The following is a 143725-nucleotide window of genomic DNA, read 5'->3' on the forward strand; positions in this document are numbered from 1 at the left end:
GCTTAATGAGTCTGCTCTCGAAGTCACGCCCCTGGTCCGAGTGCATTCAGTTGGGTAGCCCGTAGTGGATGAAGTATTTCTCCCATAATACCTTAGCCACCGTGAGGGTCTTTTGATCTGTGGTGGCGAAGGTTTTGGCATATCGGGTGTAGTGGTCAATTATCACTAGCACATTCACAATACTCCTAGAATCTGGCTCAATACACAGAAAGTCCATACATAAGGGGTCCATAGGACCAAAGCTTTTGAGGTGGGACACTGGGGCTGCCCGAGTTGCCAGTGTTTTATGCAGGATACACCGCCAGCATCTTCGGCAATGATGCTCCCTCATCTTGGGCCAGAAGAGCCGTTCTCGTAGTAATCCAAAGGTCTTATCTACTCCGAAGTGTCCATGGTCATCATGTAGGGACCATAGGACCATATACTGCCGTTTCCGTGGCAAAACTAGCTGTCTTCTATCCGGTTGATTGTGATAAGGAACCATCCGATAGAGTAGACCATTGTCTATTTCGCAGTGGTTGACAAATCACCAAAAAATCTACTCGCCACACAAAAAAATCTACTCGCCACCTAGTACCAAACGTGTGCTGCTTGGGCCAATATTTACTCGCCCGGGGGTTAAATCCACTCGCCCGGGGCGAGCAAATGTATAGGTTTGTCGAACACTGTCTATTTGAAACGTATCCCATTCTCGCATGAGAATAGCAATCGTGTCTGCAGGGGCACACTTCACTAACGAGGGATTCTGGGTTTGGATAACATGCGAATGTCACTTGCCAATGGGTCTCGCATCTGCACATGGACGAGTTCCTTCCACCTCATTATAGTGTCTGGAGTGGCGGACATGGCCTCAGGACAGCAGTATGCAGCGGGGGGTGCCCCTGATTGACATACCAGCAACTTTGCCACTTGAAGTTCAGAGAAGGCGATGTTTCCCTCAAGTACAGCAGCTGTGGAGCACATAGCCCGAATCCCGTGGCCGGGAATCTCTTACCACTCTCCGTCATCAGGAACTGGGCTCAGTCCAGGTCTGCTGGAAAGAGCGTCGGCTCCCACGTTTAGAGGGCCCGGTTTGTACTTTAAGGTGAAGTTGCAGTTGGACAGAGCGGCCAACAACCTGTGATCAGTGGAATCCAATTTGGCAGATGTCAGGATGTAGGTAAGCGGATTGTTGTCCGTCCTTACCTCGAAGGGTATCCCATATAGGTAATCATGTAACTTGTCTACGACAGCCCGCTTCAAGGCTAGAATCTCCAGTTTATGGACCAGATAATTCTTCTCACTCAAAGTTAGACTGCGACTCACGTAGGCGACAGGTCGAAGTCCTGCAGGATACTTCTGATACAGTACCGCTCCTAGTCCATCAAAGCTGACATCTATGTGCAACACGTAGGGTTGATCAGGGTCGGCATAAGCCAACACAGGGGCTTTGGTTAGCCTTTTCTTCAGGATCATGAAGGCCTCCTCACAGGGAGAAGTTCACTGGATCTGCGGTTTTCTGGCGAGGATCGTCAGGACAGAGCTTCAATAAGTTTTTCAGAACATTGGCAACACAGGAGTAAACCTCCACAAATCTCCAATAGTAGTCGCAGAATCCGAGAAAAAAACGGAGCTCCATCACATTGTCAACACTAGGACAGTTCACCACGGCATCCACCTTGGTAGGGTCCATTGCCACTCTGTCGGCGTTGACAATGTGACCCACATACAGTATGTGACGGAGGTCTGGCTGAATTTGCATTTGTCTAGGGACAAGTTCAGGCCTTCCTTCTGCAATCGGTCCAGGACCTTCAGGAGGCACTCCTCGTGTTCTTCCAATGTCAGACCGAAGATGATAATATTGTCCAGGTAGACCAGACACTCTCTAGTGTTCATATTCCCGATGGTCTTTTCCATCAATCGCTGGAACGTGGCATGTGCTCCACAAATGCCTTGGAGTATCAGAGTGAACTGGTAGAATCCTAATGGACAGACAAACGCAGTTTTCTCTTGATCGTCTGGGCTCATAGGAACTTAATAGTATCCCAAAAGCAGATCCAGTACACTGAACCACTGACTGCCCGACAGGATCTTCACGATTCGGGGTAGCGTATATTGGTCAGGAACCGTGCAATGGTTCAGGGTGCGATAATCCACACAGAGGCACACTGAACCATTCTTCTTCCGCACATCACAATGGGTGATGCGTAGGGACTGCAGGACTCAGACACGGTGCCAGCGGTCTCCATCTCTTTCAGGATATCCCAAATATCCTCCACATGCCTCAGAGCTATACGTATGGACCTTTCGCGGAACGTGGTGGAATCACTCAGCCTATTGGTGTGTTGTGCACTTTTTCTGCAACCCACATCCATTTCACTGGTGGAGAATACTTCCTTGCACTCAATTTAGCCCCAAGGCGCTTCTTCCATTCGGGTGGCAAGGGTGATCCTCCGAAGTCAAAGGGTAATTCAGATGAGGCCTCTCATACTTTGGCAGCATTTACGTGAACCAGAGGTTCCACTTGAGTGACAGGGTATATTTTACCTAGTATTTGACCGGCATTCAAATTAACAGGGTAAGGCGACATGTTTTGGATGGACACTATGAATCATTGAGGGAGCGTAGATTTCCACTCCTTCACTTTGGGTACCAACTTCCATCCTCTTATCTGGACATCTGCAGGTGTAGTTTCCTGAGAGAAGTTCAAGTCTCTGTCATCATGAGCAGGGTTGTTGAGCGTAGCTCTCACATGTTTTCCTCCCCCCTGGTGGAATCTCTGTCACTCCCTTCTCGAAGTTGAATATCTGACCAACCCATTCCTGAGCAGAGATCCGGTAACACTCTTCCTTTAAGGCTGGATTAATTCTCAGAGAAGACAAGGGTAGTTCTCCGGCTTCTTTAAGGAACGCCCTGAACAAGGACCGCACCACATCAGCAATGGTTCCTAATATGATGGGGGAATTCATAAGTTCCCTTGGTTCAGGACACACCAGAGCTTCTACTTTCATGGGATGAGTCATATTCATATTGAGTTGCGGTATGTCCATCCTCACTCGGATCACCCCAAGAGAACACCGGAGCATGAGAGCTATAGGATGGGTGGGAAGTGATCCCCTTAGAAACTGTTTATGGCGAAATTCATCCACATCAGAGGCTGGAATTATATTGGGGAGCGTAGAGCCCATAATGCTAATTGTATACGGTGGATGAATTCAGATAGATCTTCCCCTTCTTTCAGTCAAAGGCTATAGTACCTAGACCAGAGCTCACTCTCATCCTCCTCCAGGCCGTAAGCCCGAGTTAAAAAGTTGACTAACATCTGCGCTGTAGCATCTGCCTTCTGCTATCTGTGCATTCTTAACATCATTGAGGCTGGGAGCTTTAGGCATTCCACTATCCGCTGCCTCTTAACAGCATCGGAGCAGGACTATTCTTCTTGCACTTGTAAGGTATGGTCCTTTCATTCTTCAAACACTTCTTCCCCGGTGGGTGTTTGCAATAACCCTGAAAAGGCTTTTAACTTATGATAGTGATGTGCCGGGGATGACTGGCTTAGTCAACTGCTGTATTGCTTCCACAAGTACCTGATCTCCAGCCGAGCTGCGGGAACTGCGGTTGCTCCGACCAGACTGTCGGCTGCTGCTGGACGCGGCTCTAGCCTCGCTCCCTCTAGGACTTCCTGCGGAAGGTATATCCACCGGATGCTCCTCCACTCTAGGGCCAACACTAGAGTTCTCCACTTTCATGGGTAGTTCAGGATATATTATAGGACAACCGCTTGTTAGCGCTCCATTGAAGCCTCCTTCCTTCTGCAAGTCACAGCCGCCCATAACTAAAACCGCATTCCATGCCTCCTCTTGGTCTGTTCAGCGGCATAGAATATGAGCATCTTGTAGGCCCGGGAACTGCCCCAGCACCATACATATATAAGGATGTGGTAAGAACCTCATATCTGTGTTCAGTGTGTGTTCAGTTGGTGTTTTACTCTGTTCAGTGAGAGGCATGTGGAATGTCTGCAACAGTGTTGCAGTGTGAGAGAGCAGAGTGAGACAGGCAGTGTGATGCAATAGCTGAGTTGTGTGTCTGTGCAGATTAGGCAGAGAGAAACTACAATTCCCATGAGCTCCTGGGCAGTCACCTGATGTGAAGAACCAATCAGAAGGCTAGGATGACAGGGGCAGGAAAGGGAAGCGTGGGAGAGAAGTCACGCTAGTCAGAGGGGTTCTGTAAGGTAAAGGAGGAGGGTGTATGCATGCAGGGGGTCTTTGACCCACCTGCATAGGCTAGCTTTACCCCGCAGGCCCTTAGAAGAAACCCCTGAGTCACAGTAGGTTGCTGTGCTGCAAGGACGCCCATAGTGGTAGCAATCAGTCACCTTACTGTGTAGACAGTTAGGGACAAGCGTGCGGAGCAGGTTTGCGGGTGAGTTGCTTGGGACTAGACAGCTGCACTGCAGACATCAAAGACGAGCAAGGATTCGGCTGATCCTTTTCGAAGCATTACCGGTCACCGCCGTGACCGGAAGGTATTTACGTAAAGTGCACCAACACCGGTCAACAGGCGCTGATCCCGCCTTAGGCGTAACTCTTTGAGGACACTAGTGAGTGACCAAAGGCCTAATACACTGAGTTATTCTAACTACTAGCTCAAGGACACGGTGTGTGGGGCACGCGGTGGCGGGACTCGGACATACTCATTAAGAGCGTGGCTGAGCCACTACTGTACAGGACAATACTCATTAAGAGCGTGGCCGAGCCACTCAAGGTATAAGGACATTAGCATTTAGCTGCGTTAAAGATATATTACATTATAGGTTATGTGTTGGGTTATATGCTGCGTGTGTATTAATATGATAGAGTGCTAAGGTTATTGTGCATATAGTAAAGTTGGTTGCATCATACATGTGTGTATATATGTTTCTTGCCCAGGGGAATCTCACATCACGGGGATCCTGGGTAAGTGGAGGCGCTGCACTATAAGTGTTACTCCAGGCTCCCAGCTAGCGGAGGCTCATATCTCCTGGAGCCGCAGGTGCGTGCAGTTACCCGTAGTCGCTTTAGCGTGTCAGAAAAAGGGCAACATTTGGAGGCGCTGCTGAGATATCAGACCTGGGGTGCCCTATATTTTTTTTACTGTGCAACCATTTTTTTCTCCTGCCATGTTTGTGCCCTCGCAGCCTGAGGTGCGCAAGTGGGCCCAACGGCATGAAATTCCCCTGACACGTGCCTTCGGCCTGGAACACGTTCCCGCTACCCTCTCCCTGGGTACTGTGACCGATCTTGTCAGGAAACTCCCGCTCCTGGACACTGCCCGAGTGCAAGATCACTATTACAACCGGGAACAGGACTGGCGCAAAATACTATTTGTCACTGACCAGGACATATGCCCCAAAGCCCTGCCCTTAGTATTACTCCTGCCCTGGGGCTCCCGGCATCCACTGCCCGATAGTACAGGTGGATTCCACCGAACCACTGGCTGCGTCCACACCCCAGAGGGGATACCCCGGCTCGTTAGGTACCGTCACAACCAGCTCTGATCGCACCCCTGAGAACAGTTTGAACCCCCGGTGGCCCGCCGCAATGGGCCTAGGCACTTCGTTCACTCCCTCGGCCTTTAGGCCCGCGCTGAGCAGAACCAGCCTGTCAAGGCAAGACGCCTATTCACATGCTGGGAGTAGCCTGCCGGATAACGCCTCCATCCCTGCGCTAGCAGAAGCCATTCACCACACTACACAGTCCCTCCAATACCGAAAACTGAAGGCGTTTTCTGGGGACAAACCCACTCCCCTGGGAGAAGTCGGGTTCGAGGAATGACTGGACCACACGGAACAGGTACTACCCAAATGGTCATGCACAGATGCCGTCCGGAGGCAGCGCATAATTGAATGCCTGAGGGCCCCAGCATCCCGCATGGTGCACTGCTATCGGGATGACCACCCGGATGCTGATGCGGCTGGCATCATCCACTGCCTGACCAAAGTGTATGGGGTTCCTGTGGATGCCTTTGCGCTAATGGCCAGGTTCCACGCTCTGGCCCAGAAAGAAGGAGAGATGGTGTCGGACTTCCTTCGACGGTTGCATCTGGACCTGTGGACCCTGGTAAGGAAGGGGGTGGTGCAGAAGATGGATGCCGACGGACTACGCACCACCCAGCTACTGAGGGGACTCCTCCCCTTGCACCCGGTGTCTGTACGTGTCAGCGGCTGTCTCACGCCGGGGCAAGCACTGGCGTTCGACGACTTGATGGAACGGGTTCAGGCCCATGAGACTGTGCTACTGGGGCGTGAGCTGACCCCGGGAAAGAAGGCGGTGGTTGCGGCTAAAGACTCCAAGAAGTCGGATGCTAATACTGAGGCGCCCGGGGATGCGAACTCAAAGCAGGAGGACCTGGAAGCGCCTGAAGCCACCAGGGAGCGCCCCGCATCGGGGCGAGCATCGCCGACCTTCCGAGACAACTCCTACTGCAGTCATCTCCAGTGCTATGCTTGCGGAAAAATGGGGCACATTCGAGCGCACTGCCCCTCCCTACGGAAAACGGGGGCCCGACCGGCCAAGTCTATGCTGTGTACTCCGCAGACCGATGAAGCAGTGGCCCCGTCCTTGACGAGTAGTCGAATAGGGCCAGCGGCCATCGTCAAGGTGGTGATTGAAGGCATCTATGCCTCGGCGCTGATGGATACTGGGTCCCAGGTTACCATCGTGTATCGGCCCTTCTACGATCAACACTTGCACCGGCTGCCGCTGCTATCTGCTGACTCCTTGCGATTGAGAGGGTTGAGCCATGAAGACTACCCTATTGACGGTGTGGTGAAGGTACATCTGGACATTCCCCAGTTGAACACAGGCAAGCATCACCCCATGGAGGTGGAGGCCTTAGTATGTCCAGAACCCCAGGACCATCCCAGCGCCCCGATAATCATGGGGACCAACACAGACATCGTACAGGATGTACTCTGCAAGTATCTACAGGAAATGGGTGAATCACCATTGCTGGCTCTAGCTGCTTGCCCGGGGTTGCAAGAGGTTTGCGGTAAGATTGCGACCGAAGAGGAACATGGGATGCTGTATAGTCAAGAGAGGGGGCTAATCGAGATCCTGCCCGGGGAAGGAAGAATGATGATCGACGCATGTCGTTATCCGGCCAGACGTCCGGAGGATCAACTTTACTCCCTGGAAAGCTCGATCTGCGATGACCAGCGACTCGGCTATGAAATATTGGCCTCGATAAAGAAGTGGTCGGGGAAAATTCCGGCTCGAACCCAGGTGTACGTACAGAACCTTTCTCCCTACACCATGTGCATTGATCGCCGGCAACCATTGGGTCGAATCTATCCAGTAACCCTGGTGGAGAATAGTGTAGCTGAGCGCCTGGTGATCACTACTCAGGCCGTGACCCCAAGGTTGGCATTCGACTTCGGAGATTAACCCTTGATGGAGGGCTGGAAAGGAAGGCTGCAGACCAAACTGGAAGAACGACGGGGGGTATTCTTCATAAGTGATATGGATGTGGGGTGCAGTCACAGTGCACGCCATACCATTCGACTGAGCGACCATGCCCCATTCCGGGAACGTTCTCGCCGCATAGCACACCGAGATGTGGAAGAGGTGAGGAGATTGCTAGCCGAAATGGAGGAAGCTGGTATCGTTCAAGGATCACACAGTCCCTATGCCTCACCCATCGTAGTGGTTCGCAAGAAGAATGGGACCATACGCCTCTGCGTGGACTATAGGACCTTGAACAGCCATACGGTGCCTGATCAGTATACCCTCCCACGCATTGAGGACCTCTTGAATGCCCTGACGGCAAGTAAATGGTTCAGTGTACTAGATTTGAGGTCGGGGTATTATCAAGTACCCATGGATCTGGAAGATCAGGAGAGAATGGCGGGGCTCATGCCACCTTTCAGAGGCTAATGGAAAAGACCCTGGGGGACCTGAACCCACAAGAATGCTTGGTGTACCTGGACGACATTATAGTGTTCGGAAAGACGCTAGAGGAGCATGAGGAGCGGCTGATGAAGGTGTTGGATCGACTTCAAAAGGAGGGGTTGAAACTGTCCCTGGATAAGTGCAAATTCTGCTGCACGTCCGTGACATACGTGGGTCACATTGTATCAGCTGAAGGGATATCCACCGGGAAGCCCGACTACCTGTGGATGTGCGACTGCGGATATCTACCGATGGGGTATCCAACAGAACGCATTTCCGTTATGTACAGAGGTTACAGGACAGCCTGCAGCAGGCCTATAAATTGGCTGAAAAGGCGGTGGCGCAATTAAATGCGGGTAACAAAAGGCGCTATGACCACAAGGTGCGACATAAGGAGATTCGCCCGGGGGATGCTGTTCTCCTTCGTAATTTAGGCATTCCCGGAAAGCACAAACTGGCTGATCGGTGGAGAGATGGGGTGTATCAGGTAGAATCACAGATGCCTGGCCTCCTGGTATACCGCATCAAGGACTCCGAAGGCCGGGTAAAGGTGTGGCATAGGAATCACCTACTCCCCATACCTCAAGTAGGGGACAACGAATTGGAGGTACCCACTATTTCAATTGATGGAGAAACTGAAAGTACAGAGGATGGCCTAGAGACTGTAATAAATGCCACCTCTGAGAATCCTTTGGAGGGAACCTCTCAAAGAGGCCTTCTGGCCGCGGGGGCATCTCCCAAAGGAGCTACGGGTAAAGAGCCCCTTGGTCCAACGACAGATACGCTGACTCCCGTGAGCCAGCCACTAGACCCGCAGAGCCCGTGCTTTGTGCCACAAAGAGACTTTGCAGACTTATCAAGCCCCTCAAGGGCAGAGTTGGAACTGCCAAATGGGAATTGCTACTCTCCAGAGGAGGTAGCTGAAGAGCAGATTCGCAGAAGCCAAAGAGCTAGTCAACCTCCAATGAGGATGGCTTATGATCAATTTGGGGCACCCCATTATGAGGCTCAGCAGTGGTCTCGAAGCAAAATCCAATCTGTGATTGTGATGCTCACAGAGTTGTGCAATATCGTATAAAGTCAATGCGAATGTGCTAAGTTATATAATTGAACTGCATTTTTATTATATAACATTCTGTGTATAGTTATGTAGGTGTAGCCCAAGCGGGGAAGTTGGATTCTGCAAGGGGGAGAATGTAAGGATATGGTAAGAACCTCATATCTGTGTTCAGTGTGTGTTCAGTTGGTGTTTTACTCTGTTCAGTGAGAGGCATGTGGAATGTCTGCAACAGTGTGAGCAGAGTGAGCAGAGTGAGACAGGCAGTGTGATGCAATAGCTGAGCTGTGTGTCTGTGCAGATTAGACAGAGAGGCTCCGTAGAGAAACTACAATTCCCATGAGCTCATGGGCAGTCACCTGATGTGAAGAACCAATCAGAAGGCTAGGATGACAGGGGCAGGAAAGGGAAGCGTGGGGGAGAGGTCACGCTAGTCAGAGGGGTTCTGGAAGGTAAAAGAGGAGGGTGTGGTGGTCTGTGACCCGCCTGCATAGGCTAGCTTTACCCCGCAGGCCCTTAGGAGAAACCCCTGAGTCACAGTAGGTTGCTGTGCTGCAGGGACGCCCATTGTGGTAGCAATCAGTCACCTTACTGTGTAGACAGTTGGGGACAAGCGTGCGGAGCAGGTTTGCGGGTGAGCTGCTTGGGACCAGACAGCTGCACTGCAGACATCAAAGACAAGCAAGGATTCGGCTGATCCTTTTCGAAGCATTACCGGTCACCGCCGTGACCGGAAGGTATTTACGTAAAGTGCACCAACACCGGTCAACAGGCGCTGATCCCGCCTTAGGCGTAACTCTTTGAGGACACTAGTGAGTGACCAAAGGCCTAATACACTGAGTTATTCTAACTACTAGCTCAAGGACACGGTGTGTGGGGCACGCGGTGGCGGGACCCGGACATACTCATTAAGAGCATGGCTGAGCCACTACTGTACAGGACAATACTCTTTAAGAGCGTGGCCGACCCACTCAAGGTATAAGGACATTAGCATTTAGCTGCGTTAAAGTTATATTACATTATAGGTTATGTGTTGGGTTATATGCTGCGTGTGTATTAATGTGATAGAGTGCTAAGGTTATTGTGCATATAGTAAAGTTGGTTGCATCATACATGTGTGTGTATATGTTTCTTGCCCAGGGGAATCTCACATCACGGGGATCCTGGGTAAGTGGAGGCGCTGCGCTATAAGTGTTACCCCGGGCTCCCAGCTAGCGGAGGCTCATATCTCCTGGAGCCGCAGGTGCGTGCAGTTACCCGTAGTCGCTTTAACGTGTCAGAAAAAGGGCTACACATATATCGTAGGAGGAAGTGTGGGCGGGGAACTGCCCAATGGCGAGCACTTGCTGGTGTGGTGTGTAATTTTTCAAGGCTCATGCGTCGACCTCCTGCTGGGATGGTAGCGACATGATCCTTAACTTAATTTGGTTTACGTATACGGGCACCCCAAGTCAGAATCTCAGCAGAGCCTCCAAATGTAAGACCCTTTCCCCTATCCCTATGGGAAACAATGGTAATTACGGTACTGATGCCACCTGTTAGGCATACAGAAGAGTCTGATGTGAGTAGGCTTCACTGGTATCCTCCTTGCCTGAATTGACTGCTGCCCGTTTGTCGCCACGATATTGGTATCGATCGCACCCGGAAGTGACGCGGCCCGCTACCGGAAGTGACGAGACGCACATTGGCAGATTGGGAGATCTGACCACGAGCAACTGAGCTGCTGAACTAGCCACTCAGTTTTAGTTTTGTGTGTCCATGCCACACCTTACTCTATGTGAGTGTAATACCATTTGTTTTAATACATTTCTTTATTGCACAAACAATGTTGCACTAAAGTATCATCTTTGTCCTATTGAGGAAACATCACACTGAGACCACTGCCATCCACCCACCTGAGTATAGCAGTTTGGATTTCCTAAGCCACATCTGTGTTGAAATTGCAGTCTATTGTCTGAGAAAGTGTGAGTCCCCATTTTGCTGAAACCTAGAAATTACAAACATCCCTGGAACTTATTACACTATGCATATTATTTTTTCATTCCACATATGGTGAAACCTGCACTCCCTAAAGCTACCCACACAAGGCATACAGAAGGCCTGGGACTCCGCTCACAGGGATCCTGTGTGTTGTCTATCTCCCTATGGTGCCGCGCCTCCACCTATGCTACATCCCTGCTACATATACATTTGTCTATAATAAATCTCTTGTCATTGTTTAAAAAAAAGAAATCTAAATGAATAAATCAAGAACAGAATCACTACTTTTAAGCTACTTCAACCACTGCGTGAAAGTGATTAGGTTAATAAGCTAAAAATGGATAAATAATGCATTAAAAAAAAATCAGACACATAAGTGTTTCCAAATAATTAGTGATAGTGGGTATGGGAAATGTTTTTAAATTTTGTAACTTCAAGTTATGGGAGTGTTTAAATGCCCTTTTCTGAAATACCTTTCTTTATTGTATTCCTTTACCTACTTGGTGTTACTACAGGGAGGTGTTATTCTGATCTACTGTACGGTAATCAATTTATTGTGAGGGGAACAAACAAGATTGATGAAGACCCATCCAAGTTTCCGGCTCTCAAAAATTCATACACCTGTCAGTTTTAAATACTAAATCATATTGCTATCATTAGTTCAAGCTTTGGGCATAGTTCATGTGGGAAACATTCACAAATAAGAAGCTGTGGCAAAGTGAATCTAAGCACAATATTTATTCCTTCAATACTTGGTAAAAGTAACATTTATTTTTTTGTCAAAATGTGGATAAAATCATACAAGTAACTTAGCTCTCTTACCTGCTGCAATGTCTCTCTCCTGCCTCTCACACCTGGCAATGGAATTGGGGGAGAAGAGTGACCAATTTTTATTGCTATTACGAAGCTTGCTTTGTATTTATTTTATTTCTGTTATGATCTTTATAATGGTCGTATATAGACATAAATGGATTGTAAGTAGAGATGGGCAAATTGTTCTCCGACATTCAACTTTGCCGCGAATATGTTGTTTATTTGCACACATGAGAAACCTGGGATATATACTAATAGGATATGCAAAGTATATTTAAATTATCAAAACGTATGCTTAAGTGAGCTTTCTATTTCTTCTCTCTGCTGAACGAGTCATTCGTTCTGTAGACTTGAGAAGCGCGTTCTGTTCTGCATATATCCCAGATATCTCAGCTGTGCTCCTTTTGTTCACATACCGTATGTCTTTAGGTTTGTTGTTTTTTGGTGGGCTTGAGGGTATGAATATATATCACTCGGAACTCCTGAAAAATTGTAGTTCATATTCATGATTATCCATACATATCTATTGTCCCTTTAGTCAAAACCCTTCTCTTTTTTACTACCCACTTCATCTCATTGACTAGTTTCAGGCTAACGTACCTCCTAGTCAATCAGATGACTTTGATTCTTGATACTATGGTCAATAACAATCTCATTGCAGATATTTGCTGTTCTTCTTAAAGCTGTCCAATTTTTATTGCCCCGTGCCTTCTTTAACTGGAACATTAACTATACAATGATCTGCAAGTTAGTTTCCATACTCAGAAGCAGAGTTACAGATGCAGCCGCCTAGATTCGACCATTTCTCAGACCAATCTCGCGGCCGACTTTCGTGTTCCTCGCGTGATTCAATAAATCTTGCCTTTGCGTGAAGTTTGTCAATCACACCTTTGCTTACCTGTAGATGATTACCTGTATTACCTGGATTCTGATTTGTGTGGTTGCAGTTCAGCGCGTATACACAAGATGACACAAGTGAATGTCTTTGCATATACTGTACAGTGGGTAGTAGATTTTCAGGTGTGTTAATACCAGATAAATAAAGAGTGTGCATTAAAGTAATCCATTGTTAAATTACCTTAGTCACTGAATACTGTACATTATCAAATGTAGGTGTTTCACATTAAATTACAAAACAGAATGTGGTGGACCTTATTTTAAATTGCTTTGACTGGTCAGTGTCTGCGTCATGTCAGGTCCTTATCATCGACCCAAATGCAGTTACGCATACATGATATTTTCTGCAATTAATGCTGGAACAGATAAGAAGGCAACTTTAGCAGAGATATTTAGCTATATCATTGACAAGTATGATTTCTTCAAATTTTCACCGAACCCTCGTGGATGGAAGAATTTGATACGGCATAATATATCTATGAATGATTGCTTTATTCGAACTCCCCCGCCTCCAGGAAGAGCAAGAGGTTATTGGTCAGTGCTCCCAACTTTTGCGGGTATGTTTAATCATGGCAACTTCAAAAGGAGAAAGGTCGGGTTTAATACATTGAATAATCATACTTCCTGAGACTGCAATGTGCCACCACTGGCTTACCAATACTATTGCCATGATGGTTTTGAGTGCCAGCTTCAGCAGGCACCTGTTGGCTTTCATGCTGACTACATGATCCACTCAAGCTGCTACACACAGTACACCCCTGTCATTTCCGGTTGCAAGGTTTATAATGAAGGTAAATATATGTACTATACAGTAGTAACTTTAATTCCCAATGAGATGCATACTGTACAGTACTGAACTGTATGTGTACTGTATTAATGTCATAGCCAGTAAATGCTTGAACACATGCGTACTAGAGTGTGAGTTCATGCATGCACACCTTGGATTACAGCAGAGGTGCGCAATCTTTCCCTGCTGCACCCACCTGCCTGAGTCCCTCACTGCTTGCGCCCCATCCCCCCCCCCTTACCTTGTCTCCGGCTCTCACTGTCAAATAATGCTGGGGGGTCACGTCGCCGAAGACAAGGTAAGATCACCCGGCATTAATTTAAATACCTTGGGGGAAGAGCGCGGGGCCTCTGCAACTGGCGTGCCCCCCCTGAAAAATCTTGCACCCCCCTATAAATAATAAAAAAGAATTTGGCCAGAGTTCAGTGTTACAGTATAAGTGGTTAGTTTAACAGTTTAAAGCCTCTTGAACCTTGCAAGAGAAAATTAAACTGGGTTGTGTTCATTAAGGCATTGAGAAGGTTCTCAATTTGACATGTTGATCTGAAAATCTGACATCAGAGAATAGCGGTATCTTATATTATTATTATTATTATTATTATTATTATTATTATTATTACTATTATTATGATGATTATTATTATTACCTTTATAGATCAGATTTCATTAATTAGTCAGAGCTGGTATTAAAGTTCTAGTTGTCACTACCTTCTGGCTGGAAGGCGAGGTATATATGGATGTTGAAAATATTTGTTGATTAATACAATTAATGCTGTGGTCTTACCATCATATTTCTAGTTGTCTGTGTCAAATATGTAAGCAATACATAGGTTATGCATGTGTCCTGTGCTTAGGGTTGCCAGGTGGCTCCTCCACAAATTCTGGACACAATGGGGAAAGGTCTGATGCACTCAACATGTGCGCGAACACACACCTCTCTCCGCTCCATGCTGTTTCCTCCTCTTCTTGACCCCACCTGACATCTCCTCCTGATTGTCTGCATTACCCAGCAAGAGCCAATCAGGATGAAGGAAGCTGCCCAGCCACCTAGAAACAGCCCTGCTCTCCCTGCTCAGGGAAATCCCGCGGCCCTCCAAGCCAGTCAGGTCTCAATGTCCAGAGAGGTAATATCAGTAAACACAAACATGTCCAGTATTACCTCTAACTTTTTACTGGACTGAGTGTCCAAATACAGGACAATCCTGTTCAATACTGGGCACCTGGTAACACTACCTGCACTGGCCATGACTCCTAGCATATGTTGCGTCCGTAAATGAAGAATAGGGTCCGTGTGTTAAAGTCACATTGATATAACCATGTTGTGCTTTGGTTACTTATTGTAACATAGTTATTTTGCTTTTTATTCTTGTAATGGCTTATAATAAGGACATTAAGTTCCATTATTAAGTATTTTGGATTGCACTGAAGCTAAGATGGTAAACTCAGGTATAACATTGACTCTGTTCTGACTGTGCTCATTTGCATGTCATTACCCAGAATCCCTGGCTGTAGCGAAGCACTGTTTGCTAAGAGATAATGGGTAAAGACAGGTTTGCAGACCTGTCTGAGATATGTAAATGCCCCACAATGGTATTTTTGTTTAATTTACTGTTTTATATGAGGTATGTAAAGCCAGACTATATGGGAAAGCAGTCTTGATCTGCTATCTGTTTATATGTTACTAGTGTCTGAGGAAGATATTGTATAATTTGATGTTACATGTTATATTATTCAAATGTGTGTATACATTGTCTCCATGTTATCGATGGATATTCAGAGTCAATTATAAGTTATTCCGAATGTACAGTACAGTGATTTAAATCACCAGTATCTATCTCTACTCGTATTGTATGGCACATCAATTAACTGTAGGCACCATGCTCCGAACTAATTTCTTGCAACTCTTTTTGCTTTCCAGAATGAAAAAATCTAGTCATAACAGATTTTTAATGGCTTAAATGTCATTCGTTTGTAAGAAATAAATTCAAAATCAACATTTCTTCTTATGGATACTTTTAATAAAAAATGGTTACTTTTCGCATACATCATACATTGTTTTTAAAGTAAGATGATTACAGGGTCCATAACCGCAAAACAAGATAGAAATACAGAGATACAGTGTAGTACTGTATGTTCTAAATTCCACTGGAGCTTGAAGAGCCAAATATAATCTGCCAAATACAAAAAGCTGTGCATTTGTGTCCCCTGCAACAAAATACATTTCAGTACGACATCAAAATAAGAGTACATTGGCGATTTCAATATCCAGCTTAAATTAACCATTACACAGATTTGAGGTATGGAAAGACTGGTAGCCAAAGATGTTTGCCAAGACAACTTTTCCATGGATTTGGCATTACTACAGAAGAAACTAAGAAGGAATTTAATTAATTCATACTTTATACCAGTGTAGCTGGAGGCTGGAAGTATTTTCTTAAATTAAAACCTTTTAAAAGTGCTACCTTACATGAACTATTACGGTGGCTTTACAGATCAGCATTCTGTAAAGTATTGTACTATATGCTTTCAATTATGAAGGTATGTTAAGCCTGCTCTATGTGGTGGGCAACTAAAGCCCTGTTCAATCTTGAAGCAAATCTGATTTTCTAGGATTATGGTAATGCTCATGGTTATTTTTATGGCTGTGTTTCTTGTTCTTTGAAGATTTTCAGCAGCATTTTTACCAGCCTACAGTGTGAGTGACATATTTATTACAATAAATATTTGTGTCAAAGGAATTAGTGGAATTACTTTGTCTTAAGCATTCCACATATAGGTCATTAATATACTTTAACAGGAAAGTCTATCAGAGTAATTATCAGCTGAAAGATGGATAGTTTTCAAATCGCCACAGCAATGTACACACAGAGGGAGATTTTTTTTATGACTTGATCCAGTTTTATTTCAGCTCAAACAATACACCAATTTTTACTTTCTTTGTCATAGAAAAAAAGGAAAACATTTTTTGGTGAGGTTGAACTATTTAAATGTTAAAGTGTGTCAAAAAAGTTGCACAAATAATCATTTAGCATACTTATTTAACAAACGACAAAAATACGTAATGCTACATCCAATGTGACAAAATACATATTTAAATACTTCAATGTTATTATTCTCATGAATAATGGTAATTTAGTTAAACCCCGGGTGGTTCCCATGGGTGTCTGGGGGCCCTTGGGTTGTCCCCATGGGTCTCCGGGGCCGCCTCAGCTGTGGGGCCCCGGTTCTTCCCCGCAGGTGTCTGTGGGTCCTCAGGTGGTCCCCGTGGGTCCTCGCTGGCCTGCGGTACCATTCCTGTATTTTAAAAATAGAAACATGCCTACATTTCAATAAATACACCTCTCCCCTCCTCCCTTCCACCCCCCCAAACACATACAGTACAGTAATGGGCAAAATAACTATTATTCAGATAAGAAAATAGATTATTTGCCCATTATTAAACACAACATGTCAGCAAGCATAAATAAAGTAAATAAAAACCGTTCTACTTACCACTGCCAAAGCGAAGGGCATACTCGTTAGCATACTGCAGGTCCATGTCCTCCGTTGCCAGAAAGAATACATAATAAATACAATCTAATGGCCCCTAGCCCCTTAATCACCTTAGTGGTTAATAACCACTATAGTAATTAAAGGGTTAACCCACACTGCCCCGCTACCCACAGGGAGGCCTAACCACCCACCCCGGACCCACTATACCCACACTGTACCCATTGATTGTTATAGTAGTACATCATACTCATATAATATGGGCATGATAAGCTACTATAGCAGTCAATGGTCACCCTAATACAAAAGCCTGAATGTCCAAAATACAAAATAACAAAACCTATATAACAAGCACCTAAACCCCCAAACTGTAAAATTAAAAGCAATCGGCAATCAATCAATTACCTAAATAAAACCACTAGCCAATCAATTAAATAAATCACACACTAGACAAACAATTTAAAGAATTCAAACCACTAGCCATGGTGGCAGAGATTGCTGATGTCCTCTTATGGAATGTTAGGTATACATACATACATGGGTGGTGTACAGGTGGTTGTAACTCTACATACAGTATATTTGTTGCTAGCAAGTTCCTCCTAGTTTATGTATAATATTAGGAATACAATTCTGCGGTCAATTTTATCGATAATTGTGTTTTGCTTTTTTGTGTGTAGAGTCAAACATGGAAAGTTATGTGGGGTTGTATGACCACGATACAATGGCAAAGAGTATTCTGCCAATCATGACAAGCAGACTTAAGAAACTTGACTTAAGCCTCCAAGGCCCCTATTCAATATACTGTATAGCCGTCTAACTACTTCAAATGAAGATATCATTTGCGTTTAATGAATAAAAATCTTCATGATCGAAGGGAAGACCTCTGCTTAAAATACTGAATAAGGGTCTTACAGATAGATCTGATACAAAATAGGCAGGAAAAAAAACAATTGTTTGTGTTTTTGACATACTGTAAGTCTCCCGTTAGTCTAGATAATACTCATAATACCCATATTCTATTGACAAATACAGTATATTAGCATAAGCTTATTCATGCAAGGAAATAAATTATGCTTGTATAATAATAACTAGTTTTTTTTTTAGTTTTTTGTTTGCTTATGTTCCCTGCGTCCTCCAGAGTTGTTTTGCTTGTTCTCTATAAAGACCGTGTTTTGAATTCCGCTCACTGGCAGCTATTTCATCATCATCTTGACAACAATATATTTCAGCTATTGTTCAGTCATGAGTATGTCTGCCTAGCATGCTTAGGGAAAACCCATTAAGAACTTTGCAGATTCAGTAGGGAAAGTGAAAAAGGAATGAATTCTATCCATCAAAACAGATCATCCTTAGCTCTCAGCATTCAGATGTAAGTATCTTTTCTGTCTTTTCACAATCCACTTTAAGACAGTGTTTGTGAAATGTGTAATTCTTTTGACAGTGCGAACAAATACAAATGTAACATTATTTCCTTTGTTTTATTTGGCATCTGTTCTACTAGGTGCTGCATTTAAAGTATTTATATTTTCTGTCAGGGGCATATGCCGAGGTTGACATATAAATATGGTCCCACCCTGCTTGCTAATATTTCCACAATATCCAGGATCAACATTGTATTGCCAGCCTCTCAGTTATCTAGACATACAGTATGTGTAATCTGTAAAACAATGATACAGTGTTTGAATTAGGGGGCCCAGGTACAAATCCGGGGAGCTCATTGTGCCCTTGAGCGGGTCCCTTCATCTCCCTGTGCCTCAGGCACGGAAATCCCAATTTCCTACCGGTCTGTGCTGCTTACTGTGAGCTATATTGTAGTTGTGTAGCTCTTTGAGTTCCATTGGGAATAAAGCGCTATATGAAATTAAAAGCTATTATTATTATTATTTGAATCTGCGCTTTTAATTAAGACTTTAGATAAACAATTAGCTATTTCTATTTCAGCCTGTGCTTCATTCCTTTCCGTACATAGGAGGGCACAACGTGCACCTTTTAACCTGCCCGTATCAACCTCCAATGCAGTCAGGTGCATTGCATTGACTCTGCTGTGCAGGGGTCCCTACAATAGCGCAGTGTTTAACACAGCTTTCCCCAATCCCTCTTTTTTTCCCCAAATGCAGCCTTGCATGCTCTTGACGTTGCACGTGAGGAGGAGGAACATGTCCTCAAACCTCCCTCTGAATAACATAGTAAGATACCTCTGTGCTTAAAAAGGAGGACACCTGAGGTGCCTGGAATATATGCTAATGAGACATGCAAACTATAATTAAATGAGCCACACTCCCACTCCTCCTATTTCCCATAGGACCAATACTGACAAGTCTAAGGTCCCTTGAGATGAAGGTGGTACTGGTGTTAGGCCCAACAGGATCAGAACCCACAACCTCTACTAACAAGATGTCTCCTCCTTGCAAACGCCCAGTTTCAGGGTCTGCATGGAACTCGCAACACCTACTGTATCTTATCTGCTTTGAAGTCGAGAGTTGTTTGAAGCGGTTTAGCCTTTTGCACTTAACAGTGCTTCTAGAATTCATCTGGTTGGCAAAAAATGTGAGCTTGCTCAGTTGTACGGCTCGCTCTTGAAGTCACTTGAAGTCTCTTTTAAGCTTTAATATTCAGGCCTTTGCCTCTTTAATCCTTGCCCTGATGTTCCGTCCTGTCTTGATTTGATTGGAATTGTAACCCTGCTTCCCCTCCCCCCCCCCAGACTCTACGGTGGTGTCTAGGGTGCATTAAGGCAGATTACATGCATCGTGGTGGTGCATACCTGTGAGGAACAGGAGGGCCTGAGCTTCCTGCGATGTTATTGGGGAGCCAGGACCAGGCTTCTGGGGTGGTAGCCTCCATGATCTCTTAGTGGTGCAGCACCTCCATCTTCTATACTCCCAGAAATATGGGACAGGACCTGTATAGAAGAACCCTCTCGGTTCCAGGGTAACAGCTTCCAACTCACACACAGTCTTTGGTACAAAGGATAGTCTCTTTATTGGCAAATCAGCGACTCCAAAATATAGTGGCGTCCAGCAGCCGCAACGACAACAGCAAAACCTTGCTTGTTACTCCGCTCTCCTCTCCTTCCCTTCAAGTCTCTCCTCCGACAGGATGGTCTGGGCTGGGGCTTCAATACCCCGCGGCGCACCTCCGAGGTTATCCTTGCGGTGGGGATTGGATTCTCCCCATCACCCCAGGCAGGGGGGTGAGGGGCATTGGTCCATCAGGTCTATAATGCTATCAGCCCTACTCAAAGTGGCTGAGTCTCTCCACTCCTCTCTCTGCTCCTGCACTGCATGCAGGTGAGACCGCCTGTCTCCTTCAACTCCTTGGACCGATCCGCAGGGCTCTCTCTCAGACAGACCCACGGCAGACTCGTCACTTACAGGAGTTGGCTGCTAAATATAGAGCTAGCCCCACCTCTCGTGATGTCAGCAGAACCTCCCCTCTTGCTCACGCCTGCAGCAGAGTCCAGGCCTGCATCTACTACTCAGGGCAGGGCTATGAAGGGGGAAAACCCATGATGATTACTGGTGCCTGATCTTAACAGGACTTACCACAGTAGAAGGGAGATAGGTATAGCCTGTGCTGTTTACAGGGGGCTACAGAATATTTTAAACTACTGCTTAAAATTGTTTCTGCAATAAAAGTAAAATAATTGGATGTTTCTAAATGTAGCTGGGAATTGAAAATAGTCAAATGTGTTAGTATGCCAGAAGAATGCCCTGAGAAGAGAGGAAGGGCACTTAGGATTTCAATGCAAAAAAACCACCAGATTTATTCAGCCATGGTGGACTGACATTTTTCCACGGACAGCAGCTTTCCTCAATGATATTGCTTGATATGGCCACTGAATAAATCTGTTTTTTTTTTTTTGTATTGAAAGCCGAAATGCCCCTTCCTCTCAATGCGTTCTTGATATCTTAGACCAGGGGTGCGCAAACTTTTCAGTCTGTGCCCCCCTGCCTGCTCTATCCGCCTTGCTCGCGCCCCCCTCCTTACCTTGTCTTTGGGTCAAATGATGCTGTGGGGTCATGTGACGTCACGTTGCCATGGCAAAGTGAACCAATCAAAGCAAAAAAAGTCTGGTTAACTCGATTGGTTCAAGGGTGCAGATGACAGCCAGGAGGGCTAAGAACCTAAGAGACCAACTCGTTCATAGCTATTTTGACAAAACAGTCACTACTAAAACCATCACCAAAGGGACATATCCCCATGGGAATTGTAAGTGCTGTGGCTTCATGAGTAAACAAAACATTTATGAACAGCAGTAGGACCAGATCATTTCCAGTCAGGGAATTTTTTAATTGCCGTACCAAAGGGGTCATATATGCTCTATAATGCCCATGTGACCTTCTTTATGTAGGAATGACTTATAGGGAACTTAAAGTGCACATCTTAGATCATGCCTGTAACATCTGCAATGCTGCTAAAGATCTGGCACAGGCCAAAAAAATAACAAGCCTTGCGAGGCACTTTCACTCTAAACACACAGGTTCAACTAAAGGCCTACTTGCTTGGGGGATTGAGAAAGTCACCCCCCCCCCGAAAGTAGAGGAGGTAATTTAGGGGCTGAACTCTTACGTCATGAGAGTAGATGGATTTTCAATCTGGATAGTGCTGCCCCTAAGGGACTCCATGAGGACCTTAGTTCCTCATCTTTTTTATAACTCATGTTCTTAGGATCCAAGTCTTTTGATCTCTAATATGTTAGATCAAATGTACTATACTGCAACTTATTTTCATTCATGTGACTAATTTATCTCTCTAAATCTCTCCCATAAGTGTCTCCCTCTGATTGAGTGACGTCACACATTCAGGGTATAAAGCCTATTGATGGTCGGTAAACAGACATACCCCTAATGAAGCCTTCTGGGCGAAGCGGCGCGTTGGGCGCTTTCTATGACCGTCAATCCTAATCAGCAGTAAGCAGTCAGCTGTGTTCCCATGTCAGCTGTGTTTTTGCATTAGCAGTTGCCTGGTTTCCTGCACTAGCAGTCAGCTGCATTTACGTAGAGCTGTAGAGCCGTGGAGCTGTCCCCATTACAAGTGATTCTACCAGCAGGACTTCCGTGCTTCCATGCTACTCAGCGAGCCCGATCTGTACCTGGGGACTCTGTTACAGATACATTGGACCCGTGTTACACTCACGCTATCATCCAGTTGACTGCGGGGTAATTTCAGGTAGTCGCCTGTACCTGTCGGCACATCTCAGCATTTACCTACTGAAGTCTATGGCAGCATTTTACTGCGCCGTTTACCAACAAAGGGTTAGCAGGCTCATTCTGAATGGGACACAACGATACTCAGCCAAAGCTACATGACTGATCTGTATGAATACGGGACTCTATAGTTTTAGAGTTGGCTCATATGAATCATTTTACCAATATTACATGGACTATTATTGCCTGTCGTAGCCCATTTGGGCATTTCCTAGATATTCTATGAGTTACTACATTTCCAATGTTTGGGACGGCTAATATAACTACAGTATCTATCAAAGACAGCATTGTTTTTTTTATTCCTCCAGGGTTTATTATATACAGATCTTTATACATCTCTTCATGTGGGTTCGTACATATTGTTATTAGAGGTTATTTATTCCTCCATTTTTTTGCCTGCTGGGCAGATATCCAATTGTTTAGGAGAAGTCATTAATTAACCCCTCCTAGATTTAAAGGGATTACTGTGATGCTAGAACATCTTTAGAATTACCTTCTGTGTTTTTCTTTATTACATGGTGTCTGAGTATTAGCACACTGATATCTTACAGTTTTCAGCTTGTTGCCTTCACTACTGACTTTACTTTAATTGATTAGGAGACGGTTTAGATTTATGTTTTTTAAGTTATTTTATTATTGTCTTGTCTGTCTGACCATTGCTAAATATTTAATACATTTTGTCACATTTTTCACTAACCCTGAGTGCCCCGCTATGGAATTTCTGCGAGTTCTGTCCTTGAGGACTTGCTTTTTCTTGTGTTGTTCATGTTGAATTATTCCAGGGAGCTCCGCCTTTATATACTATTTAAGGTTGGGTTGTATATTTTTTGGTTGCAGTGCTTTTCTCAGCCCCCGCTTTTTCCCTATGTATGTATGAATATATGTACAGTAGCACTTCACCACAATAATACACGTGACACAATAATATAACAGATAATTGGAATAAGCGCTTGAGAAAATGGAGTCCCTGCCCCAAAGGTCTTACATCTACTGTAAGTCATCTGTGTGTGTATATACTAGTTTACTTTTTTTTGTCTTTTATGGGAGTGCTACAATATTTTTAAACTTGTTTTAGTATGCCACAAAACAATGCAACTTACCAGCAAAAAGTGATCTTTAAGTCCAGAAAGGAATATGAGGGATTCAAACTCAGTGAAGTGCTGAAGCAAAAATAGTATAAATAAACGCAAAAAGTCTATGGAGATATAGCATTAGCTGGCAATACATATTGAAGAATATTTAGTTACTGTACAGAAGACTTTTCATCTATCCATCTTCATATGTTTAAACATATGAGCATTCAAAACAAGTACCATCTAGGGATGTTTTCTAAATGGGACGTACCACAGGGGAAAAGCAGAGTAGACTTTCTCTCTAATTAAAACAGAACAACAATTAATAAAATGTCTAAAAATGATACAGTAGAATCAAAGCTAATCCATAGTAGATATCAAACAACATTGGTTAAAATAAAATCTTAACTGCAAAATAGTTACATGTCTGCAATAGCCTTTCTTTTGTTGGCAACTTTTAATGATAATACTTGATAATGATGTACATTTTTTTTTTAGAACTTACAGCAACAGTTAGAAAGTAGGAGTAAGCAGATGTTAAGATGCAATGACAGATACATCTTTTTAAACTGCTTGGATTGTGCTTGTCGAATCGCAAAACCACCGGTGGGTGTGAAGATGGAACAAATCTCCACTCAGACTATAGCATTCAGCAAGCTGTGAGCAGCTGTACAGTAGGTGTTAATGGCAAAAGAAAAAAACAGTCCACTCATTGCTGATCATACTTGGATCACTATTCTTGCATAAAAACTACATATTCAGTAATGTAGAATTACTAGGACAGTCCCTTCCAGGATATACACAAACATTTTTTTTCCTTTAAATTTAACTGATTGACTCCTACAGAATTTCACTAAAAGTACAAGTATTTTTACATTGTATTTTTTTTACATCTTGTAATATTCCCACGGTAAGCAAAAGTTTGCAGGTTTTTACCATCTTTATCAAATGTCTTTTGGTGATAACACCGTTTGTGAGTTTTTAAAACACAGGTTAATTGATTTTTTTTTAAAAGTATGTTCTTGACTTGTAAATTAAATGTGAAGCCATCATTAGTCAAACAGATAACCATAAGTAGCTGATAAAGTATGCTTGAATTCAGCACACCCAGCCATATTTATTTTCCACAAGATAGAGTGTAAACCTACTCTACAAAGAAGGGAGAGCGAGTCGGTGGTATGATACCTTTTTATTGGACATAAAAATAGTTGATATGTCACAAGCTTTCGAACCTCTCAGGGTTCTTGATCAGGTAAAAAAGAAATACAGAAACAGAGAATATTACAGTATATATAGTGTTGTAAGAGGGGTAGATCTGGTTGCAATGGATATTGAGAGCCAGTGGGATATTACTGTAGGATAAAGGGGATTCTGGCACGCTAGTGTGAAATTTAACAGCTGAGGAATAAAAGGCTACTACTGTACTCTCTATTTAAATGCAAAAGCAACCTACACTATCAGGAGACATAAGTGGGGGAGTAGAATAGGACAAGACAGTGTATCTGTATAATATAATTATCTATCTATAAAATGTTTACAAGGAGATCATGCATATATACATGCAAATGGGAACAAATAAGGGAAAGAGACATGATTTAATTTTTCCAAATAAGTCAATTTCACTGGAAAGGCGGTTTAAAAATATTATTATATTTTCCCATTTAATAATAATAATAATGCCAGAAATCTAGCAGCACTGGACTTCCAGGATCACAACTATGTGATCATTTTGGGTAGCAATCACATGGTTGCAGCCAGACACCCCGTGAAGCGAACATAACATTATTTCAGCTCCACCCCACAATAAGGTTACATACACTGCTACAGTATGTTATGACTGTGTTTCTCGGTACACAGAATACCACAAGTAATTGTATTTCCCTTAGAGAAAATATTTTTTACGGTATCAGTCAACTTGTAGCTTTCCCCGTTGATTTTGTGGAGTGCTTCTCCTCCTGCTCTCTGATCCACAAGTGCATATTTGTTATAGCACAATAGCTATTGTTGCTTATTTATAGCGACTTAAGTGAATAACGTTCAACAAGCGAAAAAGGATGATGAGCTTCACAGACAATCTCAATTGATTTCCAAATAACACAATACATAGGAATAAGCAACTATGCTTATTCAGACAAACCAATAATAGTTTGAGACACTGTTAGATAAATAAAAAAGCTTTAAACTTTTTTTCTAAATGTTCTAAAATTTGATATAGTAACTGCTGGGACATGTATGTTCATTTCTTAAACAACACGTCTTAGATTTCCTATTTGTTCAGGTTACATAGTTACAAAGTAGATGAGGTTGAAAAAAGACATACATCCATCAAGTTCAACCTAAGCTAAATTTAGACGACAGATAATACTTTATCCTATATTTGTACTTACAGTATATTGATCCAGAGGAAGGCAAACAAAACCCCCAAGTTAAAAAGCATCTAATGATATCTCATAAGGGGAAAAAGAAATTCCTTCCTGACTCCAAATATTGGCAATCAGATTACTCCCTGGATCAACATCCTTCCCATGTTTACTTATTTGGTATATACCTGTATATCTTTCCTTTCTAAAAAGATGCCCAACCTTTATTTAAAGATATCTATTGTATCTGCTATCACAGTCTCTTTGGGTAATGAATTCAACATTTTAACTGCCCTTACTGTAATCGCCCGGATTTTTTCTGATATTACCCCAAAATCTGTTTCGTGGTGTAAAATCTTTAATCGGATTTTGGGGGTGTTTTCAATACATGCGATTTCATCAAAATCCACCTTTGGATACAACTCGTGGATGGATTTGTAGATTCTAATCTGCGGATTCAACAATCCGTTGGCGGATTCTAAAGAATCCGATAAAGGATTGCAAATATTGTACAAATCTGTCCATGGGTTTGTGGAATCCATGGACTGTATTAGTAATAATAATAAAATCTGCAAACGCGAATCGCCCTTTTTGACATTGATCCGATGAAATCCGTGGACCAAGGATCTGGCCGATCCGCTGCAGATCCAAATTTGCAACAAAAAAATTGCCCATCTCTACTTACCAGTATGGTTGTAATCATTTATATCTATACACAGTTCCAACTCGGCCAGTCTCCTCTAAACAGTTGAGAGATAGTGTGGCTATGACAGGCCACCAACACTCTCCATTGTCCCAGAAAGTAACGAGCTTTAAGGTATTATAGTTCTGTGTTTGAGTGCACAATGGTCAGCAATTCTAGGGATAACCCTCAGTGTGTCAATTCACACACACCTAGTAATCACCCTCCCCTTTTTTCTCCCTCCCTTTTTTCCCTTTCCCCATCAACCCCATCCCTTTCTTTCCCCTTCTTTATCCCCTCCCCTTTTCCCCTCTTTCCCTCATCTTCTCCTCAAACCCTCCTCTCCCTCTTATTCTCCTCTTCAAACCCTCCTCTCTCCCATCTTTCTCCCCTCCTCCTCCTCCTCCCTTTCTCTCTCCCTCCCTCCCACTTTTCTCTGCTCTGCTCCTCTCTTCCTCTCTCTTCCTCCCTTCCATTTCAGCCTGAGCCTGTAGAGTGGCGGAGACGCAGCTGATGCCGGAGCCTTGCCATTTGAGACTTCGGAGGTGTGCTGCTTTTCCCTCTCTGCCTCAGCACTCCACCAACAGCCGTCTTGCTGCCCCTGATCCCGGGAGCCTCTGCTGGACTCCCCTACCTCTACTCTTACATGGTCCACTCTACTCTGGCTACTCCCATGAACATGTCCACTCAAACTCCTCCCATGCATCTCTTCCCCTCCATGTCACTCACTCCCCCAAACACATGCAAAAAACTTTGATTGCATTTTTTCATTCAAATGACTTTCGTTACAAAATAACTTTCACTCTGACACGGCAATACAATTTGAAAGGAAAATATAGGAACATAACTATTTAGAAATTACTTCAAGTGCACACTATCACAAATACCTCCAAATACCTGGCCCACTCTGTCTCTCCCTACTCCCCAAAGCACTTACACACACACTGTCTGAAATGGCTGCTTAATATACTATGTATGATGTGTTGTCTTGTGAGATTATGTTCACTCCGCTTCAAAAGCAAATAAAAAACAACCCCCGTGGATTGGCTGTTAAACAGCTTTGTTGGTTTAGAAGATGTAATTTGCAATACAGAATAGGTTTGATCACACATTTCATACTATGACTTCTGCACACGCCAAACTGCGCGGTTTGGCACTGACAACTTCGGAGCTATGGCAATAGGCCCCATAGCCTATCTTGGCTGGCAAGTAACAATGGATGGGAACCTTTCAAGCGAAATCAACAGGAAGATTAGATGGAGCACATTTGGAAAAAAACAAGACAATCTTTCAAGGGAACCTTCCACGGTGTCTGAAGAAGAACGTTTTCGATCAGTGTTCAGTATTCTGCCCTTGCTGACATATCAATTTGACACTTAGACCCAAAATACCCGCCAAAAGGCCGCAAAAAAACACAGAGATGGGACTGAGGGGAGAAGCTGTATGATTACTAGACAATAGAGGTACACATCAGCACAACTAAAGTGAAGGATGATGAAAAGAGAAACTACTGTACCATATACTACTGTCTAAACTACTGTACCATATAAATGCTGTTTGTTGAACAGCGCAGCTCTAACATAACTGCATAGATTTACCATATGCTCATAGAAAAGTTAAAGCTATCCCACAATCTGCAACATTAGTGTCGATGTGTAAGGAGTAACTGTGGTATACTTAGCTACAATGTAGCGCCTGGAGGCAGAGTGCTCTTCACACCACAGCAGACTGGAGGTAGGTAACCTTCCCCTGACGAAGCTCCGCCTGGAGATAAACGTGTAGGGCGTAGTGACTCGTGATGTCACATCACGTGGTGTATGCAGATCCAGTCTGCTGTTGTTTAGACAATCTTATGCTATCCCACTAGACATATAATTGTGTCCAATGCCTAATGACTTGCAGCATTGATTTTATAAATTTAGCACGCAACCCACAACAAAGCTTTATACTGTGGGTAAATTCAACGGTGCAGTTTGGATCATATAGTTTTCTATGGTGATATGTGTCATCAGGGTTCAACCTATGTAAAGGATAATGAGTTAACATCATGTGGCTCATCTGATTTAAGGTGTAACATTACCAAACACAATGGGTCTCATGAAGTAAGCGCCGAAAAGTTACTTTTCGCCAGCATCTCGCAAAAAATGCCTACCGCAATTCAGTAAGCCCAGAGAAGCTGCTGATAATAGCAAAACTCGCCTTTTTTTTTTTGCCTAAAATTGCCACTTTTCGGCAGTGATCGCCAGTTTTTCAAACTCGCTCAATTCTAGTAGCTCCGAGCAGCTATTCCCAGCTGATCGCTGCTCTAGAATTGGGAATATGGGGGGGCACAGGGGGTGGGTGGGTTATTTATTAATGTTTATTAAATATGGTAATGTTAATTGTGGGGCCTAGGAGGTGGGTAGTGGGGCTGTTCTGTGTAGTTTTTTTATTGTGGTAGTGGGGGTGGGTGAAGGGGGTATTGTGCCCAAGGGTGGGTGGTTAGGCCTACCAGGTGGGTAGTGGTGGAGGGTGGTTAGGCCTCCCGGGTGGGTAGTGGGGGAGGGTGGGTTAACCCCTTAATTACTCTAGCGGTTAAAAATGCTAAGGTGATTAAGGGGTTACGGGACACTAGATTTTCTCTTTTTATTCTTCTGTATTGTTTATAGCACCGGAGGGCATGGATGGGGTGAGGATGAGGACGGCCTTCATCGTGGCAGTCAGGCAAGGGTGAGTGCAAGATTTGTATTTTTTTTCTTCTGCGTATTGTATTTTAAATAGGCAAATGCACTATTATCCATATGTGGATAATAGTAATTTTGCCCATTACTGTACTGTATTTGTAAAGGGGTGGGGGGGTATTTATTTTAAAGTATTTATGTATTTTTTTTTTTTTTAAACTTGTGTTTTATTATTTTTCGAAACTTAAAAGGGGGAATGGTAGGGGGCACATAATTGGTACTGCAGGCAAGCGGGGACCCCCGGACAACTGCGGGACCACCCGGGGACCACCCGAGGGCCATCGCTGGCCTATAGTATAATTCATGTGCATCCTAAAAAATTAAGATATGTTATGTGTAACACACTTCCCCCCCCCCCCAATCGTAGATAGGGACCCTGTGTGTTAATATACCTGTGTTACCACATGTGGTGCTTTTCCTGATAGGCTCACAGAAGGCCTGAACCTCTGCCGCTTGGAGCCTGGGGTATTCCTGATCCTTTGGGTTACAGCACCTCCACCTGTAAGGGATCCAATGGGGTGGGATGGTCCTCTTACAATAATAATAATAATAATGCACACACACAATACTGTATATGCTAGCAACCTTTACGAAAATAAATAATCTTGGTACTCTGTACCACACAGTAATATATATAGGTTCCCCCACCGGATGCCAACAATGAATGTCCCCAAAGTACATTGGGTGCCGGACACCAATTCCCTGATGTCCCTTTCCCTATGTCAGGGCCCACCCAAAGTGTTGGAGGTAGCGCTATCCCGTGGAGTGTTAGTGCACTGAATTAGGTACCTGCCCGGGACTCCAGCACCTAGGTATAGCAGAATACAAAAAGGGATCCGTCTGATCCAACGTGTTCGTCCGCCTGCATGTGGGGTGAATTCCGGTGAGGATAATATCACCGTGAAGATAGTCTCTTATCTTGAATGGCAATCTGATCCAGAACACAAGGATCAGGGATGCACAGCAGATGAAATGTGTCCTTGAACTTAGCAATTAACTAAAGGGGCAGGGTACCTACCTAAGGGCCTGAACATATAGCAACCACAACCTGGGGCATGAATCCTAGCTACGGCCTGGGGGGGGGGGTATTCTGGCCTAGTGCAGGGGCTACTAATCCCTACACACACAACCTTTCCTAACCTGCTCCCAGCTTCAACTCACAGACGTGGGCTCTGCCTAACGACACTATCCTGTTGAGTAGGGAAATACTAAAGCCCTATTGTCTTTGATGCAACAGGTGATCTGGGTGAAAGGGCATTCCCAGAGGCTTCTGGGTAATGTAGTCCCTTGCGGAGCCCTTTATCATTGGCACGGCGTGCGCGATCTCGACTGCGCATGCATGACATTGTAATGGCCGCCGCGAGGTCTATCTGTGCATGCACCGCGCAGACTTTTAATGGCCACCCGCCGTGCATTTTTATAGCGCATGCGCGAAATAGCAACATGGCGGAGTTCTGAGCGTGCCGGTCGCCGCGGAGCCTCCGAAGCACTGGAGCGCTCACTGCTCTTGCCCCCACCTTCCTGTACCCTCGGAGAACCCTCGCAACTACGGCGGAGGTAAGGAGGGGGTCACGGGGAGCCCAAGGAGACCGAGGCTACATATGTTAGTGGGGTATAGGGGTTGTTGGGGGCACAGGGGGAGGGTGTGTTATATATTGCAATGTTTATTGGGGGCAATTGTCCCCAATAAACATGCTATTGTTCCTTAACCCCTTCATTGTCTTAGCGAATAGCTGCTAAGGTAATGAAGTTGCTTTAATGCCTTTTTATTACAATTGTGCGGGAGCATGGGTTCTGCTGAGCTGTACCGCATTGATTTCTGGCTCAGGGACCCCATGCTTACCGAGTTACAGGCCAAGATATGGGGTGGCAGTATCCCATTGTTTGCATGTCGCACATCACGGACGTTGATGCTATAAAAATGGCAGCGACATTGGCACCCGATGCCCCATCCCGGGGGCCTGTAACTCAGGAACTCTGGAAGCAGGGGGTCCCTGAGCCAGAAATCAAAGCGGTTCAGCTCAGGAGACCCCCTGCTCCCGTACACTATTAATAAAAATGACATTAGTTCAGTTTCATTTCCATAGCAGCTATCCACTACGGTAATGAATTATTGTTTATTGATATATGTGTTTTGAGAGTAGTGTAGATGTGCAGGCGGTCTCCAGAGCAGAACTGCATTGGTTCCCCCTTTGGGACCCCCTTCTTCCCGAGATACAGGCCCCGTTATAGGGTGCCTCTGCTTTGTTTACATCCCACGGTCACGTGATCGGGACATCTCAAAGCAGAGGGATACAGCACCCCATAACTGCGCCTGTATCTCGGCATGCAGGGGGTCCCCGGACCTAAAACAAATGCGGTTCTGCTCCGGAGACCCTCTGCACATCTACACTACGAATAAAAAATTTATTTTAAAATATTTTTTTTCCGACGAGATTTGCGCAGAGAGAGGCAGATCTCTCTCTGCTGCAGACAGATCTCGCCGGGTGAGCCATTCTCGCAGGGCAGATCGTCTCGGCGCTGGCAACTTGCCATATTTGGAAATGTTGTTCTCGCAAGTATTCAGGCCTTTCTGCATACCGTGAGAGCAATTTGCCAAAAACATGGCGAGTTCAAAACCCTGCCGATAATTTTTTTCCGCCGCTTACTGCATGAACCCCCTATATGTGCAAGCAATCTGTATTGAAGCCCTTTACTATAGGCTAATGTGCAGGCAAATAACTGCTGTGTTGATTATACAGCTTTCTATTGGATATGCTGCATAAATGTATAGCATATAAATGGATGTTAGATTTAACATTATGCGGTTTATTTAATCTGGAGGAATATTAATGTGGCACCTGTTCACTAATTTATCAAAGGATCTTACATTACAATTGAATGATAAGCAGCATTTAACAACATAGGTGGTCAAGCGTTACAAATAATTATGGCCGTTGTCAATTTATGACTCATAGATAATATGGTTGTATATACATCACCACAATTATTCCAAATTGTAGGTCACGTACCATCCTCTTCTCTCTAATAGAGAGTTAAGTCTCTTTCAGCAAACTATTATAAAGATACCAGCACCACGTGTCATTGTAACATTTGTATTTTTATTCACTAAATTCACTTGTCTTCACTTCATGTAGTCACTTAATGGAAAATTAAACATTAGCCTTGGAGTGCACCACTGGATGTACAGTACTTTCTTTTGATGTCTCGCTGACCTTGTGTCAGCTGTTCATTTATGTGGTATACTGTAATGTAAACAGCAGCTGTATTCTACTCGTTATTTATGTTCCATCTGTAAAACATTTTAATCAAGTTTTGGTTCCGTTTGAAAGCTATTTGTATTACCAGGCAACCAGAAAATGATAAGCCGTCTGAATACCCATATGGGAGAGGATAGCTTCAATTCATCTAATTAGCAGAACTAATTAGCTTTATTCTAAAGTGAACATGATTAAAACTTTTCTTGGATCCACATAGTTAATAATGAGTTATTGAATAATACCACATTATACTGAAAGCAGCAGTAAAGTAATCTTACTTGATTGGCGATGGTGAGTGCGAGAGTGGAATGTATAACCAGTTACAGATTCATGAAAGAGTCATTAGATATTCCTTAGGAGTAGAATCGTGCTTCTCCCGGATATATGTCCTACAGAATGTATGTCTTTTAAATAAACTGCATTTTCCCAAATGTAACTCATGTAATGCATCTATCTTCATTGCTCCATCTACAGTACATGTAATATATCTGTGCACTACAATTATGAAGAAAGGATGCTCATACCAGGGAGTTGTAATACTATTTGCAAAGAACTTCCGCAAAAAAAATAAAAAGGAGTGCTAATAGTCAGGCCAAAAAATGTGGTAATGCTTTAATATTTGACTGTGTTTGTTATATTCAATTTTACGGCATCTCTAAAACAGGACGGTTTCTCTCTCACATACTGTAGTCATGCAGGGAAAACCTGTTTACAGCACAGAGGAGGTTAATTCTAAAGCACGGTGCCTTAAGTTGCCTCATTAGCAGACTTTAAATAAAAACCTGCAGTAGTGACTGCACAGAGCTCTCTGATCCAGGAATCTGAGTGCACCTGGACCGCACAAGAAGGACCATGTTGCAGAACAGTCGGACCCCCCTGGGCTGCTGGGGAGGATACCCGGACCTTGGACTGGCAGCAAAATGGACTGTAGAAATGTTCATACTTGAGAGTTATCTGTAAAAATAAGGAAGCGACAGAGCGAGAATTTCAACTCATGAGACCTACAGGAAACGGGAAACGCAGGAAACGGGAAACGCAGGAAATGAAATGTAGATGCGCAGCTATTATTTGCTTTTGCGGGTGCGGCTATCGCGACTGAGCAACAGCCACAAAAATTGCGTTTAGCAGCAGTCGTAGAACTCTGCAGTAATGATAGGCTGTGCTAGTGTGTGTCTTTAATCTAAATACAATGTAACCAGTCCCTTATTCCCGTTCATTATCATATCCCATTGATTTCGATGTAACCCGCTACTTATTTCTGTAAACTTCAGATGATTCAATATTTTTAAAGTATGACATTTTTTTTTATTTGAGCACAGTAAATGACAGCTTAGAGATAAAAAACAAAGACTTTGTGAAATAATACAATCTTCAATATTCTTACAATAATACAATCTTCTTCAACCGACATCTTTTTCAGACTGTCTCCTGTGCAATTTCACCTGTAAAATAATTGTTAGATTGTTATTTATTAATCATCAAGACTAAATAGATGCATGAATTACACTGTGTGGAACGTGTACTACCGATAAACTGAACGTGCCTATTTTATGGAACGCATATGAGTGTCATTGACTTTCTGCGCATGCAAACTGTATGTGTTAAATGTATGGAATGCATGCGCAGTACAGGTACTGCCAATTGAATGAAACGCATAATTTAACTTCATTATCACTGAATGTGTTTCCTACACAAATACAGACATACCCCGCATTAATGTACGCAATGGGTCCAGAGCATGTATGTAAAGCGAAAATGTACTTAAAGTGAAGCACTATCTTTTTCCCACTTATCGATGCATGTACTGTACTGCAATCGTCATATACATGCATAACTGATGTAAATAAGGCATTTGTAACAGGCGCTATAGTCTCCCCGCTTACGCACAGCTTCGGTACAGGTAGGGAGCTGGTACTGCTGTTCAGGACGTGCTGACAGGCGCATGCCGAGCTGCCGTTTGCCTATTGGGCGATATGTCCTTACTCGCGAGTGTACTTAAAGTGAGTATACTTAAACCGGGGTATGCCTGTATAGTGTTGATGTTGATCCGCGTGCCGAATCTGCAAAATGGGATGTAAGTGTAGCCTGGAGCTCCCGTGGCTCCTGGAGACCCCCCTCCCCTTGGGCAGCTCGGTCGCGGGTGTCGAGAGACCCGACGGCTGCTTCCATTGGTGGGGGCTGGAGCAGGGAGCAGCGCGGCTTCTCCTGCCTGCGGCCGGTTGCCGGGGACGCGATCGGGCGGTTGCTAAGGCCGCGATCGCGTCTCTAAGGTCCCGGCGGCCGGACAAGCAGGGCGCCGCCATTAAGTACCCTGTTGCGCATGCGCAAGGACGCGTAGGCGCAGGGAAAGCCCCCGAGACAGGGATAGCTCGCGCGAGAGCAGGGAGAGCTGAGGGAAGGTCGAGGCAGCCCGGGAAAGCTTGCGCAAGCGCAGTGAAGGTAGGGAAAAGCCCGCGAACCCCTAGCCTACCAGGGAAGGCTCTGAGCTGGGACTACATATCCCAAGAGCCTTTGCGAGCCCCATGTGAACCCAGGGAGCCAATAGGGCTTAGGAGACCCCTGGGAAAAGAGATACATTTGGCGGGCTTGGAGCACGTTAGATCAGTCAGAGACCGGAGCAGCCCAGGGAAGGAGGTAGGGTACAGGAGTCAGGGACTCCCTGTACTAGGCCAGCACCCCCAGGGCCCGAGATATCTCAGCTCCCCAGTAAAGTGAGTGTTGCCAGGGATAGCCCTCAGGTTAGGGACCCTGCCACTTACATTAGTGGGAGCTGGGAAAGGAAGGTTACAGAGAGTTGGAGTCAGGGAGCTGTGAGGGAAGGAAGGGTGCGGGGAGCGAGTGCAGCTCCTGCCCCATAGGTACCCACACCCCAGGTAGGCCCCAACTCCCCACTAGGTTAGTGGGTAATTGCTGAGGGAGGCCCAAGATAGGGACGCTGCCCTTAGTGTTAGAGTGCTGCCTTGTCAGAGTCACGGCTGTAGTGCTGTGAGGTCTGACAGACAGGCACCTTGTTGCGCAGCACGTTGGCTGCAGCCTCCAGTGAGTTACAGCTTGCTGCGGTAGGCGCTGGGACTAGTCAGAGAGTAGTGGGTCTGGAGAAGGGCTATAGCTGTTCTAGTCACCTTGAGGTAGCGCTAGGGGTAGGATGCCTGAAGGGATAGCCTGTTAACGAGGTCAGGAATTCTGGAGAGGATCTGCACTAGGCTAGCCAACAGTAGGTAGACGCCCAAGTACTGCATGGAAGAGTACTCTAGTCCATTCCAGATCACTTACCGAAGGGACTTGGGTAGTTAGGGGAGTGGGACAGGTCATTACCCCCTACCGGCCATAGGAGTTCCCCAAGCCACTGCAGGTTGCTGTATTACAGGGACAGGCCCTAGGTTAGGGTTCCTGTCACGTTAGTACCACTTATATAGATAGGGACACAGCGGCTGCTGCTGTTCCTGTGGGAGCGGTTGGACCCACGTTGGGGTTCACAGAGAAGTCCGTTGCAGGTCCGCACGTGCAAGGAGTTCGGTTGGAGGATCAGACGGATTCATCACACGTCTGACCCTTTGAGAAGATTGTTGCGGACCCGAGCACCGGAGTGCTCGGCAGGTACTATCTAATACAAAAGTGCACCAACGGGCCCTTAGCTTAAATAGTGACTGCGCAGTCACCCATTGACTATCTCTGTAGGAGTACGGGACATTGGGTGGGGTTCTTGGGACACTGGGTGGGATCACCTAGTGTTGGGGAATCGTCCTGCGAAACGTCGCGGTTAGTGTCTCCTCGTGAGAGGGACACATGTCATTATGAGTGTGATGAGTTGTTATGCATGTTAGTAAAGTCATTAGTTAATATACATGCTGTCTATGTGATTATTGATTGTCCTGCGAGGAACTACTCCCCCTCTGGTGGGAGCCATCGCAGGTGGAGGCGCTGCATCATTGCAAGTGAGTACCCTAGTATAATTGCCCCAGGTTCCCCGTGGCGGAAGCTCAGCCCTCCTGTGAGCCAACAGGTTATGCACCACACCTGGTAACACTGTATGTTCCTTGCACCTACACCATATCTGCGATTGGGTGGGGGAATACCCGTTACATAAACAAGGATTAAACAATGACAAAAATAATTTTAAAACTTTTTGAAATAATGCAATCTTCTTCAACCAACATCCTCTTCTTGCTGTCTCTTTTTACAGTAGTAAAGATTCTATTGGTCGAGAATCTTCTATCATTAACCCTTTCTTAATACAGTGTTAGAATGTGCTGAATAAAGGAGAAGGCACTAGGAGAAGGCTTTTCATATTTTGTCAAAAATATGTCACTAACTTTCTAAATTCTGTTAATTTTCGGCTTCATAAAATATAAAAATGTGCTTCATTTTGTAAAAAAAAAAAAGTTAATTCTGGAATGCTTTTTTGGTGTTTACTAAAATGGTAATTGGCCTACCCCACATAATCCTAAATTAATTAAATTAAAGACAAACAGGATTAATCGGTTACATAGTACCATATGTTGCAACAGTGACACTGAAGCATGGCAGGAGTGTTCGGAGCAGATGCGGCTACATTAGAGGACTTTCTAAAAATGTGCAGTAAATAGAAAAGTACATTTAACAGAGGAACAAGATTGCAAGATTACAATTAAATAAAGGTTCACTTTAGACACAATACCTTTAAGGTAAATAACTGTTTTAAACTGGCATGTTTTATTAAATGACCCTATCTTGAAAGATAATATGCCACAGCACCCCAAGGTTATCTTTAAAAAAGCAAAAAACCTGAAGGGGATGATAGCTCCAAGTGCTTTAAAAAAACTGGAAACAAAGAAAGATGGATGGCTCCAAAAATTGGAGGGTTTCTATGGTTGCAGTTCATGCAAAGCCTGCGGACACAAAAATCAAGATAAAAAGAAATTTATGAGTAACAATAGAAATGAAGAATATAAAATAAAACAATATATGAATTGTACTTCAAATTACATAATCTACCTCCTTGAATGCCCATGTGGGCTACAATATGTGGGTAAAACCACAAGAGCAATTAAGATACGCATCTTAGAACACCTGAGCAATATCAGAAGAAGTATCCAGTCCCACAATGTCTCTAAGCACTTTTCTATATTTCACAACTCCAATACAGCAGGATTGAAATTTACTGCAATCGAGCATGTAGTACAACATTGGAGAGGAAGGGATAGAAATCTAGACTTAAGTAGAAGAGAGATGTACTGGGTACATAAACTTAATACACTGACACCTAACGGGCTTAATGTGGATTTTGAGATTGCACCTTTCCTCTAATTATTGCACTTGCACTTTAATTATCTTGATATATGTAAATAATTTAATCGAATTTTATTAATTTTATATATAAATATGCTGCTATCAGATTTTATATATACTGCATTTACTTTGCTAATCTATGTTCTCTCTCTCTCCCGCTATGTATGGACCTTCTCTAATAATTACTAACTATCCGAGTTTTAATGATGATTTTTAGCTTTTTAATATGTTTTAATTTATATTTTATCTTTTATAACCTCTCATATGAGAGTGAATAAAACTAATATATGTATTTAATGCGCCGTATTTTTTTGACCACAGTATTATGTACCCATGTGGGAGAATCTGTGTGTAATGTAATTAAGTGTTTTTCCAATTAGTGTCTTAATTGAAGATGCTATTTAAGTAACACCCATTATGGGACACAATCATTGCTCCTGAGGAAGCTGCGGATGCAGTGAAACGCGTTGAGCCGAGTCAAGGAAGGAAGCAGTCTGTTAACCTGCTCCTACCCCAGAGGCGCAGCTGCGGTCAGGCGAGCCCTCCAACCTTCCGATCTTCCCGCCCGTACCGGAAGTCGTCACCACCAGGCCAGGAAGTGACGACAGACGCCATCCATCGGCACCGGACGAGGGGGCACCCTCGCGGAGGGAAGTTTGAGTGGAGTGGAGGACCCTTTCGTTTTTTCCATCTGCCGAGCCGCTGTTGCCCTAAAGATACCTTTATGTGACTGTGTTCACATGATATATTGTGAGTACATATCTTTTATGCTACTACGATAAAAATTGGTGTTACCTGGTAAAACACTATGTTTTCCTCTCTTCTCTGAACGAATGCGACTGCTGTACTGTGAAAGTGAAAGTCCCAGCAGGCATACCATTTAAACTACTAGTCTGCTGCAGTCTGCGATCTCAATTAGAAGAGCCAATATACTCATCTTTACCTATACAAACGCTGGTTTAAATCCTACTTCTTGTAAGTAGGTTATTCATAAGAGCCAAGTTTTTCCAGAGTTCTGACTCATATTTATTTTCATACCACACCATGATCTGTATGTATATGTTTTTTTCTGGGTGTTCCTGACGATCCTGCTCCCTTCCCCCCCCCCCCTGGATCCACACGTTTTGCGAGGGAATCAGTGTATATTCCCTGGAAGGTTGAGAGTTTTTTCAGTTTCACCACTTTTATATATTTTTTAGATCACTTGCACTGTGTTAAAGCGCCACTCTAAATCACTGGGTTTCACGTTGTTTCTCTGCACTTGATTTGGGGGCTGCTGTACACTATATGCAAATATATTTTTCATAGTAACAAGATTTATATTATTTGATTAAGCACATTAATATTCTTATTATATATTATTATTTTTACTGTTTAGATATTATGGAAGTTGTTTCACCAAACATTTTTGCTAAAAGACAAAATAGACACTTATTATTTAGTGACACTAATGTAATAAACACACCGGTGAAAGATGATTTTTTAGATGAAGAATTCATCAAATTAGAAAGACTTTTGATTAAAGACACTAGGAGATGGCTTGACCTTAAATTTCTAAATAGATACATGGACTGCAAGCGCATCCCTAGAGGCCTAAGATTCCCAAAAAACCCATCATCAAATTTGGATGATGAGGATTTTGTGAAAAAATGGCATGAGACAATAGATAATTGTTCCTTTAATCTTATGACATCATTGATAAACCAACATAAAAAGCATATCAAAAAAATTGATGAAGAGGTTGTCATAATAGAGGAAAAATTGGCACATATGGAAGATACCATTGAATTTAAAATTAAGGATCGTGAACTAAAAAAGAAAATTGATAGACTAGAACAAGACCTTTATACCAGCAAATCAAATAAATTTCAGAGAGATGAGGAAGATTATCTCAGAGGGGAACAAAGAGACTGGAAGAAAAAGAAGAGTTCTAAACCGCAGAGTAGACCTGAGGAAAGAATAGTTAGAGAACCCCAAAATACTTCAGGGAAATATGGAAATAAATCATACCCTGATAATAACAAACACATGTTTTTACAAAGGTTACCATGGAGAGACAATTATGATTCCAAACTGTCACACCATAGTTCCAGGAAAGATCTTACACCTAAACAGCATTTTAATCAGGAAAGAGAATTAAAAGAGAGAGACCTTTATAGAGAAAGAGATTATCTCAATGAGAGAGTACCTCAAAGAGAGAGGGAACAGGCATTAGAAAGGGAAAGACGTAGGGAGAGAGAAATGATTAGGGAAAAAGAACAGAGAAGAGAGAGAGAGAATATAAGGATAGAGAATTACAAAGAGAAAAAGAAAAAGAACAGAGAAGAGTAAGAGAATATAAAGAAAGAGAGTTATATAGAGAAAAAGAATTACAGAGAGAAAAAGAGATCTTAAAAGAGAGAGAACTAAAAAGGTACAGGGAACAAAAAGAGAAGGACAAAGAGAGAGATAAGAAAGAGCGTGAATATCAAAAAGAGAAAGAACTAAGAAGAGAAAGACATCTAAGAAAGGACAGAGAAGATAGAAAAAGAGAAAGAGAGAGATATGATTCTGCTAAATATGCAAAAGCTAGTAGATCTCGTTCACCCATTGGAACAACAGGGACTAGTGATCTCCTAGATATAAGCATTTGGGAAACAAAAAACCCATTTACTCCCCTCTTAGAGAAAGAAGAGGGGAGCAATTACCCCAAAGGGGAAAGAGACAGAGAGGAAAACGGGGGGGAAGAAAGAAAATAGTGAGAAAACCCCACCCCGATAAAACTAAAAACATCTTCAATCTCAGTAATGTAGAACTAACATCCTCACAATTAAGTGTCATTTCCAAGGGTTTGTTCTTTGCTCCAACTTGTGGCCCAAATAATTTCGAACTTTTTGTGGACGCAAATAAATATATTAGAAAACTAACAGTTAAAAGATTTTTCCTAAGTAAAAATGTTGAGTCAAGGATGAGCAATCCTAAACAACTTATTGAGACAGAAAGTGATACATTTAAACACACGAGTTTTAGAAATAAATCTACTTTTAATCCCACCTATTGTAAGGGTAACCACATAGAGGTTTTCTATAATTTAATTGTCAAAGAATTCGAAGAGCTCTCAAAAAATAATAAATCAAAAATGAGGAATAATATGAATAAAGAAGAGAGAGCTGCCTTAGAAGAAATAATAAATAACACCAATATAGTTATCAAACAGGCTGATAAAGGAGGAGGGGTAGTGATCCAAAATAGAGATGACTACCTAAAGCAAGCTAACCGCCTCTTAGGAGACAAAAAGACCTATGAAATTCTAAAATACAATCCAACTACTACCTTTACAAACGATCTAAAAACACTTCTAGATCGGGGTAAGGAATTGGGTATACTCAATGAAAATGAGTACAAATTCTTGTTCAATGAGTATCCCCAACTACCGATATTCTATATATTGCCTAAAATCCATAAATGTATGCAACAACCTCCCGGAAGACCGATTATCTCCGGTATTAATTCATTGACATCAAATTTGTCGGCTTATATTGATACCTTTCTCCAAAACCATGTTAAAAATCTTAAATCATATCTGAAAGATACTACAGATGTGTTACATTTATTAGAAAGTATCATTTGGAATGATAAGTTCATTATGGCTACTATAGATGTCGCATCTCTGTACACGTCTATAGAGAAAAACCTAGGATGTGAAGCAGTAAACTTCTTTCTCAAACAAGACCAAGATATGAATGATCAGCAAGTCCAATTCATTCTTGATAGTATATGCTTTATACTTGATAAAAATTATTTTTGGTTTGACAACAATTTCTACATTCAGAGATGTGGTACCGCCATGGGTACGAGGTTTGCTCCCAGTTACGCCAATCTCTTCATGGGACTCTGGGAGGAACATCACATATGGCCCGGTGGCGTCCTGGGGGCAGACCTTGTCCTATGGCGGCGCTACATCGATGATGTCATTTTAATTTGGGGAGGCACCCAGGAGAGTTTGGACTCCTTTTTATCAAGTATAAACATAAACAATTATAACTTACAATTCACCTCTGTTACAAGCAAAACCTCCCTTAATTATTTAGATCTTACTATCTACATAGAGAATGGTACGTTAAAAACTAGGTCCTACTTTAAGGAAGTGGACAGTAATAATTACATCTTACGCACAAGCTGTCACCAGAATTTATGGATGGACAATGTCCCATATAATCAGTTCAGGAGGATGCGTCGTAATTGCACTGATACAGTAGTATTCAATGATCAGTGCAATATACTAAAAGAACGCTTTGCTGAGAAACACTATAAGACAGACCTCCTGGACGCAGCATTTGATAAGGCTAACTGTCTAAATAGACAGGACTTAATAGTACCTAAAAATAAAGACAAAACTCCTAATATAAATTTCGACACAGCATTTTTAACTTCTTTTAATAAAGAGTCAAACAATATCAAGAAAATAATTAATAAACATTGGCATGTTTTATTAAATGACCCTATCTTGAAAGATAATATGCCACAGCACCCCAAGGTTATCTTTAAAAAGGCAAAAAACCTGAAGGGGATGATAGCTCCAAGTGCTTTAAAAAAACTGGAAACAAAGAAAGATGGATGGCTCCAAAAATTGGAGGGTTTCTATGGTTGCAGTTCATGCAAAGCCTGCGGACACAAAAATCAAGATAAAAAGAAATTTATGAGTAACAATAGAAATGAAGAATATAAAATAAAACAATATATGAATTGTACTTCAAATTACATAATCTACCTCCTTGAATGCCCATGTGGGCTACAATATGTGGGTAAAACCACAAGAGCAATTAAGATACGCATCTTAGAACACCTGAGCAATATCAGAAGAAGTATCCAGTCCCACAATGTCTCTAAGCACTTTTCTTTATTTCACAACTCCAATACAGCAGGATTGAAATTTACTGCAATCGAGCATGTAGTACAACATTGGAGAGGAAGGGATAGAAATCTAGACTTAAGTAGAAGAGAGATGTACTGGGTACATAAACTTAATACACTGACACCTAACGGGCTTAATGTGGATTTTGAGATTGCACCTTTCCTCTAATTATTGCACTTGCACTTTAATTATCTTGATATATGTAAATAATTTAATCGAATTTTATTCATTTTATATATAAATATGCTGCTATCAGATTTTATATATACTGCATTTACTTTGCTAATCTATGTTCTCTCTCTCTCCCTCTATGTATGGACCTTCTCTAATAATTACTAACTATCCGAGTTTTAATGATGATTTTTAGCTTTTTAATATGTTTTAATTTATATTCTATCTTTTATAACCTCTCATATGAGAGTGAATAAAACTAATATATGTATTTAATGCGCCGTATTTTTTTGACCACAGTATTATGTACCCATGTGGGAGAATCTGTGTGTAATGTAATTAAGTGTTTTTCCAATTAGTGTCTTAATTGAAGATGCTATTTAAGTAACACCCATTATGGGACACAATCATTGCTCCTGAGGAAGCTGCGGATGCAGTGAAACGCGTTGAGCCGAGTCAAGGAAGGAAGCAGTCTGTTAACCTGCTCCTACCCCAGAGGCGCAGCTGCGGTCAGGCGAGCCCTCCAACCTTCCGATCTTCCCGCCCGTACCGGAAGTCGTCACCACCAGGCCAGGAAGTGACGACAGACGCCATCCATCGGCACCGGACGAGGGGGCACCCTCGCGGAGGGAAGTTTGAGTGGAGTGGAGGACCCTTTCGTTTTTTCCATCTGCCGAGCCGCTGTTGCCCTAAAGATACCTTTATGTGACTGTGTTCACATGATATATTGTGAGTACATATCTTTTATGCTACTACGATAAAAATTGGTGTTACCTGGTAAAACACTATGTTTTCCTCTCTTCTCTGAACGAATGCGACTGCTGTACTGTGAAAGTGAAAGTCCCAGCAGGCATACCATTTAAACTACTAGTCTGCTGCAGTCTGCGATCTCAATTAGAAGAGCCAATATACTCATCTTTACCTATACAAACGCTGGTTTAAATCCTACTTCTTGTAAGTAGGTTATTCATAAGAGCCAAGTTTTTCCAGAGTTCTGACTCATGTTTATTTTCATACCACACCATGATCTGTATGTATATGTTTTTTTCTGGGTGTTCCTGATGATCCTGCTCCCTTCCCCCCCCCTGGATCCACAAATAACTGTTCCTGACAAAGGGATCCCTCCAGTGCTGGAGACCTAATGTAACACCCCTATCCCCGCCCCCCCCCCCCCCCCCTAGCATGAGGGATAGGGTGTAAAGGGCAAAGGATGTTGTTGGAACAGCCTTTATGGCTTTGATAACAGTGTTAGTACCTGCTCAAAAGGGTGTAGGTGCTCAGCGGTTTACCTTTGCATCTCATGGTAGATAGTGGATCTGTGCCAGGCTTATACTGGTATAAGGGAGTGGTGAACAGAAAGAAGGCACCAGGAACTTTCAACATACATTTATTTAGATAGACGCTTAGATGTTACAAACAGGACAGGTTTTCCGTATTAAGATTCAGTCTCAATTCATCTCTCCCATTGCAAATTAGCCCATCCCCAGGTCCCATCATAAACCTGAGAATGGAACTGCTTCCTGCAGCAAGGATAGATCCTTCTCTGCACTTTTTCCTAAGGGCTCCCTAACATTGGGATACTGGAAATAATCAACAGGATTCTGCTGCTTTACAAGTTTGGAGATCATGGCGCTCGCCTGATGTTATTTGGAGTCTGGGGTCTTACCTCGTGTTGTGGGGAGCTGGAGGTCTGAATACAAAATGATGGATCCCCACCTTTTATACCCAGGGCAAGGCCAACACTCTGCCCCAATATCTGGGAAGATTAATTGTTGCAACAGGATCACCTATGTCAGATGACCCTTCCAGCAACTTCTAGAACTAGCACAAGGCCAAACATTTGCCTAGAAAACGCCACATTATATTAACTCACATGTCAGAACCTTGGGAGGACTTAACCCCGGGACTGCCACAGCTACCACGGCTGACATGCAGGGTAAAGGGAAATTCCTAGCAGGGTACTACATTCTCCCCTTAGTGAAAATCCGTCGTCGACCCCGTACGAGGTAGTCAATGGTACAGTATTTATATGATGAAGAATACAGTTGCATAATTACAATTCAAAAACACAATTGCATAATATTATACCAAAATGCACTGACTAATTCAGTACACATACTATATAGGTAACCCTCTATGTGGAACCTTACTTAATTAACACAGCCATGTTACCAATAAATACCATCATAGATAATATACATTCTATCTAACTATATACAGAATATATATTTATAGAATGCATTCATCCGAATGGTTCTTATTACTTAAGAAAAAAGGGAAACACGAGAGCGCACCAAGATAAGAGAATTGAAGTGTATTACCAATAATAAAAGATAGTAACCACTTGGAGTAAAACTTTAATAATACCCGATCTCAACGATAACTTCTCTGGTGGGGCATCACATTAGGTGTACAGGGGCAATGTTAGTCCTCAGAAATCAGTCCCGCGCGCTGGGGCTGTCTCCGTAGCGCTGTCAGACCTCCACGAGTGTAAGTGTGGCTGAAAGCGTAGCGCGCATGCGCAGGAACAGAAGCCCTCTGTAGCTGTCCTTAGAATGCCTGTCGTTTCCGATTACTATCACGATTACCGAAACGGAGCATTAAACAAAACGTTATGTGATGCATTGTTTACATATGTAATCATTTTTTACATTGTTAAAATCACAGCATTTTTAATTTCTCAATGATGTTGCATTTTGCAGTATAATTAGACTTTGCATGTGTAATTTATTCGGGTAAGAAACCCAGAAAATAAAAAACGAAATTATAATTTTTTTTGTTGCGGGGTGGGAATTCTATTCAATACCTTCAACTTTTGGAAGGCTTTGTCTGCTTTTCATACTGTTTATGGAAATATTACACACACAAACATGGTCTCTGGCAGTGATAACTTTTATTACATTTTAAAACAGTTCAGTTCAAACAGTTTCTTTCTAATCCTTGACGTTCATCCCAGCATTAGACAAAGACAGACCAATTGAGTTGTACCTCCCTCCCTCCCCCCCACCATCACAAAGCAAAGCAAAGGTCATTTGAACTGATACTGTAACTTGTATTACATTTGCAAACAGTTCAAACAGTTGTTTTCTAATCCTTCACTCGTTATCAACAACTACCCCCATTGGACATTCACACAGAAAGACACATAATGTTTCAGAAAATGTAAAACAAATATATATTCACCGCGCTTCTCCATGTAAAGAGCATGCAGCTGAGGATTGGCCATACATACTGTATGTGAAAAAACAGATAGTGAATCCCTGCGCTTCTCCCATTGGGATAGCAATAAATGGGGAATATAAATACTGGTGCAGCAACAAGTATCCGAACACTTGCCTGGAAAAATCTGGGGTAATACCAAGTAATGCTGCAACATTTCTGTGACATTTCTGCTGACAGACTAATGGCCCATCGGATTAACACAGTGGGGGTCCCTGGCAGTCCAATTCAAACTGAATGAGACTGCCAGGGACCCCCGCTGTGTTAATCTGATGGGCCATTAGTCTGTTTGCAGAAATGTCACAGAAATGTTGCAGCAATTCTGGGAGATTGCCCCAGATTTTCAAAGGCAAGTGTTTACACTGGCGACACAGTTTATTACACTGCGGCCAGATCCGCAAGCCGGGAGATTTCCCGGCTTGCTAGTGGCCGCCCCTCGGCGTGCCGCGCGTCATAGACGCGCGGTCACGCGTCTTCGGGAGCGTGCGCCCCCTGCACGCGCGTCCAGGGGCTCCCCGAGGGAGCCCTGGTGTCCCGCGATCGCGGGACAGCGGCAGGGGGTTCCGGGGGACCCGGCGGACCCGGCAGCGGTAGGGAGAGCGCCCCGATCGGAGGGCGCTCTTCCGCTGCTTCGGCGCGCGCCCGTCACTCTCGGGCGCGCGCCAGGCTACTGCTGCGGCACAGAACGGGCAAATGCTCGAATAAACTGTGCCGCAGCAGTAGATACTCATTGCTGCATCTGTATACATAGTGCAAACTAAATCTGTAAGACAAAGGAGACTCTTGGTTACATCCTTTGATCAAATAATGCCAAGCCTGCTAACCAACGTCAAGGTAAGTCTCAATAGCAGGTCCCTATGCTAAATGCATACAAATGTTCTGTGAAATATACCCTGAATGGATTAATATACTAAGCATAAGCTTGTGTAGCATGGAGCTCCCGTGGCTCCTGGAGACCCCCCTCCCTTGGTGCAGCGCGGTCGCGGGTGCCGACAGACCCGACGGCTGCTTCCAAGGGTGGGGGCTGGAGCAGGGAGCAGCGCGGCTTCCCCTGCCTGCGGCCGGTTGCCGGGGACGCGATCGGGCCGTTGCTAAGGCCGCGATCGCGTCTCTAAGGTCCCGGCGGCCGTTGAAGCAGGGCGCCGCCATTGCGATGCGGGTTGCGCATGCGCAGGGACGCGATAGCGCGAAAGGCCCCCAGATAGCTTGCGCGAGAGCAGGGCTAGACGAGGGAAGGTTGAGGCAGCTAGAGGGAGCTTGCGCACGCGCAGGGCAGGAGAGAGAAAGCCTGCGAACCCCTAGCCATTCAGGGAAGGCTCTGAGCCGGGACTACATATCCCATGAGCCTCTGTATGCCCCACGTGACACCAGGGAGCCAATAGGGCTTAGGAAGCCTGAGCAGAAGAGATACATTTGGTGGGCTTACAGCACGTTAGCTAGCAGTCAGAGACCGGAGCAGCCCAGGGAAGGAGGTAGGGTACAGGAGTCCAGGACTCACTGTACTAGGCCAGCACCCCCAGGGTCTGAGGTAGCTAGACACCCGAAGATAGAGAGTGTTGCCAGGGACTGCTCTAGAGAGAGGGACCCTGTCACTCAGGAGTTGCAGTTGGAGCAGGGGAGCTGTGAGGGAAGGAAGGGTGCGGGGAGCGAGTGCTGCTCCTGCGGCCCTATAGGTACCCACAACCCAGGTAGGCCCCAACCCCCACTAGGGTAGTGGGTAATTTCTGAGGGAGGCCCCAGATAGGGACGCTGCCCTTAGTATTAGAGTGCTGCCTTGTCAGAGTCACAGCGGTCAGTGCTGTGAGGTCTGACAGGCAGGTACCTTGTTGCGCAGCACGTTGGCTGTCAGCATTTAGTGAGGCTGAAGGGACTTGGGTAGTTAGGGGAGTGGGACAGGTCCTTAACCCCTGTAGGCCCATAGGAGTTCCCCAAGCCACTACAGGTTGCTGTACTATAGGGACGGCCTATAGTGTAGCACGTGCCCCTTAGGAAGATAGGGACACAGTGAAGATTGCTGTTCCCGTGAAGCGGTTGGACCCACGTTGGGGTCCACAGAGACTGTTCCGGAGTGGGACCGCTCTAGCGGTCCACGTGCAGAAGTTCGGTTGGAGCGTTGAAGGAGTCATCGCCAACTGAGCCTTTGTGAAGATTGCTGACCCGAGCACCGGAGTGCTCGGCAGGTATCTAATACATAAGTGCACCACTGGGCCCTTAGCTTAACTAGTGACTGCGCAGTCACCCATTGACTCTCTGCAAGAGTGCGGGACATTGGGTGGGGTTTCTTTGGACACTGGGTGGGCTCACTTGGTGTTGGGGTAGCGTCCTGCGTTACGCAGTAGGTGTCTCCTCTAGAGAGGGACACAGGTTATATAAAGGTATTGCGTGATATGTTATACTGCTTGTTAGTAAAGGTATTAGTTAATATAATCACTGTGTATGTGTTTATTGATTGTCCTGCAAGGAACCACTCCCCCTCTGGTGGGAGCCATCGCAGGTGGAGGCGCTGCATCATTGTAAGTATTATCCCTAGTGTAATTGCCCCAGGTTCCCCGTGGCGGAAGCTCAGCCCTCCTGTGAGCCAACAGGTTATGCACCACACCGAGTAACAATATATGTTTCCTGCACCCACACAGTAGAATCTGCGATTGGGGGGGGGGGAAACCCGTTACACTTGTGTAATTTAGTGCAGTTAAAAACTGGTATATACCAGTGAAGCTACTTACCTGTAAGCAAGTTGAGTGAAAACTGAATTTACAGGGACCTTACTGGGAGATTATATACCTTGAAAAAGGAGGGACTGGCCTCCCACAAGCTGCTCAATAAAGCAATTGCAGGTGGATTGGCTAAATATATTATTCACACCCAAATAGTGGTGCCCTCTAGGAGCGTGCTGCTAAGGATTTCATTTATTGCGCAGCTTGTGGGAGAACAGGTCAAAAAACAGCATGACAGGTATGCATAAAGATATACTTTTATTGCAACATGAGGCTTATTGGATATTCACGTTGGATACAGTTTTCCCAAGAGGGCTAAATGATAATCTATCCTTAGGCTGTTTTCTTACTGAGCGATGATTCTTTACCTGCTGCTGTTGGAGTTCTCTGATTGTTGTTATGGTTTGTATGTTTGCCTTTCGTGCATATGGGGTATATAATATCATACACACCTCTGGAGTTTTTTTTAAAGTATTTTAAAATAAAAATACAGATTTTAATTTTTAATGGGGATAGCATTGTACCCTGAGTCTTCCGATCAACACATAGGGCTAAATCAGACATGTTCTAAGTCTCTTTCTTGTACACTGATAAACCTCACAGGGGAAGAAGTACAGGGACTCATGACGTCACTCGCAGATGAATGTGGAAGGAGGATAGAATGATCAACAACGCCCAACGTGTGGAATTGATGAGGAAAAGAATTACATCAACAGAAAGGACAACGTGAGGATAAGAACGTGATGATGTCACACGCATCGCGGGACCCGGATGATTGAGGACACCTACTGATGACGTCATAACATCGCGGGATTTGGAGGAGACCATGAAGCAAATGAGGATGGAGATCTGCCCTGTGCCTCATTAGAAAGCAACGGATAAAGATTCGAAGAAGACAATTACATCAGTCAGGGACAATTAAGAACACATGTGGTGGGGTCTATATATGGAACTTTTTACATGTCATTTATTCATTATGCCATTTGCTTTTGAGAAAGGCTCCTGAGGCCGAAACGTCAACTATTGGCTTCTAATAAATTTTCTAGCAGAAATCCGCAGTGTCCAGGTTTTTTCCTTTCATATATAATATTGTGAGTACCTAGCAGAGATTCCTGGACCAGGAGCACTGGTATTTATATTCCTTTTTTCTCTTGGGGAGTGCAGCATCATCCTTCAAACCATGGGGAATTTAAAACAGGAAACATTATTTTCCATTATTTTCCAGTAGTCTGACATTTGTAGATGGACAACAACCAACTATGTTACTATATAAAGTATGTAACAATTATATAATATACTTATCATGTCCCGTCTTCTTTATGCAACCTGCATCTAATCCGTATCACTGTCTGTTGTCTGTCTGTACTGCATTATTGTCACATACTATTAAGAGCTGCTCCTCTGCCATTCCTCTGTCACTAATACAGCTACACATACTCTCTAGAATCAACATTCAAGTTTGTAGCCCTCACCTACAAAGCTCTCCCTGATTCTGCTGCTCAGTACCTCACAGACCTCTTCTTCAAACACCCTCCTCACTTTGCCCATGACCTCTTCCTTTAATCTTCACGCATAATCTATTTTTGAGATAGGCAAAATATGTGTGCTCATTTTACTGAAATGCTACCACTGAATAAGTGTTTGACAGTACTAGAATATAAGGGGCCCCGGAGTGTTCCAGGCTTGTTTACTTAGAATTTAGCATTGCTCCCAGCATCCTCATATTGCATGCATTCCCATAAACTCTGACAATGATGCTGGCTTTTTCCTTAAGGGATAATCTTTTGGACAGAGATATAATGCTTTGTTGTTTGTATGCCAAGGCTTGACATTTTTTTCAATTGCAGCCCTGCAAACCTGCCAGAGTGTTTTAACGTATGCATTATAATACCAAAGCCCCCTGTGCAGGCACATGAAAAAGTGTAGATTTACACTACTGAGAAAACATTGTGCATCTCAGTTGCCAGAGTAATTTAGGCTGCATTGTTAGGTTGATTTGGCATAGCGTCATATAAATCAAGCAACACTCATTAAATGTGCTCTAGGGCAAATGCTTTCATTTAAATGTACTTTATTTGTGCACCAATTTAGTATGTCACTGAATTCATTTACCAGTATTTGCAGTTATATTTCTAGAGACATTACAGCTATATCTCACTGTTTTCATGTTCCTTTTGACTTCCTAGGAAGCCAGTAGTAGTATTCCGCAAAGGAAAATATTGTTGTTGTTCGTGTGTGTGTGTGTGTGTGTCCTCCAAGGTAATTCTATTTGACTGACAATCTAGTGTACTGCACCGACACACTTTATTCGAGCAAATACCCAGTATGTACCTGGCAGATACCTGGAATGCGCCGCTCCTCACCTCTGACAAGCCCCGTTGCGTTTGCCTTCCCAGCCTGGGTTCATGCCTGGCTGACGGGCGGCTAATCTGTTAAATGATAATGATAAGGATTTAATAGGCTGCAATGCTTCGCGTGTCTACCAGATGGCATAAATTCATGAATTGTAATGCAGTATATATATATATACTGTGCAGTATTGCAGCCAGTGGGAATAAAATGCTTAAATCCCTGCATGGAAAATACCTCAATGCACTCGGGCAGAAAACAGTCACAAACCTCAATACACCCGGGTATACCCGAATTCGTGGGACTAGCCAAGCTCGAATAAAGTGTGTCGCCAGTGTAGGGGTCTCAAACTCAGTCATCAAGGTACACCAACAGGCCAGGCACAGGTGGCTTAATCAGTGGCTCGGCCGAAGAAAAAGCAGTTTTATGTAGGAAGGTGATTTAAATCCATTTACTACCACTTTGGAACTCTAGCATAATTGATATGCAATTAATTGTACGGCGCTTCAGCACAATGGTCCTAATTTACTCAACTACAATAACTGGGGTTTTTTCCGCTGCCATCATTAATGAAAGGGGTGTTATTGTAGCAACTACAGTACAATAGCGCTAAACTGCGTGCACTGATCAGTGAGTGAGGTCCTAAAGTGGTAACTTCGAACTGAATCAGTTGAGTGACACTAAAAGCATTGACTGCATTCCTAAGCAGGATGTACATGTTATGGAAATATGACACTAGATCAGGGGATAAGTCTTCGACTGAGCTACCTGTGCTGAAGCTGGGACATCCATAAAACCTGGCCTGCTGGTGGCACTTGAGGACTGAGTTTGAGACCCCTGATCTAGTGTCATCTCACTTAATTAATAAGTGGGGTGACACGTTTATATAACACTAGCTGATATACCCGGCGTTGCCCGGGAGTACATTTTCCCGCTCCCCCTCTGTCTCCGCTCCCCTCCCCCGTTCCTAGCTTTATTTGCCTCCCCCCCCCCCTTCCCAGCTCGGTTCCCCCCATTAAGCTCCGTTCCCCCCGGGACACTTTACATCAGTCTTTCCCCCCTGCACCAGACGGCACTCTCCCCCCCCCCCCTGCAGCCTCACCAACGGCTCCTAGTGATCACACTCTCCCCCATCAACCGCGCAGGCCCAACCGGACAACGGGACTCCGGGTAAGGGGCCCACCGTGCCGAATTATTTCGGGCACCGGGAGAGGGAGGGTGGGGGGGGGGTGGATTTGAGGTGATGTGTGCTGTGTGACTGTGTGCAGTCAATGCTATTGGTGTCGCTCAACTGATTCCGTTTTACGTTACTGTAGCACTTTAGAACCTCACTCACTGATCAGTGTAAGTGGTTTAGCACTAGTTGCTAACACCCCTTTCATTAATGATGGCAGCGGAAACAAAACCATTGTTATAATTTAGTAAATTATGCTAGAGTTCCAAAGTGGTAGTAAATTGATTTAAATCACCTTCCTACATAAATCTGCTTTTTAGAAGAAATCACATGTACAGTATGTCTTGTTTATCTGTTTTTTTAAATACTTTTTAACGTTATCATAGTGTGTATGGTATAAAAATGGCCTTTTTCATTCTCAGTTCTACTACACTCTATGTTGTGTTGGCTGCACACGCAGGATTCTCCTCACCTGAGGCTGTTTCCCTGTACTTTTGGAATAACTCTTTATATTTATATATCGTCACCCAATACAATAATTAGAGATGGGGGAATTTTTTTTGTCGATTTGGATCTGCAGGTTCTTTTCAGCGGATCAATCTCAAAGGACGATTCGCGTTTTGCATATTTGTTATTATTATTACCAATACACTCTGCGGACTCCGCAAACCATGAACAGATTTGTAGAATCCAATCCGCAGATTTTTTAAGAATTCGCCAACAGATTGCTAAATGCGCGAATTGGATCTGACAAATCTATCCACGGTTTGTAATCAATGGTGGTTTTTGATGAATTGAAACCGACCAAATCCGTTTCCGGATTTTACACCGCAACATGGATTTTGGGTTGAATATGTGAAAAAAACCTGGGAAACGGATTTGGGCGAATACGCCCATCTCTGATAATAATACAACACATAATGGGAATAAGCGCTTCAGACATACAGTAAAAGTAACAATAGAATACATAGGGCCTCATGCAGTAAGCGCCGAAAAAGTGCATTCGGCAAGTGTTGCCGATAGGCATGATTTTGGCGATTTGCCCTCGCAGTATTCAGTAAGGGCCGAATCCATGCCAATCCCTGCCGAATCACTGCGAAAGCAAAACGCCGATGAGCCGGTGATAAAAAAATCCTGGCTCCCGATAACCTGGCGATAGGCTGTTTCTGCCGATATGTGTTTGCAGCAGAGAGAGACCCGCCGCTCTTTCTGCGCAAACATCGGCAAAATAAAAACATATCAAAACAACTTTTACTGATAGTTTACATGTGCAGGGGGTCTCCGGAGCTAAACCGCATTGGTTTCAGGTCCGGGGACCCCCTGCTTCCCGAGATACAGGCCCCTTTATGAGGTGCCAGTATCCCTCTGCATTTAAATGTCCCGATCACGTGACGGCGGAATGTAAACAAAGCAGAGGGATACCGGCACCCCATAAAAGGGCCTATATCTTGGGAAGCAGGGGGTCCCCGGACCTAAAACCGAAGCGGTTCAGCTCCGGAGACCCTCTGCACATCTACACTATGAGTAAAACATATATATAAATAAACAATCATTCCTTACCTTTATCGCACTTTATAGCACTCCATTCGCGCCGTGCCCGCTATAAATATGGCGGCGACACTGTAACCGATGCCCTAAACAGGGGCCTGTAACTCGGGAAGCAGGGGGTCTCTGAGCCACAAATCAATGCGGTTCAGCTCAGGAGCCCCCCTGCTTCCGCACAATATTATTAAAATACATAAATGCTGCTTCATTACCATAGCGGATAACCGCTAAGGCAATAAGGGGTTAAGGCATAATAGCATGTTTATTGGGGACATTTGCCCCCAATAAACATTGCAATAAACAACATACATGCCCTGTGTATTTAAAATACATAAACACAAATCAATACATTAAATACATATAGCACTCACCCATTTCCGGCTGCCACGATGAAGGCCATCCTCATCTTCATCCTGGCCATGCCCCCTCCGCTGCTGCAAAACATACACAAGAATAAAAACATCCAATGTAATGTCCCCTAACCCCTTAATCACCATAGCGGTTATTAACCGCTACAGTCATTTAGGGGTTAACCCACCCTCACCCACCACTTGGGAGTCCTACATACCCTCCCCCACTAACCCCACATCTCGTGAGGCCTAACCACCCTCACCCACTACCCACAAGGGAGGCCTACCCACATACCCTTTGGGCCAATACCCCCTCCCCCCACCCGCAGTACCCACAATAAAAACAATACACTGCCCCACAATAAGCATCATTATATTTATTCAATACATTACCCACCCCCTGTGCCCCCCCATAAATACATGATTTATTCTTTTACATTCAGGGTTCATACCCCAGCCCCACGCGAGTCCCAGACGGGCTGGCGGGTCACCTGACAGACCTACAGGGTACCAGCAACTTGTTTCACACAGGTTCTGGAGGCCTGTTGGTGGGTCCCGCCAAGCGCCATGGCCCCCAGGTGGTCTCCTTGGGGCACCGTGGGCCACAATTGGGTCCCCACGGTAGGCCCGCGGATGTCTGGGAGCCCCGGGTCAGACTCACAGGTGTCTGCGGGGCCTCGGGTGGTTCTCTCAGGGGTATGGGGAACTCACAAGTGCTCACTACGTGTCCGCGGTGCCCACATGGATGTGGGACCACCGGTTCTTCCCCGCAAACTACGGGTCCGCGGTGCCCCCACAGATGTGGGACCACCGCTTCATCCCTGCAGGTGTCACCCGTGGAACCACCAGCCTGATACCCGTGAGATACCAGAGGTCTCACGCAGAACCAAGGAACCACCCCTGAATGTAAAAAAAATAAACCTGGCCTATACATTCAATACATACATTCCCCCCCCCCCCCCCCAACACCTACAGTACAATAATGTGCAAAATAACTATTATCCAGATAGGGATAATAGATTATTTGCCCATTATTAAACACATTAACTAGCATATTAAAATAAATAAATTACTACTGACCTCATCAATAAGAAGCCCCCGTCGCCAGCAACATCCTTGTCTTTCGTTGCCCACAAAATACATAGCCAATACATAGCCAATACATTGCAATTACATTCAGATATCAATTAACCCCTTAAACACCTTATCAGATATTAACCGCAAAGGTAATTAAGGGGTTAAGCCACACTAGCCCGATACCCACCCTTCCCTTCATTCATTTGTATAGTGGCTTCATCATGCAAATATATATATATATATATATAAGGAAAAAAGCTGCGCCTTAAAGGAACATATATACTATGTATGTCTATGTAGAAATATCTAATGTATAACCTAAATAGTCTAAGCAATGTTGTAAAGGTATACAGACCTATAACCATAAGATAGGCCCATAACAAACATACAACAACAACACATGAAAAAAAGCAAATGAAAGGATAAACCAGTCCTCAAATAGTTCCGATGATGAATATGGGTGCTGGTATGTAGGGTCTCCGGCAGCTCTCAGTGTGGACCTACCACGTCCACAGGATATCAAAAAAGGAAAAAAGAGGAGAGAGCGCACGCCCATAGCGTATAAAAGTATATTTAATGAAGGGGAGGGGGGAGGGAGGGGTAAAAAACGCACTTACAAGAAGTACAATAAAATCAAGCATATGTGATAATAATCACCACCATCCGGTCTAACTGCAAGCTCTTGGGGCAGTGCCAGGCTCCGTTGGTGAAGGAGCAGCATCTCAGCAGATTTCCAGGACTGATGTAAGTCATCCGGTCAAAATGCAGACTTTGGGGGCATTCCCAGGCTCCGTTGGCGAACGAGCAGCGTACCAGCAGTTTCCCAGGGCTGGTGTGCTGTGAATAGTCCCAGACAAAAAGTTCCGTATAGGTAGTGCCTGCAGTACTAGTGCTAGGATCAGTCCGCTCCTGCGCTGGATGTAGACTTCAATGTCAGTGCGTCTGACGTCACGATGCTCCCTGACGCGTTTCGTCAGTCTCGGCTAACTTTTTCAAAGGGATAACGTGAGGGGGGAGGTCTGGTATTATATACACACTCCAATGATGGTAATTGATGAAAAAACACCCCTACTCAGCTGCAATCATTATCCGTGCTACCAACACTATAGAAAACATAATTACATAAAATACAGATATTTACCCTGAAAGAATTGGAGGAGATGATAAAATAAAACTAAGATATACATTCAATATCCAATCATATTACTAAATATACATATACAGTTAACACACAGTTAAACATATATTAGATATAAAATAGTTATCAATAACCAATTATAAAACAACATTATAAAACAACATAATAAAACAACATAATTCTCTAGGGCTTAAACCCAAATTGAAAATACTAATCCTGTATGTGAATCAAACCCCATCAGTTGTAACCATGGGATACATTGCAATACATCAACATGGTGCAATGATAATACATATCTAGATCCTACCTGTAGATAGAGGGATGATCACATACAGGCCAGTGTGGAGTATATTACTTAAATATTGATGATGGAACAGGAGATCATATGACATTATATACATATACATATATGCAACCACAATCAATTAAATATTAAATATTGCACCCAGATGAGTGCATGAATCAAATACCAATTCCTATGTTCCCATATGATTGGACTAAGGACAGAATGAAATTAGATATAAATTTTTATATAAATTTAAATATAAATAAGGATGAAAAATTGAAATTTGAAATAAAAATGTGAATATAAATGTTCATACAAATGGAAGCCTAAGCTCAAATGGAGAATATAAAACTGGAGTCTGTATGCCACAAACAAGGCAGGGGCCCGGAAAGTATATCCGCATATATGTGCTATACTGTGATCAAGTAAGATAAGTGTTGTGTGGAAATATTATATGTGTGCTATAAACTATATACTATATACCTATTCCATCATCAATATTTAAGTAATATACTCCACACTGGGCTGTGTGTGATCATCCCTCTATCTACAGGTAGGATCTAGATATGTATTATCATTGCACCATGTTGATGTATTGCAATGTATCCCATGGTTACAACTGATGGGGTTTGATTCACATACAGGATTAGTATTTTCAATTTGGGTTTGAGCCCTAGAGAATTATGTTGTTTTATTATGTTGTTTTATAATGTTGTTTTATAATTGGTTATTGATAACTATTTTATATCTAATATATGTTTAACTGTGTGTTAACTGTATATGTATATTTAGTAATATAATTGGATATTGAATGTATATCTTAGTTTTATTTTATCATCTCCTCCAATTCTTTCAGGGTAAATATCTGTATTTTATGTAATTATGTTTTCTATAGTGTTGGTAGCACGGATAATGATTGCAGCTGAGTAGGGGTGTTTTTTCATCAATTACCATCATTGGAGTGTGTATATAATACCGGACCTCCCCCCTCACGTTATCCCTTTGAAAAAGTTAGCCGAGACTGACGAAACGCGTCAGAGAGCGTCGTGACGTCAGACGCACTGACATTGTAGTCTACATCCAGCGCAGGAGCGGACTGATCCTAGCGCTAGTGCTGCAGGCACTACCTATACGGAACTTTTTGTCTGGGACTATTCACAGCACACCAGCCCTGGGAAACTGCTGGTACGCTGCTCGTTCGCCAACGGAGCCTGGGAATGCCCCCAAAGTCTGCATTTTGACCGGATGACTTACATCAGTCCTGGAAATCTGCTGAGACGCTGCTCCTTCACCAACGGAGCCTGGGACTGCCCCAAGAGCTTGCAGTTAGACCGGATGGTGGTGATTATTATCACATATGCTTGATTTTATTGTACTTCTTGTAAGTGCGTTTTTTACCCCTCCCTCCCCCCTCCCCTTCATTAAATATACTTTTATACGCTATGGGCGTGCGCTCTCTCCTCTTTTTTCCTTTTTATATATATATATATATATATATATATATATATACAGAGAGAGAGAGAGAGAGAGAGAGATACACACACATGATGAACCAATATACAAATAAATGTAGAAGGGTTATCAAAAACATGCTTTACTACAAATACCACTTCTCCATACAGACACAAAACAATAAAATCCATCTCCTTTAATTATCCAATCTGATCTTCCAATTAAAAATCCTCAAATGCCAATCAAAAGCCACAAATGCCACTGAAAACATTGCATTTACATTGTATACATGATGCATACAATCTATGCACCATATACATTCTGCAAATGAATGTTAACAATAACATATTCCAAACAAAATACAAATACATCCAAACAAGTATACTATTTAAACCAATCTAGTAACCACAAATCAATTAGCATTCATTAATTAAATCCTTAAACAATTTACATTCCATGCCTAACAATTATACAATTAACTAATTCAATCGTTGAACAGAACAAGTTATCCTCTGAAAAAATATAAGTACCAACAAGAATACAATATACAAAAGCAAGCCTCACCCTGACCTAAAGTACACCATACAATAGCAAAAATTACATCTATCTAATTTTAAAATACATGACATACACATTTATGCATTGCAGCATAGCCAAAATAATTTAAAACACAGCAAATCAAGCTTTTAAAACAACATCATTTCTTACCCTGTATGTATATATCGATCTAGACATACATACATACATACAGTGGCAAGAAATTATATACCAAAAATAATTTAATACACATGTAAAAAAGCTTTAAAAAAAGAACTAGTTAAATAAAATACATTTCTTTAGTTCACTTACCATTACTTGACCCACTCACCGACTCCCGTTGAACAGCTTACTCTCGAACCAATCCATCACGCACAGGAACCCATAAAGTAAAAAACCATAAAATAATAAACATTAAAATAAAAATCCAAAACAATCCACGGGTCTTCTATTTGTAATCCATCTTCATCTGTATTCTTCTTTCTTCTATCTGCGGCTCTCTTCCGGGGTCTTCATGTCTTCTATGGCCACGCCCTGGCCTTCTTCTTCTGTAGGAGGTCCTTCCTCCTCGGCGTCTGCCTTCAAAATGAGACGACATAGGCTTTTAAAGGCCTATGACGTCACATTTTCATCATGGTTTCCACGGGCCTGATTGGCCCGTGAAAATCATGTGTTTTGGCCGAGAAAAAAAATGATGACGTCACTTAAAGGCAATGAAAGCACAGCCAATCAGAATGGCTTTGCTTCAATTGCCTTTAAGATGACGTCATTAACAGAAACATGGCGGGCTCACATGGTACGGTAGCCCATCAGAGCGTGGGAAGTCTATCCCTACTCTGATTGGCTCTAGTACCATGTGACAAGCTTGTAATGACGTCACATCCGCTCTCCCCCAAGCCTCTGTCACATGGTATACTAGAGCCAATCAGAGTTGGGATGGAGTGTGGTTAGGCCTCACGGGGTGGGGGGTTAGTGTGGGAGGGTATATAGGCCTCCCGAGTGATGGGTGAGGGTGGGTTAACCCCTTAATGACTGTAGCGGTTAATAACCGCTATGGTGATTAAGGGGTTAGGGGACATTACATTGGATGTTTTTATTCTTGTGTCTGTTTTGCAGCAGCGGAGGGGGCATGAACAGGATGAAGATGAGGATGGCCTTCATCGTGGCAGCCGGACATGGGTGAGTGCTATATGTATTTAATGTATTGATTGGTGTTTATGTATTTAAAATGGGCACATTCACTATTATCCATTTGTGGATAATAGTAATTGTGGCCATTACTATACTGTATGTGTTAAGGAGGGGGGGGGTTATTTATATGTATGTATGTGTTTTGACATTAATTTGGGGGGGGTCACATAATTGGTATTGCAGGCCTGCGCTTAACACCCGAGGGCCTCCGCCGGCCTATAGTATCATCGATGTGCATATATGTGTATGTTAGGGGTTATAGGGGTTGTTGGGGTAATATATATATATATATATATATATATATATATATATATATATATATATATATATATATATATATATATATATATATATATATATATGGAACAAACAAAAGGAAAAAAGCTGCGCCTTAAAGGAACATATAAACTATGTATGTCTATGTAGATATATCTGATGTATAACCTAAATAGTCTAAGCAATATTGTAAAGGTATACAGACCTATAACCATAAAATGGGCCAAAAACAAACATACAACAACAATACATGAAAAAGCAAATGAAAGGATAAACCAGTCCTCAAATAGTTCCGATGATGAAAATGGATACTGGTATGTAGGGTCTCCGGCAGCTCTCAGTGTGGACCTACCACGTCCACAGGATATCTAAAAAGGAAAAAAGAGGAGAGAGCGCACGCCCATAGCGTATAAAAGTATATTTAATGAAGGGAAAGGGGGAGGGAGGGGTAAAAAACGCACTTACAAGAAGTACAATAAAATCAAGCATATGTGATAATAATCACCACCATCCGGTCTAACTGCAAGCTCTTGGGGCAGTCCCAGGCTCCGTTGGTAAAGGAGCAGCGTCTCAGCAGATTTCCAGGACTGATGTGAGTCATCCGGTCAAGTTGCAGACTTTGGGGGCATTCCCAGGCTCCGTTGACAAACGAGCAGTGTACCAGCAGATTCCCAGGGCTGGTGTGCTATGAATAGTCCCAGACAAAAAGTTCCGTATAGGTAGTGCCCGCAGCACTGGCGCTAGGATCAGTCCGCTCCTGCGCTGGATGTAGACTTCAATGTCAGTGCGTCTGACGTCACGACGCTCCCTGACGCGTTTCGTCAGTCTCGGCTAACTTTTTCAAAGGGATAACGTGAGGGGGGAGGTCCGGTATTATATACACACTCCAATGAAGGTAATTGATGAAAAAAACACCCCTACTCAGCTGCAATCATTATCCGTGCTACCAACACTATAGAAAACATGATTATATAAAATACACGTATTTCCCCTGAAAGAATTGGAGGAGATGATAGAATAAAACTAAGATATATATTCTCAATAGCCAATCATATTACTAAACATACATATAAGTTAACACACAGTTAAACATGTATTAAATGTAAAATAGTTGGCAATAACATAAAACAACTTAGTAAAACAACATAATTTTCTAGGGCTCAAACCCAGATTGAAAATACTATTCCTGTATGTGAATCAAACCCCATCTGGTGTAACCATGGGATACATTGCTATATATCAACATGGTGCAATGATATACATATCTAAATCCCACCTATAGATAGAGGGATGATCACACACAGGCCCGTGTGGAGTATATTCCTTAAATATTGGTGATGGAGAAGGAGATCATATGACATTATATATACATATATGCAACCACAATCCATTAATTATTAAATATTGCACCCAGATGAGTGCATAGATCAAATACCAATTCCTATGTTCCCATATGATTGACCTAAGGACAGATTAAAATTAGATATAAATTCATATATAAAATATAAATAATGATGAAAATTATAATGTAAATATAAATGTTCATACAAATGAAAACTCTGAAGATAAATTATATAACTGGAGTCTGTATGCCACAAACAAACAAGGCAGGGGCCCGGAAGGTGTATCTACATATATGTGTTATACTGTGATCAAGTGTTGTGTGAAATTATTATGTGTGTGTGTGTGAAATTATTATGTGTGTGTTTTTTATATACTATATACCTGTTTATGTCTTATTCTATAATAATGACTACCAGGCCCTCGTTGGCCATACTAGTGAATATCCAATTGAATGAATTTCATATGTCTATATAAAGGTGCTATTTATTCCTCATACCATCTATTTAACCCAGTGTTCCTAGTTGAAAGTGTCTATTTCATAAATCAACATTAATGTGTAATGAATGGATCATCCATCTGTCAGACGGAAGGGAGGAGGGTGGGGACTGGGAGGGGAAGGAATGGAATGGGGGGGGGGGGGGGAAGGGGGGGATGGGGGATAGGATTGGGGGGACCTCTGGAGGAGATCCTAACAAGGGATGACATGAGAAGCAGAGGAGGAGAACAGGAAGAGGCATCCGAGGAAAAACTAAACTAAAGTACTAACGTCTAAACATTCGTTTAGTCCCCCAGGGCTGAGAGTGCCCAATTTGTGAATCCAATAGGATTCCCGCCTGCAGAGCGTCTTGAACCGGTCGCCTCCCAGAACACAAGGAGAAATGGTCTCTATTCCCATAATTTGCATGGTCTTGGGATTCTGTTGATGAAATAATTTAAAGTGTCGAGGGACACTGTGATTATTCAGACCTTTAATAACATTTCTCCTATGTTCTAGGAAGCGAGTACCCAGAGTCCTGGTGGTTCGTCCAATATATTTCAGACTGCAACCGCACTGTATAAGATACACAACATAAGTGCTAAGACAGGTGATGGAGCTGCTGATGGCATACGTGGTACCCCTCATTGGAGAATAAACATGAGTTTGATTCAAAAGATGCCTGCACGTAATGCATCGACTGCGGCCACAGGGATGGTTACCCAATGGTCCCTTCTGTTTTACAGTGTCACACTTGGAAGATGATTTAAGCCTAGTGGGAGCTTGTATGCTTTTTATACTCCTTGCTTTCCTATATGTGACAGTAGCTCTATCTGGCAGGATAGGTCCTAGATGTGGATCACACTTTAAAATGGACCAATGGTCATTTAAAATCCTATTGATAAGTTTGGATGACTGGTTATAGGTGGTAATGAATCTTACAGTCGACCTCTCCATCTCTGAATGTATTATTGGGGTGTCATAACCTGAACGTTTTCCTCTCTGTTGTTTATTTTGTTTGCTTTTCGATTTCTCAAGTAAAGTCGATCTAGCAATGGAACTCACCTTGCTGAGAGAGTCGGACACCACAAGGGGATCATATCCCTTGGAATGAAATTTCTTTCCAAGTGTGACCGACTGATTTTGAAAGTCAACATCCCTTGTGCAGTTCCTACGAATTCTGTGGAACTGCCCCAAGGGAATATTGTTGAGCCAGTGTTTGTGATGGTTACTGGACGCATGGACGTAGCTATTCACAGACACAGACTTGAAATGTGTGGTGGTGATGATATTCAGGTCTGTGTCTATGCTCAGGGCCAGATCCAGAAATATAGTGGACAAGTTGTTAATATCAAAAGTAAATTTTAGTCCAAACGAGTTGTCGCTGAAGGAGCTCAGGATATCGTGTAAGACCGACTCCTCTCCGTCCCAAATAATAATGATGTCATCTATGAAACGGCCATAGTATACGAGACCCGCTCCAAGTGAGGTGTTTTGCCAAACATGGGATTCTTCCCAGTACCCCATGAAGAGGTTGGCATAACTGGGAGCGAATCTCGTACCCATGGCCGTTCCACAGATTTGCAAGTGAAAATCATTTTCAAATAAAAAATAATTGTGCGTGAGAATGAAGTGAATACTTCCCCTCCCAGTCCCCACCCTCCTCCCTTCCGTCTGACAGATGGATGATCCATTCATTACACATTAATGTTGATTTATGAAATAGACACTTTCAACTAGGAACACTGGGTTAAATAGATGGTATGAGGAATAAATAGCACCTTTATATAGACATATGAAATTCATTCAATTGGATATTCACTAGTATGGCCAACGAGGGCCTGGTAGTCATTATTATAGAATAAGACATAAACAGGTATATAGTATATAAAAAACACACACATAATAATTTCACACACACACACATAATAATTTCACACAACACTTGATCACAGTATAACACATATATGTAGATACACCTTCCGGGCCCCTGCCTTGTTTGTTTGTGGCATACAGACTCCAGTTATATAATTTATCTTCAGAGTTTTCATTTGTATGAACATTTATATTTACATTATAATTTTCATCATTATTTATATTTTATATATGAATTTATATCTAATTTTAATCTGTCCTTAGGTCAATCATATGGGAACATAGGAATTGGTATTTGATCTATGCACTCATCTGGGTGCAATATTTAATAATTAATGGATTGTGGTTGCATATATGTATATATAATGTCATATGATCTCCTTCTCCATCACCAATATTTAAGGAATATACTCCACACGGGCCTGTGTGTGATCATCCCTCTATCTATAGGTGGGATTTAGATATGTATATCATTGCACCATGTTGATATATAGCAATGTATCCCATGGTTACACCAGATGGGGTTTGATTCACATACAGGAATAGTATTTTCAATCTGGGTTTGAGCCCTAGAAAATTATGTTGTTTTACTAAGTTGTTTTATGTTATTGCCAACTATTTTACATTTAATACATGTTTAACTGTGTGTTAACTTATATGTATGTTTAGTAATATGATTGGCTATTGAGAATATATATCTTAGTTTTATTCTATCATCTCCTCCAATTCTTTCAGGGGAAATACGTGTATTTTATATAATCATGTTTTCTATAGTGTTGGTAGCACGGATAATGATTGCAGCTGAGTAGGGGTGTTTTTTTCATCAATTACCTTCATTGGAGTGTGTATATAATACCGGACCTCCCCCCTCACGTTATCCCTTTGAAAAAGTTAGCCGAGACTGACGAAACGCGTCAGGGAGCGTCGTGACGTCAGACGCACTGACATTGAAGTCTACATCCAGCGCAGGAGCGGACTGATCCTAGCGCCAGTGCTGCGGGCACTACCTATACGGAACTTTTTGTCTGGGACTATTCATAGCACACCAGCCCTGGGAATCTGCTGGTACACTGCTCGTTTGTCAACGGAGCCTGGGAATGCCCCCAAAGTCTGCAACTTGACCGGATGACTCACATCAGTCCTGGAAATCTGCTGAGACGCTGCTCCTTTACCAACGGAGCCTGGGACTGCCCCAAGAGCTTGCAGTTAGACCGGATGGTGGTGATTATTATCACATATGCTTGATTTTATTGTACTTCTTGTAAGTGCGTTTTTTACCCCTCCCTCCCCCTTTCCCTTCATTAAATATACTTTTATACGCTATGGGCGTGCGCTCTCTCCTCTTTTTTCCTTTATATATATATATATATATATATATATATATATATATATATATATATACATACATACATACATACATACATGTAGAGGTATCAGTACCGTGTTAGCCGAGCTTCAATAATCAAAAAATAAATAAATGATACCGTTCTGTGGCTAATGAAATGCTTTTATTTGTGCGAGCTTTCGAGATACACTGATCTCTTCTTCCGGCGATGTTGTAACATCGCCGGAAGAAGAGATCAGTGTATCTCGAAAGCTCGCACAAATAAAAGCATTTCGTTAGCCACAGAACGGTATCATCTATTTATTTTTTGATATTATATATATATATATGTGTAGCCAGGTCCCCCTCGCGCACTCACCCCCTCCTTCCCCGTTGCCGCGCGTGGTTGTAATTGCGGCCGGTTGCTAGGGAAGCGGTCGGGCCGGTTGCCGGGGACGCGAGCGGGCCGGTTGCCGGGGACGCGAGCGGGCCGGTTGCTGGGGACGCGAGCGGGCCGGTTGCCGAGGCCGCGATCGCGTCGTTAGGGTCCCGGCGGCTAGCGGAGCAGGGCGCCGCCATTGAAAGTCAGCTCGCGCATGCGCAGGAGGCCAGCTAGCGCGAGAGGCCCCCAAACAGCTCGCGCACACGCAAGGCGGGAAGGACAGCCCCCAGGGTGCACAGGGGCAGGGACACGTGACGCCAGGGAGCCAATCGGAAGGCCGGATTCCCCTGCTCCCAGTTAGATACATTTCGCGGGGTTTTGGCAGCAGGAGGCAGTCAGGATCCGGACCAGCTAGGGTTAAGATGTGGATGCAGGGGTCAGTGACCCTCTGCATTAGGCCAGCAGCCCCCAGGCCCCCAGTTAGGTCCTGAGTCACTTAATAGCTTGTGGAGTATAGGGACAGGCCCTAGATAGGGACACTGCCCCATTTATTGGTAGCTTAGTCAGGGACACAGTGCTGAAGCCGTGCGGCCCTGTGAGGTGGGTTCTGGGCTCAGAACACCATCAAAGACCCTGGGACTAAGGTGATATTATCCGCGCTGGAATTCACCCAACGCGGTGTGGAGGACAACGTCGGATCGGGCGGATCTCCAGTGATATCGCGGTACCCGTGGCTGGAGCCCGGGCAGGTAACCTGCAACTCACGTGCACCAACCAGGCCTATCACCAGACATAGTGGCTGCGCAGTCACACATACACATGCACAGTGGTATTTGACTTTGGGGGTTCGAGACATTTGGGGGGGGTTACTGGACACGGGGTGGGATCACTCTGTGGGAGGTTAGCGTCCGCCGTGACGCCAGAGGTGGTAGCGTCCGCCGTGACGCCTAGTGTGATTAGCGTCCGCTGTGACGCCAGAGGCGGTAGCGTCCGCCGTGACGCCTAGGTGGTAGCGTCCGCCGTGACGCCCAGAGTGGTTAGCGTCCGCCGTGGCGCATGAAGGTTGTGTTGATGATGTAGATATAGTTGGTTATGCAGTAAAGCCAGTCCTGTTTTACATTCGTTTGTTTTGTGTGGTTGTTTCCTGTGAGGGCCTCCTCCCACTCCGTTGGGATCCCTCCCAGGTGGAGGCGTTGCACCTAGAGATGTATAAGATGTATGTACCCCAGGTTCCCCGTGGCGGAAGCTCAGCCCTCCTGTGAGCCAACTGGTAATGCACCACACCTGAGTAACCTTGCATGTTCCTACACCTCCACAGTATTATCTGCGAGTGGGTGGGGGAAAACCCGTTACATTTGGAGGCGCTGCTGAGATCAAGTCCTGGGGTGCCCTGTTCCGTTTTTTTTCTAATTGCCCGATTCATTTTCATCATGTCCGTGCCGTCACCGCAGGATGTCCATGCCTGGGCCTTAGCGCACCAAGTATCCCCAAGACGCGCGGTTGCAGTGACCGGGGTAGCAATTGATACAGACTTATCTACAGTGCGCACGCAAGAAAGAAGTTGCCCGGGGTTGGCCACCGCCCGGGTGATAGACTATAAACTGGATGTTGCTGGCCGAGGGATCACCTGTCTCCTGTTCACCATGAGTGACATATGCTTAGAAACGGCCCCCCATGTATTAAACCTACCCGAGCCCTCCGCAGAGGACTGCCGCATGATCTACTCTGACTCTCAACTCCTGAAGAAGCGTCCACTAGTACTGGATTACACCCGAGCCAACGAGTGACCAGTACGCCTCACCGGGTAGACCCCCCTAGGGTCTCTTTCACCCCAAGCGGATTAGGAGGTATCGCCAGCTGGGCAGGGAGCCCGCTCATCCCACCCAACCCTGATCAACGGCCTGGCAGGACCCCAACCATGCCTAGCGTAGGAACTGGGAGCAGTAGTCAGGCCCTTAGTGGGAATCTTGACGTGAACACGATAGCCTCCCAACTAGTAGAAGCCGTAACCATTTCGACCCAAGCACAGAACTACCGGAAACTCAAGGCCTTTTCTGGGATTTTGCCGACACCCACGGGAGAAGAGGGGATCGAAGCATGGAGGGACCATACGCTTCAAATCATAGAGGAGTGGTCGTGTTCTGAAGCCAGCAAGAGACAAAGACTGGTCGAGTGCCTCCGAGGCCCCGCCGCTCGGTTAGTGCGGGCGCACCGGAGCGTGGAAGGAGAAGTTACTGCCCAGGAACTAGTGGAAATGCTAATTAAATCCTTTGCCAGAAAAGACGACGAAGATGAGCTGCTGGCTCAATTCAAAGCCCTCCGACAACGTGAAGGACAAGAATTATCTGCCTTCGTTTGTGACCTACAGCTATCCCTGGGCACCCTCCTGGACAAGCATATCATTTCCGCGGCCGAAGCGGACCGCTACCGGTTCAAACAGCTACTCAAGGGGTCGTTGCCTGACCACAACATAGCTATAATGATGCGGGCCGCCCCGGTCGCGGCAGTATCCCCTAAATAAGGGGAACTAATGGATTACATAAGAGACCATGAAGTGCAGCGCCATTTCCATGAATCAAAGAAACCCAAAACTACCCCCAAGAATGACCCTGTGGCCCCCTCGGCCCCAAAGAGTAAGAAACCTTCCATACCAGAGGAGGAAGCGACCCCCAAGTCATCTGTTCGGGAAAGTCATAGTTCTGAGCGGTCCTCATCCTCGTATAAGGGTCGTCCGGACCGCCGTGAGGTATCTTGCTACAACTGCGGGAAGAAGGGCCACATCTCGTACTATTGTCCGGAGAAGGAGGACCAACCGGAAGAAAAACCTCCCGACAGAAGAAGCACAGCCCGATCGATGGTATGCCGAGCACAGACCGTCGAGCCTGATATGAACACCCCTCAGGGAACCACGGATTCCCCTGCTGACACTGGCCCCAGTGATGACGCCTCACCCGGTGAAGTTTGCAGTCAAGTAGGCCCTGCGGCCATCGTGCCCGTGGTAATAGAAGGGATATACGCCTCGGCTCTATTGGACACCGGGTCACAAGTTACCATAATATATCGCAAGTTCTATGACCAGCACCTTCAACACTGCCCTCTGAGGCCGGCCGAACATATGAAGGTTAGGGGATTGAGTAATGAAGACTACCCCATCGATGGGATTGCAAGGGTCCAGCTGGACATACTCCAACTGAACACCGGCAAGAAGCACCCTATGCAGGAAGCGGCCATGGTATGCCCGGAACCCCACGACCATTGCAAATACCCCATCATCTTGGGAACCAATGCGGACATAGTGCAAGCTATAATCCGAGCTTACTTGAAAGAGACCAACGAGCTGCCGCTGGCCGATTCGCTCCTAGACCCCGTCTTACGAGAGGAGTGCCATCGGGTATATGCCTTGGAGCGTCATGGGGACCTCTACAATCGTCAACGCGGACTGACGACCATTTCACCAGGGGGAGTGAAACGCCTGGCCGTCTGGTGCTGTTATCCGGATCGGGAAGAGACCGATCATCTGTTCTCTCTGGAAAGTGACCCTGAGGAAGAGATCCAGAGAGGATATAGGGTAATACCAGAAGTAAGAGAGTGGACGACCCGAATTCCTCTCCGAACCCATGTGCATATTCACAACATCTCTCCATTTCCAATGGACATCGATGTAGGACAAAGTCTGGGCAGTATATATCCCGTCAGCCCGGTAGAAACAACGCCCCCAGGTGAACGCCGCTGCCGTAGGTGAGCAGTTAGTCGACCTGGACTTCAACTTCGGAGACTCGACTCTGCCAACTGAGTGGAAGGGTCGACTGACGGCCAAGCTGAGGGAAAGAAGAACAGTATTTTCTACCCGTGAGATGGATGTGGGCCGCAGCCGCAGCGCCCAACACACTATTAGGCTGAATGATGCCACTCCGTTCCGTGAACGTTCTCGTCGTATCGCCCCCAGGGATGTGGACGACGTAAGGGATGTCCTGGAGGAGATGAAGACCGCTGGAATACTGACGGAGTCGCGGAGTCCTTATGCATCACCCATAGTAAGGAAGAAGAATGGATCTGTAAGATTGTGCGTCGATTATCGAACGCTGAATAATCGTACGGTACCTGACCAATACAATCTCCCTCGTATTGAAGAGATCCTGAATGCTCTGAACGGGAGCCGATGGTTTAGTGTGCTCGATTTGCGATCTGGGTACTACCAGGTGCCCATGAGTGAAGAGGACCAGGAAAAGACGGCCTTCGTCTGTCCCCTGGGCTTCTACCAGTTTACGCGTATGCCCCAAGGCATATGTGGAGCCCCTGCTACCTTCCAGCGGCTGATGGAAAGGACAATAGGGGACATGAACCCTCGGGAGTGTCTGGTTTACTTGGACGACATCATTGTCTTCGGGAAGACCTTAGAAGAACACGAGGAGAGGCTGCTGAAGGTGATAGATCGTCTTGGCCAAGAAGGGTTGAAGCTATCACTCGACAAGTGTAGGTTTTGTCACACCTCGGTGACCTAAGTGGGACACATCGTGTCTGCCCAGGGGATTGCTACTGATCCAGCCAAGGTAGAAGCAGTGGTGAACTGGCCGCGTCCCGATAATGTCACGGAACTGCGGTCCTTCCTCGGTTTCTGTGGGTATTACCGTCGGTTCGTGGAAGGGTACTCTAGTCGAGCTAAACCCCTGAACAATTTGCTGAAGATATACCCTGAAGATACTGGGAGAAAGGCCAAGTCGGCCCGTCAACCGTTTGGCGATAAGTGGACGCCTGAGTGTGAACGGGCCTTCCTGAATTTGAAGAAAAGTCTGACTGAAGCACCAGTGCTTGCATATGCTGACCCAGAACAACCGTATGTCCTGCATGTGGATGCCAGTCTCAATGGACTGGGTGCTGTCCTGCATCAGAAGCACCCCGAAGGTCTTCGGCCTGTAGCCTACGTCAGCCGCAGTCTGACACCCAGTGAGCAGAAATATCCGGTACACAAGTTAGAGTTCCTGGCTCTTAAATGGGCGATCACGGAGAAACTTCATGATTACCTCTATGGTGTTACGTTTGAGGTAAGGACCGATAACAATCCCCTCACGTACATCAATACTTCCGCCAAATTGGATGCAGCCGGACATCGATGGCTGGCGACACTATGCAACTATCGATTCTCCATGAAGTACAAGCCAGGGCCTCTGAACATTGGGGCCGATGCTCTATCACGACGACCGGGATTGAGTGCTACCCCTGATGATGATGAATGGGAAGAGATCCCTGGACCTGGGATGCGAGCAATGTGTAGTATAGCGGCCGTCATCAATGATCAGGTCGCATTCTCTGAACTCAGAGTTGCCGATTCGTTAGGGTGCCAGTCGCAGGCGATCCCTGCTGCCTACTGCGACCCCGCAGGGATGAACATAACCCAGGACAAAGTCATAAGATGGAAAGACTTAGTGGACTATCAAGTAAGAGACCCAGTAATCAGCATCATCCGACAAGCCGTTCAGCGAAAGAACCCCGCTCTGTTGAAGAGGGCTCCCCGAGATCTGGTCGCGTTACTCATGCGTGAGGTGGACAAGTTCGAGATAGATAATTGTTTGCTCTATAGGGTAGTCCAATATCATAACCACCCTGATAGGCGACAACTAGTTCTACCCCAAAACTTGAGATATATGGTGTTGAAGTCTCTACACGACGAACACGGGCATCTCGGTGTAGAGAAGACTTTTGGACTAGTCCGAGACCGTTTTTTCTGGCCCAAGATGCGGGAAGCGGTGGAACAACACTGCCGCCGTTGTTCCCGGTGTGTTCAACGCAAGACGTTGCCTACCCGGGCAGCTCCCATGGCCCATCTTAAGAGTTCTGGTCCAATGGACCTGGTGTGTATGGACTTCCTGTGTATCGAACCTGATAGTCGAGGAATCGGTAATGTGCTGGTCATCACGGACCATTACACCCGCTATGCACAGGCCTTCCCCACAAAAGACCAGAAGGCTATCACGGTCGCGAAAGTTCTATGGGAAAAGTTCTTCGTTCACTACGGTCTTCCAAACCGACTTCACTCCGACCAAGGGCGAGATTTTGAGAGTACTCTGATCCGAGAATTACTTAAAATGCTGAACATCGCCAAATCCCGGACGACTCCGTACCACCCCGAAGGAGATGCTTTGCCTGAACGATTCAACAGGACCCTGTTGGACATGCTTGGAACTCTGAAGGGAATGCAGAAAGCAGAATGGAGTCGTCACGTAGAAACGTTGGTACACGCGTACAACTGTACTCGCCATGAGTCCACTGGGTTCTCCCCGTACTTCCTCATGTTTGGGCGGGAGGCAAGACTCCCAGTAGATGTGCGTCTTCGAGTATCAACGGATGGGATACCCAATACCACTCATTTCAAGTACGTGCAAAGGCTAAAGGACAGTCTGCAACAAGCTTACCAACAGGCTGAGAAGTCTACAGCCAAACTGAATGCTGGTAACAAGAGACGATATGACAATAAAGTCAAGTATCGAGAGTTACGTCCTGGGGATGCAGTGTTACTTCGTAATTTGGGAATCCCCGGAAAACATAAACTGGCGGACCGGTGGAGAGATGGCGTATATGAGGTAGAGTCACAGGTGCCCGGCCTCCCGGTCTATCGCATCAGAGACACCGATGGCAGGGTAAAGGTTTGGCATCGTAATCACCTTCTCCCCATTCCCCAAGTGGGAGACGAAGAGGAGGAACTACAGGCCACACCGCTCAACGGTGAGTTTGATCTGTCAGAGGTGGGTCAAGAGACTGTAACTAACGAGACTCACTCTGAAACTCCGGAAGACCCTATGGAAGGACCCTCTCAAAGGGACCATCCCGCAGGAGGGGCATCTCCCGAAGGAGCTACGGGTAAGGGGCCCCGTAGGCCAATGCCTACTAAGGTGGCACCAACAGGCCAGCCTTTGGATCCACAGAGCCCGTGCTTTGTGCCTAACAGAGACTGTTCAGAGACATTTCTCCCCTCAAGGGAAGAGGCTGAGCCTCAGGACTGTACTTATTACTCCCCAGAGGGAGTTGCTGAAGAACAACTCCGAAGGAGCCAAAGGGTCAGGTACCCTCCAACTCGGGTAACCTATGATCAGATGGGGGCACCCCATTATGAGGCTCAGCAGTGTTCTCGGAGTAAGATACAGTCTGTGATTGTGATGCTCACCGAGTTATGCAACCTCGTTTAGAGTTATACCTGTGCTAAGTTATATATCTTGATGCATTTTTATTATATAATTTCTGTACGGTTTGAGTTATTTATCCCAAGTGAGGTCGTTGGGGTTTTTCACCAGGGGGAGGATGTAGCCAGGTCCCCCTCGCGCACTCACCCCCTCCTTCCCCGTTGCCGCGCGTGGTTGTAATTGCGGCCGGTTGCTAGGGAAGCGGTCGGGCCGGTTGCCGGGGACGCGAGCGGGCCGGTTGCCGGGGACGCGAGCGGGCCGGTTGCCGGGGACGCGAGCGGGCCGGTTGCCGAGGCCGCGATCGCGTCGTTAGGGTCCCGGCGGCTAGCGGAGCAGGGCGCCGCCATTGAAAGTCAGCTCGCGCATGCGCAGGAGGCCAGCTAGCGCGAGAGGCCCCCAAACAGCTCGCGCACACGCAAGGCAGGAAGGACAGCCCCCAGGGTGCACAGGGGCAGTGACACGTGACGCCAGGGAGCCAATCGGAAGGCCGGATTCCCCTGCTCCCAGTTAGATACATTTCGCGGGGTTTTGGCAGCAGGAGGCAGTCAGGATCCGGACCAGCTAGGGGTAAGATGTGGATGCAGGGGTCAGTGACCCTCCTCATTAGGCCAGCAGCCCCCAGGCCCCCAGTTAGGCCCTGAGTCACTTAATAGCTTGTGGAGTATAGGGACAGGCCCTAGATAGGGATACTGCCCCATTTATTGGTAGCTTAGTCAGGGACACAGTGCTAAAGCTGTGCGGCCCTGTGAGGTGGGTTCTGGGCTCAGAACACCATCAAAGACCCTGGGACTAAGGTGATATTATCCGCGCTGGAATTCACCCAACGCGGTGTGGAGGACAACGTCGAATCGGGCGGATCTCCAGTGATATCGCGGTACCCGTGGCTGGAGCCCGGGCAGGTAACCTGCAACTCACATGCACCAACCAGGCCTATCACCAGACATAGTGGCTGCGCAGTCACACATACACATGCACAGTGGTATTTGACTTTGAGGACCCCAACTTGGATCCAAACCTCTTAGCAGGAACCGCAGCGTCCGCTGTGTCCCTATCTAATCTACCCTACCGTGACAGGATCCCTAACATAGGACTAAATGACATGCGCTATACTATAGGCCGTCCCTACAGCACAGCAACCTGTAATGGCTTTGGGGGAAACTCCTAGGGGTCTACAGGGGTTAATGACCTGCCCTACTCCCCTAACTCTTCCCAGCCCTGACTGTTACTAAACTAATCCCAGCGCCTGCAGCAACAAGCTGTGACTCACTGGATGCTGGCAGCCAACGTGCTGCGCAACAAGGTGCCTGCCTGTCAGACCTCACCGCACTGACAGCCGTGACTCTGACAAGGCAGCACTACACTAAGGGCAGCGTCCCTATCTTGGGCCTCCCTCAGCACTTACCCACTAACCTAGTGGGGAGTTGGGGCCTACCTGGGGTGTAGGTACCTATAGGGGTGCAGGAGCTGCACTCGCTCCCCGCACCCTTCCTTCCCTCACAGCTCCCTGACTCCAACTGATAATACTGAGTGACAGGGTCCCTTAACCTAGGGCAGTCCCTGGCAACACTCACTTTTGTGTGGTACTTAGCTACCTCGGGCCCTGGGGGTGCTGGCCTAGTACAGGGAATTCCTGACTCCTGTACCCTACCTCCTTCCCTGTGCTGCTCCGGTCTCTGACTGCCTAGCGTGGGCTCAGCACGCGAATTGTATCCACTTGCCTGCCTGGGGATCCTAAGCCTTATTGGCTCCCTGGCATCACGTGGGGCGCGCAGAGGTTCCTGGGATCTGTTGTCCCGTCTCAGAGCCTCTCCTAATAGGCTAGGGCTTCGCGGGCTTTTCTGGCTCTCTCCTGCGTGACCAATCTGGGACTGCCGTGACTCTCTCACTGCTATCCTCCCCCTCGCGCTACGTCTCCCTGGCTCTGGGGTAACTTCTGCACATGCGCGATCACATATACACAGTGGTCGACAAATCACCAAAAAATCTACTCGCCGAACAAAAAAATCTACTCGCCACCTAGTACCACACGTGTGCTGCTTGGGCCAATAGGAGCTCGCCACGATGTTAAATCCACTCGCCCGGGGCAGCAAATGTATACACTGGCGACACACTTTATTCGAGCTTGGCTAGTCCCACGAATTCGGGTATACCCGGTTGTATTGAGGTTTGTGACTGTTTTCTGCCCGAGTGCATTGAGTTATTTTCCAAGCAGGGATTGAAGCATTTTATTCCCGCTGGCTGCAATACTGCACAGTATATATATATATATACTGCATTACAATTCATGAATTTATGCCATCTGGTAGACATGCGAAGCATTGCAGCCTATTAAATCCTAATCATTATCATTTAACAGATCAGCCGCCCATCAGCCAGGCATGAACCCAGGCTGGGAAGGCAAATGCAACGGGGCTTGTCAGAGGTGAGGAGTGGCGCATTCCAGGTATCTGCCAGGTACATACCGGGTATTTGCTCGAATAAAGTGTGTCGGTGCAGTAGGTTTGTCGAAACACTGTATATATATATATATATATATATATATATATATATATCTATATATATATATATATATAGATATATATATATATATATATATATATATATATATATATACACTGTATATATATATATTTTTTTTTTATATTTATTTATTTAGATTTATTTATTTATTTATTTATTTAGTGTGAGGCTGTTGTGTGTGATTTTTTTAAATTGTGGGTAGGGGGGTGGGTGAAGGGGGTATTAGCCCCAACGGTGGTTGTTTAGAGCTTGCGAGTGGGTAGCGGGAGGCCTTAACCCCTTCATGACCGTAGCGGTATTAACTGCTACGGTCGTGAAGGGGTTAAGTGCACCCGCAACCCCCCCGCAAGCCCTAAACAAACAACAAGGGCCAAATACCCCCTTCACCCACCCCCGCTACCCACAATAAAGCTGGCAATGTGGGTTAACTCCTTCATTGCCTTAGCCGCTAAGGTAATGATGTGGGCTTTACATGCATTTTTCCTGCCTCGGATGCATGCCGGGGGGCTCCGGTGCTGGTATCAGCTCCGGAGACCCCCGGCATCAGTCACAGGCAGAAAAAGGCCTGATTTTTTCTAAGTGTCAACATTGCCGATGCTTCTCCTCCACCAACTTGCCAACTTTAGTTGGCGGGCTGGATTGGCGTTAAAATCTCAATTCTGGAGTGCCGATCAGCAGCGAAAAGCTAATCGGGGCTACTAGAATACAGCCGATTTCAAAAAGTGCCGATAAGTGCCGAAAAGTGGCTTATCGCCACCCGGCTGCCGATAAGTTTTTATCGGCAACCAAAATTGACGATTTTTCCCACTTATGGGCGCTTACTGAATCAGGAAGGCAATTTTGTCGAAAAAATGGCAAAAAACGGCTTTTCGGCTCTTACTGCATGAGGCCCATAGTCCCTTCTACAAAGAGCTTACAATCTCAGTCGGGGAGAATTTACAGAGACAGTAGGTGGGTGTTCTGGTAAGTGTGTCTGCAAGGGGTCAAGGTCAGTGCATGTGAGACATATAGTATCAGCCAACTGAGATACTATGAACGGTCGGACCTGGAGTTTGCATTATGCACTTCACAACAGTTGTGTTTTCTTAGCAGCCACTTGGCACATTTATTAAAGTGAGGACAAAAACAATATAAAATAACAATTAGACTGATGAAGTACAGTAAGGGCATTGCACAGTAGCTATCTTATACAGAGAGTATGACTTCACCCCCAAATGAATTGTCAGAGGGTTTTCAACTGCCCCAGCTCAGTCTGACTGCACAACCCTTTCCCCAGCTGCACACTGAGATTTTATATCCAGTAACTCCACCCACAAGGTACTTGGATGAATCCAAGTATCCAGATTTCCAAGGGGGTAATTGAGAGGGAATGAGGAATTGAGAGGGGTGAGGGGGGAGAGTGAGTGAATGAGAGGGGATAAGAGTGAGATGGAGGGAGAGAAATACATAGGAAGAGGGGGGGGATAGAGATGTGAAATGGGGGCGGCTCGCAAGACCACCAACATGGGCGGGGGGCAGGGGGACGGGGGGCTGTCAATGTGAAAGTCAACCTTATATCCGATTTGGCTTTTCAAAAGTGAAGGCCAAGATAAACAAATTGCTTTTAGTGAATTCATCAAGACTACTACCGTATATTACAGACAGTGCACAGCCTGGCAACTAATTCAAGTCATCTCACCTGTATAAAACATTTATATAATCAGAGCAGGTTGCTAAATGTCTTTTTTACAGTGACCATTTATATGCTGATATTAGAATTGATGGGAAGTGTCTGTGAAAAATGATTAGAAACTGTCACCTGTGTGAGACTGTTATTATTTAGGTGCATGAAAAATAGCAGAGAATCATCTCATGGAAAACAAATTAAAACATAACTCTAGTACTTAAACTAAAAAGTATTCTCTTAAAAGAACATTCAACTCAAACCCACCAATATCTGCAATAATCTGTCACCACGCTCTTACCAAAGATCTATAAGAAAAATGAGTGGGACTAGCCACAATATATAAACAATGATGGTCCATCGATCCAATTACTGGAAGACTTCTAAAGACCCAGCTTCTCCTGCAAGAGTAAAAGGGGGTTCACGGGTTAGCGTCAAGTGCAGAAAAAAAATTTGACCTAGAAAATGTACATTTTAATTCCTTTTACAGCTCTGTGTAAAAAGAGCTGAAGCACATTGGTGCCTATGTTTTAGGGGGAAACCAGCACCTGGCTTCTATTGACCAAATTCTGTTAAAATTTGAGTGCCTCAGGACATCATACGGGTGGCACCCTGGTGACCATATGACATTAGCTCAATGTCATGGCCCTTTTGTTTCTCTATAGCAGAGATCACTACTGATACTCTGGTCCTTGAAGCCAGGGGGCATATTAGGGATGTTTGATCGCTACAATAGTAATAGCATATTTCCAGAGGTGGAATTTTCATTGCACCCCTTATTCTGTGGGTATTGCTGCACTCAAGGGGTTAAATCAGTGACCATTTCAAATCATTATTGCAAAGTAGGACACATTTTTTCAGCAAAATTATTGCAAAAATGTTTATTTATTTTAGGATGTTAGTCTGGCTATAAAGTCACAGGGATTGCTGACAAGTATAAAAACACTACTAAAGACAGACAAAAGACCAGATAATTACTATGTATTTACATGCTTTATTAAACAAAGTATTTTATTACACTAATGCATTTAATTTTCATTGTATGTGTTTTCAGAAATATATCACTCTTTCTGATTCCCTTATGTACAGTTTGGACCCGATTTTCAAATTTAGTACCTGGATAATTAGCTTAACCAGGGGAAAATGCCAGAGAAGAATGAGAGGAGGGAGATGTATTCCAAACCACAACTCAGACAGGGAAAAGGCATACAAAGCAAGTATTTATTTCCAAACAAAGAAGGAGGTGCTCTCATCACCATCATCATCATCGTTAGCTATGTTAATAATGTAACAAATATGATAAATAACAATGTTTTATTCTAACCATCTATGGTATGCTCAACAGTCTTACGTATATATTTTAACTACAGTAAATGTAATTGGTTTAAAAAATTATAATGTTTATATACGGTATAGATTAAATGTGGTATCGGTATCAGTGGTGAAAACTACAGATTTTAAAAAAAAAACTGTATTGCCTTTCTTTCAAAGCATTATTACACTTTTATATACAGAATGTTTAGGTCTAAAATGTAAAGTTAGTCATAGAGTAGAAGTACTAACCAGGATCATCAATTTAGTTTAAACTAGCACTCCCCCCCCCCCCCCTTCCCCTATTTCTTTACATGGATTGTGGAGTAGGGCAGCCCGGAGCTGAACCCTGTTAATTTCAGCTCCGGAGACATTCTGGTTCCTGAGATAAATACCTGTAAAGTTATTACCAGTACGAACCAGAAACAAAGTGGCAGCTTAAATCTCCTGCGTTATGCGTGCTCCAATAGGAAGCTTCAGTGTCATCCGTCGTGGCTTCCTGTTTGCCCGAATGATGGTGGTGATTTAAATATGCAGAAACACTGGTGCTACTGTACTGTACCTTGCCTGGTATGTATCTTGGGAAACAGGGAGTCCCAGGAGCTGAAACTAATGGGGTTAGTATAAGACAGGCGCAGGAAATGAGACAGTGGGAGGAAGGGGGATGATGGAGATAGTTTTTTACCCTTTGAAGCATGTGAGGTCATTTATGGACTATGAACACAAATAATAGAAACAATAATCTACTCCCAGACTGCCAAATGATGTCATTTCATTGAGGATTTCACCATACACGTATTTAAGTTACTTGAATTGTTAGTAGTTCTTCTTATGGCTGATCTTATACGAAACTTGTGCGGGTCTTCATGAGCGCACATTACCGATCCAACTCAGCTGTCTTATGTCTGAAAAATAATTAATGTTAGAGAACAATTTATTGCACATAAGGCTAAACGTGATATTGCAATTTCAAATGTGTTGACATTTAATAAACCATTTTTTACATCCAATAACATCCCTTCACCTTGTATTCATTCAAGACAACATTTTGGTAGTTCTTAACTCTTGGGGAAACAATTATGTACATACGTATCTTCTCATTCATGGCTGGAAGTCACCAGCTGCATCATTATGGAGGACCACACTGGGTTACTTCAAGTAAAGCGACACAATGCTTTAGGATTTCCCATAGTTCAGTGCAGATTAATCAAGTAGTTAAAGCATTTACTGTAAATATCACAGTACTCTTTAAGATGGCACTTACTGAATGAGGAGGTGGGTTTTGAACATGAAGTTACTGTACTCTTACCTTAATCAGGAAAATCAGAGATTCCATGTCCACTGAAGCGGTGATACGTGCCACTTTCAGACAACGTTCACCATTGAAGCATTCAGCCACTTGGGCCGATATACTGTAGAATAAGCACATATGGGTACACAGAATAGAAGTAAAGAAGTAGATACAATGAGGCTGCTTATTAGGTGACCAGCCTAATAAGAAAAGGGAATAACAGAAAGCAGCACTTAGACCGTTTACCCATCATAGCTTAATTAGTTTCAGGGAATATTTGCAGAGGATTGACGGTGGTTCTGTTAGCAGGCGGTGCACCCATGGCATTCACCTGATGTCGGGAAAGTTTGTATGGTACCAAAAGGAGATGGAGGGCTGCAAATGGGAGGCAGAGCAACCAAGAAAGGTGGCCTATGCCACCAAAATAACAAATGTAACAGTGTTTCCCCCACCCGGTGGGAGATTTGGCCATTACTACGTATGTGGTGTATGATACCTTTGGGGTCATGGTGCCCAAGCGCCGAATCCACTGTGTCTCTTTGCGCAGCAAATGCATCTTGGTGTTACCACCACGTCTACCTCTTGTATGTCCATCTATTATCTGAAACCGGAGCTGACTGGAGTTGTGTCCTGCCTGTGTAAAATGATGGGCCACTGGGGCATCAGGATCCTGCCTGCGGATCGCCACTTTGTGTTGTCGGATCCTGTCCTTGACACACTGAGAAGTCTCCCCCACATACCCCATCCCACACGGGCATTTGATAAGATAAATCACATTCCTAGATAGACATGTGTAGAAATCCTTGATGTAATAAACTTTATATATATTTGTTATTCCATTGTTTCATTTACCTTTGTAATTTAGTGTCAGTGTGTCACTGTGTATTTCAGGGACCTAGTCACAGGGTAAGGGAAGTACCAGGTGACTTCGGTCTACCTGGGAACGGGCCAGAAGAAGGGGTCTGTACCCCGAAACGTTACGTTGCCCCCCTTGCCCTGCACTTTTTATTTCCTGTGTTTTTTTCTTCCTCTCCTTTCCTCTCTTTCCTTCCCCATCCCTGTCTTTGTCCCTGTTCCCGTATATATACGTTGTCCCTCTGTTGCTGTTTGACGTTATATGCATCGTTAATGTTTAATTAAATTTGACATTTTGGCTGATCCTTTATTAGTTCTTTTTTTCTTGGTGTGCTGGGAACATTTATGTTCTGCCGGATGCAGTCTCTCATCTACCACTGAAGGATGGTCCCTACAGGCCAAGGGCACCCTCAGCTGTCCCAGCTCTTCCCTGGCCCTCTAGCAGAGGCAGAGGTATGGTACACAATCACTCTCCCCCGGAGGACCAGAGAAGGTCCAATTGTTAGGCTCTTGGCTATGTTACCTGCCCCTCTTAAGTGGGTAGAGGCACTAACGAATTTGTGGCAGCACTGCCCTTAAGTAAAGCCAGGAGGATGGAACCAGGTCTGCTCCATGATTGGATATGCTCAGGCCTGATGTAACCACCTCCCACTGTCACTCAAGTGCAGCACCAGGAGGGGAAAACCCCATGAAAACTACTGGCAAGGCCTGCTTGTACCGGGACTTACTGCCAGGAGGAAAAGTAGATTAATAGCCATAGATTGCATGTCTACACAAATATATCATTAATGTGGAACCCTTAGTGTTGGGAGTAGTAAGTCATCTTGGGCCACAGAGAGAGACAACATCAGATCAGGACTGATGCTGTAGTGTGAACAAGACCAGGACATAAACATGAAGATGAACAGGACTATACTGTGCACTATCAGTGAAAAGACACAAGTGAGGATCCGCCATCCTGGCAGCTAAAACCCCTTAATCCTCATCTCTCGTCCTGTCTCTGGGGCGCTCGGGAGCTACGTCACGGCAGCGGTCTTCCGGCCCAGGTGCGGGTGGTGCACAGTCGGTCCCTCGGTCTGCAGACCCTGCTTGTCGACTCCGTTCAGACACCGGTGGTGCGCAGTGCGCGGGCCCCTCGGTTCTCCTCTGGTCCCACCTCTGGACTTGGCCCTTGTTCTGTCGTTGACGACGCGTTGCGCGTGGGTGGCGTGCGATCTGGTTGCCAGTCTATTATGCCGGAAGCGCGCGGCGCGCGGCCATCCTCACGGAATCCCGCCCCCCACTCCTAATCGGGCTGCACAAAAGGGCGCACCTGTGACCCAGCAGCCTATCACGGGTATGCATTCTACTTCCTGGCTGGCTTCCCATTGGAGGAGGTCCTTTATATACCGTCTGTGCATTCAGTCTTCGCCGAGCATAAACCTTGTTGTGTGACGCTGAACCTCGCTGCATTACAGAACCTTGTCCTGCCTGCCTTGAACCCTTGTTGCCAGACCCTGCTTCTGACCTTGGACCCCGCGCTTCTCCACTCCTGACCCGGCTATGTACGACTATTCTGAACTCTCCAATCCTGACCCTGGCTTTGGCATTACGACTACTCTGCTGTCTCCTATCCAGACCTCGGCTAGTACCCCAACTATCTGCTACTTGCCAGCCCAGACCCAGCAAGTACCACGTTTATTCTGTCTTCTATACCTCTGACCCGGCTTGCAAGACTATCCCACACTCTAGACGCGCCCTCGCGGTTGTGGGTTGGCGTTCTGTACAATTCTCTACCTCGGCCCCACACCTTAGTGTGGTGCAGTGCCTCCACCTGTAAGGGCCCAGCTAGAAGCAGGAACAATAGTAGAATAGGATTGTACTCACAGGAAAAATAGTAGAATAACTTAGTCCAGAATGCCAGATATTATATAACTGGGGTTTATTGGAGCCTTGGTGGAATCAGCACAGCAGTGTAGTACATAGCTTGGGGTACAGATTCCTTAGTGTGGTGCAGCACTTCCACCTGTACGGGCCCAGCTCGAAGCAGGGGTTTAACCCCTCACAGGAACAATAGTAGAATAACTTAGTCCAGAATGCCAGAAACTATATAACTTGGGTTTATTGGAGCCTTGGTGGAATCAGCACATCAGTGCAGTACATACAATGTCCTTTTGGGTCACATCACCCTCCCTTGCCAGGGCAGATGCAAAGTTATCAGAGCTAGGCCTGAGGTAGTCAATCCTCACCCTTTTCTTGGGCAGCTGGGCTTTGGGAGGAACCAATGCCCGAGGTGACTATTCCCCACCCTGTTCTGAGTAGATAGCTAAACAGGACTGGTATCCTCAGTCTGAAATATCCTAGCCCTTCCCTGGGCAGGACAGGACTTACCAGGTGTCAGGGCACCTCAGCCCTCTCCAAGGCTTCTCAGGACATCCTAGCTCCAGTGCGCAGCCTAACCGGCAATTACACTGTAACGTCAGAGGCACTTATTTCTAAACCATCGTTAAACTCTGCTGGCAGGCGGGACACTTCTTACATCACCTGACACAGTATAGATTCCAAATACCGCTTTACTGCCTTTCTATGCAGGGATCCTATACGTACTAATCGGCAGTATCGTCTTCATTGGTGTGATCACACTGGTGCGCTGGGATCATCAGCTGTTTTCTTTTTACAAGCTGACTCCTTCATTTTTTCACCACCAGGGGGAGTTTATTGGGATGACTCCACAGCAGACCATACAGCCTCTCCCTCTGGGCAGAGGTGTTTTGTGTTCTTTCCATGTAGTCAGGCGTTTTTTTAGCACACTTCCATCCTTGCATACCCATGGTGTGTTGAGGGTACATTGTACCTTATTAGCAATAGCTACTCACTTTAGGGACCCGCATCCTTAGAACAGCTTTGTCTCAACTAGGAGTGAGTATTTCAGTGACACAGGCACTGGACATTGCCAGAATTAGCCACAGACCTTCTGAGTCCCTAGTATTCTGGTTTACCTGATGTCGGTCCATCCTTTTTTGTTGTCCTGTTCTTTTAAATAGTCTATAGTTCCTGTTCGACGGAGTACTTTGTGGCATGTGTTAATAGTACTGGTATCATCTATTACTATATAATTCACTCATTATATTCACTTACATCAGTTTGTGCCGTAGACACCCTTAATTCTATAAATGTGACGGTTCAGGGGATTCCTTCCCCTTCTGTCTCTCCCTCTGTCCCATCTCCTTTCCATCCCTCTACCCTTTCCCACTCCTGTCCCATTCCGTCTACCTCTCTCTCTACCCCACTGCCTCAGCGCATGCCCCGCAGGTCTCGCGCGCCACGCGGTCCCCGAGCCCCTGCAGTGATGCTCCCCGCTCTCAGACACCCGCTATGCTCGCGCCTCACCTTTCCTGGCGGCTCCGTCCGCTCCTCTGCCTTCCTCCATCAGGGTGCTCGCGGCGCTCCGCGCGCCTGGTGACACGGCCTGTGCGCGCGCTCCCTCAGCTTGCGGAAGGCGTGCGCACACGCTCCTTGCCTGGGTCTTGTCGCCCTTCTGGTTCCTCCTCCCGGTGCCTGCGTGCCATCTCCCGGTCGCAGCCTGTGCGCGCGCGCCCTCAGCTTACAGAGAGCGCGCGCACACACTCCTCTTATTGGGCCTGTCACGTTCCTGACTCCTCCTCCCAGTCCCTACAGGCCATTCCCCTGACTGCCCCTTCTGTCTCCTCTTCTCGCCCTGACCTATCCCTGTTGTCTCCCACTTCTCTCTCTGCTCCTCCCGTCTCTCCTATTGGTGTGTCTCCCTTTATAATCCATGTCTGTCCTCTCTATCGTCGCTCTACATAGTTCCTGTTTCCCTGTGTGCTGACCTATGCTGTGCTCCCTCTGTGTCCCTGCTGTATCCTGCTCCTGTGTTTACTATGGATTTCCCTGGCTTTGACCCCTGCTCGTCCTGGACTACCCTGCTCTCTGTACCCCTTGATCCTTGCTACGAACTCGACATTGCTGACCTCTGGAATCCTTGGACCTGGCTTTGTACCCGGACGACTCTACTCTCTGGACCCCTGGACATTGGCACACGGACATGACCATTCTTATGCTTACACCAACAGATGTTGCAAGTATCGTTAACCACTCTCTCTACAGGCCCAGCAACGCTATACCACACTCCGGGCTTGCTCCCACTGCTGTGGGTGTGTGGTGTAATACCGTTCCCACCTCAGTACTGGGGTCTTGCCAGGTCTGCGGGCATACAGGCGTGACAATAAATAGTCCATAGGACCTAATAAACTGTTTTTATTACAATTAATTTTACTGGTACTCCCCCTCATTGTCAGGGACGTTCTGAAGTCATGTTGACTTCCTTTTGGTATTATACCTTTTCTAGATAACCACATCAGCATAGAGTGTTTTGTTTGACACCTGTGCACAACAAGTGCATGCGATTAGGGGGCTTCTTTTCCAGAGTCCTCTCTCCCTCTCTGGAGAGGATCTAGGGCCTTGGTTTTCGTTATCATATATGCACCTATGTCCCCTAGTGCACCCAACACTGTTCTCCACTGCTGGCTAAGCGGGTTGTCTCCCCTCTCTTCATAAATGATTGAAACACAATCAGGAACATGATTAGAAAGCAACTAAGAACTCACACAAATTGAGCTTGGCTCACGCGCACAGAGAATCCTGGAGAAGGCTTGCTGTAAAAATGTGGTTGTCTGTAGATATGGCCACGATAGTAAGCTGTATTACACAAGATTGGAAGTCTTATTAAAGTACAGTAACAGACGTTTAAAATATACTATTGCTTCTCAAAAAACTAGTTTTCGTAATGATAAAATATCTACAGCTCTAAAATGTTTCAAAGTCGCCAGGTTTCCTTTCAACTTGCCCACATTTTCTCAACATTACAGAATAACAATTTTAGTTTTCACAGGAAAGGAAATTGTACAAAAAATATTTATATTAACTATATTTTTCATTTAATAACGTAATATACTGTGTGATATATGATATTGTATATACTGTATCTCCAACCATTCAACACTGACCTTCTAAAGTGAGCCAGGCATACAATGTACAAATTGAAATTGACAGCAGATAATCGTTTGTCTGCCTCGTGTGCTAATTTTTCCTACAGTATCTGTGAACCCTCAAACACTATTAGATCATGTGCTTACTCACCTATATAGGATAGCCTTGTGTCTAGCCAAAACATGTTTTAATTCCCTTACTATACCAGTTTCAGATTATAACCTCTTGTTCCAGTATGTCTTTCTCTGAAATAAACTGTATGTAGACTGGGCCCCATTTTAGTACAGCAACTCTTTTATTGTACAACTTCTCATTTTTATGTCCATCTGGAGCTATTTGTGCCTATGTAGTAAGCATGGTAAAATGAATATTTGGTGTTAAATTGGAGCACAAAAATCGAAACGAAAATTGCACTTGTTTGCACCTGTGTACTAACCTTTTGTTTTTTTCAATGTGCATATTAAGCGGCAGAAAAAAATATTCTTAGTCAAATCTATTAGTGCAAGCAAAAGAGATGCACAGATGAAAATAATATATACTTTAAAAGTATTTCTCAGTGGCAAAACAATAGATGAACCGGGGTTAAAATTGTCTGCCATGTTGAACTTAAATCCTAAAAAGTCAGTTTATAGTGTTAATGCATTTGTGTTATGGCGTATCTCTGTATGTAAAGGTACTGACACTGACCCTGAAGCAGGGAGCCTAGTTTGAATCTCGGTGTCAGATCCTTGTGACCTTAGTCAAGTCACTTTATTGCCCTCTGCTCAGGCATAAAATTAGATTGTAAGCTCTATGGAGCAGGGACTCTTGTGTCTACAAATTTCTACTTACAGTGTACACAGCACTTCAAAGATAATGTTAGAACATATGCCCATTGGTCTCTAGAACTTAACACAGTACTTTTGATGCAGTCTTACCAACGATGCATAAATTGTCATCAAAACCTCTCTTCCTGCAACTAGCACATTCCCCAATATATGAAGTGGCAACCCTACACAGATCTGCCTTTGCAGTGGTGCACGCCGGCTTCCAGTTTCTTGTGCACAATAAGTCCTATGACTGACAGCTATTTCCGAGGGATTTACTAGAGACCTGTCAATGCTGATGTCATACTGTAGACACTTGCTAAAGACTTTTAGCTTGGTCTCCACAAAATGATGGAGTCTTTTCTCCAAGTTCCTGCTACACGACCCCACACTGTGAATTTAGATATTGACGTTCTTTTTTATATGCTGTCATTTGATTCTGCTGTGACTCCTAGACTACGAGCAGTTCCTCAGTGTCTGATCATGGAGATAAAAGATACCATCACCTTTAAAAAGGTGTTTTTTAAGACTAGAGAGTTACGCCCACATTTCACAAACTACAGTAGGTTGGGAAATATTTCCTAAGTATGTTTCCATGGCATTCCGAGAAGAGGGCTATACTCTCTTATCCTCCATGCAGTGTACTTCCTTGCCCTGGACAACTGCCACTATCGGCTTGGGGTGTTCTATCATGAGGGTGAGAGGCCCTGGTGTATCCAGCATGGGAGAGTTTTTGGCCCACACAGGATAAACAGAATCACAGAAAAACAGAAAATGCAGACAGACACTATTACAGAAAATGCAGACAGACAGTCAAGTCACCAAAAATACAGGTCAGACTGGCAGATTTATAGAAAACACATGACAGACAGACACACAGAAAACACAGAACAGACAGAATTGAGTCCCAGAAAACACAAGACACAGAAAACACGACAGAGACAATCTCACAGAAAACACAGGATAGAAAGACAGAAAGACAGTCACAGAAAACATGGGACAGACCAAGTCACAGCAAACACAGTACAGACAGAAAGACAGTGTCACAGAAAACACGGGACAGGCACCAATCCTCGTTTCTCTCCTGCACATGCAGCTTTATCCCAGTTACCAGTTAGCTCTAGGTGATGGACGGCCATGACCAGTGGCTGTACATTTGCTGGAATTATTGTGCATGGGCAAGTGTCAGGAGGGAAGAGTAGTCCCTGGGCCTTCATGGTGCCTTTTGGGTTGTACCACCTCTCCATTGGCACAGCTGCAGAAGTTTTTCTCACCCACCTTCCCTGTTTTGGGTTAGCACCAATGATATATGTTTGTGGTTTTATACGTGGTGTATATTTCTTTGTATTCGTGATGTCTACATTTTTTTTTTTTAAAAAGAGGAAAAAGTAAAATGATAATAGTTAAAACCAGAGACAGGACATGGAACACAGACAGAGCCCAGTGCTACATCAATTGACACAAATACACGGTACAGTGCGTATATATATATACAGTATATATATATATATATATATATATATATATATTTTAAATAAAATGGTCATATATTAAATATATATTGCCATGCTCAGTAGCACTCCTCTTTGACACTTATACGCATAGATATTTATATGGTGTGGTTATTTTGGGGGTTCAATATGAGCTTATAGGGGTTCTGTATGTTTTGCAATTCTGTTCCCAGCTGATTTGGAGGGTGGCTCCTCCTTCCCAGGTTTGAAGCTCACCCCCTCCCACTTTTAAATGGTTAAAGCTCACTCCATTTCACCTTCCACACTCATGGGAACTTGCATGCAGTTTGATTACGACACATCTAATACAATGTGCTTTTCCTGGTATTATACAGGTTAATAAGATCTTCAATCAGACAGAACTATGCAACTAATTTTGACAGATTTATTATAAACCATTCTTCCTGGTAATGTACAGGTTATTAAGAATTTATATTAGTGTTAGGACCCTTGAGACATGGTCTGCCTTGGAGGGTCTCAAGGGCTAACGACACTTTGGCCAAAGAGTTAAACTAAAAGACCATTTTATTCTCTCTCTATATATATATATATATATATATATATATATATATATATATATACTTAGTTAAGTTATGGTGAGTAAAAAAAGTGACAAAAAAAGTGACAAAAAAAGTCCACAGCAAAGCAAAGCATATAGCACTGTATGCTCATTTGCATGTCATTTCCCAGAATCCCTTGCTGCAGTGCTGTGTGCTGGGTGATAATTTTGAAAGGCGGGGTTGCAGACCTGCCTAAGACATGCAAACGAGCATACAGTATATTTACATTTGCAATATGCTTTGCTGTGGAGGGTTTTTGTCACTTTTTTACTCACCATAACTGAACTAAGTATGGTAAACCCCATCCTCATTGCTTCATTGCATAGCCAGTAAACCAACCCCACACTGATGAGACCCATTAAGGTCGAAACAGCTGTCTGTGGGTGGGTTTTCTGACTATGCATCTTAACCCTGGTTGTGCTCAAAGCTCTGACCATGCAGCAAGTTTAAGCCTATAGGGAACCATGTATAAAATGGTTTTTGAAGCAAAAAGTGGCACTGTGTGCTCATTTGCATGTCATTTCCCAGAATCCCTTGCTGCAGTGGGAGAGCTGTGTGCTGGGTGATAATGGTTTAAGGCGGGGTTGCAGACCTGCCTAAGACATGCAAATGAGCATACAGTATATTTACATTTGCTATATATATATATATATATATATATATATATATATATCTACACTGTACCGTGTATTTGTGTCAATAAATGTAGCACTGGGCTCTGTCTGTGTTACATGTTCTGTCTCTGGTTTTAAATATATATTACCATGCTCAGTAGCACTTATACGCATATATATATGTTGTGGTTATTTTGGGGGTTCAATATGGGTTCTGTATGTTTTGCAAGTGAAATGATAAACAAGAAATAACAAGTGAAGTATGTTACTTCTGAGTTTTTGTTTTCATTATTAATCTATCACAGTTGGCGGGGGTTTCAAGGAGTTACAGATTTGGTTCTAGGGAAGAGGGTAGGCTAATTCCCTGGATTTTTTGGGCAGATGGCATAATGCCCAGGTGGTACAGTATATTACCATGATGGATGAGCCAGGTCATCTGGCCAGCAGAGGGGAGGGCGTGGTGTCATGAGTCACATGTATGAGTGGGCTCAAGACACAGCCACGAGCAGTCTGGGACGGTTCGGTGCACAATATATATATATATATATATATATATATATATATATATATATATATATATATATATATGTAGCCATGCATAATAATGACTGCGTACATCTTCCCTGTTGGCAGTAAGCCCTGGTAAGTACAGGCCTGCCAACAGTAGTTATGGAGGTTTTCCCTCACACCAGGGTGTGGTGCCCTGTGTAAGGAAGGGAGTGGCTGTATGCTCTGAGTCCCTGGATAGTGACATCAGAGATGCGCCTGCCCCCTGAGGTATAAAGGGCACAACACTGTCAGTTAGTGTTGTTGGCAAAGTAGTTGCAAGTGTGAGCCAGCAGTTGTGTGAAGCGGTTGGAGGAATACTTTTGTGACCCTAGTGCTGTAACTAGCGGGAGCAGAGTGACCAATCAAGTCTGTCTAAGCCACACTGTGTCCAGGGACCTGGCGCAGTGGTGATCTCCCTAGGAGAAAGGGAATCCCACTTCAATACGGGAGGGCGTACCTGGCAAAGGGACAGCACGGAGAGATGTGCGGCTAGAGCCGGCAGCTGCATGGGGCAGTCTGCTACATCCCAGTCTACAATAAAGATGCCATGTTCAAAGATATTCCCGCTGTGTGAGTGTGAGATTACTCTGCAGTGGCAGTCACCACCGAGAAGGAGTTCCTCACCAGGACAATCTCCCTGCGGAAGCATAGATCTTGATGAGGTGGAGGCGCTGCACATGAAGTAAGTTGGACTCGTAACCACTTCCTCAGATACCTGTCCTGATGATATCCTCTTATAACACCAAGCGGGAGACTCAGGAGTTCTGTTACTTGCAGGTGCACCACCACACACGACCTTGTAATGGGGACCGGTTAGACCACACGGGCCAATGTGAGATTGGGTGGATCAGACAAGGGGGGTCCAGCTGTTACAATTGGAGGCGCTGCTGAGAGACCTGTTAACAGGACAGGCCTTTGCTAGGCACACATTAGGAAACAGGGAGAGTGTCTGCTGCCACTTTGTGCTGCGTTGGACGGAGCCAGGGGTAGTCAGGGAGATGCTGGAGCTGCATACCGCAAAGACGCCTTGGGATCCGTTAGGGGTTAGTGAGTCTGGAGCAGGGGGCTATTGCTGTTCTAGTCGCCTTGAGGTAGCGCTTGCGGGGGACGCCTGAAGGGGTAAACTGGTAACTTAGGGCAGGAATTCTGGAAGGGTCCGCACTAGGCTAGCCAAAAGTAGGTCGACGCCCAAAGTACTGCATGGAAGAGCCAGAGTACTCTAGTCTCCATTCCAGATCACTTACCAAGGTGCACAGACTGGAGGAACGTGTTACAGTAGACACAGAAAGAGTGAGCCTAGCCTGAGGTAGTGCAAACACGAGTCAGATCTACATTAGGTACACAAGGTGGTGCACAAGGCATGTTTATTGTACCAATGTGGTAGCTGCCCCGCAGAGCGGAGCTCCACGTACAGGAAATCGGTGTTCAACGATCAAGAGAGACCTGTCAGAATGGAGGATCTGCACAGAGTAGAAGGTCCAGGATGGCGGGGAGAGAGAACCGTAAGAATGGAGGATCTGCATAGAGTAGAAGGTCCAGGATTGCGGTCAGAGGAAGAACACGCATATGAACTGTGCGTGGACGAAGAACAAGCTACAGAAGAGACTTTTGTGAGTTTGTTGTGGAATGGCGTGACAGCCGTAGCTGAGCCGTGTTTATCATGTTTTTGTTCTCGGGATGATACCCTTGAGAATAATGAGCATGACAGTGTGATCCGATGGGAGGAACGAAATGGACTTTGTTATACCCCAATTAACAAACAGCCAGACGCTACCTCCAATGGGAAAAAGGACAATACTTACCAAGATGGTGGTTCCCGTGTTCCCGGGACACCGCGTGGGCATGCTGCAGAAAGTCTTGCAACTTTGCAGTTTGCTAATTGTTGGTCAGGATTGGCGCCAACGAGAAAACTCCACCCGAGGGGGAGTTTGGCGCGAAAGCTGGAGCCGCGCCCTCATGGACTATGACTCACTCTGCACCTGTGCTGGGTCAGCCTACAAGTCTACGAGACATCCCCCTAGTTTCAACCAGGGGGAGTGGTTTGCAGTTCCACCGGATATTGATGGAGAAAAAAGGAGGAGGGGTTGCCAAACCCGCCCCTGCCCTTCAGTTGCGAAGAGCCAGTGACCAGTACAGACCTCTGAAACGAGTGCCTCCGCTGGTGAATATGGCTGCAGTTGCTGATAAAGTGGACCAGAGTCCGTTGATCTCTACTCATCCCTACTCGGCTCCAGGAGGCTTCCTGATCATCCGGGTAGAGGGTGTGGAGACTGTGGCGTGTCTTTGCCTGCAGTGCCGACTGCCAGGCGGAGCCGTGGGCAGTGAAGCCCGATGCCCCCACTGTGGACTGCAGTACATGTGGCCCATGACCACTTTTGTACCGGTGCAGGCGGTGGGAGTGGCAGGAAATGTCCCGATGCCGATCGATGAGCAGCCAGGAGCACTATGGACTGAGAGTGCAGGTCCCGCGGAGTCGGAGTCAGGTTCGGTGCTCCCGACGGAGAAACCCAGCCATCGGAGAGGTGATCACCGAGGAGCCCATCGCCGGTCTCCTACTGGGATACCTCGGCCGAATTGCAAGTTAGAATCCTCGGACGAGGAGTGTGCTAGGCTGTCGAGTAAGATGGTCATAACGAGAGACTGTCATACTATTGGTACGCCATGGAGAGATGCCATTCCCCGTGGTGTAGAGACGCGGAGTAGAGTGTCTCCAGTACCGCGACCACCCGATCGCCGGAGTCCCACTGCTGTGGTGACTAGTGGATCGGAAGGAGGTCGATTCACCCCGACCCTGCGAGGTACTAAGATGACACAGTGCCTGTCGCAGACCCAGGGGGTGGAGGAGAAAGAAGAGCGAGTCCAGAGCCAGACTGGAACGCGCAGCAGACGGGCGTTGCCGGATGTCCTCGTGGAGGAAGAGATCCCGATTGGGGATCCAACCCAAGATGGCGTCGAAGCACGTGCGTGCACGGAGGTGATTCCGGATGACCAAAGCGGCATCGAGTGGGAGATGATCGCGCTTCTGCGGTCGAGCAGCGGAAGTCGTTCACCTCCTGCCAGACGGAATGGGCGCTTGAGTCGGAGAGTGAAGAGCCCAACTGCCGGTGAGAAAGAGAGACTTTGTGCCGAAGCCGAGACAGGTATTGCTGGGGAGCAGGTCATAACCCTGCCTATACCTACGGTTCGGTCCCGTCACCAAACCCCGTCCACACCCAAGGTTAGCCCCAAGGCCCTAGCTAAAGCCCCTGTCCCCGTCACTATTTCATTCGGGTCCAGTTCTAGCTTAGGGTTATCAGGGGATTCCCGGGGTCCTATCCAAGAACGGACTGGAAGCCTGGACTGGGGAACGTCCGATGATGGATCGGAGGGTGGAGGGAGGATTTCTCGACGTGGGTCGATGGCCAGCGAGAATTATAGCGCGCTGGGTATTGAGGGCGGACACTGGTCACAGAGTAAGAGCCAAGTGGGGCGATCTGAGGGTACGTCCGGGGTATCTTCGGGTGGGCCTGATGAGGAGTCAATAGAGGAGTCTATAGAACCTAGCTCCGAAGAACGGAAGGAGACTAGGTGGTGGGCCCCGTTGTACGAGGGGTATGTTGCATGGTTCGACCGCACCCGATTTATCCTAGAAAGGGAGGGGGTGGTTGATCACTGGTGGGCTGCCGGGGACTTTGATGACGAGGCATACCTTAGGGCCCTAAGGGTAAGGTGGGACAGTATCCAGGCAGGCCTTATTATCCCAAAGGGGTCCGCAGGGTTGGATGACCCGGTAGAGACCGATGAGCCCCTGTCATGGGTGCTGCCCGGGGCGGCTGGCGAAAGTAAGTTGACCAGGACTTGCCGAGCTGAACGGGCTATTGCGGCAAAATACAGAAGGTCGCATGGGCTTGATTACCCGTATGTCCCGGAACCTCTAATGAGAGGGATAGAGGAGAATAGGGAGAGATGTCTTAAAAACGATATCCAGCACTATATCGTAGAAAAAGGGGGAGCCATTAAAGGAATTCCGGCCGAGCAGAGGGTAGCTCAACTTATGCGGGTCTGGAAGATAGGACGCAGTGTGTACATGCACAAAGTGGTGTATTGCAATGAGCGAGGGATACCACGGGAATACAGCGTGACTGTGCATGATGCCGCGGGGCGGGAGGTGAAGAAGTCAGATCCTCGACATTACTATTGAGTGCCAAATTAGAGTGGTCTGCTTTTTCGTTAGCGCTCCCTGCTGGTCAGTGAGTGAGATGGGCTTGCATTATTATGTCAATGTGATGATGTTTGCCATGTTATTTGTGTGTTCTTTTGCAGTGTTTCTTGGCGCAAGGTACACCAAATTTAGGTCCCAGCCGGGACGGTGGGTATTAACCAGGGGGAGTATGTAGCCATGCATAATAATGACTGCGTACATCTTCCCTGTTGGCAGTAAGCCCTGGTAAGTACAGGCCTGCCAACAGTAGTTATGGAGGTTTTCCCTCACACCAGGGTGTGGTGCCCTGTGTAAGGAAGGGAGTGGCTGTATGCTCTGAGTCCCTGGATAGTGACATCAGAGATGCGCCTGCCCCCTGAGGTATAAAGGGCACAACACTGTCAGTTAGTGTTGTTGGCAAAGTAGTTGCAAGTGTGAGCCAGCAGTTGTGTGAAGCGGTTGGAGGAATACTTTTGTGACCCTAGTGCTGTAACTAGCGGGAGCAGAGTGACCAATCAAGTCTGTCTAAGCCACACTGTGTCCAGGGACCTGGCGCAGTGGTGATCTCCCTAGGAGAAAGGGAATCCCACTTCAATACGGGAGGGCGTACCTGGCAAAGGGACAGCACGGAGAGATGTGCGGCTAGAGCCGGCAGCTGCATGGGGCAGTCTGCTACATCCCAGTCTACAATAAAGATGCCATGTTCAAAGATATTCCCGCTGTGTGAGTGTGAGATTACTCTGCAGTGGCAGTCACCACCGAGAAGGAGTTCCTCACCAGGACAATCTCCCTGCGGAAGCATAGATCCTGATGAGGTGGAGGCGCTGCACATGAAGTAAGTTGGACTCGTAACCACTACCTCAGATACCTGTCCTGATGATATCCTCTTATAACACCAAGCGGGAGACTCAGGAGTTCTGTTACTTGCAGGTGCACCACCACACACGACCTTGTAATGGGGACCGGTTAGACCACACGGGCCAATGTGAGATTGGGTGGGTCAGACAAGGGGGGTCCAGCCGTTACATATATATATTATGACACACAGGAATATCGCTCAACACTTAAATAAACTGTGTCCAGAACACCTGTATATAAGTCATATATTGTGTGACTAAACAGTGGTGCTAAAGGTTAAATAGATATGAAAACAACAAGGAGAAAGCAACCTTAAAATAGCACACGGACATGAATGAAAGTGTAACAAAAAAGAATTTTATTCAGGTGATTAAAACAGGGGATGAAATATAAAAGAAGAGGGGGGCTCAACACTACCTAGACATAATGGACCTGGAGGCAAGGGTCTAAGATAAAGATCCAAAGCAAGACATATACAGGGTGCAGGTGGCTTTGTGTAAGCACACCTGCGTGACAATCAACCTAACTGAGATCTTGTGACCACATGTAAAAATATTATGCCATATAATTTGATGCAATGGTTTACATGAATTGGGTACACAAGTATAAGGGGTAACAGAATGCAAAATACGTCACCACTCAGTAATAGTTATATATGTTGGAGTTTAATAAAAGCCGCAGCCGTTATACCCCAGATACAGAGTGGCATTTTATGTGTCACTGTCTGTTATGGTGAAAGGAAGAGGGAGGAAAATGGGGCATCCATGGGTCATATGTGCTTGGCCCCAACCCCAGGCACACAATCCTAACACCGTCTACTGATATATAAGAAGATTAACGTTGAATATATATATATATATTTTTAAATCTCCCTTGGAGAGAATAGAGGGAAAAAATACACAACAAAAATAATGGCAATTACATACAGTACATACCTAATTTAGAAACAAATCCACCTTTTATCCATATAGTTAGATGGGGAGCTTGATGGAGAGCTTTCATCGGATGGTGTAAGAGGAATTTAAAGAAAGTGTAAAAACAGATGAAACTAAATTTATCTGAAAAAGAAAAAAATTAAGGTCTTTATGGAAAATAAAGAAATAATAATTTGACAAGCAGATAAAGGAAAGGGCATAGTTATCCAAGATAAAGATAAATATGTACCGGATGCCATGATATTATTGAGGGACACAGCGACCTTTCAAATATTAAAGAAAGATACTACTCCTGAGTTTAAGAATGCTTCCTTCATCCTGATTGGCTGCTGCTGGGGAATGCAGCCAATCAGGGGGAGGTGTCAGGAGCCTGGGGTGGGGCCAAAAAAAGGAGGAAGCAGCATGGAGCGAGGTGTGTGTGTGTGTGTGTGTGTGTGTGTGTGTGTGTGTGTGTGTGTGTGTGTGTGTGTGTGTGTGTGTGTGTGTGTGTGTGTGTGTGTGTGTGTGTGTGTGTGTGTGTGTGTGTGTGTGTGTGTGTGTGTGTGTGTCTCGAGCGTGTCGTTCCTTTCACCATTTTGTCCAGTATTTTTGGAGATGCCACCTGGCAACCATATCTGCACATAAGAAATATTTTTTTTAAATGTGATGATGGAATTTTGCATCTTTTTTAATGCTATGCTCCCATTCTGAACTTATTTTATGTTATTCCTTTGATCACACACAGTATGTAAGAACTACAAAATAATAATAAGTAAATAGCACTGAAACACTTCCAGATTAAATTAAAATAGTTTGAGAATGGAATATCTACAACGTAGTTATAATTAGAAGGCTACACATACAGAGCAGCTCATATAAATAATACAGTAGCTTCACTTAAGTCTGTATTGGGTTTTCTTCTTGGAAAATCAATCATGTTGTCCTCCGTTTCACAGCATTCTACTTACCGTGGCAGGATCCAATTTATGTTAGAGTCTGGTCACCATGTTATGCTATGGTACTTACAAAGAATATCAATTTACAAATCCCATCAACGTAATCATAATAATCTATATATTACTGAAAGAGCTTGGTGAGATTAATCTTCCAATGCTATGGTACTGAAACCGTGTAATATAGAGAAAAATAACATTAAATCGCGCGTGATCCAATGTCACATAGGCATTTTCTGCTACACGGTTGCACACCAACTATGTAAATAAGGCCATGTATTAATTTCAATGGAAAGGCAATATCCATTCTTATGTTTAAGATTATTCTTTTGGTTGTAATAGGGGACAGCACACCAAAAAAAAAAAAAAAAAGCTTCCTAAGAAATATACAATGTTCCGATTTTTGTATCCATGTCTTAATGGAAATAATTAAATAATAATTTTATCATACTATCTTAATTAATTCTGACTGAAGTAACGGAAATCAAAAACGTTGGGAAAAAAAAACAATATATTTTTACAAGCAGATATCCAAAGTGCTGTATTACTTATGTATAAATATATATATATATATATATATATATATATATATATATATATATATATATATATATACGTAGCACTTTACAAAATTGCAATACAACGTAAATAAAGTACAAACAATGGGGATAAACATGTGCCCAGGACATACTTGAAAACGAGAGGTAACTCTCAATGTATTACTTCCTGGTAAAATATTTTATAAAGAAATAAATAAATAATAAACATGGCAGGTAAAGGACAACAGAAGGCTCTGCCCCAAGAGCTTACAATCTTATTTGCAATCACCTGAGGGTTGGACTGCACCTTTAAACTAAATTTACACTTGCGGTATTGTGCAGATGTTACTAAGGTTTGACATTTGACAGGGCATCATTACATTTTGTTAAGTTGTTACATTTTTATGATTTAGGAGAATATTACCCATGCATACTTAATTGAAAGTCCTTATGCCTGCTTTAATTAGATTCCTGTGAAAATATGCAAATCATTTTAAAATGTAATATACTGTAACTTAATATTTATATTATTGATGGTTTAAATGCCCAAACCTTGATGATTGCAGAGATTAACCATATGATAATGTTATGCTGGAAAGGTACGTACTGGACCAATCCGTATTTTAAGGCAGGTTTGGAATCCTGTACAAGCTTTGTTATCATAGAAGTGGAACCTGAGCTCCCCCTACTGCTTATTGAAGAAAATTGTTGTTATTTCTTCATACAAATAGCTGAATTATTGAGCATAGCTTTTCTTCCATTTCGCTGATAACAATTCAATTAAATTATCAAAAATATACAGTATTAATTTACTTATATCCATCACATCTCGAACGTGCAGAATCACTCTACTATTTCCAAAATCTGTCTCAGCGTCTCCCCTAATGAAGTCCCTTCCTATCAAATCCTGCATCACACACTCAATTCTCCGCCTCACTTTTAAAGCTTTACACTCTTCTGCTCCTCCTTACATCTCAGCCCTTAGTTCTCCCTATACACCATCCTGACTCTTGCATTCTGCTCAAGGATGTCTTCTCTCTATCCCTTTTGTATCTAAAGCCCTCTACCACCTTAAACCTTTCTCACTGACTGCCCCACACCTCTGGAATGCCCTTCCCCTCAATACCCGACTAGCAACCTCTCTATCCACCTTTAAGACCCACCTTAAGACACTTGTTAACGAAGCATATGAGTAGCTCCATGGCTGATAATTAACACCTCATACACTACCGACACGCTTTATTGCGCATCGGCCAGATCCGCAAGCCGGGAGATTTCCCGGCTTGCTAGTGGCCACGCGCGGTCACGCGTCTTCGGGAGCCTGCGCCCCCTGCACGCGCGTCCAGGGCTCCCCAAGGGAGCCCTGGTGTCCCGCGATGTGGGGGACGGCGGCAGGGGGTTCCGGGGGACCCGGCGGACCCGGCAGCGGTAGGGAGAGCGCCCCGATCGGAGGGCGCTCTTCCGCTGCTTCGGCGCGCGCCCGTCACCCTCGGGCGCGCGCCAGGCTACTGCCCAGGCCAAGAACGGGCAAATGCTCGAATAAACTTGGCCGCAGCAGTACATAAACTTTAGCCCCTTGCAGACGCACTTACCAGAATGCCTTCCTACTGGCTCTGTATGTTATTCCTACCAACCAATTCAATTGTAAGCTCTTCGGAGCAGGGACTCCTTTTCCTAAATGGTACTTTAATGTCTGAATCACTTCTCCCTTTTATGTGTTATTTGTTTTACTTGTTATTTATATGATTGTTACGTATATTACTGCTGTGAAGCGCTATGTACATGTAACGGGTATTCCCCCACCCAATTGCATTTAGAGTGTATGTGAGGGGGGACCTATATGTTACCAGGTGTGGTGCTTTGCCTGAGCCTCCGCCAATGAGAGCCTGGGGTGTATCCTCTTGAACAATACTATATGGTGCAGCGCCTCCAGCTGCGATGGCTCCCAGCAGAGCGGGAGTTGTTCCTCGCCGAACACATACAAATGAACACTGAGGGGGCTATGCACTAAGCTCCGTTAAGTCACTTTTAGACCGCAAAGTGCTCTTCGATCGTGATTTTTGGCTCAACCCGATGCACTAAGCAACGCAAACAGGCACTTTGCGGTCTAAAAATGACTTTTTTCAGGTATATTTTCCAACTTTGATCGATCGCAACCCTGTTTGCGTGAAATTCTGCCCTTAAGCGGGATGCACTAAGCAACGCAACCTTAGCAAATGCGAAAGTTGCGTTGATCAGAACACGTCAGGTCAGAGTAGACGCAAAGAAATCTGGACTTAGAAAAAATTCTGGCTTTTTATTTTTGCATGCGCAAAACCCATACAGCAGGCTGGCGGGTGTCCCCGCTGACCCCGCGGGGTCTCGACGGAGCCCGGGGGTCGCACGGGTGTCCCCGGCTCACCAAGCGGGGGTTCCCGCGGGAGTGCGGGGGTCCCTGCAGAAGACCCCAGAAGACCCCAAAGAAGAAAGAAGACACAGACGTGGATTTGTTATGGTTTTTTATTTTATGGTTTACCTGTGGATTGGTTCCTGTGCTTCCGGGTAACTTGGATTTCGGAGAGTGGACATCTAATGGTGAGTAAGCAAAAGAAAAGTTTATTATTTTTACTTTTACAGGTTTTTATGATTTTGGATTCATGTCTTTTATTTTTTCACTCCCATTTAATGCCCGTTAATGTATCTATGTATATAATACATTCACGGACACGGAATGGGTGTATTGTATGTGAATTTTGTATGTAAATGCATTGTATTTGATGCTGTATTATTGCCCCTGTATGTTATGTTTATCTATCTGTATGGATAGACATACAGGGATAATAATTGTTTGTTTGGCTCATGTTTAGGTTCTTTTCATGTATGGATAATGTATTTAGCATCTTTATTTTGTCATTGTTGTGAAAAATGTAATTTGTATTTAGCTAATGGCTTCTTTATGGTAATAAGATTAGAATGATGGTGGTTAATTTAAATTAGAATTGTTTTGGCAATGGTTTGGCTTTAGCAATTGAATAGGGAATTGTATAATTGATTTGTATTGTATTTTAATTGTTTGAGGAAATGGATTAATTAATTGATGCTAATTGTATTGATGTTGGTTAGTTTCTAATTGATTTTCATGATGGCATTGGTGGTTAGGGGACATTGTTCATAGTGTATTTTATTGTTACATATATTTTGCATAGTGTTACATGATGCACAGATTAATTGCATCATGTACACACTCTATGCAATTGTGTGACATTTCATATACATTTGTGGAGCTGCTGATTTGTTGGCTTATATTTGCAATAGATGCTAAGATTTATTGTACAATGTGGTGATTTTAAGATTAAAAATTCATGTTTTGATTTGTGCATGTTTGATGTGTTTCATAATGGGCAAATAATATATTATCCATATCTGGATAATAGTTATTTTGCACATTATTGTACAGTATGTGTTGGGGGGGGGGTGTATTGGCCCCAAGGGTATGTGGGTATGCCTCCCTTGTGGGTAGTGGGTGAGGGTGGTTAGGCCTCACAGGGTGGGGGGTTAGAGTGGGAGGGTATGTAGTCCTCCCGAGTGGTGGGTGAGGGTGGGTTAACCCCTTAATGACTGTAGCGGTTAATAACCGATATGGTGATTAAGGGGTTAGGGGACATTACATTGGCTATTGTAATTGTTGTGCATGTTTTGCAGCACTATAGGGGCATGGGCAGAATGAAGATGAGGATGAAGATGGCCTTCATCGTGGGTGCCTGTAAAACGTAAGTGTTAAATGTTTTGACTGTATTTATTGTAATTTAAATGTATTTAAAATGGGCAAATGCATTATTATCCATATGTGGATAATAGTAATTTTGCCCATTACAGTACTGTATGTGTTAGGGGGCGGGGGGATGTGTGTTGTTTATTGGGGACAATTGTCCCCAATAAACATGCTAATGTGCCTTTACCCCCCTTCATTGCCTTAGCGGCTATCCGCTAAGGTAATGAAGCTGCATTAATGTATTTTTATTAATAGTGTGCGGGACCAGGGGGTCCCCTGAGCTGAACCGCATTGATTTCTGCCTCAGAGACCCCCTGCTTCCCGAGTTACAGGCCCCGGTATGGGGCATCGGGTGCCAGTGCCACCGCCATCTTTATAGCGTCCAAGACGCGACGTGGGCTTCTAAAGATGGCGTCCGCACTGGCATTGATGCCCCAAACCGGGGCCTGTAACTCGGGAAGCAGGGGGTCTCTGAGGCAGAAATCAATGCGGTTCAGCTCAGGGGACCCCCTGCTCCCGCACACTATTATTTAAAATACATTAATGCTGCTTCATTACCATAGCGGATAGCCGCTACGGTAATGAATTATTGTTTATTGTTATGTATGTTTTAATACTAGTGTAGATATGCAGGGGGTCTCCTGAGCTGAAACGCATTGGTTTCAGGTCCGAGGACCCCCTACTTCAGGAGATATAGGCCCCTTTATGGGGTGCCGGTATCCCTTGCAGAATGTAAATAACCCGGTCACGTGACGCGGGAGCTTTAAACTGCAGGGGATACCGACACCCCATAACGGGGCCTATATCTCCTGAAGTAGGGGGTCCTCGGAACTGAAACCAATGCTGTTCAGCTCGGGAGATCCCCTGCTCATGTACACTATTATTAAAATGTATTTATTTAGTGTACGATCGCCTGTAACAGTCTTGCATGGAGATAGCAAATCTCCATGCAAATGTTACATGCGGCTTTTTTTTCTATCAGCTAGCGAACGGAAAGGTTCAGAACGCTAGCAGGGGGGAAAAAAGCAACACGTACGCTGTGGCTGTTTTGAGCTTTTTTGAGCAGGTACGTTAAAAAATGGCCTCAAGGCCTTAGTGCATCGCGTCCCCGGCTTCACTTTTTAACGAACCTGCTTTTTGGCCAAATCAGAACGCAAAGCCATTGAGCTTAGTGCATAGCCCCCATACACTGGATGTAAAATAGCAACGGTCTTTACTATATGCAGAATGTAATACACAACAAGATATATGTACCACCCTCTGCCACTAGCTGGCAACTATAACCTTGCCCCTAACTGGGCTATAACCTCCTTAGCCTCTAACTGGGCTATACCCTTACCAAGCCTGTGTCCAAAGAGTCCAAGCCCATCCAAGTGTGTGAACAGGTCTGTCACATGTGAGGAGCAAGTTAAAGTTGGTGCACGGTTGGAAGGTTGTAAATACCTGCCCAGGTGTCTCTACACCTGGGTGTCTTCGCAAAGGGTCTACCGACGCCGCTTGGTCCAGCGCTGATCTGTACCTCCGCGTGGGATGGGGTCCCGCCGGACGTCCCACCGTAAGGACAGTCTCTGGATCAGCAACGCAGAATACAGGAACATACAGCATACACTATACTGGGTCCCTGTACCAAAGAACTGCACAGGGTCTCTCCCTCTCCATACACTAAGGAACTGCACAGTGTCTCTACCTCTCCATACACTAAGGAACTGCACAGGTACTGTCACTAGGTCCCTGCCTAGCACACAGTTGAAGGGGCACAGGGTCCTTACCTAAGGGCCTGTCCCTATGAACACCCACCCTCACTAGTTGGGAGTCAGGGCCTCAGCTCTAGCCCGGGGGATTTCTGGCCTAGGGCAGAAGCTCGCAGCTCTTTGCCCCCCTTCCTTCCCCCTCTGTCTCCTAAGTCTGACTGCCTCATGTGCTTCCCATTGTATCCAATTCCCTGCTGCAGAGAATCTGCAAGTCTCAGTCCTCATTCAGGGTGCCAGAGGCAGGAATTGGAGGGCGGGCGTTCGCGTGTGCGAGCGGCAGTCTGCTGGGCGATGTGTGTACATCCTCCCCAGCAGACTTTTTCAAGAGTTGAGGAGGTGGGGAGGGGGCGGGGCTACAGACCTCAGCTTAGGGATCGAAGTTGCAGTCTTGAAATCATTCTGAATGAATGATTTCATTGGCTGCCGAGGTACCAGTGACGCTGCTGCAGCTTCAAAAAACAACTTGGGTTGTTTATTGAAACTTTAGCCAGCGTCAACTCCGTACTTCGGAGACAGGGCAGCTGCTACCCTGACAACCACAATTCAATTTGAATACATTGTTTCCAACGGCAGCTCGCACGTAAGCACGCCCTCCCTCCGAAGCCAGCACCCTGAACGAGGCCTCAGTGGCTGGCTGGCTGCAGGTGACAGGGATCATAAGGCATTCCCCAGAGGCTGCTGGAAGATGTAGTCCACTCAGGACCTCTTTCCTATGGGGACCGCGTGCGCGATCTCTACTGCGCCTGTGCGAAGCTGTAATGGCCGCCGTTATGCTTAACTGCCCCTGCGCAACCTCCCAGAGCGCCTGCACACTTGTAATGTCCACCGCTACCCTTGCCAAACTCAGCGCATTGCGCGAATCTCGCGCCAACCACAACATGGCCGCCGCGGCTACCTGTGCATGCGCAACCCTTCGTGCATGCGCGAGCATCAGGAACCCGACGGCGCCGGCCCAGATGGCAGCGCCAACCGGGAGAAGTCGCCGTCCCCTTCCCCCACTGCCACAGGGGTAAGGCAGGGGGCAAAGGAAGATCAGGGGAACCAGGGGTGACCCCCTTACATACATTAATGGCGCTATATAAATAAAGACATACATACATACATACATACATGCATGCATGCATTTATTGATGAGTTTCTATTGTTCTCGCGAATGTCCGCAGACAAGAAATCTGGTAATAATAATAAAAAGCTGGTTACAAGTTTTCGAAATGTAAATATTCCTTTTAAAATATATCTTTCCATTTTTGGAACAAGTTCAAAAGGAGAGCATACTTTTTAAAAAGTCAACAATTGTCTTCCGTCAACCATTGGACAGAAATGTCTATCTTCCCTTGCATTAATTTCAATTTAAAATTATATAATGTGGGACATTACATTTGAAGACGTTATATGTTATTTTGCTGACAAAAAGAGCCGCAAAGTTACCATAATTTAAGTTTTGTTAATATTTCTTCATTTTGTTTAGTGTACAGACATTTAACTAAAAGTTATTGTTTTTGATTTAGAAGTTTAGTGAGAGTTGCGACATGTTAAGTTTAGTAAAGACATTTAATTAAAAAATTATTTATTTTGATTTTGCAGTTTCCTTTTCCTATTTTTGGGTCAATACAATTTTTTTCCGTATCTCAACTTTTTTCGTTGGTCCATGAAAGGCTTGCAGGCCCTAGACACTGATCCTATTGTGTCTAATGAATAAAATAGCCCTGTCCTGGTCCAGGCCCAAATGCAGAGGAGAGTCCAGACGAACCATCACAGAAGTTGTACCTGACTTCCGAGTTGGTCTCTGCTTTCAGTAATGTCCGAGCGGACCCTGTGGAGCAGCTGGGCACTGAACAGTTGTCCCGGATCTCCCACCTTTCACCGGCCCTGGGTACCTTCTGATATATTTAAAACCAGAGACAGAACATGATACACAGACAGAGCTCAGTGCACATCCAGTGAAACTTATACACGGTACAGTGCCTAACTATATATATGTATAGATATCTATTAAATAAAATGGTCTTTTAGTTTAACATTTTGGCCAAAGTGTTGTAAGCCCCTGAGCCACTACACGGCACACCTCATCTCAAGGGTCCCTAACACTACTATAAATTCTTAAAACCTGTGCATTACCAGGAAGAATTATTTATAATAAATCTGTAAAAATTAGTTGCATAGTTCTAAGTCTGATTGAAGCTTTTATTAACCTGTACATTACCAGGAAAAGCACTCTGTATTAGATTTGTCACAATCATACTGCAAGCAAGCAAGTTCCCCTGAGAGTGGGAGATGCTATGGAGTGAGCTTTTAACCATTTAAATGTGGGAGGGGGTGAGCTTCAATTAGGTAGGAGGTTGCCACCCTCCAATCAGCTAAGACCAGCTGAACAAGAATTGTATACAGGACAACTACAAGCTCATATTGAACCCCCAAAATAACCACAACATATATATAAGCATATAAGCGTCACAAAGGAGTGCTACTGAGCATGGCAATATATATTTAAAACCAGAGACAGAACATGAAACACAGACAGAGCTCAGTGCACATCCAGTGAAACTTATACACGGTACAGTGCCTAAATATATATGTTGTGGCAAGACGGCCTCGCGGCGGGGTCAGTAAGATGCTAGACACGATGGGAAACTTTAAACTGTAGTGGTTTATTAGCTGCAACCAAAATAAAGTACGGGTGCACTGTCCCTTTAAGAAACTACTTTCTAGAAAATAAAGCCTATTCCCGTTAGGGAAACTAACTCACTTCTTGAGCCCTTACTAACAGGGCAGCCAGCTAATCTGGTTATGCCCAAAACATGTGCTCTACAAAGTATAACAAATAAGTGTCATAATAAAGTCTTATCTGTAAAGCAGCTCCAATAGCAAACAGGAACACCGGTTCCGGGGAGCAGGCTGTGTCCAGCTTGCAGCAATCTTTATCCTGGGTTGGGGTCCCAGCTGGTCCCAGCAGCAAAGCTCCTCGCAGGACTGGGGGACCAGAGCAACAGCTAGGGCTTCCTAGCCGGGAGAGGTCTCTCCAGCCTTCTGGGGAAAAACAAGATCACCTTGTGTGAGCAACTTCCTGCTTTTTAAAGCACTTGTTTCACTGATGAGTTCAGCCCCTGTTTAATCAGTCTTCAGCTGTGCTTTCTCTCTCTGAGGCGATTAACGCTCTGTGTACTGGCTGCAGCATCTCTCCATTCACTGTTCCAGCCTACTGAGTCAGTGACTCTGTCACATATCCCTCCCCCCAGTGAAACATTGTCCTGTGGAGCGGCCTGTGTACCATTCCTGTGCACCAGCATCTTTGTTGAAAATGTCCGACGTCAGCCCTTTCCTCCCCCTTTTGTTTTTTCTTGCCTTCCAATTTAGGCATTTTCTTTTTGGGGTAATTATCAGGCCATCTGGGCCTGAAGACTGGTACCTCACTATCTCCTTGTGTTGTGCCAGTTTAAGGTTGATGCTCTGCTTTTGTTGTGTCTCTTCTTGCAAAGGTTCCTGAGCACCCTGCTGTCTATTAGTTCTCTCTACCAGGAATCTACGCCATGTTGTAACCTTGATCTGCAAATCCTGAAGATGCATCGTTCTCTTGTGCTCAGAGTCTCCCTTACCCTGTAGAAGAGCCTTGACCTCGGTCAGCTCATTGCATATACTCGCCAGTGACTGTTTGGCCTTCTCTTGTGAAGACAGCAACTCTGTTTTAGCAGTGATGGCTTTTGGACCTTTCTCCATCAGCGTACCTTCAGTGTTGGATTCCACAATATTTATCTTTAGTACTTCAACTTGGTCGGGATTCTTATTAACCTGAAGTTACCCTCATGGCAAGGAATCCACTTTGGGTCCCCTGGGCACTGTAGTATGATTGGATTCTTACTGTGCTACTGCATCGCCACTTGGCCTTCACCTTCCGTGCCTTGTGGAAAGTAGACTGTAGTATTGCAACGGTATCACGGTCATGCTTCCTGGTGCGTCTCCCTTGCTTTATCTCTACCGCCACCTTTTCCTTGGACTGCTTCAGTCACCCAAACGTCTGTCTTGGGGTTGTAAGCTTTTCCTCCAGCTTCATCTGAGAAACCTCCTGCTGGGCAGCAGTAGAGTCCAACGTAGCGTCCCGCTCAGTCTTCAGAGCCTCGAGCTCCTTGCCTAGGTCACACTTTTGTTTCTCCGCCATCTTGCGGCCAGTACACTCAGACTCCAGGTCCTTCCTCAGGTCTTGAAGCAGTCCTTCTGCCTTTCTTCTTTCATCCAGTACAGCTTCTTTAGAGTTGAGTCGCGATTCTACATCTCCTAGCAGACTAAGAGCAAGGCTTAAATCTGTCTCTTTATTCTGGACCTGCAGCTGCTGGTGCTCCTCCCGGACTTTGTCCAGCTCTAGCTGTAGCCGGGCCCCCTCATTGGTCGTGTAGTCCAGCTGCTTGTGGATATCAGCCATCTCGGTTTCATGGTGCAATGTCAGGCTGGCCACCTGACGGACGGACACCTCCTCCCTCTTGGCGTGCTGCATCTCGCGCTCAGCAAACTGCATCTGCAACTCTTCAATCTGATGCTGCCAGTCCCCTCTCAGGGCCTTCACCTCTTCCCGGTGGATACTCTGGGTTTGCATAAGCGCCTCTTTCATCTTTTGGAGCTCTGCAGTTCTTGTCGCTAGGATCGCTGCTGCTTCTGTTTTCCAGGCCCCTTTTTCCTTGGTATACTGACTCATTGGGATGGCGCTGCCTCTCTGCTTCTCCAGCTCTTGCTTCAGTCTCTGGACCTTCTCATTTTCCCTCTCACACCGAGTCACCTGGCTTCTAAGCTCCACCTGCAGCGATGCTCTTGTGGCGCTCAACGTGACCTTCAGCTGTTCCAGGGCGAGGCATTCTTTTTCCAGCATTTTCTTTGCATTCTGCAGTGCAGCCTGTACTTCTAATTTTTCTTGCGCCAATTGCGTCTTTACTTTCTGTGCTTGGTGAAGCTTCTCAGTCCCATCACTGACCTGACCAGTCAGGTTTAAAACCTCTTCCTTCAGGTTTATATTCTGCATTTTCATAGTCTCTATATCCCTTAGGACCGTCTCGTTGGCTTTCTTTAAAGTACCCAGCTCTGTAGTTAGACAGTGGCCCTCCTGGCGTGAGAGCTCCAGCTCTGTTTTGAGTGCGTAAGCTTCTTGGTGAGAAACTTCTAAGTCTTTGATGAAGTTTTGCACATATCCCTGGGACATCTTATAGTATAGGCTCCAGTCAGGACTTGTTCTCTCTGATTCCATGGTACCAATTGCGGTGTTGGCCTTATCCAAACTTGTCGTCAGCTCCTCCAACTCACTCCGTAAGAGACGCTCTGTTTTCTTTAAAGCCTCATACTCTTGTATAGCTGGGAGTACACACCTTGTACCTCGGCGTTCGCTTCTCGCTCCCTACTCAATTGCTCCTGCAAGACATCATAATCATGGTGGGCAGTTTGGAGTGCAGAAATTAAGGCCTCCTTATCCTGGATTAAGGATTCAGCTTCCCTTTGCTCCTTTTCCTTTGCCACCATTCCCGTGACAATTCTGCCCATCACTCCGGTCTGCAGCACATCTCGGTGGCTTGCTGACGCCTGTTGTCCTGATATCGCAGGCTCGAGTGGTTCGGTCACTTCCTCTGTGACTTGAAAAATATTTTTCTTTTCCTTCTTCTTTCTCTTTGTTTTATTAGTTCAAGAGACATCAGTGGTACTGGGCACACACACACTGGTATCAGCTTCCACATCTTGCTTGTACCCACAATGCGTTGCTTGCTTTTGCAGCTGCGGGAGACAATCTTCATCATGTTTCTCCTGTTGCCACTGTTTATATTTGAGAATGTGGGGACACACTTCCCCCGTGTGACCTGGTTCATGACAGGCCCAGCATACTGTCTCCTTTAGCAGGTCACCTGGTTTCCTTCTAGCTGGCACGGCTCCGAATTCCTGGTCACTGACTCCAAGGTTATGGGGTCCTGCGCTCTGGACACTGGTCACTTTTGCTGCTTCCATCTGCAATTACGGCTCTCTTCTCGGGGCCACATATGCATCGTCATCATATGGCCTGAAGGGACACTGTTTTCAATGGTTATGTACATTGCAAAACTGACACTTGACGGCGGCCATTTTAAAAAACCCTTTTTTTTCATTCCCGCCGAGGCAGACTTTGCACAACACACGTAATTTGTACGTGCTTTACAATGTTTGAACCTTCTGGGTTCTTCTTAGGGCAACATCTTTGCCAAAATCCCTTTTCACTTTCTGTTATACCAGACAGGGCAAATTTTACACACAGCACTTGCTAGCTGCAAATTCACTCGCTTCAGCAAAAGGCATTAGCTTTAAACAGCAATCCTGTCATAACCGACGGGTCAAACTTTACATTCAGCACTTGCTAGCTGTAAATTCAATGCTTCAGCAAAATAACGCTTTTTTTTTTCTGCTTGAATTCAGTGTCTCAACACATCTTCATCTACTGACCCCCAGAGGCGTAGCATCCCACTTCTGACACCACCTGTGGCAAGACGGCCTCACGGCGGGTTCAGTAAGACGCTAGACAAGATGGGAAACTTTAAACTGTAGTGGTTTATTAGCCACAACCAAAATAATGTACGGGTGCACTGTCCTGTAACAGGGGAGTTATCCCTGTTCAGGAAATATGCCTCTAATCCAGCAGTGTGGTGGTTAACTGCTGGTAGTCAATTAACAAACACCACCTGCCTGATTAGGTTGCTTAGAAAAGCCTGTCCTTGAAACAGAAAGAGAGATTATCCCTGACTCTCACAACTTGTGAGACTGACATGGTGACAGACGTCTTGAGTCTACCAGGAGAGGCTGCTTGCAAGACACAGGGGAAACTTCTAAACCTGAATGCTGACAAAACCCTGAGGAAAAGGTAGCAACCAGGGACAGAGAAGATTTTCCCTCCAAACCACCAGGAACAGATAAGACTTTCATTTATAAGACTTTTTATATCTGCTCATTTCATGTTTGGGGCTGGGAGACATGCTTATCTAAAGGGAGTTGTGGACTGCATAGTATTTCCCTAGAAATACTCCCAAGTGAATAGAAGCTTTGTTTACCCCTTGTTTGGATGGTTTCCTGATGTTAAGACCGATCCACGGAAATCTAGACCAAAGAAAACTCCACCGATCCGCTGCAGATCCAAATTCACCAAAATAATTTGCCAATTTCTACATAGCTCTTGCCGTGTGCCTGATATTATAGAAGACGTCTTGAGTTCTTCAGTTGAAAGCAGATGTTGTGGTCCACCTGTGGCATCTCCTGTTCAGTCTGTCAATTCATCTTAACATATGTAGCCAGGATTGGTTTTCTGGCTACCAGTCTGACCTCACTGGCAGCAAGTTCTGGTAAGAGCAGGCAGCCAGTAGTAATCATGGGTTTTCCTCACTCCCTGCAGTACCCTTGAGTGACAGGGGGAGGAGGTGGAACTAGGCCTGGGCATACCCAATCCTGGATCAGACCTGGTACCCTCCTCCTGGCTGTACTTAAGGGAGATTGCCACCCAAATTGGTAGGTGTGCTACTACCCACTGCGAGAGGCAGGTCACACATCGGCGTGCCCGAGCATTGGGCCTTCTCTGATCCTCTTCCCCTTGTGGGAGAGTGAGTGTGGGCCTTAACTCTGCCTCTGCTAGAGGCAGGGAAGAGCCCCCTGCCTGGTGTGTGATCTTGCTGGGAGGAGAGGGAGTATTTCTACTGTAGGAGATCGCCTCCATTCGTCTGTAGCCTATGGCAGATGGAGGCGCTACACTCTAGAGAACCATGTGGGATATGTACCCCAGAAACCACAACAATGGTTGTGGGGACAGAAACCTGTCCTGTGTCCCCACAACCATCGGTGGATGACTTAGCCCTCCTGCTTACCAACAGGTAGCATGCACCACATATGAGGTAATGGCCAAATCTCCCACCGGGTTGGGGAAACACTGTTACACATTTTAAATGTGGTGGCTCCACCTGGAGAGACTGTACGCCAGGCCTGCACAACTCCAGTCCTCGAGGGCCGCAAACAGGCCAGGTTTTCAGGATATCCCTAAATCAGCACAGCTGACTCAATTAGTGGCTCAGTCACACTGAGCCACTAATTGAGCCAGCTGTGCTGTAGTAGGGATATCCTAAAAACCTGGCCTGTTTGCGGCCCTCGAGGACTGGAGTTATGCAGGCCTGCTGTCGCCAACGTTTGCAGCTACTGTACGTTTTGGCCCTTAAATGTTTACATTCAAATGGCACAACTTTCAAAACAAATGTTGGTTAGAAGAGAGAAGGGGTAGACAAATTTCAACATTTAATACAGAAACCCCTTCACGGTATATTATTTAGGAAAACACAAAAAAAAAGCATTCAAATATATTTAGTTTTTACATGGTTTCATATCAAGCACAAGAACACATACATACAAACACCCATCTACTATAGGCTTGCTTTTACATATATAGACCCATATTGATACATCAAGAGTTCCCATTGTTTTACCATCAGTTTTCAGAAGGAGTGAGGTCCTTGATCACTACAGTATGATCAGGAATTCGGCCGTGGTTCTGTGTGCACTACTAGTTACAGTATGCATGCTTAGAAGGATCCAGTGGGTAAAAAGCGGAGCACAACGTTGCAAAAATGTGGGGCTACAAACCAAAGGCTAAATTAAAAACACCTTTTGTCTTGGTAGAGTAATCGCTTAATTGGGAGTGGACACATTTTTCCATGACTTTGGATATGATTGGGAGAAGGGAGATTGGCCTGTAGTTTGAGACATTGTTTTTGTCCCCACTTTTGAAGATTGGGACAACTCTGGCAGTTTTCCAGGCCTTCGGGATATGGCCTGCAGACAAGATAGAGCTGACTATGGATGCAATTGGTTTGGCAATGGCTGGGGCACCAAGTTTTAGTAATTTAGATTGTAGTAAGTCAGGTCCACATTGGCTGCTTAGTTTTAGTTTGAGGAGCGCTTGTGTAATCTCCTCTTCGGATACTGGGCCAAATTGAAAATTGTGGGCAATGTTGGGAGGGGGTGGGGCTATATGGGTACTCCAAGGATGAGATTCAGGTTTGTGGTTTGTGTTGCGTTTCGCTAATAAGTTAGTAGCACACCCACAAAGTAATAATTGAATGCATTTGCAATGTCAGTGGGGTTTGTCAGAGTAATATCCCCCTTAGTGATATTACTTGGTTGTTGATGGTTAGGAGGCTGGAATATATTGTTGATAACCTTCCAGAAGTTAGCTGGGTTTGGTGTATTCTGGTGGAGATTGTCAGAGTAATATTGTGCTTTTGCATGCCTTGTTTGCCTTGTTCACATGTTCCGCAGGTATCTGTAGTGATTGAGATCCTTGGTAGTGCCAGTTACTTTGTAGCTTTTCCACAAAGCATCCCTGAACTGGTAGAGTGCTATAAGGTCAGGTGTAACCCATGGAAGGTGGGCCCCCCGTACCCTTATTCTGCGTAGTGGAGCATGGGTATCACAGAGTTTTAAGAACTCGGATTGGAAATAGTCGAGCGCAGAATCAGGGTCGGGAATTAAATCGATTCTGTGCCAAGGGCAGTTGGTAAGGTCAGTCAGAAACTGTTGTGGGTTAAAGTTTCTAAATGTTCTAATGAGGAGAACTTTAAGGCTTGATTGTGGTGGTTTGGTTTTCCTTACACAGTACACTATTGCATGGTCACCTGAAATGTCAGGAAGGATGCCAGAGGATTGGATTCTGCTGGGATTTGAGGAGAGAATTCAGTCAAGCAAGGAATGGTTATGCGATTTCAGGGTTGTTTTAATGATTGGAATAGGACTGGGTATCCTGTGTAAAGCATATTTGCTGTACAGGCATACCCCGCATTAACGTACGCAATGGGACCGGAGCATGTATGTAAAGCGAAAATGTACTTAAAGTGAAGCACTACCTTTTTTCCACTTATCGATGCATGTAATGTACTGCAAACATCATATACGTGCATCACTGATGTAAATAACGCATGTTTAACAGGCTCTATAGTCTCCCTGCTTGCGCACAGCTTTGGTACAGGTAGGGAGCTGGTATTGCTGTTCAGGACGTACTGACAGGCGCATGCGTGAGCTGCCGTTTGACTATTGGGCGATATGTACTTACTCGCGAGTGTACTTAAAGTGAGTGTCCTTAAAGCGGGGTATGCCTGTACTGTATACACCACTAAGTGCTTTCCTCTTTATTGATTCTATCATAGTTTAACGGTTTGCTCAGTGTATGTTGGTTATATTGGTTGAAGTACATTTTCTAAATTATTCTGTATTCATTTTCTGCAAAAGTCTTGTTTGAGTATATAGAAATATCAGCTTGATATTTCTCCAAATTCCCATTTTCAGCTGAGAGGAAAAAGACAAGACAAATATTATTCATTATGCATTGGTCATGTTGGTCTTTCTCTTGATCTCTAATCACAACATCCTGCATATGCCCTTTTGTCTGACTCATTGTATTCTTAGGAAAAAATGTCATCCAGGATAAAATGAATAGAAACTATTTATATGAGCATTTATTCCTGTACTTTGTACAGAAGTCACACATCAAAAGACACATGCTATTTTCATTATTTAACATATTATATTTTAATAATTTTCCCTGGTTTAAACCTTAACAAACAAATATTACTCTTCTTTCTGATTGTGACGTAATAAGATATACTATGTAGAACCTTTTTTCCCTACCCTAAGTGAGATCAAATAGCTACCGGTGTATTCTGGTGCGGTGCATACCTTTTTGGTACAACAGAAGGCCTTGAGAACTCCGTGATGGTATGGGGAGGCATCAGGACAGGCTCTCAGTGATGATCCTTATAGCGCAGCGCCTCCAGCCGGTGAGGATCCTGATGCATCCACCCCACTGGCAACTCAGGTAGTGGCCCAATCAAGTAGCCACAACAGATGGATTCAACCGGGTCTTTATTAGCAACATACATGTTGTGATGACAGGCACATTCCCTGAAGTAGTACCCACAGGGCTTAAGGCCCTGCAGGCCCCTTCTCAGCTCCTTACCCCCTTATGGGATAAAGGGTAAGTGCTTCACTCCACAGGGGGAGGGAAGAGAGAGCTCCTGACTTCTGGGAGAGTGTCAGCTTATGTACCCCAGGGGAGGGGCTTGTAATCCTGCCCCATAACAGGGCAGGTCTGACACTGACAGGCATCACATCATGGGCATGTGACCCAGCCAGTATCCTCCCCAAGGATGACACTCTCTGGTTGTTGTTAGGCCAGCCCTTGGATACAGCAATAGTGTATCCAGGCAACAACAAGCTAGGCCTCAAAGAGAGAGCTTATCCCCCCAGAGTGCCTGTGTCTAACAGGACTTATACTGTTATACTTATACTGTTACAAAGAAAAGATGATAGCCAGGGGACTAGGCTACACCATTTATACACACACCTATAATATTGACAAGAAAATCATGCTCAAAAACATAGCAGCAAACAACAAATAGTCTAGTTTGTCTGTAGTTTGTACTCATTTTTTAAACAGACAAAAAGTAGCTGGACATGCCTTTATATAGCTACTATAAAATAACAAAAGGTTAATAAATGCAACAAAAAATAAAAGCAACAAACACTAGATACTCTTTAATCATATACTTTATTCATAAAATGTTAAGAAAAACCAACACTCACAATTACTAAACAACAAGGGAAAAGGTTGTCCTAGTCCAAGTGCCCCATCAAGGTCCTTAGTGAGACACATCTGGCCCATGGGTCACCAGTTGGAGCGCTCTGGGCTAAAGGTTCAGCTACTTTACTTATAGACAACCCAAGAGATTAATTCCAGAGTAAAGCGAGCGTACTAGAAATAATTGCTTCTTTATTGAAAAGAAATAAAATACAATTCAAGTACCACAATGTTGTAAATACATTTCAAGTACTCCATCTCCTGGGATACTTATATTCAAGTCTCAGAGATGTGATTGCTTCTTTATTAAAAGTTGTTAATAGATTTACAGCTCTCCATCTCCTGGGGTAGTTGTACTCAAGTATCAGAGAAATACCAACCCACCAACAACATACACAAAAATGGTGCACTAAAATTGTGTGACAAGATAATCATCGGGTTAGCTCATAAGTACATAAAGGCACGCGTCAATTTAATAACAAGTACCATCGATGTTTCGTCTTCCATTGTATATTTATCAAGACCAAGCGGTATCTTTATTTGTTAATAATTCATTTATATTTTCTAATAAATATTATAGTTAGGGGTATTTGGTAAAGATATAAGGAGGGATTGGAAGGTTGATAATATTTTTATACTAAATGAATTGAAGGGTGTGAAGGTAGGGGGTAACCAGGCACTCTAATAAAGGTGAGGCCCGTTTTGGTTACCCCTGATCCATGTATAAGGGTCCAAGAGAGTTGACTCTTGGACCCAGTAACATTGTATCACTGTTATACTGTACTGTATGTATTAAAAGAGTGTTTTTTGTGTTTTTCCCTTTCCGGGCATGCAATCAAGCAGGGATTGCTCGGGTATGAGTTTCAAGGGGTTTTTTTTGTGGAGGAACCGTTGACAGAATGTGCCTAGGAGGTTGCGGCCCGGAGTTTGTCGATTACCCCATAAATGTACCCGGGCATCATAACTGATCCTCGGATACATGTAGGGACATAGTCCCAGCAAAACCTCCCTTTGAAAACGCAAGCGCGACTCACCACTAGGATACCCTGCTTCAGCACAACCCAGAAAGGAGACTGAGGCACAGGGATAAAACATGTATTCCTGTATTTGAGGGAATCCCTAGGTTAAGGGGGGTACTCCAGCTAGTGCCAAGGTGACCCACAACCAGTATAGGGTTTGTCGGTGCCCCAACCATATATAAGGTTGAGGAGGGACTCAGAGTCCAAACAGTCCAAGGGAAAGAGTGTGGGGATAAAGGCAGATAGAAATAAAAATACAATATTTTTCCTTTTCTGTCCCCGGTACCCAGAGACTCAGAAGTGTATGAAAATATACTTTAATAAAAAGACGTGCTTTTTACATTCGGAACTGATGTCCAAACAGGCTGCCCGAGCTAACCCATAGGTGCCAAAAGGTCTGCTGGACATCAGAGTTCAAAGCAACCAGAGGATGTCCAGAAGTGTGAATAGCAATTGGTCAGCGGGGAAAGGTGGAGTACCAGGTCCGGAGATCAATGGCAGTTCTCCAGGATGCCACTTGCTCTGCCAGACCTGGTGGAGCCGGTCCAGCGGGTGGTATTGAGATAGCCAGATAGAGAGGTGGCAGGCTTGCGCATGTCTCTTGGCTATTTAGGATTTCCCGCTGGCCCGGCTTTTCTAGCTGGCTTGGCTCTGATTGACTGCTTTGGAAAGTTCCCATGCGTTGATTGGTTGTTCAGTTTTGTGAATGAAACTGAAAATACTATAAGAATTGATGAGCCAATCAGATTCGCTCTCTCCGGTAGTAAGAGTGCGGGCGGACTTTTCAAAGTTGTTTCTATGCGAATAGCAGAGCAACCGGCTTCGATTTCAAGCCTGAAAAGCCTGCCTGCCAGAGTCTAAGTCCTCACTTTTGCGCCCAAGGTCTCAGAAATGATCATAGTGGACGTGGCTGGGATTTGATGCCGATTTTGAGTTCCAGGAGATTTGGACTAACTCGCGGTCAGGAGGGACCAAATACGCAGAAGAGAACGTAGCGGTGACGTATGGAATTTTATTCCGATTTTGTTCCAGGAGATTCCAGGTTACTGTAAGTCCCAGTCAGCATAAAACTCTCCCATAAAGTTCCCTGCACCTAGGAAAGTCTAGTTTTCAACCCCAGTCCCAAAGTAAGTAAGTGTGTCTTTTTGTCTGTATTTTGTGTATCATTGTGTGTAAGCGAATTTATGGCGAACAAACGTCAATTTATTTCATTACTTTGTTTTGCTCAATGAATGATCCCGATAAAAAAAGGTGTAAATAACGTGGTCTCCCGTGACAAAGGGTTCCTTCGCTGACTTAAAAATTATCTTTAAGGCAAAGTGCAATCAGAGTAGCTGAATGCATTTTCGCTTAGTGAGAGATTGTTACAGAGTACTATGCGGGTTCCAAACATTCATACTTAGTTTTGAGACTAAGATACTGTAGTAATCTGATTTAGCTACAATTATACCATGCTGGGAGGCTGTTTAAGAGGAAAAATGTGAAAAATCCTACATGTTTATTTTTAAATAAATCAGTTCTGTAGTATTAGTTAATACAGTCTGCATTTTTTTAAACTTCTAATGCTAGTTTTAAGGATTTTTTTTAATCTACTGATCATACTTTGGTGGCTACAGAAACCATTTAGAAAGTCATATACACTTCCTCTACTTCCTCTTTTGAAACAGGCTTTGACACATACCTTTTTTAGCTCTGCCCTTTGGCAACAAAGTATCACAAACAGATCTGCTGCTGTGTTCCAAACATCAGACTGTCTATTATAGTACTCTGAAAGCTGTAACAATAATGTGTTACACTAAGTAATATAATATTACATACCAGCTGCTGCATTTCACTGCCTGCAGTGCAAAGTCAGAAGGTGGCCATTTCGTTAGGCACACAATCAGGATTTTACAGATTTACAGGACTACTAAACGATTGCCAGCTTAGGAAAGAATGTACAATTATACATTGTCACATGCTTTACATATACAAATAAAAAACTTGCGGGTAAAGCAGTATTGTTCCTTTGAAGCCCTTAAAACTGCCACCTGTACCTACCTTAAATCAGGGGTGCGCAAACTGGGGGGTGCAAGATTTTCCAGGGGGTTTCACGGTGTTTACAGAGGCCCCGCACTCTTCCCCAAGACATTTAAATTAAATGCCTGGAGATCACATAAGGCCTCTGCAACTTCCCTTACCTTGTCTGTGGCGACACATCGCCATGACAACGCAGCATTCGACGCAGAGGGGTCAAGTGTTGGTGACTGTTACCAGAGATTTCAAACTGCAGTGGAATGTTGAACATATTGTGAAAAGTAATAATTAATTACCATTGTAAAATGGTGGATATGAAAGGTGTGATTGAGTGTATGTAACAGAACTGATGCTCTCACATACAGTAGTCAGACATCATTCTGGTTATGCAACGTAACTTTACACAAACTTAAAAAGAGCACGTACAGTAGAGACTACTTCTCTTAAGAACATGTTATTTCAGGTTATTGATGGTAGAATTAATCTACACATATGGGGCTTTGCGAAGATTTTTTATATGTACTGTAAGTTTGGATTTTTTAATATTGAGATTGTTGAATTAATATTGTGACAGCTACAAAGATTTTGCACATATGTTGTAATTGGATGAGCGAGTGAGTAAAGACTTCAACTAGACTGTGGGGCCGATTTGAGTGTGCTTGTCCGTTTTGTTTTGTAAGTGTGTTCTCTCTTCGCCGGCCAAACGACTTGGCCCATTCTGATAAAATTGAGGGTACCGTTCTGTTCTCAGTTATACTGAAACACTTCACTTCTTCCAAGCACACTTGCTAGACACGGGTAAGTAAGAATCAAACTTATTTATTTAACATAACAGAGTATTTGTTGTTTTGTCTTAGGAGCTACATATACTGTATCTGTGTCTAACTGCAACAACAGCAGGTTGGAACTCCTCTACTCTACAAGATGGCTGCCATGAGACATTGGCAACCTCAGTAATTTCTCTTAAAAAGGTACAATACTTGCTTGTAATGTTTAAGGCTGGACGCCACACTTTCTGCCATCAAAACACGGGGTAGGTCATCAGAAGGCCGTTCATTTTTACCTAATAATGTGAAGTTCACGAAACAGATGTTAGTTTTGTTATTATTAATGGGTATCCTCAAAGCTAATGAGGTGCAAAAATAATGTCCGTTCGTCAGAGTAGCAGCGCTATTAATGGGGATTTTCATGTCTCAGAGACGCATTTTCCTATACACTGCACATGCGCATTGATCAAACTTTAAGGCACATTATAAAATCAGCGCTATTAAGAGAGATTTTCATGTGTGTTACCAAAAGCCAATTCAAATATTGTTATAATACTGAGAAATGTTCAATTTTTACACTTATTAACGTTTTCACTCATCATATAGTGTATAATGTTATAATGACTATAACGTATACATATACAATGTATATCCATATATACCGTAACAATATAAATTCATATTTCATTTTTATTAAATCCTTAATTTATTTGAATTGTACATTTATAAAGATGAAATATGAATTTATATTGTTAAGTATGTATGGATATACATTATTGTACACCAATAGTTTATACAGTCATTACTATATTATATACCATATTAGTTCACACAGACATCAATTTAATCACAAAAAATTATGACGCAGTTAATTGGGAGAAGGAGTGGCTCAGTGAGTAAAAACCCTGACTGCCACTGAGATTGCTGCAGGGGAGCCTGGTTCAATTCCTGGTGTCGGCTCCTTGTGACCTTGGGCAAGTCACTTTATCTCCCTGTGCCTGAGGCACCAAAAACATAGATTTTAAGCTCCACGGGGCAGGGACCTGTGCCTGCAAAATGTCTCTGTAAAGAGCTGCGTACAATTAGCAGCGCTATACAAGAACATGCTATTATTATTAATGTGTTCCACACATTTATATGATCTCTAATATACAGTATATCTGTATATGACATATAACTTTTGTAATGAAAGGGTTATGTCCTATACTCATTACATTGCTTTTACACTTTTCCCAGCTAAAAACTAAATGATAATCGGGGTCTGGATGTAGGCAAAACCAGCTTTTGGAAGGTGCTAAATATCGTAGTTATTCTCATGCGCTAACATAAGGTCTGAGGATCTCCGTTATTAGGTAAACTGCTTATTACCATATGATTTGCATATGATTAAGCCAAACGTCAGTTAAAATGTTTCGATCTGCTATTTTGAAGAAAAATGCCAGGACATCGTAGCGCTGAGCACCTTTCGGGATACGCGTTACGGATATCTATACGTTAAATGGAGAAAATTTAACATTGACAAATAAACACTACTCTGACGATCTACCCCTTAGATCTGCCAAAAGTTTCAACCAAACTGCAGCCCGCATCTTGGAATAATTTTTTCGTTTTTTTTTAAGCGAGTAAAAAAAATTAAACGCTAAATCTCATCGTCCGGATTCTTAATACAAAACGTTAAATGCATAATTGTGCCAATTGTACTATATTTTCAGACAATTTGCTTGAACTGTTTCAGAGAAATGAAATATTTTAAATTAAAATAAATTGATAACCGCAGTAACACACATCTCCGTACCACATCAATCTGTAGCTTCACTTTGATATCTTGGTGGCAATAATCATTTGCTGAAGAAAACAGGTGCGCAAATCTCATCAGGAAGACTTTTAAAGTAGAAACGCGCGTTGGGTGGAGTCGTGGACTACAGAGTGGAACTTTGTTGGTGACATTCAGAGGGGAAGACTGCACCGATCAGGCCAGTGTATGCTGTTGCTGTGTGGAGTGCTATCTATCCATATGACCCAGGGTGGTCTGAATGCCTACCACAAAGACACTTATGTAAGTGGAATACTTTGTGTTTTTAATATTAAAAGCAATATTACACTATTTTGCTTTTTCTCCTTTGTATGTGGATTTCCCTTCCTTTCTTATGAAAATTACTGGTGTTGATCCGGAGCATGTATCCAGATTAAAAAGTTGGTAACTTCTAATAACCACAACGCCCTAAATCACGTTGAACACGTGAGTGCAAAATTTATAGAATTTTCAACATTGATCGCATTGTTGTAATTAAGTAATAATCCCTGAAGAACAGGGCATTACTGGCCAATAATGCCCTGGCTGGAAGAGTTGAAGGCCCGAGGCGAAGCCGAGGGACTTTAACCCAGCCAGGGCATTATTGGCCAGTAATGCCCTGTTCTGAGGGGATTATTATTATTATAGGCTAAATGTAGGCTTATTTCATAAATATTAGACACTTTTGTATAGTTATATAGATTTTTTTATTAAAATAAAATGGTAAATACATGAAAGCACCTCTATATACTCTTACACTGCAGATATCTACTGTATATCCACACACTGCTGCCCCCTCTGTGTACACACACACACACACACACAGCAGCAGCAGCTCACACACAAACTGCTGCTACACACACACACACACACACACACACACACACAAAACAGCACACCACACACAACACAGTGCCTCTACACACACACACACACACACTGGAGCTCTAGACACACAACACAGCATCTCCTCTACACTCACTACACAGCACCTCTACACACAGAGCAGCAGCTCTACACACACAGCAGCTCTACACACACACAAACTCTGCTGCTACACACACATGCTACACCCATAAACACTGCTACTGACACAAACAAACACACATTGGAGCTCTATACACACACACAGTAGCTCTATACACACACACACACACACACACACATCAGCTCTACACTCACACAAACTGCTGCTACACATACAACAGCACAACACACACACACACAGCAGCCACAATAAAAAATGCAGCCACTTACTAAACTTTGCACTCTCCCCCCCAGCTCTACACACAACACAGCACAACACAGCACCTCTACACCCCCCCCCCCCCACACACACACACACACACACACACACACACTGCATCTCTATACACAACACACTTACTTCTTTGCAGTCTCTCTCCCCCCAATTCAACTGAATCTGCTCAGAAAATCTCAGTCAGCTCGGGAGGGGGAGGAGTCAAACCGTGGCTGATTCTTTTTGACCAATCCCCTGCCATGTCTCAGAGCTTTTACTTAATTCAAACCAATCCCCTGCCCTGTCTCAGCTGTTCTGAAAGCTGATTGGCTGGAAATAAACAGATTGAAAACTGCATTTTGCAAGCTGCTGAAATTCAGGGCATTACTGATTGGATAATGCCCGGAATTTTAACCAATCAGAGAGCAGGGTTTTCAATAATGCCCTGAATTTTACTGCTTTAGCATAATTGACAATATTGCACTATTTGGTGTCTTCATTTCTTTCTTCTATGTCCTGATGAGATTTGCGCACCTGTTTTCTTAATCAATTGCTGGTTGGATTTGGTCTTAGTTCTGTTTTGGGAGCTGCACTTTCTAAGGACAGTATACTAATTGTTTATTGCTATTTGTAGTTAAAGTGGTGTTACTTACACTTTATTTTTTTATCACTAATAATTATTTGCTGCCTAATACTGTAGGTTTTTGATTTTTCACAATATCCATAATGTTAGATCTTATCCTGCGTTAAACGAGCCGAGGATGGAAGGGGAGAACGTATAATTATGCCACTGTATAAAGCATTAGTAAGACCACACCTTGAATATGTTGTACAGTTTTGGGCACAACTCCATAACAAATAAATTATGGAACTAGAAAAAGTGCAGAAAAGAGCCACCAGATAAATAAAGGGGATGGAGAATCTGACACGAGGAGAGGCTAGCTAATTCAGATTTGTCTACATTAGAAAAAGGCATCTAAGAGGGGATATGATAACTATATACAAATATATTTGGGGACAGTACAAGGAGCTTTGAAAATAACTATTCATCCCAAGGACAGTACAAATGGCACGGGGTATTCGTTTTTTTGGCTGAAGTTTGACAATACTAGGATAATTTGATGACAAAATTCACAAATTAATGGCGTTTCAAATGTATTTTTGTCATGTACAACTCCTGAAGGGCTTGCCCAGAAAGTATTTGAAGGCAACACAGGAGAGATGAACTTTGCGCCTAGACTCAAGTGATGACCAATCTAGTTCTTTGAGCATTTCACTGTGATGTGTGTTGTAGTTGCATTGGAGAACAAAACCGCATATTGGATTGTAGAGGCTATCAAGTTTGCTAAGGTGGGTTTGGGGTGCCGAGCCATATACTATGTCCCCATAGTCGATAATTGGCTGTCGATCATCTGCTGTGCTATACTGCACCGACACACTTTATTCAAGCAAATACCCAGTATGTACCTGGCAGATACCTGGAATGCGCCGCTCCTCACCTCTGACAAGCCCCGTTGCGTTTGCCTTCCAAGCCTGGGTTCATGCCTGGCTGACGGGCGGCTGATCTGTTAAATGATAATGATTAGGATTTAATAGGCTGCAATGCTTCGCGTGTCTACCAGATGGCATAAATTCATGAATTGTAATGCAGTATATATATATATATATACTGTGCAGTATTGCAGCCAGCGGGAATAAAATGCTTCAATCCCTGCCTGGAAAATAACGCAATGCACTCGGGCAGAAAACAGTCACAAACCTCAATACACCCGGGTATACCCGAATTCGTGGGACTAGCCGAGCTCGAATAAAGTGTGTCGCCAGTGAACACTTTCTGACCAGCAGACTTAGGGAGGATTTGTTCCTGTAAAGTACACCTAGTTTGGCAAAGGTTTTGGATGTCAGGGTATCAATGTGCATTCCGAATGTTAAGTGGGAGTCAAACCATATGCACAACTATTTAAAACTAGTAATAGGAGTTAGTGTGGTATTAGCGTTGTTCTAATCTGGAGTTCAGTCATTGGAAGCTTTAAAAATGTAGCCTTGGTTCCAAATACCATTGTTACAGTCTTGTCAGTGTTTAAAAACAGTTTCTTTTGGGAAATCCAATTTTCAAGTCTGAAAAAGTCAGATTGAAGTGTGTTCAAGGTCAGAGGGGTTAGGGCTGTGTGCATATGTAGCAGCTTCCCCCCCCCCCCTTAAGTGAGATCATAGAGCTACCCTGTATTCTGGTGCGGTGCATACCTGTGAGATTGAACAGAAGGTCCTGAGAAATCCGCAGTGTTATGGGGAGGCATCAGGACAGGGTCTCAGTGATGATCATCCAAAGTGCAGCGCCTCCAGCCAGTGAGGATCCTGGTGCAGCTAGGATGATCCACACTGGCACTCAGATAGTGGCCCAATCAAGGAGTCACAATGTATAGTTCAACAGAGTTTTTATTAACAGCATACTGATAAAAAGAGCAGGCACATTTCCTGGAGTATCGCCCACAAGGCTTGAGGCCCGGTAGGCCCCTCCTCAGCTCCTTTACCCCCTACTGGGATAAAGGGTAATATGCTCCCTCAACACAAGGGGGGGGGAGAGAGCCCTGACTTCTGGGAGAGTGTCAGCTTTTGTACCCCAAGGGAGAGGCTTGTAACCCTGCTCCATAACAGGGCAGGTCCGATACTGACAGGCATCACATCATGGGCATGTGACCCAGCCAGTATCCTCTCAAAAGGATGACACTTTATGGTTGTTGTTAGGCCAGCCCCTGAATACAATAACAGTGCATCCAGGCTGCAACAACAAGCTAGGCCTTCATGAGAGAGCTTATCCCTCACAGTACCTGTGCCTAACAGGACTTATACAGTAGGGGCCAAAAGAAAGATAATAGCCGGAGGACTAGGCTACACATACAGTATATGATTGTGTCATCTGCATACATGTGTATTGAAGCTCCCATACAAGCTGTAGGAAGATCATTGATGAACACTGAGAAGAGTAGGGGCCCCAGAACAGAGCCTTGCGGGACACCACAGGTGATATCCAAGGGGTTGGAATTAAAGCCTGAGATAGAAACATATTGGGATCTACCTGACAGGTAGGAATGAAACCAGTTTAAAAGTATTTCCCCCCACCCCCCCCTCTCTGGGAGATTTTGCGATTACATGGTGTGGTGTGGTGCATACCTGCTGGCTTACAGTAGATCTGAGTATCCTGCAGTGTTGTGAAGGAGAACAGGACAGGCTTCTGGGGTAGTAACTGATTCTTTCTCATGGTGACAGCGCCCCCATCTCTTGCAGGACCCAGGGATGTGGGGACAATCCCTTCAGGAGAACTTACTTTCCCTCCCCCTGATAGATTGTAGTCTCAGGCAAGAAGATATATTTGAACAGGATCACTTTATTTAGTAAACTGTCAGATGGAACAGCATACACAGCATACTTCACTTCATGGGGCTTCACCCTCAGGATGTACCCTGGAACTCCACTCCATGTCAAGGGGCCCTGAAGCAGTCCTTGCTCTTCCTCTACTCTCTGATGGAGTAAGGGGTATAGTCTCCAATCCACTCCCCTAGGGGAAGGAATGCAGATTGGCAGAGCCCTGCACAATTGTTAGGGTAGGCCATCCTCTCTCAAGGAGGTAGAGGCACTGACTAAATTTAGCAGTGCAGCTCCTTAAGTACAAGGGAAGTAAGTACCAGGTCTGAATCCATGATTGGACACACACAGGCCTAGTTCCACCACCTCCCCTGTCACTCAAGAATCTACAGTGATTGGTGAAAACCCATGATAACTCCTGGCAGGCCCGCTTTTACCAGGACTTACTGCCAGGGAGGGCAGACTTAGTAGCCAAGGAAACCAGCCTGGCTACACCAGTTTATATCATGCTTACCTATTCCAGAGTACTGGAGTTTGTTAAGCAAGATACAATGATCAACAGTATCAAAAGCCTTTGCAAAATCTAGGAATATTGCACCAGTAAGTTGTCCCAGTTCCATTCCACACTGGATCTCAGTGCAAGCTTTTAGCAGGGTAGTTACCGTGGAGTGTTTGGGGCGAAAGCAAGATTAGAATTGGCTAGGGAAATTTGTCTTGGTGTAGTAATCGCTTAATTGGGAGTGAATACATTTTTCCATGACTTTGGATAGTATTGGGAGAAGAAAGATTGGCCTGTAGTTTGAGACAGTATTTGAAGATTGGGACAACACTGGCAGTTTTCCAATTAGGGGTATGGCTTGCAGACAAAATAGTGTTGGCTATGGAAGCAATTGGTTTGCAATGGCTGGGGCACCAGGTCTTAGGAACTTAGATTGCAGTAAGTCAGGTTCACATTGGTTGCTTAGTTTTAATTTGTTTAATTGGCTCATATTAATTGGCTCGTATAATACCACAAATTAGTGTGATAATTAAATTGGCCAGACATTATCGTTTTTAGCTGAAGTTTGACAATACTAGGATAATTTGATGACAAAATTCACAAGTGAATGGTGTTTCAAATGTGTTTTTGCCGTGTTTCATTCTGTGTTATTAATCTTTGTCCTATTGGGTTTAATCGCTCATCCCACAACACTGTATAAAAGATAGCGTTTTCCTAGTAGTAATATAAATGCTAACATACTGCACGTGCTTGCATTTCAGCCTCTTGCCCAAATTCTTGCTTTTTCTTTGTTTTCAGCTCTGTGTTGTAGGACCATGAGATCACAACCGGAAGTCTGCTTATATCATAGATATGTGACTGTAATAAACCAAGATTAGTGTTGTCAACATTGGTGTTGTCATTTGTTAAATATAACCCTGCCTGAATCATTCACATAATCTGGGCTGAGCAATGTGTTATTTTGCCTGCTCACACCTACGCTCCAGACAGTGCTCTCATTTAACCAAGTATGCTGTTCTACTAATAACTTATGTGGCATGCTTATGTAGTGAAGGTTTGCTCCTCTCTGCATTTTGTTGCCAGGATTTCTAGATGCTCAATAAGGGAGCAAGTTCTTACACATACTATGAAATAGAGCAACAAAAACGGCTCAGGCTAGGTATGGGCTCACACTACGTTACCATGAACATATTTGCAGAAAATTAGTATATACTGACTTGGGCCTTGCAAATAAGAACAGTAAATAGATGTAGACAGGTCTCCCCAGCCTGTCAGCACCCCCCTCATCTTGCTGACGATCGCGGGTGCAGCCGAGTATAATGGTGGCCCCGCGCGGCGATCACAGGGGTGAGTGCGGTCAGACCCCGGCTCGGGGGTTGCCGGGGACGCGTGCGGCCGGTTGCCAAGGCCGCACGCACGTCACAGGGCTCCCGGCGCTCCCGGAGCCGGGCGGTGAGGGCGCCGCCATGTTGCGCCAGTTCGCACATGCGCAGTAAGCCCCCGGCGGCCCGACAGAGTCGCGCATGCGCAGAAGGTACCCTAGAGCCAGGGAACAGTTGCGTGAGGGCAGGGACCGTACAGGAGAGGTTGCGCGCGGCCATTAGGGATTCGTGCAGGCGCAGGGAAGGCGCGCACGCAGCCCCAATGTAATTGCAGCCTCCACGGGATTACAACTCCCATGAGGCTTAGGGCCAAGCACACCAGGTGCCTTAGTGTGGCCAATGAGGGCCAAGGATCTCTAGAGGGAGAAAGGAGATACATTGTTTGGGCTTGCAGCTACGCAGAGGAGCAGAAGGGGAAGGAAGGGTGCAAGGAGCGAGTGAAGCTCCTGCATCGCGTAAGGTCCCCCTCTCTCCCAGGTAGGCCCCAACTCCCCACCAGGTTAGGGGGTAATTGATAGGGACGGCCCCAGTTAGGGACCCTGCCCTTAGTGAGTGCTGTCTTGTCAGAGTCACGGCTGTCAGTGCTGTGAGGTCTGACAGGCAGGCACAGCGTTTGTGCAGCACGGTTGCTGCACGGACCAAGTAAGTGGCAGTGCGTTACTGCAGGTACTAGTTAGTTAGAGTCAGGACCAGGAAGAGCTAGGGGGGCGAGATAGGCCAGTTAGCCCCTTACGTCCCAGGTAGGTCCTCACTCCCCAGTTTTTGGTGCTACAGGGACAGGCCCTAGGTTAGGGACCGTGTCATGTAGTGCCAGTGTTAGATAGGGATCAGCGGATGCTGCAGTTCCAGTGAAGAGGTCTGGGTGCAAGTCAATCCCCAGAGATCAGAGACTATCTCCAGGGTGGGATCGCCCCTGGCGGACCCCAAGCAAGGATTCACCAGACCGGATCAGACGGGATCCAGAACGACTGATCCTTTGTGAAGCTGTTGCTGCTCCGAGCACCAGAGTGCTCGGCAGGTACTATACATATACAAGTGCACCAACGGGCCTTTAGTATAATAGTGACTGCGCAGTCACCATTGCCTCTCTGCAAGAGTGCGGGACATTGGTTGGGGTTTCTATGGACACTGGGTGGGATCACCTGGTGTTGGGAAAGCGTCCTGTGCGACGCAGTAGTGTCTCCTCTAGAGAGGGACACATGTTATTGGGTGTGATGTTATAATTCTGTGATGTTATGAGTATAATTGTTATGTAAGAGATGTAAGAGATATCATTTGTTCATTCAGTAAACCTGTTATACATAATACTTGTGTACAGGCATACCCCGGTTTAAGGACACTCACTTTAAGTACACTCGCGAGTAAGTACATATCTCCAATAGGCAAACAACAGCTCACGCATGCGCCTGTCAGCACGTCCTGAACAGCAATACCGGCTCCCTACCTGTACCGAAGCTGTGCGCAAGCGGGGAGACTATAGAGCCTGTTACACATGCCTTATTTACATCAGTTATGCACATATATGACAATTGCAGTACAGTACATGCATCGATAAGTGGGAAAAAGGTAATACTTCACTTTAAGTACATTTTCGCTTTACATACATGCTCCGGTCCCATTGCGTACGTTAATGCGGGGTATGCCTGTATGTGGTTTCTGGGTGGGTTCCTATGTTAGGGTCATTCTACATTCCCATAGAATCCTACATAGGTGAAGGCGCTGAAACCAAGAAACGTTCCAGAGGATTCACCCCAGGCTCTCACTAGCGGAGGCTCAGCCTCCTGTGAGCCTGCAGGTATACGCACCACACCTGGTAACACTATATGTTCTACGACCCACACTATATATGCGATTGGGTGGGGTGGAATACCCGTTACATTTGGAGGCGCTGCTGAGATACCACCTGGGGTGCCCTGTTCCATTTTTTTTCCAAATTGTCCCGTTCCTATTTTTGTCACCATGTTTGTAAAGTCCGGACACGAGGTACTGGCCTGGGCTTTGAGGCAATATCTAGAACCTGGCCAGGTAGTGGCGGTAGGAGGCATTCCCGCAATTATATCCGCAATCAAGGTCCGGGAGTATATGTGTAAAATTCCTGGGTGGCCGTACTCATGTATCTAAGATGAAGAACAAGATCCCACGTCCACATGGAAAACCATACTTTTTGTGGTAACCCACACTGCAGATATATGCCTGGCAGAGGCACCGTCCGCATTGTTTATGCCCGGGGCCCCATCTGAGGGGTACCCCCTAGTCTACGCAGACCCAGCAAAATGGCGTCTCCCGCCAAATCAGGAGAGCGCACGTGCTGCTGACTGCCAACCTGCACAGAAAGATGTTGCAACAATCTGTCCAGGTTTGGCGCGAAAATCAGAGCCCCTCCCCTATGATGTGAGTGACTCAGCGCAGAGCCAGAACCACTCCCTTGTAGAAAGTGCCCTTCCTTCAGATTCCACCAGGGGGAGCAAGCACTGTTATCTTCAACCATACGTTGATGCCGTAATAGACTCTTTGTTCTCTGAGGATGAGATGATGTATGAGGATGAGATAGACTGTCAGGGGATACACCCCAATTTGTATGTGCCCTGGCGAACGCCAGGAATGGAAGCCTTTGCACTAATGTGTCCCTGCCTGCAAGAAGCCTATAGCGAGGGAGCTACTTTGTCCCAGTTACCAATAGACTTCAAGACAACCGAGGTGGACGGGGAACCGTGTATACAGTACAGTGCTTTAGTCCCACCTGTGACTGTTCTAGAGGCGCACTGGCGTGGGAGCCCAAATGTGATTGCTGCGGTGCAATTTTCTTGATGCCTATTGTACCCCAGCCTACAGCGGAGGTGTCCTCCTTAGAAGGTAGCTGTCCAGTGGTGCGAGTGGACTCGTACCTACCTGATCATGTTCCAGATGAAGCGGAACCCATCGCAAGCCAGCGGAGTGGTGAAGAACCTCCTTACTCCCCACAGGCTCCTGATTTGAGTGTGAGCCCATGCGCTCCGACACAAGTGGTCCCAGGACTGGGATCCAACGCTCCCGAGGTTCCAGCAAGTAAGTAGACTGCCCCAGAAGTACCGGGGACAGGTCCTGAGATAGCCAAGGTGGGAACTGACAGCGTCCCGAGGACCTGTTGGCCACCGGGAATCACCGCAGTGATAAGGTATCTACCCTTTACCCCCTGCCAGGTGAAACAGAGACTTTTAGGAAAGAGACATTGTCCATTGCTCACTTCCCAGTGGAAGCCTCGCCAGTATGTAGGGACAAAGTCTGTGTGGAGAGAGATTCAGGGAAAACTGCCTCCTTTAAGCCCAAAAAAGAGCGCTCCATTCACCATGTGGTGGACCGCGGTAAAGGTCCTGGCCTCCTGGCCTACCGCATCCATGCCGCGGATGGCCGGGTAAAGGCCTGGCTAAGAGATGTTGTACTATTCTTTCCACCAGGGGGAGGAAGTAGTACTGAACCGGTGACTGTCACCCCAGAGCGTGCTCTACAGGAGATTTTTCTGGGGGAGGCTCACGGACACAAAAGTGAGGTACCCCCACCTGATCAGTTAGGGGCACCCCACAAATGGTCTTAGCAAGCAGCTGACGCTCAGCTGGCCTCAGGTATTACTATGTGTGAATTTCATAGTACCCAGTCATATAATTGCCATGTGATGAGTTGTATTTTCTATGCTCTGCATTTTGATTATATAACTATTATGTCGATTGATGTCGTTCTCCAAGCGGGGACGTTGGATTTTCCACCAGGGGGAGAGTGTAGCCATGTCTCCCCAGCCTGTCAGCACCCCCCTCACCTTGCTGACGATCGCGGGTACAGCCGAGTCAAATGGCGGCCCCGCGCTGCGATCGCAGGGGTGAGGGCTGTCAGGCCCCGGCTCGGGGGTTGCCAAGGCCGCACGCACGTCACAGGGCTCCCGGCGCTCCCGGAGCGGGGCGGTGAGGGCGCCGCCATGTTGCGCCAGTTCGCACATGCACAGTAATCCCTTGGCGGCCCGACAGAGTCGCGCATGCGCAGAAGGTACCCTAGAGCCAGGGAACAGTTGCGTGAAGGCAGGGACCATACAGGAGAGGTTGCAGCGGCCATTAGGGATTCGCGCAGGCACAGGGAAGGTGCGCACGCGGCCCCAATGTAATTGCAGCCTCCACGGGACTACAACTCCCATGAAACTTAGGGCCAAGCACACCAGGTGCCTTAGTGTGGCCAATGAGGGGCAAGGATCTCTAGAGGGAGAAAGGAGATACATTGTTTTGGGCTTGCAGCTACGCAGTCAGTTGGAGCAGAGGAGCAGAAGGGGAAGGAAGGGTGCAGGGAGCGAGTGAAGCTCCTGCATCGCGTAAGGTCCCCCCCTCTCCCAGGTAGGCCCCAACTCCCCACCAGGTTAGTGGGTAATTGATAGGGACGGCCACAGTTAGGGACCCTGCCCTTAGTGAGTGCTGTCTTGTCAGAGTCACGGCTGTCAGTGCTGGGAGGTCTGACAGGCAGGCACAGTGTTTGTCCAGCACGGTTGCTGCACGGACCAAGTAAGTGCCAGTGCATTACTGCAGGTACTAGTTAGTTAGAGTCAGGACCGGGAAGAGCTAGGGGGGCAAGATAGGCCAGTTAACCCCTTAAGTCCCAGGTAGGTCCTCACTCCCCAGTTTGTGGTGCTACAGGGACAGGCCCTAGGTTAGGGACCGTGTCATGTAGTGCCAGTGTTAGATAGGGATCAGCGGATGCTGCAGTTCCAGTGAAGAGGTCTGGGTGCAAGTCAATCCCCAGAGATCAGAGACTATCTCCAGGGTGGGATCGCCCCTGGCGGACCCCAAGCAAGGATTCACCAGACCGGATCAGACGGGATCCAGAACGACTGATCCTTTGTGAAGCTGTTGCTGCTCCAAGCACCGGAGTGCTCGGCAGGTACTATACATATACAAGTGCACCAACTGGCCCTTAGTATAATAGTGACTGCGCAGTCACCCATTGCCTCTCTGCAAGAGTGCGGGACATTGGGTGGGGTTTCTATGGACACTGGGTGGGATCACCTGGTGTTTGCAAAGCGTCCTGTGCGACGCAGTAGTTTCTCCTCTAGAGAGGGACACATGTTATTGGGTGTGATGTTATAACTCTGTGATGTTATGAGTATAATTGTTATGTAAGAGATATCATTTGTTCATTCAGTAAACCAGTTATACATAATACTGGTGTACAGTATGTGGTTTCTGGGTGGGTTCCTATGTTAGGGTCATTCTACATTCCCATAGAATCCTACATAGGTGGAGGCGCTGAAACCAAGAAACGTTCCAGAGGATTCACCCCAGGCTCTCACTAGCGGAGGCTCAGCCTCCTGTGAGCCTGCAGGTATACGCACCACACCTGGTAACACTATATGTTCTACGCACCCACACTATATATGCGATTGGGTGGGGTGGAATACCCGTTACATAGAGAATAGATTCCTCCTGGCGCCAGCAGCATGTTCTATACAAGAATATAATGAAGGAGAGCACATCCAACTTTCAAGTCATCTTCAAGCTATTCCGCTGCCCCCAACAGAGTCTTGCACTTTTTATTATGACCCAGGCATTTTTGGGAAGTAAACGCTCTAGTTACTGTAAGGTGACCAGATTTTGAAAATGAAAAACCGGGACACAGAAAAAAATTATTAATACAACAAATGACATTACTAAAAAATGAATATTATAATGATATTTATCTAATCGTGTCACCATTGATGCTGTATTATTCATTCTACCCCTCTCTACCTTCTCCCCCATTCCCTCTCTACCTTCCTCCCTTTCTCTCTATTCCTCCACTCCCCATTTTCTCTCACCCTCCCCTTCTAGTCTTTCTCCCTTCCTCCCCCCATTCTCTCTCTCTCCCTTCCATCCCCCATTCTCTCTGTCTCCCTTCCCACCCCCCATTCTCTCCCAGCCACTGACCTGCACAGACATACACACAGTCACTGACTTGCACAGACAGACCTGCACAGACAGACACACAGCCACTGACCTGCATACACTGATCTGCAGACACACACTTTGCCACTGACCTGCACACACTGACCTGAACAGACACTCACACAGCCACTGACCTGCACAGACACACACACAGCCACTGACCTGCACAGACACACACACAGCCACTGACCTGCACAGACACACACAGCCACTGACCTGCATAGGCACACACACAGCCACTGACCTGCACAGGCACACGCACAGCCACTGACCTGCACAGACTGACCTGCACACACAGCCATTAATCTGCACAGACAGTCACACAGCCACTGGCCTGCTGAGACACACACACAGACACTCACATAGCCACTGACCTGCACAGACACTCACACAGCCACCGACCTGCACAGACACACACACACACATACATGCACAGACACGTGCACAGACACACACAGCCACTGACCTGCACACACACAGCCACTGACCTGCACAGGCAGACCTGCACAGACACACACACACACACAAACAGCCACTGACCTGCACACACAGACCTGCAGATACACACACAGCCACTGACCTGCACACACACACAGCCACAGACACTTACACAGCCACTGACTTGCATAGACACACACAGCCACTGGCCTGCACAGACAAACACACAGCTACTGACCTGCACACACTGACCTGCAGACACTCACACAGCTTCTGACCTGCACAGACACACACACAGCCACTGACCTGCACAGACACACACACACAGCCACTGACCTGCACAGACACACACACTGCCACTGACCTGTACAGACACAAACACAGCCACTGACCTGTACAGACACACGCACAGCCACTGACCTGCACAGACACACACAGCCACTGACCTGTACATACACACACAAAGCCACTGACCTGTACAGACACACACACAGCCACTGACCTGCACAGAAACAGACACAGACACACACACCAGCTCTGAGGAGCAACCAAAGGATGGGGTGGGGGGTGGTGTGTGTGTCCTACCTTTCACTGTGGAGCATGGATGGGGGAGAAGTCATCTTGGGCCCTGGCAGCAAGCACCTCACTTCCGGCTCTCACTGCTGAGGCTTTGCTGAACCTACGTCCGCAGGCATGGTGGGGAAGAGCTAGGACGGCTGTGGGTGCCCTTGGCCTGTAGCGACGGTCCAGGGACTATCTCCCGTGAGAGCTGATTTAAAGACACTGTATCCGGCAGAAGACTGCTGCGTAGCTGTTGTGTTCCTGCAAATTGTGTAGTAATAAACCGTTCCTGTTTGCAATATACCTCCGGCCTCGTGTGTGATCTGACTGGGGGGGGAGAGGAACAAGTTTTACCGAGGGAGATCATCTCCATATCCCTGGAGCCTACGGCAGATGGAGGCGCTGCACTGCAAAGTATTATCTGGGGTATGGACTCCAGAAGCCTGTTCCTGTGTCCCAAAGTCATCGCGGATTACTCAGCCCTCTTGTTGCACTACACACACCCTGTAATGGCACCTATCTGCGATTAGGGGGGCGGTGGGGGGACTGTTACACACGCACACACACACACACACACACACACACACACACACACACACACACACACACACACATATATATATATATATATATATATATATATATATATATATATATATATATATATATATATATATATTGTGACAGAGTCACTGACTCAGCAGGCTGGAACAGTGAATGGAGAGATGCTGCAGCCAGTTCACAGAGTGTTAATCTCCTCAGACAGAGAAAGCACAGCTGAAGACTGATTAAACAGGGGCTGAACTCATCAGGGAAACAAGTGCTTTAAAAAGCAGGAAGTTGCTCACACAAGTTGAGCTTGCTTTTCCACGTGAGGGTGGAGAGAACTCTCCCGGCTGGGAAGCCGTAGCTGTTGCTCTGGTCCCCCAGTCCTGCGAGGAGCTTTGCTGCTGGGACCAGCTGGGACCCCAACCCAGGATAAAGATAAAGTTTGCTGCGAGCTGGACACAGCCTGCTCCCCGGAACAATGTTCCTGTTTGCTGTTGGAGCTGCATTACAGATAAGACTTTGTTATGATACTTTTGGTTATACTTTGTGGAGCACATGTTTTGGGCATAACCAGATTAGCTGGCTGTCCTGTTAGTAAGGGCTCAAGAGGTGAGTTAGTTTCCCTAACGGGAATAGGTTTTAATTTCCAGAAAGTAGTTTCTTAAAGGGACAGTGCACCCGTACTTTATTTTGGTTGTGGCTAATAAACCACTATAGTTTAACTTTTCCCACCGTGTCTAGTGTCTTACTGACCCCGCCGCGAGGCCGTCCTGCCACAATATGTATATATATATAATGTATATATTTATTTAGTGTATCAAAAGGAGTGCTACTGGGATTGCGACATAATGTCTATAACAAAAGACAAGACACCCCAGTACTACATCCAGTATGACAAATTATATACAGCTCAACCCCCTTATGACGCTTAGCTTGCGGTCCAAAGAATCACATTGCGCTATAAGCGGATCGCGTTAGAAATAATGTACAATTATACGCATTGTACAATAAAGTATTTAAGATAACAATAATCGTGCTGTAAAGTATTCATAAATAGGAAATTGGGAGTCAGGCTTGCACCGCGTTACAGATGCAGTGGGCGTTATCCGAACATTTACCTGGGTACATTTTACGATATATTCACAAGTTTTGCCGCTGCAGACATAATGGCCCATCAGATTAACACAGCAGGGGTCCCTTCTGTGAGAGTCCTACCGGGGTCTGCCTGTCTGTAATAGATGCGCAGTAAGAGGCTGAATCAGCCACTCTAACTGCGCGCCTCACAGGCGATCGCGGGCGTTTTATTTAATTTTAAACATTACAGTAATGTAGCAGGGGGTCTCCGGAGCTGAACCGCGGGGAACCCCTGCTTTCTGAGATATAGGCCCCGTTATGGGGTGCCGGTATCTCCTTTTGCATCATGTGATTGGATAATTTCAATGCATAGGAGATACCGGCACCCCATAACGGGGCCTGTATCTCGGGAAGCAGGGGTCCACAGAAATGAAACCAATGCTGTTCAGCTCCGGAAACCCCCTGCTATATTACTGTAATGTTTAAAATTAAATATCTAGTAAGTACCAATACACAACCCACCCCGTGCCCCCACATACTGTAAAACCAATATTTATTTTTATAGACACAGGATTAATACCCCAGGCCGGTGGGGGTCCCTGGGTGGTCCCCACTGATGTCCGCAGGCCCCACAGTGCAGGCCAGGGGGTACCCACAGGTGTCTGAGGGCCTCCAGGTGCTCCCCACTAGGCTCCGTGGCATCCAGTTGGTCCCTGCAGGACCCCACGGGCCCCAATGGGATCCACGGGTGGTCTCTGTGGGTGTCTGGGGGTCCCCGGGTCATCCCCACGGGTGTCTGGGGGCCCTTGGGTGGTCCCTGTGGGTCCCCAGGTCCCCCACAGCTGTTGGGTCCCCGGTTCTTCCCTATGGGTGTCCCCTGTAGGTACTCAGGTGGTACCCGTGGGTGACCGGATGTCCTTGGGTGGGCCCAATGGGCGCCCGGGGGTCCTCGTGTGGTCCCCATGTAGTACCAATCCTGTATTTAAAAAAATAAACATGGCTTACATTTTGTAAGGAATCGGGGAACATGCCCCCTGCGGCGTGCTCCCTCCTTACCTGCCGCATCTCAGTTCCCGCTCTCCTTATAGAGCATGCACGCACCCGCGGTTCCCTACTCGTACCATGGAGCCCGGCAACCCCCGGTCGCATCACGCATTCTCTCTCGCGTGGCGCGTACATGTGACGGTGTGCGCCGCCCTCCAGCTGCGAGTCAACTTCACACCCCCTTGTGGCGTATTCTCTAACCATGCCTAGTTTCTCTGATGTCTCTCTGTATGGCAGCGCCGCCCTCTAGCTGCGAGTCAAGATTCCCTGTTGATTCTCTGTGTGGCGGGCGCTGCCCTCTTGCCTAGTTTTCCTGATGTCTCCCTGTATGGCGTGCGCTGCCGTCTAGCTGCGACTCAAGATTCCCTGTTGATTCTCTGTGTGGCGGGCGCTGCCCTCTTGCCTAGTTTTCCTGATGTCTCCCTGTATGGCGTGCGCTGCCCTCTAGCTGCGACTCAAGATTCCCTGTTGATTCTCTGTGTGGCGGGCGCTGCCTCTAGCTGCGAGTCTTCCTTCCTATGCATCACTGCCCCTAAGTGTCTTGGATCGCTCGGAGTTCGATCCTTAAGAGGGGGTACTGTAACGATGCGCGGAACACGCCCCCTGCGGCGTGTTCCTTCCTTACCTGTTTACTTCTGATAGCCGCCCTCTAGCTGCGAGTCAAGATCCTGTGTCTTTAAGGCTTCTGAAGCAAGCAATACCATCTTGCTTCCTGGCAAATCCTGCCCTCTTCCTCCTTACAGGAAGTAAGCCTCTCTTTGACTTTCTCACTGCTATTAGTCATTTGCTGCCTGCCCTGGTACCTTCTAGTATTCATCGCATACTGTTCCTGCCTGGACCTCCTTGGTACCTTTACTTGTCTCCTGTGGATTCCGGAAGACTGGGACAGTCACTCTTATACTACTGAGGTTAGTTTACCGTCGGGTAGTGTAAGTACCTGCTTAGTAGGGTTCACCTTGACGTGGTAGCAGGCTTATAATTCCTTGGCCAATGGATTAGACTAAGAACCCTTATGTTATGTTTAGTTTCGCTGCACCTTGCTGTTTCTGTCACTATGCCTTTAAGAAGTCTGGACTTTCTCCAAGAAGCAATCCTTCTCTGGATGTTACCTTGTGCTCTGGACTCCATGCCCGTGTTCCATGTTCATGGTTTCCATTTCCAGACTCCTGTGCTGAAGCGTTGGCTTCCCTCAACCCCCGCGTTGGTGCCTGAGAACGCGCGCACTCCCGCTCTGCTGTCAGAGCATGCGCGCACATGCAGCTGGATCACTCGTGTCTCTGAATAGGCACTGCACCTCCGGACGCGTCGCGCATTCTCATGCGCGCGGCACGGTAACGTGACTACGTGCGCCGATCCCCAGCTGCGCGGCAACTCACTCCCTTCGTATCCCCTGCGGCCTCCCCACCTCTCTAACGGGCCCTTCCCTTTCCCTGCGCTTGTAAGGAGAGCACATGCGTGACACATTTCAATAAATACAACACCCCCCCCCCCCCATCCCCCACCACCCATTAACTCACATACAGTACAGTAATGGGCAAAATAACTATTATCCAGATATGGATAATAGATTATTTGCCCATTATTAAATACAACATTAGCCATGCAGCATAAATAAAGTAAATAAAACAGTTCTACTTATCCTGGCAATATGAAGTGCATCCTCGTCAGCATACTGCAGGTACATGTCCTCCGTTGCCAGAAAAAACTATAGCAAAATCCATTCTAATGACCCCTAGCCCTTTAATCACCTTAGCGGTTAATAACCGCTATAGTAATTAAGGGGTTAACCCACCCTGCCCCACTACCCACCAGGGAGGCCAAACCACCAACCCCGGACCCACTATACCCACACTGTACCCATTGATTGTTGTAGTAGTACATCATACCCATATAATATGGCATGATAAGCTACTATAGCAGTCAATAGTCATTCTAATACAAAAGCCTGACTATCCAAAATACACAATAATAAATCCTACATTATACAACAAGCACCTAAACCCCCAAACTGTAAAATGAAAAGCAATAGGCAATCAGTTACATAAATAAAACCACTAGCCAACCAATCAATTAAAGAAATAAAACCACTAGCCAATCAATTAAATAAATCACACCACTAGACAATCAATTAAAGAATTCACACCACTAGCCAAACAAAACATTCCATATATAAAAGCAGTAGCCACCACATCAACTTATTAATACATCCACTAGGCAACACATAAATTAAACCATTAGCCAACAAATTACAGTACATCATTAAATAAAAACGCCCAACAGTCTGTAAAAAATACAAATCAAAACAAGCCATCACAACAGTATACTGTAAAAGCAGTAACCAACACATCAAATAATTAATACATCCACTAGGCAACACATAAATTTAACCATTAGCCAACAAATTACATCATTAAATAAAAACGCTATTTGGGCCTAGTGGGACCACCCGGAGGACCCCAGACACCCATCGGTCCCCCCCCGGGAGCACTGTGGGGTCTGCAGACACCTGTCAGGACCACCCGAGGACCCCCGCCGTTCTGGGGTATTAATCCTCAGTCTATAAAAATAAATATTGGTTTTACAGTATGTGGGGGCACGGGGTGGGTTGTGTAATGGTGCTTACTAGATATTTAATTTTAAACATTACAGTAATGTAGCAGGGGGTCACCGGAGCTGAACTGCATTGGTTTCAGGTCCGGGGACCCTCTGCTTCCCGAGATTCAGGCCCCGTTATGGGGTGTCGGTATCTCCTATTAATCCGATTAATTAATGTTAATCCGATTTGCTTTTATAGTCTGCCCCGGCAAAACTTGTGCGGAATTCGGGGAAATCTCGAAATCCATTTCGAGATTTGTTCGAATAACGTCCGCTGCATCTGAATAAGCGGATTCGGGGTGTAACGGATCGCGTTATAATGAGGTTGAGCTGTAGTTAAATACTTATGTTTTTCTTTTCATAAGTGAGAGTCATTTAGTTAAATCCTTTGGCCAAAGCGTTTCAAGCTTGCAAACCACAACAAGGTTCTAACACTATCTGCAAACATTCTCTTTACCTCACCGATGTAGGAAGAAGTCTGAATAGACGGGTCACTCACAGGTGCATCACAAGATCTGCTATTTAAAGGTGGGTAGGGTGAGCTTAAAGCAGGGTGGAGAGGTCACAGAACTCCAAACAATTGTTGCCAATGGAAATTTACAAGCACTTTGTCCTCCATCAGAGAGTTAAAGAGAATGTTTACAGATAGTGTTAGGACTTGCAAAAGAGTGGACACATTGGCTTAGATTACAAGCTTAAAATGCTTTGGTCAAAAAATAAATTAACCATCTATTCAAATTAAATAAGCGATAAGCAGAGGAAATGTACTAATCTTCATGGACATAAGAAAATGGAAACACTCTCCCATGCAGGTTGTGCTTGTAGAGGAAAGCCAAATAAAAACTACGAATGAAGGGATTTTTTAATGCAAATAAATGGCAAAAATTGATAAAATATAATAAATGTATAAAAAATATACAGAAATGTTGTATTATTAATAAACCCACCAGGGGGTGCTATTTGCCTGAATGTAGAGTGACGAGAGTATGTAAAATCTGTGTTCCTATCTGCATTTAACATGTAATACATTTGTACTATGGACAGACGTACCATGCTTGTGTTGCTGATTGTTAGTGGGGATATTGACCTTGAACTCATGCAGCTGGCAGTTTACAGAGGTAGTTGGTTACCTTTAATGTAGGAATATAATGGTTGATTCACTCATCACCCACAATTATGTTTTAGAGTCTGACTTACTGAATAGAACAAACAAGTTTTCGTCATGTAAATTGCAATTTGTGCAGGTACTTTACTCAAATATAAACTTCGCATGCAAATGGCATTTTACTACTGTAAGAAAAAGTGCTAAACAGGCCATTGTTTTGTGCAATACGAAGCATGTATAACGTGTAGTGCCTTTTCTTATGCTACTCCATACATTGCTAATGTTAACATAGATGTAGCTGGGTACCCCCTGGATACTATTCTACCCAATGGGCTGGCAGTAAACCCTGGTATTTACAGGTTTGCAGTAGTTGGTATGGGGTTTTCCCCTTCAACTTTGGTACTGCACTTGAGTGACAGCAGAGGGTGGTACATCCTGTTGTAGCTGGGATAACTGGGTGCCCGCCTTCTGGCTATGCTTAAGGGCAGGACCGCCCTAAAATTAGAGTTGTTCCTTCCCTCTGAGGAAGGCAGGTCACACAACTTGGAGCCTGAGATTGGGGCCTTCCCATGGGCTCTTCCCTGTGGGGGAGAGTGAGTGTGGACCATACCTCTGCCAATGCTAGGGAGGTGGGGAAGAGCTAGGACAAGGTGGGGAAGAGCAGGTGCCCTCGGCCTGTAGTGACGGTCCAGGGACCATCTTCAGTGAAAGCTGAGCTGACTGACTGTATCCGGCAGAAGACTGCTGTGTATCTGTTACTGCAGAGTGAAGTAATAAAACCGTTCCTGTTTTGCAATATACCTCCTGCCTGGTGCGTGACCTTACTGGGGGGAGAGGTAATAAGTTCTACCGTGGGAGATCACCTTCAGTTCCTGGAGTCCAATGCAGATGGAGGCGCTGCACTGCTAAGAATATATGTGGGATATGAACCCCAGAAGCCTGTTTCTGTGTCCCCACTACCATCGGCGGACGACTCAGCCCTCCTGTTGGCAGCAGGTATATGCACCATACTATGAAAATTAAACCGAATATCAGCTCTAGGAATGTTGTAAGAATAATAATTCACAATAAAAAATATATAAAGCTGGAGCTTGTTCCAGGTTGTGGAAGTAATGTTTCCAGTGCTAGGAGATCGAGAGACATAAAGTGGGGGTAAATGTAGCTGGGTGCTTACACAGAGTGGGTGATCCCCACTAATATGTGTACCCCTATAGATGCTATGATAGTCCTCTTACCTCGTCTCTCCTGACCGGTTGTGGTGTGGAGTCACGCACTCACTGGGGAACATCTCCTCGCTTCTCCTTCCGCGCTGCGCTGAATGAGTCAGAACTCACCTTCCTTTACCCCCGGTGGCGTCCGATCAGCAGGAAAGTGAGATCGGTGTGACTGCCGCTCGATTGAAAAAATGTTGGAAACTCACCAGCTGATTTAGAAGTTAAAATCCATTTATTCAGCTAAATGAAAATGGACAAAGATAGGACATAACTCCTCCTCCCACGTGTTTCACGCCAACTGCGGTGCAGTGAGAAAGCGCCGCAGTGGGCGTGAAACGCGTGGGAGGAGGAGTTATGTCCTTTGCCCGTTTTTGTGTAGCTGAATAAATGGATTTTAACTTCTCAATCAGCTGGTGAGTTTCCAACATTTTTCACTCGAGCAGCAGTCACACCGATCTCACTTTTCTGCTATATGCACCACACACCCTGTAATGGCCCCTATCTGCGATTGGGTGGGGGAAACACTGTTACACAAGGATATTTAAATGAGCCAGTTTATGAAAGCAAAGGCTTTTCATTCATGAACACCGTGCTATCTGTTTTAAAATACAATTCTGTGTGGATTTGGTATGAATGCAACAGGAAGGATTGCATCAGGCGTCTCACTCATTGGGATCCAGTAGATGTCACTCTAACTTGTTGATCCCTTTGTGTTCCAGGAGCTTGCAAAGTATTACACTAACATTACACACAGCAAGTGGCTAGTTAATCAGACAAATTTTGACATCTGATTAATGTTTCAATAATTGCATCGGTAAAGACTTGTGATTTGATTGTATTGGAAAATATACACAATTTACAACCTAGAAAATTGTCTGTAGTTGTATGTCAGCATCCTATTTTGCAGTGTTGCGGTTTGGACTCAAACTATAAAATATTTATTAACACTTACAGTACTGAGCAGAGAAGTCTGATGGTAAATCAAAAATGTATATATAACATAAAACGTTAGTGTAGTGTAAATAGGGAACATTTTCACAACTTCGGTGAAGCAGAATTAATTAAATAATCTTTATATAGCAAAGATGTACAAATACAGCATTTTGAAAAATATTCACCTATTGCTTCTGATGCAAATTAATGGAAAAACATATTTGTTCTGGCAGGAAATATGTCTACTTGCAAAATTAAACAATTAATAGATACTAATGGGCAATTAGTTTGCACTAACCGAACTAATAATATGAAATAAACTAAATAAATATTGTTAATAAACAATACAAAATCACACGTAAAACATCAAGGCCTACGGTAGATGCACTAAGCTCTGTTAGTCTACTTAATGTACTGGTACAAAGTGATAAATAGGCGCAAAAAACTTAGTTTGTGATCCTTACTTAATAGTGGAAATAATAAATGTCTGTCACAGCTGTGCATACATATAAGTGAAATAAATAATATAATAGTGCAATGTGAAATACAAACAAAATAGATTTGAACCCCCTGCTCAAAACCCTCTGATGGGATTCGTCTTCACTTGTCCCAAGGTGTAGAATTGGATTCACAGAACAAAGAACACAAAGATTCTCTAAGTGTAGAGGTTATTGAAATCAGTGAATGTGATGTTGGAGTCTTGGCTCTTTTAGAAGGCCTACTTACAAAACGTAAGAGATGATCAAGCAGTGTACAAGGGGATATGGTCCTCTCCCCAACAGATGAGATGTGCAGCAGTGTGTATTCTGTGGCTATCACTCCAAGGACAGGTTTGGTTCAGCTTAGCAGGGTTCACAGGATAACCCCTCACAGGAACCGATATACAGTCATAAGTAATTCACCACACAATGTATATAACAAAAGTTTACTGTACACACATACTAACACAGATAACATATAATAACTGTACCCACAGTATGAACCCAGTGACACAACATGTGGTGGTCCTCCAATCCCCCAAAGTACTGAGGGTGCTTTGGCACCAATACCCCTGGTGTCCTGTCCAAGCAATTCCCACCCAAATGTGAGGTAGCGCTACCCTGGACACTATCTTCTGTCTTGCCGCCTCCGTCCGACTGAGCACGCTGGCTCCTTGTCCCAAAGGATATCCTGTTCCTTTTAGGATGCTTCATTCCCATTGACAGCCCACCTCATCTCCCTTCCCCTAAGGATTCTGGGACTCGTAGTCCCGCTTCAGGCTATGCGGAGCAAGTTAAAGATGGCCGCCTCTCCGATCGCAACTGCGCGGCAGTCCGGAATGGCCACCGCCACCTCTCCCCACTCGTGCGGAGCTCCATATATAAACACACAATTGAGGCATTATCCTATCATCTCCTATGCAGTAAAGCCCGTTAAGGTTAACGTGGGGACTTAACGTTGTCTTATTTAAGTCATAACTAAACTAGGCCCTGGAATAGGGCTTTTGCAGTGTCTGTGTGGCTATAATGCTACAGTTAGGCATGATATTCTGATATTCTGGAATATGGATGGAAGGGAGTAAAGAATAATTATGCCCCTCTATAAAGCATTTGTAAGACCACACCTTGAATATGGAGTACAGTTTTGGGCACAACTCCATAGAAAATACATTATGTAGCTAGAGAGAGTGCAGAAAAGAGCCACCAAATGACTAAAGGGGATGGGTAGTCTGATTTATAAGAAGAGGCTAGCTAAATTAGATGTGTTTACATTAGAAAGGAGGTGTCTAAGAGGGGATATGATAACTATATATAAATATATTCAAGGTCGATACAAGAAACTTTCAAAAGAACTATTCATCCCATTGTTTGTGGTGTACATTATTTACCTTCTATTGTAATGTTGTAAAGCGCTGAGTACATTGTTGGCGCTATATAAATAAAATTATACATACGTACATGGAAACTGTGATGGCAGATACAATAGATATCTTTAAGAAAAGGTTGGACATCTTTTTAGAAACAAAAGGTGCTGTATACAGGGATATACCAAATAAGTACACATGGGAAGGATTTTGATAGAGATATTTAGAGTCAGAAAGGAATTCATTTGTTCTCCTTATTGGATGATATTTCACTGGGGCTTTTTGTTTGCCTTCCTCTTGATCAATAAAGTGTAAACACATATATAGGATAAGTATCTGTCGTCTACATTTAGCATAGGTTGAGTTCAATGGACATGTCTTTTTTCAACCTCATCTACTGTGTAACGACTGTCACAGGAGACCAGGCATTTACACCTTTTTACTGGGATTATTGATTGAGCAAAACAAGATAAGTGAAATAAATGGTAAATTTATTCGCATGAAAACTTATACACACAGTGGAACACAAACTACATAAGAAAGACACACTTACTTGGGACCTGGGGCAAAAAACTAGACTTTACTAGCTTAATATAACACAAAACAAGAGACTTTAGTTGACCGGACTTGGCCCGAAATGTCCTGGAACTCAAATCAGCATGAAGTTCCTGACGCGACCGCTCTCTT

General features: G+C 45.0%; 2 long non-coding RNA genes across 3 annotated transcripts; both read right to left on the minus strand.

Annotated features, from left to right (window-relative positions):
- Window positions 1–32985: 32985 nt before the first annotated feature.
- On the minus strand, window positions 32986–77007 carry LOC142488488 (uncharacterized). Its single transcript, XR_012799433.1, has 3 exons — window positions 76939–77007; window positions 33623–33680; window positions 32986–33192 (listed from the first exon to the last, which is right to left on the minus strand). It is a non-coding gene; the product is annotated as an uncharacterized LOC142488488 (long non-coding RNA).
- A 622-nt stretch (window positions 77008–77629) lies between these two features.
- LOC142488489 (uncharacterized) lies at window positions 77630–120933 on the minus strand. Of its 2 annotated transcripts, XR_012799435.1 has the most exons (5): window positions 120653–120933; window positions 117691–117769; window positions 95097–95219; window positions 84702–84792; window positions 77630–78853 (listed from the first exon to the last, which is right to left on the minus strand). It is a non-coding gene; the product is annotated as an uncharacterized LOC142488489 (long non-coding RNA). The 2 variants fall into 2 exon arrangements; XR_012799434.1 differs by lacking the exon at window positions 84702–84792.
- Window positions 120934–143725: the final 22792 nt, after the last annotated feature.

The sequence above is a fragment of the Ascaphus truei genome, chromosome 2, assembly GCF_040206685.1.
Source record: "Ascaphus truei isolate aAscTru1 chromosome 2, aAscTru1.hap1, whole genome shotgun sequence".
NCBI lineage: Eukaryota > Metazoa > Chordata > Amphibia > Anura > Ascaphidae > Ascaphus > Ascaphus truei.